General features: G+C 40.3%; 5 protein-coding genes and 1 long non-coding RNA gene across 8 annotated transcripts; 2 read left to right on the top strand and 4 right to left on the bottom strand.

Moving 5' to 3' along the window:
• Nucleotides 1-39,940: 39,940 nt before the first annotated feature.
• STK31 (serine/threonine kinase 31) lies at nucleotides 39,941-84,847 on the bottom strand. The gene is made up of 24 exons (XM_063303781.1): nucleotides 84,512-84,847; nucleotides 83,181-83,222; nucleotides 83,051-83,103; nucleotides 82,692-82,790; nucleotides 79,311-79,385; nucleotides 77,940-78,098; nucleotides 76,305-76,657; nucleotides 73,942-74,137; nucleotides 73,045-73,160; nucleotides 67,275-67,434; nucleotides 65,817-65,939; nucleotides 62,783-62,962; nucleotides 61,497-61,613; nucleotides 58,618-58,737; nucleotides 58,182-58,313; nucleotides 56,464-56,565; nucleotides 55,059-55,139; nucleotides 54,503-54,628; nucleotides 53,582-53,707; nucleotides 53,267-53,353; nucleotides 51,649-51,798; nucleotides 50,996-51,121; nucleotides 50,443-50,511; nucleotides 39,941-40,727 (listed from the first exon to the last, which is right to left on the bottom strand). Exons 2-24 carry the CDS (start codon nucleotides 83,209-83,211, stop codon nucleotides 40,464-40,466), a joined length of 3,045 nt encoding a protein of 1,014 aa, XP_063159851.1. The 5' UTR covers nucleotides 83,212-83,222; nucleotides 84,512-84,847; the 3' UTR covers nucleotides 39,941-40,463.
• Nucleotides 84,848-88,067: 3,220 nt separating this feature from the next.
• FAM221A (family with sequence similarity 221 member A) lies at nucleotides 88,068-101,681 on the bottom strand. Its single transcript, XM_063303776.1, has 7 exons — nucleotides 101,510-101,681; nucleotides 95,851-96,024; nucleotides 94,297-94,487; nucleotides 93,173-93,379; nucleotides 90,040-90,153; nucleotides 89,870-89,958; nucleotides 88,068-88,232 (listed from the first exon to the last, which is right to left on the bottom strand). The coding sequence occupies exons 1-7, from the start codon at nucleotides 101,572-101,574 to the stop codon at nucleotides 88,161-88,163; spliced, it is 912 nt and encodes a 303-aa protein (XP_063159846.1). The 5' UTR covers nucleotides 101,575-101,681; the 3' UTR covers nucleotides 88,068-88,160.
• A 4,934-nt stretch (nucleotides 101,682-106,615) lies between these two features.
• On the bottom strand, nucleotides 106,616-107,804 carry LOC134497830 (Fanconi anemia group F protein-like). Its single transcript, XM_063303774.1, has one exon. The coding sequence runs from the start codon at nucleotides 107,783-107,785 to the stop codon at nucleotides 106,730-106,732; it is 1,056 nt and encodes a 351-aa protein (XP_063159844.1). The 5' UTR covers nucleotides 107,786-107,804; the 3' UTR covers nucleotides 106,616-106,729.
• A 362-nt stretch (nucleotides 107,805-108,166) lies between these two features.
• CCDC126 (coiled-coil domain containing 126) lies at nucleotides 108,167-109,453 on the bottom strand. The gene is made up of 2 exons (XM_063303779.1): nucleotides 109,081-109,453; nucleotides 108,167-108,340 (listed from the first exon to the last, which is right to left on the bottom strand). The coding sequence occupies exons 1-2, from the start codon at nucleotides 109,316-109,318 to the stop codon at nucleotides 108,174-108,176; spliced, it is 405 nt and encodes a 134-aa protein (XP_063159849.1). The 5' UTR covers nucleotides 109,319-109,453; the 3' UTR covers nucleotides 108,167-108,173.
• Nucleotides 109,454-118,880: 9,427 nt separating this feature from the next.
• On the top strand, nucleotides 118,881-139,868 carry TRA2A (transformer 2 alpha homolog). 2 transcript variants are annotated; one of them, XM_063303777.1, is made up of 8 exons: nucleotides 118,881-119,063; nucleotides 126,653-126,786; nucleotides 127,640-127,808; nucleotides 128,551-128,739; nucleotides 133,673-133,788; nucleotides 135,480-135,590; nucleotides 138,793-138,860; nucleotides 139,043-139,868. In XM_063303777.1, the coding sequence occupies exons 1-8, from the start codon at nucleotides 119,028-119,030 to the stop codon at nucleotides 139,051-139,053; spliced, it is 834 nt and encodes a 277-aa protein (XP_063159847.1). In that variant the 5' UTR covers nucleotides 118,881-119,027; the 3' UTR covers nucleotides 139,054-139,868. The 2 variants fall into 2 exon arrangements, with proteins under 2 accessions (XP_063159847.1, XP_063159848.1); XM_063303778.1 differs by having other exon boundaries at nucleotides 118,883-119,063; nucleotides 127,640-127,799.
• LOC134497836 (uncharacterized) lies at nucleotides 119,070-126,333 on the top strand. 2 transcript variants are annotated; one of them, XR_010067958.1, is made up of 2 exons: nucleotides 119,070-119,232; nucleotides 126,074-126,333. It is a non-coding gene; the product is annotated as an uncharacterized LOC134497836 (long non-coding RNA). The 2 variants fall into 2 exon arrangements; XR_010067959.1 differs by lacking the exon at nucleotides 119,070-119,232 and adding an exon at nucleotides 119,239-119,766.
• Nucleotides 139,869-144,179: the final 4,311 nt, after the last annotated feature.

Genomic DNA, 144,179 nt, shown 5'->3' with positions numbered 1-144,179 from the left:
AGGAGATGATACGAATAGGGCTACCATATCAGGGATCTCAGGGTTATTTCTTGCTGCCATCTAGTAGACATCCAGATTTTTGCAGCCAAGGTATGGTAGGTCTGGGTAACAGGGATGGAAGAAAAGTACATACACAGGTAGCATGGATTTGTAGAGAAAGTGTTAGGAAAGTTAAAGAAGTCCTAGAATGGGTGAAGTATCAGATTAAGTGGAAGAGAGCAAATGTTCCTCTCTTCAAAATGAAGGGAAAAAAAGTATTCAAAGAACTAGTGACCAGTGAGTCAATATCTGGGAAGATTCCAGGGGTCATAAAATGACTGAAAATATAGCAGTGATGACCAGAAGTCAGCACAGATTTGTCAACGACAAGTCTTGCAAGGCTAATCTAATTTCATTTTTTGATCAAGTAACTACCTTAGTAGACTGTAAGAATACTTTGGAATAATTGCCTCTGACAAAGTACACCATGACATTCTGATCAACAAGGTAGTTAAGTGTGAACAGGATAGCATGCCCATCAATTGTTTCTCATCCAGCTGAAGTGAAGTATCCAGTGGCTACCACAGCATTTAATCCCTGGTCCAAATTTCTTCAAATTTTCATTAGTGGTTAGTTGATTTGTTGAAGAAATGGGTGAAATGCTTAGCAAAGCTGCAAATGGATGGGATTGTTAATCTCATAGGAGACAGAAATAAGATTCTAATATTTGATAAATTAAAGAAGTGGTATAGAAATAAGAGAATGAAATTTTAGCAAAGTTTTTCACTTAGAAAAAAGAAATCAGAAATCACATATCAGCTGGCATTGACTTGGTAATAAGTACATGTGAAAGGGATATTGAAATTGTATTTAATCACTGGCTGAATAAGGGCCTAAAGAGTGATATGCCTGTTAAAAAGACATAAGTAATTTTGGTTGTATGTTTCAAAATCATGGGAAGTAATTGTTCCATTATCCTTTGCATTGTTTAGTCAGCTTAGAAACTGTCCAGTTCTGGGTACCACACATTAAGATATTCAAAGAAACTAGAACGAATGCAAAGAAGGGTAACAAGGATGCTGAGGGACTGGAAATGAAGTGTTATGAGAAGAGACTGATGGAATGAAGCATGCTCAGTCTTGAGAGAAAATAACTGATATAGAATATGATGTATTTTTCAAGTACCTGAGGGGTATTACTCAGAAGGTCAAGATTTTTATATATATATATATATATATATATATATATATATATATATATATATATATATATATATATATATATATATAAAATCTGTCATCCTGTATCTTAAAATCAGTATTTGTACCCTGCCCTCTGCGATGAAGGATTATGACTCTTGACCTTCTGAGTGATACCCCTCAGGTACTTGAAAAATACATCATATTCTATATCAGTTATTTTCTGTCAAGACTGAGCATACATATACATACATATAGATAGATATAGGTACAGATACAGATACAGATACAGATACAGATACAGATACAGATACAGATACAGATACAGAGAGAATGTATGAATGTATGTATGTATGTATGTATAAATTCCCTTCCTATCCCTATGGGTGGTCTGTGTCTTCCTCAACCTTGGGTCCTCTACCAGATGCCTGGGAGTTTGAGAGTTCTGTGCAGTATCTTAGCTGTCTTAGCTGTTGCTAGCACTGCACGCATCTGGACAGACAGCTCTGATGTTGTTCCTGGGATCTGTTGGAGCCACTCTCCCAGCTTGGGGGTCACAGCCCCGAGTGCTCATACCACCACTGGGACCATTTTGGCCTTCACTTTCCACATCCTCTCTAGTTCTTCCTTAAGGCCCTGGTACTTCTCCAGCTTCTCATACTCCTTCTTTCTGATGTTGCTGTCACTTGGTATTGCTACATATTATCACCACCGCTGTCTTCTGGTCCTTGTCTATTACCACGATGTCCGGTTGATTGGCCAGTACCTGCCTGTCTGTCTGGATCTGGAAGTCCCACAGGATCTTAGCCCTGTCATTCTCCACGACCTTCTGTGGAATCTTCCATCAGGACTTGGGAGGGTCTAGCCCACACACTGTGCAGATGTTCCTGTACACAATACCAGCTACTTGGTTGTGCCATACAGTGTATGCTGTTCCTGCCTGCATCTTACACCCTGCCGCTATGTGTTGGACTGTCTCTGAGGCCTCTCTGCAGAGTCTGCATCTTGGGTCCTGTCTTTTGTGGTAGACCCCTGCTTCTATGGATCTGGTGCTTAGTGCCTGTTCTTGTGCTGCTATGATCAGTGCCTCAATGCTGTCTTTTAGTCCAGCCCTTTCTAGCCACTGGTAGGATTTCCCAATGTCAGCCACCTCAGCTATCTGTCAATGGTACATCCCATGAAGGGTCTTGTCTTGCCATGGTACTTCCTCTGCTTGATCTTCCTTCCATGTCTGCTGCTGCCTCAGGCATTCTCTCAACAGCTCATCTTTAGGGGCCATCTTACTGATGTACTCCTGGATGCTCTGGGTCTCATCCAGGACAGTGGCTTTGACACTCACCAGACCCTGCCCTTCCTCTTTCCACCTGGTATACAGTCTCTGGGTGTTGGACTTGGGGTGGAAGCCTCTGTACATTGTGAGGAGCTTCCAGGTCTTCACATCAGTAGCCTCCATGTCCTCCTTTGGCCAGGATATCTCACTATACTGGCAGGGTATCAGATGACTGGCAGGGCATACATGTTGATGGCATGGATCTTGTTCTTCCCATTGAGCTGGCTCTTTAGGACCTGTCTTATCCTTTGGTGGTACTTGGTTGTTGCTGTCTTCCTTGTCTCCTCATTGTGGTTCCCATGTGTCTGTGGGATACCAAGGTACTTGTAGCTGGTCTGTATGTCTGCTATGTGACCTGCTGGTAGTTCCACCCCATCAGTCTTAACCACCTTCCCTCTCTTTACTACCATCCAGCCACACTTCTCCAGTCCGAATGACATTCCAATGTCCTCACTGTAGATCCATGTCAAGTGGATCAGTGAGTTGATGTCTCGTTCACTCTTAGCATACAGCTTGATATCATCCATGTAGAGGAGGTGGCTGATGGTAGTTCCACTCTTGAACTTGTATCCATATCCAGTTCTTGTGATAATCTGGCTGAGGGGGTTCAAGCCCATGCAAAACAGCAGTGGGGACAGTGCATCACCTTGGTATATGCCACACTTGATGGTCACTTGTGCAAGCTGCCTTGAGTTGACTTCCAGTGTTGTCTTCCACAGTCCCATTGAGTTCTTGAGGAAGGTCCTGAGTGTCCTGTTGACTTTATATAGTGCCAGGCATTCACAGATCCATGTATGTGGCATTGAGTCATAGGCTTTCCTGTAGTCAATCCAGGCTGTGCTCAGATTGGTCTGTCTAGACCTTGAGTCTTGGGCAACTGCTCTATCCATGAGCAACTGGTGTTTGGAGCCCCTGGTGTTGTTCCCAATGCCATTCTGAGCTGTGCTCATGTACTGGTCCATATGGTCCTGCAGCTTGGTGGCTATGATGCCTGATAGGACTTTCCATGTTGTGGGGAGGTAGGTTATTGGCAGGTAGTTGGATGGTGTTGTTCCCTTGTTGGGGTCTTTCATGATTAGCACTGTCTGTCAGAACCAAGTGAAACTATTTCTGAGTCCGAGGAGGAATTGGAAATTTACCAGGCTGGAATCCAGCATGACTCAGCAGAGCGGGAAGAATCCATAACACTGACTGGGTGAGATCCAGAGGAGGACTTGAATACGCCAATCAGCGCGCGCCAGAGATGGGCTTAAAAGTGCGTGAAGGAGAAGGCAGCCTGATTGGCTGCAGGAGACTCCAAGCGCACCAAAGATTGGGATAAAAGGCAGCCGCGCAGAGAGCGAGCTGCCGGAGACAACCAAACCTCTAAGACTGCAGCTTCAGAAGAAGAGTCTTTACTGGTGTCAGAGTCAGTGTCTGTGTCTGAAGAGGAACCAGTGTTTGAGCTCCACTCTGAAGATGTATTGAATCCTGCATCTGCTGCCAGTGAGGAATCAATGTCAGCCATGCCCAGCAGCCTTTGCCTTGCTTCCAGCCGTGAAACTCTGTGATCTCCTCAGCAGCGTAGGCAAGCCTTGACGTTCCAGCGCCACCATTTGCCTTCAGTCCTACGTACCTGCACTTCACATGTTCCGTTGTGTTCAGGAATTTCACACCTATCGTGTTCAGGATCTGGTTGCCAGCTTAGTCTGGGGCTTCCAGCTGAGTCCAGCCGAGTTCCGAGTTCAAAGCCTTGCTCCCAGCCTTCAACCCAGAGAATCCTGCCTAGTCCAGGGCTTCCAGCCGAGTCCAGCCTAGTTCTGAGTTCCAAGCCTTGCTCCAAGTCTCCGGTCCAGAGAATCCAGTCTAGTCTGGAGATTCCAGCCAAGTCCAGCCTTGCTCCAGTTTCAAGCCTTGTCTTCAAGTCTTCAGTTCAGAGTACCCAGCCTAGTCTAGAACCCCCAGCTGAGTCCAACCTTGCTCTGAGTTTGAGTCCTGCTCCTAGTCTTTGGTTCATCCCTGTCTGTTGTTTGTAGTCCTCACATAAAGTAAAGTGTGAGAGGCCAGACATGGCATGCATGGCTAGTCACCGAGGAAAGGAGGACAACAGCGCCACTTTCTGGGACAGACGATTTGAACGCAGAGATTCAAATGCAAGTCTTCAAATGAAGAAAAATGGATTGGCAAGCAAGGACTGTGGTAAGACTGATGCAAGGCACAAAGCCTGCATGCAGGGAAAGGCCACTAGGCCTGCAATTTCAAAACAAAGCACCAGGCACTCCAAGCAGCCTCTGGAGCAGATTCACACTGAGCTGTGTGGGCCAATTCAGGGATCTGTTGGGGGTAACAGAAGGGAAGAAGTAGCAATGACAGTTACTTACCTACAAAAGAGATTACCAACAAAAGCAACAGATCAAACAGAGCCAAATAAAATTTCCTCCAACCAATAGCACTGCAGAAGGGGGAGGTGATGATGACTTGTTCAAAGTACCTTACCCAGTGTTTCCAAATGCAGCAAGCAGGCAAGCCCAGAGAGAGGACATTGAGATGGAGACTCCACCTGAGTGAGATGTTGAGGAACCAGGAGGAACAGAAGGGGCAGAGATGCAGTATCATCCAGACCTGAGTTCTGTTCCAGACCTGAGGCGCTAATTGCGACCCAACAAGGGAGTTCCAGCCAAGCGACTATCCTACCTCCCAGGAGCGGCATTGCCAAAAGAGCCTGCATCATGGAAGGAAGTGCAGCAGCTTCTGCCAGCTGAAGCAAGTAAGTGGAGGAAAGCAGCTCAAGGAGAGTTTGAGGCTCTGCAACACAACACTTGGACACTCACAAAGTTACCTGTTGGCAAAAAGGCAATTGGTTGCAAATGGGTCTTTAAGGCCAAACAGAATGAGAAGGGAGAATTCCAAAAGTACAAAGCTAGACTGGTAGCCAACGGCTATTCACAAAAGTATAAGGAAGATTACGACCAAACTTTTGCACCTGTTGTGACCCACACAACAATTCAACTTCTTTTAAGTCTAGCTGCAAGCAGAAACATGCAAGGGGAACATATAGACATTAAAACAGCATTCTTGCATGGGGAAACTCAGGAGGAGTTGTATATGCAACAACCTGAAGGATTCACTGATCCAAAGAAAAGGCATTTAGTGCGTAAGCTTCAGAAGGGGGCCTATGGGCTGAAACAAGCAGCAAGGGCCTGGTTTAGATGCTAATAAAGCAAGGTTTCACTCAGGGCAAAGCTGATCCCTGCCTTTACACATGGCACAAGAACGGCAGAGATGTGTTCATTTTGACATTCGTAGATGATTTTATTCTCTGTCATGAGGATCAAAGGGACATTAATGAAATTGTATCCAATTTGAACACAGAAGTAGAGGTGAAATGCCTTGGGAAGGCAAGCTACTACTTGGGGATACAAATTGACAGAGAAGAGGATGGAAGTTTTCTCCTTAGTCAGAGGCAAAGATTCTAGAGTTATTGAAGAGCCTGGGGCTGGAAGATGAAAAACCAATGCCAACTCCTATGGAAACAGACTTTCACAAAGTTGAAGATACTAGTGAACTGTTGCCTCAGAACAATGGCTACAGAGAGGCCATTGGGAAGCTGTTATATCTGTCAACCACAAGGCTGCAGTATTTCAACTGCAGTGGGGATCCTCTACAGAAAAACCAGCGCACCCACCCAGAGGGACTGGTTAGGCATTAAGCGGGTGGCAAGATACCTGAAGGGAACTGTAGACCTGAAGCTTAAGCTGCCAGAAACTGATTCTCCTGAACTAGTGGGGTATACCAATGCAGACTGGGCAGAAGATGCAACTGATCACACATCCACTATTGGGAATGTGGTTTTGTTTGGGGCAGGGGCTGTGAGCTGAGTTAGTCACAAGCAGACTATATTGGCATACTCAGCTACTGAAGCGGCCTATGTTTCAGGGCCGAGGCATGTGCAGAGGTACAATAGTTCAAGTATCTACAATGCCGAGACATGCACAGAAGTACAATGGCTCAAGTGTTCCCGCTCCAATAAGAATCTTTGAGGACAACCAAAGTTGTAGAAGACTCTATCAAAGAAGGTGGGAGGGCAGACCAAGCACATGGATGTTCATTACCACACGATTAGAGAGGCACAGGAGACAGGACTAATAAATTTGGAGTATTGTCCCTCAAAGAACATGATTGCTGACATCCTGACAAAGCCACTTGCAAAGGGTGTCTATCAAGGCCTACAAAGTGAGTTAAAGCTTGTGTAGGCATGATTCATGCAGGATTTGAGAAGGGGTGTTGGAAGTTTTGGCAAATCCAGCATGCCTCATTAACATGTAAATTAAGTTGCCCCACAATGCAACTCTGAAGAAGCTGTTTGTTGCCACTCCCACTTCCTCTTTTACTTTTTCCCCCTTCTCCACCCAGGGAGAGGCAGCATGGATGCTGCTCCCTTCATCAGGGCTATGTGCTTGGGCCTTGATGAGGGATTCTGCCCTTCTTTCACACACCTCTTGGCAGCTGTAGAGCTGAGAGTTTAGGCCAAAACTAAGTATTTAGAAAGGAAAGAAGAACAAAGGAACTTCATCTTTTCCACCAAGATGGATGTAACAGAAGCAACAAAGAATAAAGTCAGTAAGCTTCTTTTTACTTCTTAACCTAATATGTCGAAGCGTGTGATTCTTTATGCTTGGGAGGGCTGAGTGTGTAAGAGCCATAACCTGTGTTTCTCTGCCATAGTCATTGAAGCTATCTGAGATAATTTTCTTTTTCTGTGCCAGCTTCTAAGCTGTGTTATAAACTCTGCTCCATTTCATTGGTTCTAGCAGGCCGCTGAATTGGCTTCACTGGCAAATCCAGCATGCCTCATTACCATGTGCATTAGCATGTAAATTGAGTTTGTCCCATGATGCTTGCTAGAGAAAGCTGTTTGTTGCCCCTCCCACTTCTTCTCTCTCTCTTCCTCCTTCTTCCACCGAGGGAGAAGCAAGCATGCTGCTCTGCTCTCCGTTCATCAGGGCCATGTGCTTGGGCCTTGATGAAGGATTCTGCCCCTTTCTTCCATGCAGCTCTTAGAAGCTGTAAGGCTAAGGGTGAATTTAGAGACAAAAGAAGAACAAAGATTTCATCTTTTCCACCAAACATGGATGTAACTGAACTAAGAATAAAAGTCAGTAAGACTCCTTTTACTTTACTTTTAAACCTACTATGTCTAAGCATGTAATTCTTTTTGCTTGGGAGGGCTGAGGTGTAAGATCAATAACCTGTGTTTCTCTGACATGCTCATTTAAGCTGTTTAAGATAATATTCTTTTTCTGTGCACAGCTTCCTCTGCTGTGTTAAACTCTGCTCCATTATGTGGTCCTAGATGGCCACTAATTTGGCTTCACTGGCTGCAAGCTGCCATTCCAGAGGACAAATGGGGCAATTCCAAGTGTTCTCCTTTCCCAGAAAAACACTCCTGGGCTTCAGGAAAAGCTTGCCTGAGCCCCCCCAAAATGCCACATTGTCAGTTCTGCCCACTAAGCCCATGGGCACAGCTGTTCAGTCTGCCATGTCCCCACTAGAAGTCACTCTATGGTTACATTATAACTCTCTTCTTTCTATAATCTATCCTGTCTAATCATCAAAACCATAAATCATAAGTTCATTTTTTTCTGTGGTGTCTTTGGTGCTCCCTGAGCCTTGTTGTTTTCTTGCATACGCTTCACTGCCAGACTAGGCAACATCTTCAGTACAGACCAATTTTTTTCTGTTTTATGCAAAAAATCCATAAGGGATCTCCAGTCAGCAATAAATGTAGATAGTGTCCTTTCTCTGATCTTTGAAGTCAATTTAGCCATCTCAGCAAGTTCCATCATCCACAGGATGGCAGATTCTGATGGAATGATGGGGGAAAAGTCAATTATTTACTAACAGAAGGGGTGAGCTTCCCTTCCTGGCTCTGTTCAGAAGCTGGATAGCTTTAGTTTTCTCATTGGCCTAAATGGTCTCTTTCAACACTGCAAGTTATTCTATGATCCTATGAATGTAGTTAAGTCCCACTCTTTGAAATAAGGCTTTTCCCCAGCTAGATGTATAACAGCCTCCTCAGCCTGATTCCCTGTTAACAAGTAAGTCTCTGCTTGCTAGGAATGATGGGATTTGAAGTCCAACACATCTAAAGAGCACCATATTGGAGAAGGTGAATATATAGGATTGTATTTGAAGGCTCATAGTTTTTAGCTTCTGGGTTGAATTATAACTCAGTAGCACAAGACACTTCAGCAAAGGATCGTTACCTTGTCGTGGTGCTGGAGCTTGAGCAACTCAATGATGCCATGAGCTAAACCGTGAAGGTCATGACAGAGAGGTCAGACTAAATGCGATCCCTGGGGAAGGTAATGGCAACCCACCCCAGTATTCTTGCTGTGAAAACTAAATGGATCAGTACAACCAGAGATATGTCGGTATACCATCGGAAGATGAGACCCCCAGGTCGGAAGATGGTCAAAATGCTACTGGGGAGGAACAGAGGATGAGTTCAACTAGCCCCAGACGTGATGACGCAGCTAGCTCAAAGCCAAAAGGACGGCTAGCGGCCGACGGTGCTGGTGGTGAATGGTGAATCCGATGTTCTAAGGATCAACACACCATTGGAACCTGGAATGTAAGATCTATGAGCCAGGGCAAATTGGATGTGGTTATTGGTGAGATGTCAAGATTAAAGATAGACATTCTGGGCGTCAGTGAACTGAAATGGACTGGAATGGGCCACTTCACATCAGATGACCACCAGATCTACTACTGTGGACAAGAGGACCACAGAAGAAATGGAGTAGCCTTCATAATTAATAGTAAAGTGGCTAAAGCAGTGCTCGGATACAATCCAAAAAACGATAGAATGATCTCAATTCAAATTCAGGGCAAGCCATCTAACATCGCAGTGATCCAAATATATGCCCCAACCACAGATGCTGAGGAAGCTGAAGTAGAGCAGTTCTATGAGGATCTGCAGCACCTACTGGACAACACGCCTAAAAGAGATGTTATTTTCATCACGGGAGACTGCAATGCTAAGGTGGGCAGTCAAATGACACCTGGAATTACAGGTAAGCATGGCCTGGGTGAAAAAAACGAAGCAGGACATAGGCTGATAGAATTTTGCCAAAACAACTCAATGTGCATAACAAACACTCTCTTCCAGCAACCTAAGAGACAGCTTTATACATGGACTTCCCCAGATGGACAACACCGAAACCAGATTGACTATATCCTTTGCAGCCAAAGGTGGCAGACATCTATACAGTCGGTAAAAACAAGACCTGGAGCTGACTGTAGTTCCGATCATGAACTTCTTCTTGCACAATTTAGGATCAAACTAAAGAGATTAGGGAAGACCCACAGATCAGTTATATATGAGCTCACTAATATTCCTAAGGAATATGCAGTGGAGGTGAAGAATCGATTTAAGGGACTGGACTAAGTAGATAGGGTCCCGGAAGAACTCTGGACAGACGTTCGCAGGATTGTTCAAGAGGCGGCAACAAAATACATCCCAAAGAAAGAGAAAACCAAGAAGGCAAAATGGCTGTCTGCTGAGACACTAGAAGTAGCCCAAGAAAGAAGGAAAGCAAAAGGCAACAGTGATAGGGGGAGATATGCCCAATTAAATGCAAAATTCCAGAGGTTAGCCAGAAGAGATAAGGAATTATTTTTAAACAAGCAATGCATGGAAGTGGAAGAAGACAATAGAATAGGAAGGACAAGAGACCTCTTCCAGAAAATTAGAAACATTGGAGGTAAATTCCAGGCAAAAATGGGTATGATCAAAAACAAAGATGGCAAGGACCTAACAGAAGAAGAAGAGATCAAGAAAAGGTGGCAAGAATATACGGAAGACCTGTATAGGAAGGATAACAATATCGGGGATAGCTTTGACGGTGTGGTCAGTGAGCTAGAGCCAGACATCCTGAAGAGTGAGGTTGAATGGGCCTTGAGAAGCATTGCTAATAACAAGGCAGTAGGAGATGACGGCATCCCAGCTCAACTGTTCAAAATCTTGTAAGATGATGCTGTCAAGGTAATGCATGCTATATGCCAGCAAATTTGGAAAACACAAGAATGGCCATCAGATTGGAAAAAATCAACTTATATCCCCATACCAAAAAAGGGGAACACTAAAGAATGTTCAAACTATCAAACGGTGGCACTCATTTCACATGCCAGTAAGGTAATGCTCAAGATCCTGCAAGGTAGACTTCAGTAATTCATGGAGCAAGAATTGCCAGATGTACAAGCTGGGTTTAGAAAAGGCAGAGGAACTAGGGACCAAATTGCCAATATCCGATGGATAATGAAAAAAGCCAGGGAGTTTCAGAAAAACATCTATTTCTGTTTTATCGACTATTCTAAAGCCTTTGACTGTGTGGACCATAACAAATTGTGGCAAGTTCTTAGCGGTATGGGGATACCAAGTCATCTTGTCTGCCTCCTGAAGAATCTGTATAACGACCAAGTAGCAACAGTAAGAACAGACCACGGAACAACGGACTGGTTTAAGATTGGGAAAGAAGTACGGCAGGGCTGTATACTCTCACCCTACCTATTCAACTTGTACGCAGAACACATCATGCGATGTGCTGGGCTTGAAGAATACAAGGCTGGAGTTAAAATTGCTGGAAGAAACATTAACAATCTCAGAAATGCAGATGATACCACTTTGATGGCTGAAAGCGAAGAGGAACTGAGGAGCCTTATGATGAAGGTGAAAGAAGAAAGTGCAAAAGCTGGCTTGCAGCTAAACCTAAAAAAAACCAAGATTATGGCAACCAGCTTGATTGATAACTGGCAAATAGAGGGAGAAAATGTAGAAGCAGTGAAAGACTTCGTATTTCTAGGTGCGAAGATTACTGCAGATGCTGACTGCAGTCAGGAAATCAGAAGACGCTTAATCCTTGGGAGAAGAGCAATGACAAATCTCGATAAAATAGTTAAGAGCAGAGACATCACACTGACAACAAAGGTCCGCATAGTTAAAGCAATGGTGTTCCCCGTAGTAACATATGGCTGAGAGAGCTGGACCATAAGGAAGGAAGGCTGAGAGAAGGAAGATCGATGCTTTTGAACTGTGGTGTTGGAGGAAAATTCTGAGAGTGCCTTGGACTGCAAGAAGATCCAACCAGTCCATCCTCCAGGAAATAAAGCCAGACTGCTCACTTGAGGGAACGATATTAAAGGCAAAACTGAAATACTTTGGCCACATAATGAGAAGACAGGACACCCTGGAGAAGATGCTGATGCTAGGGAGAGTGGAAGGCAAAAGGAAGAGGGGCCGACCAAGGGCAAGGTGGATGGATGATATTCTAGAGGTGACGGACTCGTCCCTGGGGGAGCTGGGGGTGTTGACGACCGACAGGAAGCTCTGGCGTGGGCTGGTCCATGAAGTCACGAAGAGTCGGAAGCGACTAAACGAATAAACAACAACAAGCACAAGACAACATACCAGATTACAGTTGATGAGGTCAATTTACTTAGTTAAGCTATCACCAGTGAATTCCAAGATTCATCATTACATTTCATCTTTCTTACAACAAAAGCACAATTATTTGTATACTTCCCTGCTTTAAAAAAAGTGATTTCTTTTCCTTACTGGAACAGCCACAATTAATGTCATGAGCTAAATGGCTTGTCAGTCAAATTGATTGAATCAATTAATGCTATTTTTTTCCTCCAGAAATAAAGACAATTTTGACACAAAGATTTTTAATTGGAAGTGTTCATGGGCATTTGTGTGATTTGGAAGACGTAAAGAAAAGAAAGAATATCACTCTTACCCTAATTCACCTTTCCAAAAGGTAAGGTGGTGGTGGTGGTGGTGGTGATGATAATGATAATAAATGAACTATTATTAATTTTGGTCAGGATGCTATCCATTTCATTCCAGAGTTTTTTTTCAGAAACCTGCATATTGGAAAGAGGGACCCCTATAGGGATATGCAGATTAATGGGAACCCAGTCTATGTGTTTGCTTCATAGATTCAGCCTTATTCTATTTCATCAATTTTATCAAGAAATCACCTTTCTTAAAGTCTTCAAAAGCCATAGCTTTCTCTATGCATCTTCATGACTACTCCAATATATACTGTTTTTCTGTTCAGTTATTGCTAATACAGGCATTGTGCTTGTGCTTGTGCTTCTTGTGCTTGATATACAGTTTGTTTAAACATAGTTAGGCCCTAGCACTGATTTTAAAATGCAGCTTTCTCAAAGGGACCATAATTGGTTATGCTACTTCCCCAGATACAGGCTTTGCTGACTTTATTAACTCTGCAAAACGTTTCAATTCATTCTTGCTGTTTATGCTGTAGCAATGTCCACTTTGGCAAATTACAATGTTTAGTAATAAAATGTTTTATATCTATAAACATTTTATGAGCATTTCTGGAGTAGTGGTGAATTAGGTATTCCTATGGAACATATGCAAAAAGTTTTGGAAATTCTAGGTCTTAATCATATATCATAAAATGTTAGCTCTGTTGGGAATAGTCACTGAAGAGAACAAGAAAATAAAATTAAAAAACTAGTGATTTATATGCTGACAGCAGCAAGAATGGTATAACAAAAAATGGAAGCAGGGAATTTTATCCTAGGATGAGAGTTATAATAAACTTTGATATATAGCAATGGCAGAAAACATAACCCATTTGTCATACCTTTGAACATGAATATGGAAGGTTTTGGTACTTTTCTTCAGTCAAAAGAAAACTATGGCAAAAAACTGCTTGCTTACCATATGGAATACTCAGATATGGAAATATATGTGCTAAGTATAAAAACTTCTACAGTTGGTAGATAATAGTTTAGAATAAAAATATTTTAAGATCTTAAAGTTAATAAGAGAGCCAGGTTGGTGTAGTGATTAAGGCATCAGGCTAGAAATCAAGAGACTGTGAGTTCTAGTCCTACCTCAGGTACAAAGCCAGCTGGGTGACCTTGGGCCAATCACTTTCTCTCAGCCCTAGGAAGGAGGCAATGGCAAACCACTTCAGAAAAACCTTGCCAAGAACACTGCAGGGACTTGTCCAGTCGCCAGGAGTCAATGCTGACTTGAAGGCACAAAAAAAAAAGTTAATGAAGTCGGAATGTATGAGCACTTTTGTATGGTGTGAAACCTTGTTATTTTGTTTTTTAATAAATAAATAATTTAAAAGACACTACATCAAGTCAAACATATGCCTGAAAGATAGAATGAAGCAGAGAATGAAGCAGATAGTTTCTCAATAACTGGCCACTGTTCTGATGCTGGACATAACAAGAAAAAGTTGCATCACTCATCCATGTGTTCTTCTATTTCTCCTATATCATATGTACTTTTTAAAATAGTTCACTAGAATACATTTTAAACATTATTTTAACTTGTCAAACTTTTAACATGTTGCAGATTTTGTAATATTTCACACAACAGCACCCACAAGGTAAGCTATGGGGCAAATGAAGAAAGCAGAATTCTGCCAATGTAATCTAAGCATCACCCCTTTTGTACTTGCATTATGACATCACACACACCTGTGAAATGGGAGGGAAGCTTGCATCACAATGTTGCAACACGACTTTTGTTATTTTGACAAAAAAGGTGGATCCTGTGGACACCTCTAATCCACATAATACTAGCTCATCCAAATTAAGTGTTTTTGACTAATAGCAAAATCAGATTTTGCACGACACTGGCATTTGCTGCAGATGTGGTATATACCAAAGGATAAGAGATAGACAATATGAGTAGAAAGGTCTCACACCAATTAGCTCCCGGCGGGAATATCTGATGGTGGAGATATTCTGAATCAACTATCAGATGTAAGCACAAATAAGTTTTTGATATATTGTACAATTGTTGGAATGACAGAATAAAAAACATAACGCAGGCTTGTCACTCCCAAATGAAAAAATATCTGCATTGGCTACAATACACATTTCATAGAGTTTGCAAAAAGCTGATAAGTTGGAGGTAAAACATGATTCAAAATCCTTCTCATGTTATATGTTCATAGCAGTTTGGGAACAGCATAGCTAAATGCCAGCTGATTCCTTGCCATTGGAAAACCATGGTGATTTTGCCTTTAGGAGGCCTTGAATCTGACTATAGTTGAGCAAAGTGGTTTTGAAGGCTCCTTAGGCAACAAAAGTGTCATTTGTGAGAAATTTTTCCTGCTGGACCAACAAAAGGCAAGTGTGAGAAAGCTTCATAAACAGTCAACTTCACAGTCCAAGCAGCTGCTGGCATCCAGGCTTACCATGGAATCAGCCACTTTGACCCCATGAAAAATTTTATACACGTAAGATTGCAAGTGCTCACATTTACAGTCTGTCGTAATATCTTTTGTTGGCAGATGCTGGGAAAGCCTTTAGCCCAGGAGAGGTCAAAAAAGTCACACACCAAGCATTTCTATAAAAATAATTTATTTACAGAAAGCAAAAACAAAAGCAAAACATTTAAAGGACTTAGCTCCCTTTGGAGCAAGCCTTGCTCGGCTACATTGCCGGCAGAGAGAAAAAAGAAAGTAAGAACAAGTCCGGGCAGGTTTCCTCCCCCCAGGCAATTTGCATGAAGCACGTGAGAGGAGACAATTAAATGCAACCTTTCACCCAGCCAAAATGATTAGGTACAATAGCAGCTTAATTGTTAGTAGGAAAACCTCAACATCTTTGGAGTGCAAAAGACTGTTACAGAGCAATGGCAGGAAGATCCAGTCACTTACATTCAGAAAGGCTTGAAAAACTTTCCTACTTTCTAACACCACTTATTTTTTAACTTTCTCAGAGCGTGAAAATAACACTTCAGGCAATCTATGGCCTGCATTCAGGCCCACAGAGGTTTGGCACAGGGCCCCTTCATTTGCTGAAGAAAATTAAGAGCAAAGCAAGTTTCATCTACAAATTGCAGTGCAAGTGAAATCAATTGCACAGGCTAGTCTCAGGTGATCCACAAGGCAAAGAGGAAATCTCTGGAGAACACAGAAGTTGTGAAAAGAAATCTGCTGTAGCCTAGTATGCAACCTTCAAATGTAATCTGCTCTATTACTCCATATGCTTATTAATTTTAATGAATTTTTGAGGCCTGTCGTGAAATAATAGGTTCAATAGAGGCAAATATTTTGTTAAAAACTATATTTGCATACTTGGAAAAGAATTAACTTTTTCCTTTTCCACCTGTCTGTTTTTTAAAATTCTACTTTCTGCATACAACACGGGGCAAAATGTGGCCTCAACTCAAAATAGATTGTTTATCCTTCCCTAAACAGATGAATGAAACAGTTCCAAAAGGAACAAATTAAGGGATTTTTTTCAACTTCCTTTTATATTCATCTGTTTCCTCTATTACAGCGTAATTATTGCTAGTTGCAATTTAAAAATTGGTAATTTATATGATGGCCTTGTAATTGTTTTTCCATTTTTCATAGACTTCACCAATGTCTAAGTTAAAAGCCATGCTTTGCATGCAGAAATTCTCTAACATTCCAAATATGGCTTCTTTCTTAGAGGGTCATTCCCAACAATAGGCAATATGGAGCTGGGCTGACCAATGGCCTAATTCAGTTAATGCAGTTTTCTATGTATTTTAACCTAAGTGACTTATTTCTGGCACAACTAAACATCCTGAACCAGGATGTCCTCAGGGAGAGTAAAAAAAAAAAGTCAAGATGGTCGTTGCAACCACATGATCAAATACTGCTCCTTTTTTACATGCAAGGAACACAAGGGACTTCAGTCATGCAGTGAGAAACACCATCTTGACTTTTAGATCACCACCACCACCATCATCCGTGGATGCCCCTGTCTTGAACAAATCATTATATTTGTCTTAATGCAGGGGAAGTGGAAGTTAAAAGATAATGATGACTTGACCCCTTTTAACAGATCAATCAACATGTTTATTGCCTCCCTACTGAAGCCCAGATACAGATAAGGGATGGATAAATAGATGATGATGATGATGATGATGATGATGATGATGATGATGATGGACAGATAGATTCATATATATAAATACGTGAAGTTGAGGAGACTCAGATTCAAGTCCACACTAATCATGGAAGCTTGCTGAGCTGTACTGGACCAATCGCTACCCAGTGTACTTTACCGGGTTGTGATACTGGGGATAAAATTGGAGAATGCGCTACTCTATATGCAGCTCTGAGCTATTGGGGAAATGTAGGATGTAAATGTTATATCTAGAAATACATGTAAAGTTTGTTTGTTTTTAATCCATTCAATCATGTCCAATTCTTGGAGATTGCCTGGACAAGTCCCTGGAGTTTTCTTGGCAAGATTTTTTTCCAAAAGTGGTTTGCTATTGCCTTCTTCCTAGGGCTGAGAGGAAGTGTTTGGCCCAAGGTAGCTCTGTGCCTGAGGCAGGACTAGAACTCACAGTCTCCCAGTTTCTAGCCTGGTGCCTTCACCACTGCACCAAACTGGTTCTCACAGATAAAATATCTTTCCTTCCCCAAATGTGTTTTGCTTCAACTCCCACGTTGGCCAATTTTTGAAGTTAAAATCTAACAGGACAAGAGTGTAACAAATTTGGAAGCTAAAAACATCCATTAAATGTGTACATCTAAGAGCTCTGTAAGAAAACCAAAAAAATACACACTTTTAAAGAAGCTTCCTAATTCCACTCAAAGAAAATGGTCTCCTTTATTCTGAAAGAATTTGTAAGTCTTTTGTCTCTCTGTGTAGGGAGAAAAAAATAGCCTTCATTTGCATCTGCTCCAGATACAGTCTATCGGCCAAAGCTTTGCTGAGATTATTTCACATGCAATCACAAGCAGCACCTGGAGCTAGCAAGCAGCACGCAGTTAAGTTACTAGTTTCGGTAGCAATAAAACTGACATTTCCAATGTCAGCAACACCAGCACCTTTCTGCACAGATTAGCTCTGGAAACCTGATGTGGCTAAGGGCAATCAATGAGGTTGAATCAGACAGCAAGTTGCTGGCCTGCAGATATGAGTGTCAAGGCTGGCTGCTGTCACGTTTCACATCTAAGTATCTTCAGTGAAATAAGTAGTTGAATCAGTCTCCAAACAACAAACTGTATCAGGAAAGGTACTGAGCCCAAACCACAGAGATCCAAAAACTGTGGCACCAAGAAGGAAAAAAATTAATAAACTGCCCCAAATTGGGAAGTTGTATAAATTAGAGTCACAAAGTTTATAAGCTGCCACAGCCTTGAGCTTTTTCTGATCATAAATAATGCATATAATTGTGGAAATTAATTTCCCCTTTTTTCTGAAAGCAATACTAATACCAAATAACTGTTATGTACCAGAAAAATTGGTATACATTACATGAAAATGGATGCCCTCAGAGACCGGATAGCAGCTTCACTGTCAACTTAGTGAGTGGGAAAATAGTTTTCATTTGCCCTCAGAGCATCCCTAAATGCAGAGGCAGGATGTCACTGTTTATACTCCCCCCATTATTAAAGATTTATGTTAGCATTTATCCACAGTGCAAGTAGAACGCCCTGGAGAGAACAAGGTCATGCACACAAACCCAGTTCCCAACAACCACACATGCCCTGCTGTCTTAGAGAGCTTCACATATTATAAGTGTTGGCTCAATGAGATTTTGAAACTTCCCATGTGAATTAATCCTGCCTTATCTAAGTTCCTGATTACAAAAGTTTTGAAAACCCAACTAGACGTGCTCACAAAATTCTTTGAGCTCTTAAGAGAACCAAATTTTGCATCTGTTATTACTTGAACCACATCATTAACTCATTTTCCCAGAGACTTTGATTAACTTTATATATCCTGATGAGATGCCGACTGAGACTAAAAAAGATTCTGTATAGTTAAGTGATACAAGCTGTGTTTCACAGCATGCTAACCTAGTTGCCTGGGTTTATGAAACATACTGAAACTTTAACTAATTTCACATTTTAACCTAGTGCACTGGGTGAACCCAACTGCAGCCTAAGGTGTGAGCTGCTTCTACCTTCCTTCCAGTCTCGATACCTCAGAGAGGCCTTGATAATTTGAGATCACTGGTTAGTTAGTTAGTTAGTTAGTTAGTTAGTTAGTTATGGGTTTGTTACCTTTGCTTTGATTTATATACCACTATATTCTGTACAGACTCAAAATATTTACAATATTTTGTGGGAGCCAAGTGCAGCCATTTAGCAGCCTGTTAAACTTTTTTACATAAAACAAGGCCCTTTATATAAAACAAAGCCATATTCTGGATTAAAAAACCTACCTATAACTTCATATATACAGTTACAGTATAATAAATATGTTTTCTATTTCTTATATTCATGGGGAAAATGAAGGGTGAGAAAGCCCTAACTGATGATGAAGGAAATGAGTGTATCCAATCTGCTCAAGAGCACAACATAAAGGATTTTTTGGCCATGCTTTGCTTCTGGTAATTGGGAAGTTCTGCCACACTCAGGGAAGGCCAGCTCTATATTAGGATCATATCAACTGACCATTGCTTTTATTATTTTAGAGTTTGTATTTTCTAGTTTTCCTTTCTTAAAAAGCTGGCTTGGTTTATTTTCAGTTTCTCTACTCCTTTAGCCTGAAGTTGATTGAATGTCCTGCTTGGATACAGATTTGATCCCATCCACCTACATTATGGCATCTGTTCAAGCAAGAAACTTTTAATGGGGGATGAAGTGAAGCCTGCTATAAAGTCTACAGTTAACTACAGCTGACAATTTTTGGAGTTAAAGTCCCATCACATCTGGAAGTTATAAAGATGAGGCAGCTCCCAAGTCTATTTCAACATTTAAGTGGGAATGTGAGATTGTCTGTTATATCATCCCATCTGCCCAATTTACCACCATCTTAAAATGTTCTGCACTGTAGGAAAATGTCCTTGTAACCCTCCCAGAAGATTAGAAATCTCAGCTTGCAAAGTCCTACAATTTTTTCTATGAAAACTTATTTTTCTCTTCAGAAGATAGGATTGTTGCAGATGCAGGCATAAACACACAGATTCCTGAACACCTTGTGCTTTCAAATATGCTGCTACTGAAAATCTTGAAAAAATAAATAGTATTTTAAAATGTATTAACAGAACTAGGTGATAACTCATGCAGGGGACATTCAAAAATGTTCAGAGCCATAGTACCTGAACAATAGTATACATGACCCAAATTAGATTTTGCAACAAAGGGAGAACTACCAACTTTTTCTTCTGAGCAATAATCTTTCACAGTTGCAAGTGTGAAGGCAAAAGGGCATATCAATGTGGGCCTGCTGACAAAACTATTCCCTGGCACATTGTTACTGCTCCAAGGAACATACTCTTAATTTCTGGGAGAAGTCAAATGAGACACATTTCCAGTGTTTTATTTCAGTTAAATTGCAGGTGCACCATGAGGTCCTAAATAAAACTAGTTACACAGAACATGGCATTAACATCCAAATAATTTCAATCTGGATTCAGTCTGTTTCATTTGCTATTTCAGCAATGAGCATATAGATGCATAATAGCTGGCATTTCAGATGACTGAAGAGCATATAGTGTGGGTTGGATCCAGGCATAATCATAGTTAAGGTAGACCCATAGGTCTACTTTGGCAAAGTCTTGATCCAAACCTGTGGATTTTATATGAAAAGTGTAATTTTGTTATGCAGGAACATTAAAATAAACTACATAATAAAATTACAAATTGGATTAACAGAGCAAAGCAAGGCCAAAATAACCATTTTAAATTCAGAGGACTCTGTTCATATGGCATATTGAATGGGTTGCCATATGCCAACCTCTTTACAGCCATGATTCTAAAAGACTACAGAATCTGTGACAACCAACTATCACTCGTCTAGCTATATAGAAATTAATACAAGTTCAACAATTCTATCAGCAGTAGTAAAGCACTCACAACTTCGATCATTTTCCTTCCCAGGTGATCAGTGTTTGGCTCAAGGCTACACTTGGGGTAGCAGTGAAGGTACAGTCAAAAGGCTTTCAAATGGGAAAGGCTATTCAGTGAAAGCAAGTGCTGAATGATACATACTGGAGTCAACATCTGAACTTCACATATATAATTAATAGGGCCTGAATTGGCAGGGACCGACTAAAGGATCTGAGTATAATGGTACAGTAAATAACAATTCAATGAAAATCTAAGTCCACATGTGTCAGCTAGAAATCATTAGGAAAAAGTTTGAGAAAACAACTGCTAATAGAATAAATCTATGCTAGAAACATACTTGGAATACTGTGAAAAAGTTCCAGTTACTGTATCTCAAAATGTGTATTATATGAATGGAAAGGATGCAGAAAAGGGCAGCCAAAATAATTAGGGGGTTACAGTAATTCCATACAAGGAAAGATTATGACATTTTAGATTCTGTTTAGACTCAAAATGGGTAAGAAAAAATAAGACAGGAAAATAGAAAATCAATGTTTGGTAGAAAATGTGGATACATTTTCTTCCTAATTCCTGTTAAATTTAGGGTTATTCATAGGAGCTAAATACTGGAAGATTTGGGACCAATGTATAGTTTAACCAAAGAATTCATGCCATCAGATACGGTGATGTCCACCAATATAGATGGCAGCTTCAAAGCCATCTCACCCTTCCCATCTATTTTTCCACACCTCCCTCTGTCTGTTTGATGCTCAAGGTTCCCACATGAACTACAGCAGAGTTTAGACAGCTCGATAATGTTGGTAAGGTACTACCTAAATTCACTTCTCAAGTGTTAATTATGTGCATTGTGTTTTTCTACTTTCTACCCTCGTGATACATTCAGTATCAGTATGAACATTTTAATGCCTGTCTATAAGAAGGGAGTAGGATGTACATATGAGTCATAGCAACTCAGGATTTGGGTAAACAAATCCAGGAAAAAGAACAACAGGCTATAAGGGCTTGGATGGGGAGAAACCAGTTGTGACTCAACCCTAGCAAGATGGAGTGGTTGTGGGCCTTTGGCCTCCCAGGATCAGGAGAGTTGATATTTCTGACTTTGGATGGGATAACACTCCCCTGGACAGAATTGGTCCACAAATTGGAGGTCCTCCTAGATTTGTGGCTCCTGCTGAAAAAACAGGTGGCAGCTGTGGCCAGGACAGCTTTTGCATAAATTCATCTTGTGAGCCAATTACTCCCATTCCTGGACCGGGAGGCCTTGTTCATGGTCACTCATGCCTTAATCACTTCCTGATTGGATTACTGCAATGCACTCTACATGGGGTTACCCTTGAAGACCATCCAGAAACTGTAACTGGTCCAGAATGCAGCAATGCAGTTTGTCCAAGTTACACCACTGTGACTCCCAGTTGCTTTTCAGGTGCAATTCAATGCCACTTATCACCTTTAAAGCCCTATATGGCACAGGGCCAGGTTATTTGCAGGACTGCCTGTACCTGAGGATATTTGCCCATTCCACTAGGTCAGATAATATGGGCACACTCCAGGTCCTTCCCTTAAATGTTGTCATATGATGGGACTTTGGAGGTGCTTTTTCTCTGTAGTCACCTCAGCCCTTTGGAATAACCTCCCTCCTGCGATTTGATGGGCCCCTACCCTATTTAGCCTTCCAGAAGGCCATGAACACCTGGCTCTTCCCCCAAGCATTGGCTAGGATGGGGGTTCAGTCAGGAGGTTAATAGTGTGGTTGGTCTGGTGCCTGGTGGGAAGGGTGAGGGTGTTCATTCTTGTTCTGGTTTTATTCTTGTTTTTATTGGTTGTTATGAGCTGCCTAGGATCATTATGTGAGAAAGGCAGCCATATAAGTTATTTAAATACGCAATCAACACAATCAGCCATCTTGGATTCCTCTGTTATCCTGGAAACTTGTTAAATGAGCTTTGTATGGTTCCGGCTGATGCCAGTAATGTATGGTGAGGAATTTTGTCCATGTCTCTAATCCCTGATGATGGGAGAGAGATGTAGTGCACTACTGATGCAACACTGGATGAACTACAAGCTAAAAGCAGTACAACCTGAGAGAAAAATGAAGTCATACCCCCAGGCAAGGAAAAATAAATGGCACAGTTCCTCTTGGATTGTTAACATTATGAAGCCACACTTTCAGACATCTTCCTTGTAACCAGATATTCTAGCCTGATATTACCTGTTTCATTCTGGTATGTAGGAGTCACACAAAAATAAGGTAAGATGTAGTTTATTCTATAGCCATTTTCTTCTATTTCCTCTCCATACTCCTAGAGTTAATGTTCTTAGTTATACTAAGCAAACTTGCTAAAATGATCACACTGCAGTTGCCAGATTTACTCATACTTGTCCATGTGATCCATTCTTAAGAAATGTCCAATGGAGGAAATCTTTCAGAGCTTCAACTTTTCATTTTTACTTTCATCAATAACTAAATAAGCCCAAGGCACGCTCCTCAGAGTCCACTACCCCACCTACCCCTTCCCCAGCAGCTTATCCTCACTATCTGGCCTGTGAGAATTTGGATGATCACTACATGACAGCAAAGTGGTCATTCAGATTTTTGCAGCTGTAAATTAGAGAAAGTTCTGAAAAATGTTCTGCAATACAACATTAATTTAAGCAATAACTAGTTCTGACAATAATTTTTTACCCTTGAAAATGAAAAAGAATGCAGTTGTTGTTATTCAGAATGTACTAAGCAACAAAGGTTAAAAACAGTGACTCACAACAACAATGCCAGTAAGAGAGGATGCTGCACTATAACCTCCTAAAATATCAAGTAGGAATGACCTTTCTCATCACCTTGATACCACAAATACAGGAATCTGCTGTACATAATTCAATATAATTACAGGTAAATCAAAGATTTGAGAAATGCAATGGCTTTGGGATATAAGACTGATTTTAAAATCATATAAAGAATGTCCTTTTGAGTTGGATGGCATTTCTTGATAATAAAAGTTAGAAAATTTGGTACTGGTTGTTTCATTCAGTGAGCTGAAAATATAAGGAGAAAGAACTTGATATCCCTCTTGAGAGTGGCTGTTGAAAGTAGGAGTGCTTAGATAAGTTTGTCCTTATTTAATTACATCCCCCTTTTTAATATTGCTGATGTGGTATACAGATAATTAAAACAATTTTAAAGGCTTTCCAGCTAAGATATATCAGTTGCAATCACTCACTGGCTGCATATCTACTGAATTGATGTAATTCAATTTCGTGCTCAGAATACTACTGAACTAAATAGTCATATCTACATAAACAAAAATGGAAGAATGGTACATCCACAACCCATAACATCAAGTTCTGTTAAAAGGGAATTAATAGAAGTTAAATTCTTCATGAAGTGCCTAAGAACTAAAATACAAACTCACATCTCCTGCTCCCCCTCCACCTGGACAAGCTGGCTGTTTGAAGAAGTCAGAGTGTGATCCTGCAAGGCACTGCTTTTGAATGTGCATGCAGTGCCTGTTCCCTGTCAGTCATATTCCTAGCTTCCCTGGCTTCTCTGCTTGTTCAAGCAGGAAAAATATGAGCTTTGACTTAAACACCTTACTGTGGGCCAAAAATTAACAACTGATTATCATTATCCAAGCCAAACTGGCTAGATTACCTTGATTAGAAACCATCTATGTAATGCACAGAAACTACAATGAAGAACAAATGTTACCATAATTACCTAGGGTATAGCAACTTTGGCTTGACTTACATAAGTTTTAGGTACATATGACTTATACCTACCTTCTTACTGCATTTTAACTTTCTGTTAGCCAGCTGGAATTGTTTTGAGATGAGCATTTAATTTGACTAAATATGTGTTGCATCAAGATATACATTTATTGACTTGTAACAAGAGAACCTTATCCACAGAAATGATAATTGAGGCAATGTAAATAATAATAACTTGCTCCTTTCATCTCCATGATGTGATGTCTAACTGATGATGTCTGTTCAAGTCAGGAAGGCACCTAGTCTTACAGAGCACAGAAAGGTTTAACTGCCCTTCTGATTTCATAGGCAAAGGCATGCTCAGCCATAGCATGTCACCCCAGGAGTTCTAAAACATTCTGCATCCGGTTCCTAACAATACAAAATGGTCTAACTGAAGAAAAGCTGAAGAGTCTTGATCATAAACTCAACAACTAGAAGTCCTCATTCTACAGATCTCTGTTAGATTGCTTTCTATTTAAAAAAATATGCCAAGCTATTTATGTCCAGAGATTGTCCTATGATTCTCTTGGGCACTAGTCTTTTCTTGAGAAACTATGTTCTCCCTCAGCTACTGGGCTACTGGAGATTTTCTTGCATATCAAAAAAAAAAAAAAACCTTCTTAAAGACTATAATATGACTTGTGCTGCCAAAATGTACGTGACCCTGTAAATACTATTCTACAGACATTCAAGATGCTTTAGTCTTTTGTACAATTGCCCCTATACGGCAGAATCTCTTGAGCCTGGTAAAGTAATGAACTGATTTGTAAAATGAATTATTATTCAATGTATAATATGCATATCTGCAGATAAAGTTTACAGATAAAATTAATGAATTAATATATTCAAATGAATACTATTTCCAGCTCTATTTCTAACCCTTAGCATCTCAGAGTCTGACAATATCACATTTGAAATAGGAGAGGTTCCAGATTACTGAAGTTCCTTTATTTTGCCTAACATCAAGATTTAGCCAAGGAAAATCACTAAAGATTTATAGTCTTGATGAGTAGACCAAAAAAGATACTTATTAATAAAATACTTGTTTCAGCCACAAAGTATGATGAATTATACACAAAACTATCTACAAGGATTTTCACCACACAGTAATTGTCAAGCCACCATCAGAGAAGAAATACCATAATATGCTATCACTTCACAACAGCAAAACTAGCATATTGAACCAGGTGGGTACTTTAACCATTATTAAAACCACTCCATGCTTAATATGTCATGTAAACACAGTCATGTAGCAAGAAGCCATTACAAAAAGAGACATACAGAGAAGCAAGGTAACTGGGAAAGTGCAACGTTCAAGTTTTATCTAATGCCATGTTTCTTAAAGTGTGGTCTGAGGGGTCCATGAAATCAAAATTATTTGCCAGATATTGAAGATATTTGCACAATTTAAAACAATGTCTCTCTTCTCATTATTTTAATTTGTTAAAAAATAGGGTTTAATTTATGTTAATATCTATGGGTTTAATATTGTTATTTTTACATGAGTCAATAAATAAATATTATATGAAAGTGCCGATTTTAATTTTTAATATGGCAAATATTGATAAATATAACCCACACACAAAAGTTCTTTTGGGGTCCTCCATAATTTTTAAAAGTGGGAAGGGGTCTTGAGAGCAAAAAGTTTAAGAAACACTGGCCTAAGGAAAATGCAATGACTACACAAATGAGTTTGCAGACCCTTCAACAAGTGGTTTTAAATGCCAGTTTATAAGCATACTTTAGCTATTGCTTAGCTTCTATGTTAATTCCTGTATAAGCATTAAAAATATCTTGCTACTGTCATTTAACTTTTGTGCTGCAGAAGCTGCACTGCCTCCTGTTGTATTTCTGATTGCAATTCAAGATGCTGATTAACACATATGGGACCCCTAACCCAGATGGTTTCTATCTGCCCAATCCAAGTGAACAAAAATGCCTGCTGAAAATCCCCACTGTCCACAAGGCCCCACTGTCCAAAAACCTTCCCTGTGGTCTTCTTTCCTCTGGGACAGATTGCCTCCAGAAGCCAGGGAGACTCCCACTCTTAGTGCCTTCCACAATCTTTATTATTCACATTTCTATCACTGCCCATCTCCCCCTAAAAGGGGGACTCTTTTTATCTTATAAAAAGGTGGCTGTTTGAGAAGGCCTTTGGGAGCTGATTGGCGTGGTGTTACTGACACTAGATGTAGACATTGTAGGAGGAGAGACATGTTAGTCTATGGTGGCCAAAAATCAGGAGTCTGCTAGCACCTTTTCTAACACATTTTATTAAAAGGCATAAGTTACCATAAGTGGTCTGGTGAAGCAGCTGCAGCTCACAAAAGCTTGCTTGCTTGCTTGCTTATTTATTTATTTATTTTTCAAATTTCTATCACTGCCCATCTCCCCCACCACAGGGTGGTTTACAACCAAATTAACCATTTAAAACCATCGACACTTAATTTGCAAAACAGACAACTGACATAATAAAATAAATAAATATAAATAGATATAAAATCCAAGTGGCAAAAATGATATTCAGTAGGGAAGCCTCTACAGCACCAGCCACCCCCAGGAAGAGCTATTGCCCTTCCCATCCCAGGCGAGGCAGCAAAACCAGGTTTTCAGATCCTTTGGAAAGGCCGGGAGCGAAGGGGCCCGCCTCACCACCGGGGGCAGAATGTTCCAGAGGGCAGGTGCCACTGCAGAGAAGGCCCGCCTCCTGGACCCCGCCAAGTGAAATTCTAAATTCTAAACCAAGGAGCAAATGGTTAAAAACATGTGCTTTCCTGTGATCATAAACATCTAAACTTTAAAGGCATTGGGCTGGCCACAGGTACAGTGATTCTTATGTTAAGGAACATTTGAATGCTTGAGAAGAAATATTCATGCTGTGAATACTATAGCATAGGGCCTGGTTACCTGAGAGACCACCTGCCACCCATAACATCTGCCTGCCCAATTCAATCCTGCAGGGTTGGCTCACTCCAGGTTCCTTCGCTGAAACAATGTCATTTCTCAGGACCCTGGTAGTGTGCCTTCTCTGTAGCAGCGCCTGCCCTCTGGAACGAGGTAACCCCCAAGATCCAGATGGCCCCCACTCTGCTGTTGTTTAGAAGAGCCATGAAGACCTGGTTCTTCACCCAGGCCTTCAGGGAGAGAGAGTGACACTCCTCACTCTATCACACTTGCTAGTTTTAATTTTTATCTTTTATTGATTTTAATGTAATGACTTTATTTGATTGTTGTGAGCTGCCTAGTCATTGAGAGTCGGATGGCATACAAGTTTAATAAATTACTATTAAAATATTATTCTTTTTGTTCATAATATGGTTTAAAATTGTAATGGCTACTTTCTAATGGCTTCTCTGGTGAATCATCCTGGAATAGCCAGCATCCTTAATAAAGTTTTAGAAATAGAAAATAAAACACTTGTTTTCCTTATGGTTGAAGGTACTATTTTTCTAGTATAGTTACTCACTTGATTGTAAATAAACAAAAACATGTTTATATCAATTGTTATATAAATAACAAATATTTATAATTAATATATTTATAATAAAATGAATATAAATAATAAATATAAATATTATTTATTATATATAAAACATACACAGTCATAATTATATATTATATAATATATGTAATTTCTAAGGCACTTAAAAATTTAGGTTTTATTTTTCTTACCATGGTTAGTCCAACAGCACAGTTTAATCAAATGGACAGCTCCCACCTTGAATTCAACACCCATTAGAATTCACAGATACCTATGCTGAATAATTACAGCAATATTACATGTTACTAAGTACACATTGGAAGCTCTGGTGATGCAACAATGCTGTTTAATTGTTTTGGGGGGGTTTTGCCTTTTGTGATTAGACTGCTCCTACTGGTTATTAAAATGTCTGCCCATGCCTATATCTAATCCTCTGGAAAAATTCATCTTATATAATAGATTTACATTAGCATCAAGTTTTGAAGCTTAGAGAAATAGCCTAACTTCATAAATCTACCAGAGATTTCTATATGCAGCTCATAACATCCAAAGTTGACTTGGCTCCTAGACCAGACACACAAATATAGTTAGGAGCAAACAGAAATCATATAAAAATGACACTGCAGAAGGTGGTAATACTTATGACTCAGTCAATTTCTATACTATTATATATGATATGATATAATATAATTATGTATTTATATAGCCTATTTCTATGCTAAATTATTCCATTTACATCTTGTATTCATTTAATTTCTGGAATACCAATTTGCAGTTCACATAAGTCAGTATTTTTCAAACTTGGCAACGTTAAGATGTATGGACTTCAACTCCCAGAATTCCCCACCCAGTATGGGGAATTTGAAAAATGCTGACATAAGTGAAACAGAAACAAATCCAGCTTTAAGAGGAAAAAAATGCAGTTAAAAATGTAGTGCCCTCCTTCCAAAGCCATAATTCAAATTATGAAAATGTCAAGGCATAAAACTCAATAAAAGTTCCTCAGTAAAATATATTTAGTTACCTATTTAGCTCTGATCACTATATTTAAGGAAAGGATTTATTTATTTTAAAAAAGAGGAAAAATAGCTGAAACTGTCTTTTTGATAATCATGTCAATCCCTAATCATGAAATGTTTTTTAAATAATACGTGGGAAAGCTTTCTTAAATTACATTCCTAACAACATTCCTAAATTACATTCATTTTTGCTGCTATTCATAGCAATTAAGGGATAATGGTGAACACGGATAGCAGGATTTGGCTCAGATATTGATTCACAAAACAGCCTTATTTGAGTTAAGCTGCCTGTAGCAGGATGGACTGTACTAAAATTGTAAGCACCCTTTAAGTGCTTTCCTTCCCCTTTAAGCCTAACCCACCGGAGCGTAAGGAGGGCTGGGAGATGGTCTGGAACAGCTGGGGGTGGTAGTGTGGGTGTGTAGGAGAAGCAGAAGAAAGAGAAGGTGAGAGCAGAAGTCAAGGCTTGTAGCAAAGGTAGAGAAGGAGCAAGTGAGACTTAGTCCACTTAAAGGAGAACTGGGTTCTAAAGGTAGTAGTAGAATTGTTAGTAGTGTTAGTAATAGAAATAGTATAGTGATAGACATATAGGTTAGTTGGAAAGAATTGTGTTAGCTAGTCACCTTGGTAAGAAAAAAACACTTTTATGCTGTAACTAGTATACAGTATATATACTTTTATACTGTGACTAGTGGTTTTATAAGTAAAAGAACCCCGCAACATACAAGGGGTGAAAAAAGGGTCTTTGTGTGCAGTGTCTCATTGGGAACGTCTTGGTGAGTCTGAGTAAGCCAACCCTTGGGTATCAAGCAAACCTGTGACCCTGCTAAAGGGCACTTGCTCACAGCCTTGTTAAAGTGCTTCCCACTCATCCTTGAGGTCATAGAAAAACATGCTGGAACACTTGGAATTGCCTTCACTGCAAGTTCTTTTCTGCCTCAGTAGTAAGTGGCATTGTCCTTACAGATTTACTGCAGGAGAAGATACGGAAAACCACTGGTGCCTTTGTTTCTCTCCCACCAGAATTCACCAGCCAGTAGGAAAAACATCCACCCATCACTCTCCCTAGTGTGGGCTGGGGCTTTGGCTGGAGGCAAGAATGTAACGAGATGTGACAAATTTGGAGAAGAGCTCATCTGGTTTTCCACAGGTATCTGTAAAGGAAAAGTCTAGATGCTGCTTGCGACTATGTAATTGTGGCTGCCATCTTGATTTTTTTTTAACCTTCCCTGTGGACATGCCTGTTGGTTTTCCCATTTGTATGGAAGCCATGGACTGGGATAGAGTTTTCATTTTTTTCTGGCCATCATTTCCCATTTCTCAATTTCTCACCCAGTGCTGCTGTTTGCCTGCGGCAAGATGAGTCCTGGTGATGTAGAGATGTTCTATAGCATGCTGGTTGGGGAATTCTGGGACTTGAAGTCCACGCATCTTAAAGTTGCTAAGGTTGAGAAACACTGTTCTATAGGACACAATGGCAACAGGTAGCATGTATTTCCCAACCTCCAGCTGCTTTTGTTTGTATTTCTCCCAGGCTGAATGGTGAAGGATGTGGACTGGGAAGAGGGGAAATATACCTTTAAATAAACCCACATATAAAGATCACTTTGCAAAAAAAGTAATTGTAATACGAGATTCCAGGCAAAAATGGGTATGATCAAAAACAAAGATGGCAAGGACCTAACAGTAGAAGAAGAGATCAAGAAAAGGTGGCAAGAATATACGGAAGACCTGTATGGGAAGGATAACAATATCGGGGATAGCTTTGATGGTGTGGTCAGTGAGCTAGAGCCAGACATCCTGAAGAGTGAGGTTGAGTGGGCCTTAAGAAGCATTGCTAATAACAAGGCAGCAGGAGACAACGCTATCCCAGCTGAATTGTTCAAAATCTTGCAAGATGATGCTGTCAAGGTAATGCATGCTATATGCCAGCAAATTTGGAAAACACAAGAATGGCCATCAGATTGGAAAAAATCAACTTATATCTCCATACCAAAAAAGGGAAACACTAAAGAATGTTCAAACTATCGAACAGTGGCACTCATTTCACATGCCAGTAAGGTAATGCTCAAGATCCCGAAAGGTAGACTTCAGCATTCATGGAGCGAGAATTGCCAGATGTACAAGCTGGGTTTAGAAAAGGCAGAGGAACTAGGGACCAAATTGCCAATATCCGATGGATAATGGAAAAAGCCAGGGAGTTTCAGAAAGACATCTATTTCTGTTTTATTGACTATCTTAAAGCCTTTGACTGTGTGGACCATAACAAATTGTGGCAAGTTCTTAGCACTATAGGGATACCAAGTCATCTTGTCTGCCTCCTGAGGAATCTGTATAACGACCAAGTAGCAACAGTAAGAACAGACCACGGAACAACGGACTGGTTTAAGATTGGGAAAGGAGTACGGCAGGGCTGTATACTCTCACCCTACCTATTCAACTTGTACGCAGAACACATCATGCGATGTGCTGGGCTTGAGGAATACAAGGCTGGAGTTGAAATCGCTGGAAGAAACATTGACAGTCTCAGATATGCAGATGATACCACTTGGATGGCTGAAAGCGAAGAGGAACTGAGGAGCCTTATGATGAAGGTGAAAGAAGAAAGTGCAAAAGCTGGCCTGCAGCTAAACCTGAAAAAAACCAAGATTATGGCAACCAGCTTGATTGATAACTGGCAAATAGAGGGAGAAAACATAGAGGCAGTGAAAGACTTTGTATTCCTAGGTGCAAAGATTACTGCAGATGCTGACTGCAGTCAGGAAATCAGAAGATGTTTAATCCTTGGGAGAAGAGCCATGACAAATCTCGATAAAATAGTTAAGAGCAGAGACATCACACTGACAACAAAGGTCCGCGTAGTTAAAGCAATGGTGTTCCCCATAGTAACATATGGCTGCGAGAGCTGGACCATAAGGAAGGAAGGCTGAGAGAAGGAAGATAGATGCTTTTGAACTGTGGTGTTGGGGGAAAATTCTGAGTGCCTCGGACTGCAAGAAGATCAAACCAGTCCATACTCCAGGAAATAAAGCCAGACTGCTCACTTGAGGGAATGATATTCAAGGCAAAACTGAAATACTTTGGCCACATAATGAGAAGACAGGACACCCTGGAGAAGATGCTGATGCTAGGGAGAGTGGAAGGCAAAAGGAAGAGGGGCCGACCAAGGGCAAGATGGATAGATGATATTCTAGAGGTGACGGACTCGTCCCTGGGGGAGCTGGGGGTGTTGGTGACCAACAGGAAGCTCTGGCGTGGGCTGGTCCATGAAGTCACGAAGAGTCGGAAGCAACTGAACGAATAAACAACAACAACAAATACGAGATGGGGTAGAAATATGATAAATAAATAAACCTCAGTCTGAAATAGTGCATCTCCCTCATAACTGATCCCTTTTTCCCCTTGTATGTTCTTTTATTCCAGTTTAATTTATGAATGAAAGGAGTGGGGAGGCTTTCTTTGCTGGAGCCCAAACATTATCTTTCTTTGCTGCACAATCAGCAAGACAGCCCAGAAAGCCCATGAAAATGTCTTGAGAAGAAGGCTTCTCCTGCATAGAGATGATTTGCTCCATTTGATGTGGGGAGAGCAAAGCCTGGCCTTTTGCCCTTAGAGACACGGTGGCAGGGGGCCTGTGCACCTGTCTGGCCTGTTTGCTCAGTTGGGGAGGTCACAGGGCACAGAAGCAAACAAAGCTTTACATCCTTGGTATGTGCTGCAGTGTGGTTTGGCTGCCTCTGAGAGACCAGGCCCATTCTGATGATCTGCCCCAGATACTTTATGGATACCGTTGATTTCCTGTGGGCATGACAATTGACAGCCTGGTTTGCCACTGGCACGAGGCAGTGTCTTTGTCCCTTGACAAAATTGCTTCTGAATAATTTCTCTCTGTTGGCCAATCCCAGTTAGCTCCTTGATTTTTGGAGGACTTCCAGGAGATGAAGAGGCAGAAGCCATTCCTAGAGTGCAGGTGAAGAAATGACAGTGACCGATTATGCGTAAGTGCCCAAGTTTGGGCCTACTCCACGACGATAAGAGAATCAAAGCATTTTTATCTATTATTACATTGGTGGTTTCTCTTCCAGCAGCCCTTTACTGGATGGCTAATTCCCTTCTGAGTAAGAGTCACCTCTACTTACTACCTGGCTGCTGTGACCAGTTAGCACAACATTTTGCTGGCAAAGTTGCTTGCATTCACTTGAGTCTGGATTCTATTTGGGCAGGGTGTTGTGTGGTGACTTGCTGTGTTACCTGGGTCTCTTCTTGATCTGTAACCTCCAAGGCAGTGGATAGGGTGCTTTCTAGGAAGTCCTTGGCTACCTGCAGGCTGGATCCTTGCCCTTCCTTGCTCCTTTAGGCAGGTAGTTCCCTTGATCTGGGAGGTAGTGAATGATTCCTTGTGGGATGGGCCAATTCCAGCAGCCCTTCTCCTCTCTACATTCTGTCATCAAAAGGCCTTCCTTTGATCCTGTCTCCAACCTTCCCTTTTTGGCAAAGGTGGTTGAGACAATGGTTTGGGGTCAACTCCAGAGTGTCCTAGAGGAAGCAGATTATGTGGACCCTTACCAATCAGGTTTCAGGCCCAGGCATGGGATAGATACCCCCTTGGTCACTCTAATAGATGACTTTTGTCAAGACCTGGGTGTAGGGTTTGGGAATTGAGGCGCTATTCTGCACTGATTCTGTTCTTTCCTTAGCAGGTATTTCCAGCTGTGTTAATAGGTGAAGAGAGAATGGCACTGTGGATGTGCAAGGGTGGGTTCTTTCCCACTGTTATTTAATATCTATATGAAGGCACTGGGTGAGGTCATCAGGTGGGTTGGGGTTCAGTATCATCAGTATGCCTTACCTCATGACTCCCAGGCCACACTAGAGAATTCTGGTGGGAAATGGCGGACTGATCAGCTGTCCCTGCGGGGAGTTCCGTGGGGAGAGCTGGCATTGTGGCTTTGGCGGTGGGGGCAGGCTGGTTTGTCCTGTAGCCCAGAGAGTGTTTCCAGGCAAGGAAAATGCTGGAATCAACCCATTTGTCCTGCGGATGGTGAGTTGTAGCCAGGAGACTGTGGACAGTGTGAGCGATCAATCGGCAAGACTTCACTGAGAGGCTGGGATTTCATCTCTTCCATGCCACGCTTGCAGCCTTTTAAAGGGATAGTGAGTCCTGCCTTCTCATTTCTAAAACACCAAATTATTTCTAAGTTATGTACCCTAAGAGAAGCTTTCTACAGTAAGAAGTCGAATCTCTTGGTGCTTATCATTATTTCTGGAGTATATTTTAAATTTTTTACAGTTTTGGCTTCTTTTCCCATTTAAAGTGCAACAAAGATTGAAAATAAATAAATGCCTTCCTGTTACTATTCTTGCTAATGAATTTGAAGGAGGGATATTTTCCTACACGTTGGGATTGCTGTTTTGAATTTTAAGTTTTCTGTTCATTTCTTTTGGGACTTGTCTGCTAGTGTATTTTCTTTTGCTAATTTTAGACGGAAGTTTTTCTATTAACTTATTAACTCCTTTTTTCTTGTGAGTCAAGTCACTAGAGGGCGCCATAATCTACTGTTTGAATCTACTATTTGAAGCATAGAGGATCAGGATTTAAGAGAGGTTCAGGGTGCTGTCAAGCTATCCTGCAGAGTATTCGGGACATTGGAGAAGATATTGTTGCTAGACTGTGCCATCTGAATGAAAATATTATGATGGATGTTGTTGATTTTGGAAAAGATGAGGAATTTTCTGTTAGTGAGATTAAAGTAATGTTAGGGGAGGATTATAGTTTGGTGCTGAATGGGTTAAAGCAACTGTCTGAGTTTAAGCTTGTACACAGAGTTACTCTGTTGGGGCGATGTTATGACTATCTAAACCAGTATTTTGGGAAAGAAAATATGTTTTGTGGGAGTCCTTTCTTTGCTGAGAAGTCTGAGTTTTTGAAAGTGCCAGTGGGACTGTTCGATGTTTGTAAAAAAAAATGCCATATGTGTAATAAGGAGATATGTAAATGCTGTGGTATACTTTGAGGAGGGGTAAAAAAATTAAAAATGTGTAAATGGATGGATAATTAAGTTATTATTATTTCATTTTCTCAATGATTTGGACTAAGATTTACAGGATTTTGATTTAAAAAGTATCGATAAGATATAATATTTGGCTTTTAAACTTAATAGGTTTAAATCTGTTGTAGTATTATTAATTATAAAAATAGACAGCTTATATGTTTCTATAATTTGTTTTTTTATTATAATGAACAGAAATATATAGAATAGTGATAGGAAGTGATAGGAATAGCGATAGGAAGTAATTAAATGGGTGTTGCTTTAAGGGGGTGGGATGATTTAGAAATTTATATATACTTTTTACATAAGGGGAAAGAGCAATTGTATTAGTGATTTGTATGTGTTAATGAAAGGATTTATAGAAATAATGTGATTTTGGTTTGACAAAGAGTAAGGGTTTGATTATGGAAATTGTTGTATAGTCTTGCTGTTGAAGGTTGGAAGTCATCTTTCTATGTAATCTTAAAATTCTTTTTTTGTGTTTCATACCTTTTTTAGGTTTTTTTCCTTCTGTAGTTTTTTGTTTTTCTGTAGTTTTTTATCTTTGCTGTAAACTTAATAAAATTATATATATTTAAGAAAAATGACTCCCAGGCCACACAAGAGATGCTGTCAAACTCTTGGCCTGGTGCCTGGAGGCTATGATGGTCTGGATAGGACAGAACACTCTAGAATTGAACCCAAACAAGTTGTAGCTACAGTCTGTACATTGCAGTTCCTCCAAAGTCCCGGTAGTGAGTCTGGATGGGGTTACCTTATGCCTGAATGAGCAGGTGCGTGACTTGGTGATCCTCCTGGATTCATGGCTCCTACTGGAGCAGTGGAAGCTGTGGCCAGAGGGGTCCTTGCCCAGCTTCACCTGCTGCAGTTGTTGGAGACTTACCTGGGATGTCCAACATAAGGATACTGACCACACTTTTTAAAACATCTGTAGATAGTGCAAAAAACTTTAACAGCTTTTTGTTACAATAAACTTGTTTTTAGATAAGAAACATATTTAATTCTGCCTAAGACTCAAGACAGCAACTAACAAGAAGAAGAAGACTCAAGACCTCTGGTTTTGTAATACAACCTCCAATCTTCTGTTCTACATTTCTTGTATATTGTCCAGGTTTATTTATTTATAATTTATTTATTGTTGGCAGTATTTAAGGATAAGCCTAGCTTCTCTAATAGATTCAAAGCCAGAAGGGGTTGGAAGCAGCCAAAGCATCTGGACCAAACAAAACAAACGTAACAAATGCTTTAAAATTTATTGCTATTCAGTTGGTTTTGGTGAACCACATCATTAATAATTAACCGATGAAGAGTAATTGTCCCATTTTCTGCTCATGTTTTCCAAAGAAAGGTTTTTACCACTATCTTTATAGAAAACTAACTACAGAGAATCGATTTCCAGTGAGACATTTTAATTACTTACCCAATGACAAATGTATCTAAATGCCTTCAATGTTGAGGATTGCTGAGAACTCCTACTACACTTAGAACCAATGCTGACTGGGGAATTCTGGTAGTTGAAGTCCACACATCTTAAAGTTGCCAAGGTTAAGAAACAATGCCATAGAGTAACTTTCCAATTGGGCCCATAATGGTAGCCAGTTTGGTGTAGTGGTTCAGGTGCTGGGCTAGAAACCACGAATCTGTGAGTTCTAGTCCCGCCTTAGGCATGAAAGCCGGCTGGGTGACCTTGGGCCACTCACTCACTCTCAGCCCAACTCACCTCACAGGGTTGTTGTGGGGAAAATAGGAGGAAGGAATATTGGATATGTTCCCCGTCTTGAGTTGTTTAAAAAAATAATAAAGGCGGGATAGAAAATAAATATTCAGTATCATCTTTTCAATACATTACAGAAGTTTAACAAATATGCCCAGTGATTTAATTTAAATTCAAAGCCTCTTTTTTCCATCTGGAAATTGGCATTGACCATTTCACAGAATTTTAATTATTTGCTTGTCAATGTGCTGAAAATATCTAAGTAAAATTGGCATAGCTATAGTTCCCAATGTATACATCAGTCCTGAGGCCATACTCATTAATCTGTACTATACAATCCGAAATATTCAAATCTACCAAAGTATCAAAATAATAATGGGAATCATCATCATCATGGGTATAATAAGAGTCTGAACAAAAAAAAAACCAAAACCCAGTTTTTTACATATTTCTAAACATAACCTTATTACCAATTGGTAAAATCCTAGATTTGTTTCTATTTACTACACATCCAGAATACGTATGTACTGCTGTATTGTCTCTGCAAACCTGGGTAGAGATTTTTGATAAACATTAGAAAGACGCAAAATATTATCTTCCCATAACAACTCATGTTCAATGCTGCCACCTGAATGTCCTGAAATATCACCAGATTATCATATTAAACATGGCAAAGGTCCCAACATCAAAGCAAGCACTAAGAAAGGTTTGAGACATCCTTGACAAGTACCACACTGCATCTTAATTACAAGTAAAATAATGCCACTGGTTATTATCTGAGCAGAGGGATTGGAATAATAAATTTTATGCAATAAATAGTTCGATGAAAATACATTTTTCCCTATCACAAATATATTCCAAAAATTTAATTTGCAGCGTATGATTTCTGTACTCCTGATGCGCTGTCTATAGATAGAAATAAGTTATTCACAGACTTGGAAGAAACTTTTATGCTGAAAAATCATTGGGTGTTCCAGTGCTAATCAGTACTCAGTACTTCTTTCTCAAAGTTTTGCAGTGACGAAAATCAGATTTTTTTTCTGTATCTGCAACAAATATTTAATTATTCAGTTTTGCCATATTATTGTTTAGTGACTGTATGCTTATTTCACTGCTTCAGAGACTGCCCAGCTTTTCTTACCACTGAGATCTTTTTTAAGGATTGTCATTGTCTCTGAAGAGCTAACAAGGACAGGGGAAACCTCCTGCCTTTCCACAAAATGGATTGGTACCACATTGACAGAAGCAGGAAGATTCAGTTTCATGTTTACAATGCAAGAATACATGCCATCCTATACAGGTTCTTTATTATACCTAAGAGGCCCAATATTTGACTAGCCAGTTTATCTGACATCCAATTCATCCTGAGATTTAATTGTAATCTGCAAACTCTAATGTTATTAACCACTCTGTATTAGTCCATAGAAAAAACTTTTACAAGTGTCTTGCAATTTGCTTTTGCGTAACTTGTCTTATTCTCTCAGTCTGACTGTAGAGCAGATTATGTTGGAAAAAAAATGGAATAACCAAGATGCCTTTCCCATAGATATATGAGAGTTTATGGGATATCATGACTAAAAAATACCATTTATACTCAGTTCTTTAAAAAGAATTAAGAATTCAGCAAAAATTAAATGACAGGTACAATTCTACAGCCTCCAAGTGAACAAAAGAATTACCTATTATATACTTAGAAACAGCTTCTCACTTTCCACAAAATAAATTGTATTGTAAATTCTTTAAATAGCAATAACCAGTTAACTCAAAACAGCATCAAAAGCAGCATTTCACCATCTGCTCTTAAATTTGCCAATTCAGCTATGCTACTTAAAAGTCAAGACCACCATCTGGTGGCCAGGTGTAGCCTGACAGATACTGCAAAGGATCCACCTTTTATAAATTGATACCTATACAGGTAGACCTCGACTTACTGTAGCCTTAAAAACTCAGGCACCCCGAGTGGCATGGAGCTGAAGACCTATTCCCTGAATTTGGGAGAGAACAATTTTACCTTTGCAAAGATGGCTTTTTGCCTACCTGGAAATATGAATCACAAAGTAATTCAGGTAAAACAAAAGCGCTTATTAAGGGAGATCAATTCTTTTTATAGGGTTCAGAAACAAATGATACATTCATTTGGTATATGTGATACATCAGAAACCAAGTAATCAAACAATAAAAGACATTGATTACATGTGACAATTAAACAATAGAAAACATTGATTCTAGGTTACATTCCACAAATGGCAAATTTATGGATTATATCACTCCCTTTAAAACTTGCAAGTGTATTCTAGGACTTTCACAATGCACTCTCTATTGTTTAGCTGCTGAAGAGGCAAGTTCTCACATACCAGAAGAAATAGGCCCAGAAGAAAAACAAGCTGTCCAAAAGTTATTAAAGAGGACTTTGGCCACCCTGCACTTGCTAGCCCTGTGGGCCTTGCCGCCCTATGATCTCTGGTTCTGCCACTACTGCCGGCCTTGCCACACCCAGCTGACCTTCGCCATTTTCTTCCTGCTGCTGGTGACAAGGCGCGCCTGGCCTTGCCCTTCATGAAGCAGCTGCTGGCCATGCCCGCCCCTTCTCCAAATTACGTGTGGCCTTGTCTAAATTGCGTGCAGCCTTCTCACAAGGTTTTGGAAGGCAGGCACACAAAAGAAAAGCCCAGCTGCACTGGCGTGAAAGGACGATCCAGCTGGGTCTTTTTTTTTTGCCCTGGCACAGCTAGGGCCTTCTTTCACGTGCCTGCCTTGAAAAAGGCAGGTTCACAAAACAAGGCCCCAGCGTGAAGGACAGACCAGGCTAGAACGGGTCCTTTGCAAGGCAGTGCACGTGAAAGAAGGCCCTAGCTGCACCTAGCCTCACGTGGTCAGCAGCTGCCTCACAAAGGGCTAGGCTGGGCATGTCTCCTCAGCCAGGGCCGCAACTAGGGTCTGTGTCACCCTGGCAAACATGGATTCCGCGCTCATTTTGGCACCCCCCCCAGCACGGCACCCAGGGCACATGCCCTGCTTGCCCCCCCCCCACCGTTGCGGCCCTGTCCTCAGCAGTGGGAGCAAGAAGACACTGAAGGTCAGTCAAGACTGACTGGGACTGAGGAGGCTGTGGCTTCCTGGGGGAGCTGCGGCTTTGCACCATGCTGCTGGGCCAGGCTGGGGTTGGGCTTCACGCTGCACTATGGCTCAGGGGCTTCTTGCAGCCCCAGAGCTGCAGTGTGCCAAAAACCCCAAGCTGCAGAGTATTCTTCCCCCAACCTTCCTGAGCTCACACTGCACTGCAGAACCCTCATCCCCCAACTCATGTGCAACCTCCCAGGCCTCCCCCACTCCACCCCCCATGGCACCCCCATGCTCCTTACCTGGGACTCCCACCTCTTCCCACTTAACCACCCACATCTCTTGGGGTTACAATGGCAACTGGGACTGCCCAGGATTGCCATCACTAAGTGATGCAGTCATGTGCCATCATGCTTTATGACCGCATCACTTAGTGACAGAAATTCCGGATCCAATTGTGGTTCTAAGTCAAGGACCTGTATAAATTTATGCTGAACTTCTCTCACCTAAGTTCTTTTAATTTATAAAACATAATTTATCCAAATACCACAACATATTTGCTTCAAAACTTTATTCACGTAAGTTTAATACTGTCGCTCCAAAAACAGACAAGTTATGTTACATGCAACTGTAAGGAATCAAATAGAATTACAAGTAATTCAGCAACATTTATGTCATAGTTTGAGCAACAAAACAATTTCAGATATCAAATTATGGGAATTCTGGTCTTCCAGTGTTAAAGAACATAATTTGGGAATTCTTTAAGGCAACATGGGATGCTTTAGTTGGGTATTCTGTGGTTCTGGAAGACAAGTGCAAAGAATACTTGACAGCAGATAAAGTAAATTTTAACATTCTCAAAACTGAAGCTACAACTCAGGTCAAGCACCGATATCCCTAGATATGTATCACCCTTGTTTAAAAATAAGATATGGAATGGCAAAGCAGAAAACGTATGTATATAACCTTTTAAGACACTGAACCTTCCTTCTGCTGTTTTTAATATCACAAGGCTGAAAAGGCTATCTTGGGATGTCCAGGTTATGCTGATCTTATTTAATGTGAATTTGCTTTCTGATCACATTCATAACCATCTGAATCTCTGTTTGATGAAGGTTCTCTCTTGTTGTCCTGACTTTCATCAGACACAACGTCATCTTCTGTTCTCTTTTCTCCATGGTCATATCCAGTGAGCTCACTTTCTACTGGAACTGAAATCATGTCAGGTGACAAGAAGCAGTCAGCATTCAACACCTGCTCTGAAGTCATTTGATTATTACAGCAAATGAGTTGAGACAGCAGAGATTTAACTTTATCGTCCTTGAAAAGGAAAGAAAAAGGTCAACATGAAACATCAATCTATCATGATGCCATCATTCAAATGAATAAATAGGAATATTTGGTTTCCAGAAAGGGTAAACAGCATCTCATTATGTGTCTTGAAATAGAAACCATATACTGGGTGGTCTACTGCAGGGGAAGGGCAAAATTTGCAAGATGGCAGCCATGGCAACATGTTCACACAAACCTTTGATCGGCGTTCCGAGTCGTCATGCTGGCCACATGACCCGGAAGTGTCCCTAGGGACAACGCCGGCTCTAAGGCTTTGAAACGGAGATGAGCACCGCCCCCTAGAGTCGGACACGACTGGACTTTACGTCAAGGGAAACCTTTACCTTTACCTACCATCTTGCAAATTTTGAACCCCTCCTGCAGACTCCCCTACTGTATATGCTGCTTTTAGGAAAACAAAGGCTCTTCACCCAGCCCTTCGGGGAGGGAGAGAGAGGGAGAGTCCTCGGCTCACCTGGTCTGTTGTGCTTGCCATCTTTTGTCTTTCTTTTATGTTTTATTGATTTTATTGTAATTTCTTTGATTGATTGTTGTCAGCCACCCAGAGTCATTGAGAATCAGGTGGCATACAAGTTTAGTAAGTTATTGTTGTTTTAAACTGCAAATTCAGTAAAAAAAGGTACCCTAAAGTAGAAACTCAGAACAATGAAAAAAGAACAGCACTAATACAGAGACATTGTTGCATGCATACCAAGCAGCTAGAAGCGTTGTATCAAGAGAGGGTAAACCTCAACTTGGTTGGGTATCCTATGCAGTGACACTACTGAAAAAGCTCCACTCTTCGTCTTTGCCTCCCACATTGCAAATACCCATAAGCAAAGCTTCAACTGCTGAAGTGAGCAAACAGGAACCCAAGAAATCAATCTATAAGGTTTTCAGATTTTAAGCAACTTCCTGGAGAGTAAGAAAGAACTTTCCATGGAGTAAAGGGGGAAAGTTTGCTCTCGTTTCCATTACTGGAAAGCTTAGCACACAAGGCAGAACACCAAGCCCTCCTTTTTCTTACCCAAACTCTCTGCCAGGGAAAAACATGATAGTTTCTCACAAGTTGGGTATGTGCAGTGTGTGGGAACTCACATATGGGAAACCCTGTAGAGTTCCCATAAGAAGCTCCCAAGGAGCTCCCCTTGAACTATTATCAATATACTTGTTAACATGTCAGTTTTTAAACCTTTCTTTCGGTAGAAAAGCAGCAGCTTTCTAATTATGGTTAAAGTATCTTGTAAACAACTGAACCAAGAGTCAAATACACATACCCCGCTTTAAGAAAGCTGATTACTACAAACTCCCAACTAAAAATTAACATGATCAGTAAAATCCTCTGGTGGGAGTAAAATGTGCATTAAAAAAAACCTTTTGCCAGAAGAAATGCAAAAGAAGCTGTTTGGGCTGTAAAAAAAAAAATCTAAATCCCATATTAAAGTAATACTTACTCAAAAGAAAAATAAATAAATACATACATCTGTTTATCAGGCACAGGTTACAAAAAAACCTGCTAGTCCGAATAACTGGGACTAATATTATTGGGACAATAATTGGGACTAATATTTACAAAACTGAAAAAACTAAAACAGATTAAAATAAGCCTGTTATGAATTAACAGCTAGAAGCAAAAGTGAAATGCAATTGGGGAAAATACTTTATTCTTATTGAAAGCACTGGTCCACCTAATTTAAAATCCTCTTTTGGCGTCACAGAGGTACCAAGCACTGAATTTGAGAACACTGGACCCCACTGGTATGCCCTGTGCTAGTGTCATGCGCTGCCTACCTCTGAATAACGTTCAGACACTGGTTTGCAAAGCAGGCTCTGGTTTATTTCAGGGTAGGTACAACGTTGGTAGAAAAAAGCTGAGAGTGACAGGAGCGCGCCGGTGCGGGGTTTAAATACCCCGCGCCGGTCAGCGCCCCCTCGCTCTCGGTCACGTCACCCCCCTTTGTCCCATGCGTTGCCCTGCCATTGGTTGAGGGTTTCCAGGATCGCCCATCCTCAGGTTTTCATTCTTCTGCTGATTGCTTTCAGCTGGGCGATCCCCGTTGTATTGCCGCTGATGGCTTAGGTGGCTCCGTGATCCGTTTAGCTATTGTTTGTTAGCCGTTAGTCGTTGTGGGTTGATGGCTACTTAACTTGTACCCCTTCACCTATTTCCTTGTCATTGTCATGAGTGCCATTGCGCTGATGACTTTAGCTCAACGGCACTCATGACATACTGCCCCCTTTCCGAATAGTGTTCTCCCCCGGGTTTCTGGGTTTTCCCCATGGAGCTGTCAAAATGCCACATTTTTTTTTTTTTTTTTTTTTCAAAGTTCCCGCCGGAGTAGTTGTCGCCCCTCCCTTTGCTCCTCCCTCTACCACGTGCCTTCCCAGGGTGTGTCCATGGTGCGCATGCTCGGGTTCTGACCTGGCGTGCGCATGCTCCAGCCACACCCTGTTTGTTTGGCTCAGTTCGGCGAGGCGAGAGGCGTGGCTGGTCGGGTGCTTCTCAGCTCCAGGTAGGGCCCTTCTTTTCTTATTTAGAGTGCGTCGCCTTTGTTGTGTCTCTTGGGCGTTGCCCCCAGGTTGCCCTGTTGACTTGCTTGCCACTCCCCCGCGGCCGGGGGGCGGGGGGAGGGTGCTGGCGATCGTTTGTCACCACCCCGTGGGCCCGGGGCGGGGGGAGTGAGTCCCGGGGGGGGGAAGGTCCACCCAAGTCGCGGGCTTGGGGGGGGCCCTTTCCCTTGGGGCACGGGAGGCGGGGGGAGGCCTGCGGGGGGGGGTTTGGTTTTGCTGACCTTGGTTGCGGTTTGTCGGGGTATGCCCGGTGAAATGCTCTGGTCAGGTCAGGCGCGTTAACGTTGTGCGCCGCCACCCATTCCGGGTGGGGGAAGTGTTTCCACCTGACCAGATAGTGTAGGGTTCCTCGTTGCTTGCGGGAGTCGAGGATGTCCCTTATCTCGAAGTGGTGTTGCCCGTCGATCATGAGCGGTGCGGGCTGTGGCGTGCTTGGGTGCCATCGGGAGGTGGTTGCCGGTTTTAGGAGGCTGGTGTGGAACACCGGGTGGAGCCTCCGGAGGTTGTGTGGCAGGTCCAGGCGTATTGCTACCGGGTTCACTATTTGCGTGACTCGGAACGGCCCGATGTACTTAGGCCCCAGTTTTTTCGAGGGTTGGGTTGACTTTAGGAACTTGGTGGAGAGATAGGCCATATCCCCCGCCTGGAACGTCGGTTGTAGGCGCCGGTGCTTGTCGGCCTGCTCTTTGTAAGCAGCCTGTGCCTCCTTTAGCGCCACCGTGATTACTGGCCATGCTTCCGCGATCTTCCGTCCCCAGTCGCTGGCGTCCACCTGGGGTTCCGGGGGTTGAGGTAGCTCCGGGATGGGGACGAAGTCGCGCCCCGAGACTACTTCGAACGGGGTTTTCCCCGTGCTCGTGTGGACGGCGTTATTGTATGCGACTTCGGCGAACGGGAGCAGGTCAGCCCAGTCGTCTTGGTGGTAGTTCGTATATGATCGTATAAATTGCTCTAAGGTGGCATTAAGAACCTCAGTGGCTCCGTCCGTCTGCGGATGCCAAGCCGTAGATAGGGCCTGTTGGGTCCCCGTCAGCTTCAGGAAGGCCCGCCAGAATTTGGAGGTGAACTGTGTGCCCCTGTCGGTCACCACACGTGCGGGACATCCGTGTAGCCTGTACACGTGGATGAGGAAGAGTTTGGCTAGTTGTTGTGAGGATGGGACCGACGTGCAGGGGATGAAGTGGGCCTGCTTTGAGAAGTAGTCCTTCACCACCCAAATGGCCGTTTTCTTCTGGCTGGGTGGGAGGTCCACTATAAAATCCATAGAGATTTCCTCCCATGGGCGGGAGGGTTCTGCCACCCGTTGCAGTAGCCCCGCGGGTTTGCCTGGTGCCCGTTTGGCCCTAGCGCACGTTGGGCAGGACGCCACGTAGGTTTTTACGTCTCGCCTGAGCGCGGGCCACCAGAATTGGCGCCGTGTTAGGTGTAGGGTCTTGAGGAACCCAAAGTGTCCCGCTTGCTTGGCGTCGTGTGACCTATGCAAGATCGCCTGGCGTTGCGAGTCCGGGACGTAGATTCTGCCTTCCCCCCATGCCAGGTCTTGCGCCATCGTTACCTTGTCGGGGTTTGCCAGGAACCAGGGGTCGGTTTTGAGGGCGGCGGCGAGGTCCTTGCGCATTCCCCCTGGTAGTTGCGGTTGGCTTCTTTCCGTCGCCGGTTGTCCCGCCGTCGGCTGCGCCGTAGCGTCGAGCTGCCTCCGTGCGCCGCTTCGGGTGGTCACGGCCATCCCCAGTTGCGAGGCGGATAGGACCGTCCCAATGGTGTCTGGGGCGGGCTCTTCGTCTTGGGGCAGCCGGGAGAGGGCGTCGGCCAGGAAGTTCTTCTTGCCCGGCATGAACTTCAGTTGGAAATCAAAGCGGCTGAAGAATTGGGCCCATCGGACCTGTTTTGGGCTAAGGCGTCTAGGCGTTCGTAGGGCCTCGAGGTTCCGGTGGTCCGTCCAGACCTCGAATGGTTGGGTGGCTCCCTCGAGTAGGTGTCGCCATGTCTCTAGTGCCGATTTCACCGCGAAGGCTTCTTTCTCCCAGACGTGCCATCGCCTCTCTGTCTCGGAGAACTTCCTTGACAGGTAGGCGCATGGTTTCAGGAGCCCCGTGGAGTCTTTTTGTAGCAGGATGGCTCCCAGGGAGAAGTCTGAGGCGTCGGCTTGGACCACGAACGGCCGTTCTGGGTCCGGGTGCGCGAGGATTGGCTCCGTCGTGAACAGCGCTTTCAGCTTGTCGAATGCGGTCTGGCACGCGGGAGTCCAATTCAGCACTGTGCCTGGGTTCTTGGCGCGTCGGGTGTCCCCCACCCCTTTGGTTTTGAGGAGGTCCGTTAAGGGGAGGGCTATCTCAGCGAACCCCCGGGCGAATGACCTGTAGAAATTCGCGAATCCCAGGAAGCTCTGTAGTTGCCGTCTGTTGCAGGGCCGCTCCCAGTTTAGCACCGCTTCGACTTTTGCGGGGTCCATTTCGATGCCGTCCCCGGAGATTCGATACCCCAAATAGTCTAGGCGCTCTTTGTGAAACTCGCACTTTGTAGGCTTTGCATAGAGCTGCGCCCTTCTGAGCTTGTCGAGGACTTGCCTGACTAAGGTTACGTGTTCCTCGTGCGTTTTTGTGTAAATGAGGACGTCGTCGATGTAGACCAGGACCCCTTTAAACAGATGTTCATGCAGTACCTCATTGATGAGCTGCATGAACACCCCAGGGGCCCCCGCGAGTCCGAAGGGCAGTACCTTGTACTGGAAGGCGCCTAGGGGGCAGTTAAACGCCGTCTTCCATTCGTCCCCCTCCCTGATTCGGATGCGATAGTACGCCTCGCGAAGGTCCAATTTGGAAAAGACTTTGCCCGTGGACAGGTGGGCGAGCATGTCCTTCACCAGGGGTAAGGGGTATTTGTTGGACAGGGAAGCCGCGTTTAGGCCCCGGTAGTCGGTGCAGAGCCGTAGGGTCCCGTCTTTCTTCTCCCGGAATAAGACGGGGGCTCCGACCGGTGAGCATGCTGGCTCTATGAATCCCCTGTCTAGGTTTTTATCGATGAACTCCCGGAGGGTTGCCATCTCCTTCGGGGTCATCGAATAGATCTTTGGTCTAGGTAAGGGGACGTCGGGCAGTAGGTCGATCCGGCAATCCGTCTTGCGGTGGGGGGGTAGTTGGTCGGCTTCTGCCTCTCCGAAGACCTCGGAGAAGTCGGCGTATTGTTCTGGTAGGTCTGCTGTGGTAGCGGCATTGTCTTGTGTGGTCGCCTCCGCTCGTCCTACCGTGGGGTTGCTTTTGCCAGCTGGTACTGGTGCTCGATACTCGCCGTCGCCGAATGTGAAGGTGCGGGTCGCCCAGTTGATCCGCGGGTTGTTTTTCGCGAGCCATGGCATCCCCAGGACTGCAATGGGCCGTCCGATGGGCGTGACTACGAACGATGTGCGCTCGGTGTGAGTGCCCATTTGCAGGGTGACCGGCTCGGTTTGTAGCGTGGCTGGTTTCCCTCCCGCTGTAGAGCCGTCCAGCTGGTGGAATGCCAGCGGCGTGGGGAGGGGGAAGCAGCGGAGGTCGAGTTTGGCGACTAGGTCGGGGTGGATGAGGTTTTTTGAGCACCCCGAGTCCACTAGTGCCGCGGCCGTGGTGGCTCCGTTGCCGGCAGAGAGTTGAATTGCTGCCAATATTACGGAGCTTTTGTCGTTTCGTTGAGGTGGTCCGCGTTGCTGTCCCACCGCCTGCCTCGCCACGCGTCTCAGAGCAAGCGGGGAGCATTTCCCGCCGGCTGGTCGGGGTCGGTATTGTCCTCTTCCCCCCAGTAAGCGTCCCAGCCCTCTTCCGGTGTCGCTGTGGCCACGGTCATTCGGCGGTGAGGGGGCGGCCCCGGGTTGGGTGGTTTGGGGCTAATTTTCGGGGCGGGCTTGGGCGCGCTGGTCGGCGGTCGGTTGGCGAAGCAATCCGCCGTCTTGTGCCCTAATTTGCCACACCTCCCGCAGGGCTCCCGGTTGAACTTCTTTTTTGGGTATATGGGGCCGGCCATCCCCCCGTGTGGTGCGGGTACCTTTTTCCCGACATAGTTTGTGTCTTCCGTGGTTGTCATCAGGAAGGTGCGGTGCGCGTGTTCGGCTTTCCCCGCGAGGTGGATCCACCCGTGTAACGTTTCTGGGTCGTCGCGGTAGAGGGCCCATTGGAGAACGTCGCGGTTGAGCCCCCTTTTGAAGATTTCCAGCAGGGTGGTCTCAGACCAGTCGCAGACCTTTCCCGCGAGGGCTTTGAACTCCAGGGCGTAGTCAGGGACCGTGCGTGTGCCCTGTTTAAGTCTCTGGAGTGCGCTTTTCGCCCGTACTTTAGCTAGGGGGTCTTCGAAGTAGTTTTTCATCTCTTTGATGAAAGCAGGGAAGGTGGCGAGGGCGGGGGAGCTGGACTCGTACAGTTGGACGTACCAGTCCGCCGCCCTGTCTTGGAGTTTGATCGCCACGGCGGCGATCTTGTCGGCCTCGGAGTCATAGGAGTGTCCGTGCCTCCCCATGAACTCCCTAGCGTTGGTCACGAAAAACGAGAGTTTTGAGGGGGTCCCATCGAAGAAGATGGGGAAGTCCTTTGGGGCCCGGGCGTTTTGTGCGGCCCCGCCTCTCGCTTCCCGGGGTGTGGTGTCGGCCGCCTGTGCCGTCTGCTGGCTCTCTGCTGGCCCGTGTGGGTTCGGTGCTTCGCTCGGGGTGTGGGCTTGTGCGGGGACGTCGTTGGGTGGCGCGGGGGGCATGAGCGCCTGGAGCATGGTCCGGAGTTCCGTCAGCTGAGCCCGCATGGCCGCGAGTTCAGCTCGTGCCTCCTCGTCCACAGCCCGCGCCGCCGCTGGGGCCGGTTCCGTTGGCGCGTCCTCGGGGGTGGGTTGCCGGTGGGGTTCATCGTCCCTCCGCCGCGGGTCCGCTTCCTCCTCCGTCTGATGGGTGTCTCCGTCGTCCTCCTCCGTGTCGAGCACCGTGGGGCTGTCGCTCCGCGCCCGTTGCTGGGGTGCGATGTGGGGCGCGGGGTCCTCCGCTGGTTTCGGAAGTCGTGCTGCTCCCTCCCGCGGTCGGGTTGCCTCCGTCGCCATCTCCCCTTGGGGTTGGAGCTGAGGCTCGGGTCGGGTGGGGTGGGCGTCCATGGCTCCGGGAGTCCGCGGTGCCTCTGGCCTCGGTCGGTCCTCCTCTGTCTCTTGCCGCGCGGCTCGCCCTCCTTGCCCGCGTCGTTCCGGCCTCATCTTGCTGGTCTTCTCGCCGTCTACTCCTCCCGCGGCTCGTTGTCGTCCGGTGGGGCTCGGCGAGGCTGAGTTTATGACTCTCAGCTTTATGTCATGCGCTGCCTACCTCTGAATAACGTTCAGACACTGGTTTGCAAAGCAGGCTCTGGTTTATTTCAGGGTAGGTACAACGTTGGTAGAAAAAAGCTGAGAGTGACAGGAGCGCGCCGGTGCGGGGTTTAAATACCCCGCGCCGGTCAGCGCCCCCTCGCTCTCGGTCACGTCACCCCCCTTTGTCCCATGCGTTGCCCTGCCATTGGTTGAGGGTTTCCAGGATCGCCCATCCTCAGGTTTTCATTCTTCTGCTGATTGCTTTCAGCTGGGCGATCCCCGTTGTATTGCCGCTGATGGCTTAGGTGGCTCCGTGATCCGTTTAGCTATTGTTTGTTAGCCGTTAGTCGTTGTGGGTTGATGGCTACTTAACTTGTACCCCTTCACCTATTTCCTTGTCATTGTCATGAGTGCCATTGCGCTGATGACTTTAGCTCAACGGCACTCATGACAGCTAGCAAGTCATGGTCCTTTTGGGAAGACAACCTGTGTTCATGATGCTGTGAGCTCCTTATCAGGCAGACTGCAGACATTCGCTCATCTCAGGCACGGAAACTTATGTCTGCAGGAGGGATGCTTATATTATCTGGATCACATGCAAAATCAGATTTCCTCACCCAGCTAGATAGAGAATTGGAGTTTCTTTTGAAACAAGAAGTTGCTAGGCACAGGTGGGAAACAGTGGAGTTTAACACCTGCCCACAGACTCAGGAAAAAGAGAAATCCAGGTGAAGTGGAAGCAGGGGAATTGCTTTTAAGGTCTTTTTATTTCTCCAGAAAGAGGGTAACGTTTAGGCAGGGTTATGCACATAGACCTTTGAATTATTTTCATGTGTGTATCTGCTACTTAAATCTTTTGCTTCCTGTGTTCATATATTTCTATAAATCAGGGAATAGTATATAATTCCAACAGTTGTCAGATATTTGGATTATACTCCTGAGTCTATCATTATACAGTAGACTTAAAGTAAGCATTTTCCTTGATAAGCTGGAATTCTGTAAGATCTGGAGTCAAATAGTAAAACAAACTATTTCTAGCAAGGTGGTAACATTTCTATCTTATGATCGGACTGGAACATTATGTCTTATTTTATGTTTTCAATTTGTTTTTTAACCAAGCTACCAGTTGTTGCTTCTCCATGAATTGGGTAGCTCTAAAAGTTATATTTCTTCTTAGCATTGAGTATTTATATTTTGATATTTAAATAAGGCTTTTACATTTGATTTTTTTTATTTCTTATATTTTAATAAATTTGATTTTGTTTATCTCTTGTAAAATTGGTCTACCCAGATTTATACTGATCTCCAAAGGAGAGGCATACTAAGTCTGATACTACATTTACAGTCCCCATGAGTATTGAGTTTATCTAATCCCTTTTAAGGCAGAATAAACCACAGTTCTGTGACACTGGATCACCCAAGATCTTGTGATATTAAACAAAGAAGAAAAACCATTCACTTTCCCAATAACATGCATAATTTTGAATATTTCTGTTATGCCCCCCGTTTGCTTGGCAACATTGTAACCTTCTCCCATTGCGTTGCTCCAGTCTCCTATTCATTTTGGCTGCACTTCATTTTTCCAGAGCCAGAGCTTGCAACTGACATCCTCAAATTAGTTAGCAGTACTTGAGCAATATGTAACCCTCTGTCCTTAACACCGATCTTTCCATTTTCCTGGAGATCAGCAACAGAAAAGTTTTAAAGGTTTTGTATAAATAGTTGTTATACTTCCCTTTATGTCACCTGTACTGCTTAAATGTCTACATTGTTATTATTTAACATTCATTAACAAAACAGCAAATTCTGCATTAAACCTGAGATATTTCGGGTAGGAAAAACTTGCCATATTAAGGCCATCCAGTAGAGGAGTTCCATCTCTGTTTGTTTTCAATTCTTCCTTTCCAATAAAGAGCTGCAATTTTAAAAGACGACAAAATTACTCCCAAAGATCAATAACCCCCCAAATTTTTTCTCCCCACACCTGCACTCCCTCAGCACTGAATTTCCTGCCTACTCTCCACCTCCTCGGCTGCTTTGTCTGGTTCTATCCACTTTCTGCTTCTTCTTTTCATCTCCTAGCTGTTCCACCTCCTGTGCTAGACTTCTCAGGCATGGGCCAATTCCATTTAGAGCCCAAAATGAACATTCCTAGCACAACCTGGTAAGATGACCAGTGTGACAAAAAAGCACAGTAAATGCAGCCCTATTTAGTAATTATGGAAACTGTAATGCTTTAACATTCAGGTATTTATTCTATTATACTGACTGCCATTTTTTTTTATGGTTTCCCTAAGGGGCACCTTATAAACCCTTTAGGAAAACACAAAAGCTATCAGAACAGGAGCCAGATGCTTCATATTGCGACACAGCATACCTGTGACCAAAGGCTTACATACCCAGTAAAGCAGGCAACCAAAAGCATACAAATCTGAAGCTGGAGAAGGCGGCTGACCCTCTTTTAGTTCAGGAGAAGTTAAGCTCAAGCCATTCAAAGTCATAGAATTTGACAAAGCACGCTGACTCTAGAAGTAAAACATTCCAGAGCTTAGTACTCCTCATCCCCCCTCATCATACTGAGGTCCTGATGTGTGTGTGGGGGGGGGGGCGGGGGCACAGTTCTGTTGTTATTAATTGGCATAGGCAAAAACCTCCCACCCCACTAGCAGTCTCCCCGATGCAAATAGCAAGTCAGGGGGAGTCCAGGATGGACTGGAATTGCAGCTGGGTGTGATGGTGGTAGGAAAGAGCTAAATCCTTCCTAGGTCCACATAAGGGGCCCATCTTGTTTGAGTCTCCCTTGCTGACTATTTCTGAAAGAAAAATAATGCCCTCAAGGAGAAACTGCACAATTAAAAGGCAGCATACAGCCCGAGCTTCCCATGCCGGAAGATCTGCACATCTGGCAGTCAGTTACCATGTTTATATGCCACCTTATCTCTCAACCTCAAATCTCTTGGATTTTTCATAGCCTCAAAAAGTGGAAGTCTTCATGTTATTAATCTACACTGTGCAAGTCCTGATTATTTATAATGAAAATGTTATTCTTTACCTCAGATTTGGTGAAATCAAAATCTCCAACAATCCCCTGTTCTCTGTTCATTGCAAATACGTTGTTTTTATGCAGCGATCCATGAATTATATCAGCTCTGTGTAGTGCACACAGACCATGTGCTACTCCTTTCATTACTTTTAATGTTTCCTAGTTTAAAAAAGGTCCTATGAGATCTGGCCCAAAATATTCCCAGAAGCATTTCAAAAATGCTCATTACACATCCAATGAAAAAGCAAGAGACAAAACCACTTTCAAAACTCCTGTCAAACTAGATTTATAGTTTCCCATGTAGGATTAACTTTCAATAAATTAATCAATCCAGACTGCAGGGGTGGAAAACATTTTGTCCGCAGTGGTTTTAGAAGCAATGACTAAATTCCAAATGTTTGAACTATGCTGGAGGCCACACAGCAGAAGCCTTCTGTTCATTCCTCCATCATTCTTTTGGGGAAGGATATCACCCACCCTGCTAATAGTCAGACAAGGCATAAAGTGGGAGTTCTAAGTGTAACATTTCTGACAGCTTCCTATTCTCCAGAAAGCAGCAGTAGAAGAGTATGGGGCAGATTGCAGGAGAGTGGGCTAACTAGGATCAGCTTAACTAGGATCAGTTTTAAGAATATAAACATATGGGATCTGTAATATGAGACTATGGGATCAATATTGCCTCTGCCCCACCCCCCATTAACTAACATGTTCTACATTTCAAAAAATTACACTCATCCTGCTCAGCTACCAAGGTCAGAAGAGAAGTGGTTCCAACCTCTTCCTTTTTCTTGGCTAGAATGCTTCTGTAGCCCTAAGACATCCTACAGGCACAGAACATCTTTAGAGGAAAAACAGGTGGCGGGGGGGGCTGATGTGGGCTGACATTTACTCCTTGATGACCAATCATCTAAGTCTGAAGGGGGAAAAACACTGTTTGGGATAAGCATTGGGCTCGGGATAAAGAGCAAGCCAGCCAGCAAGTTCAGTGAAGCCAGTCACAGAGAATAAAAGCACTTTATAAAGAACACTGAAGAGAAAACGAAGTGGGACACTGAACACACCCAGAACACTCACACTCAAAGACCGATACATTCAATACACTCAAAGACCAAGAGAAAGAATAGCGAAAACTCTCTGAACATTCCGTAAGTGACCAAAAGCAGTCAGTCAATCTACAGGGGCATCTGAGATACTTGTTTTTTTAAATTACCAATGTGCCCATTAACCCAGAGAGGTTGAAGAAGTTTTGCATTAAATTGGATGGATGGATGGATGGATGGAAGAATACAAGCCAAAAAATACAGACCAGGTGTCTATGGAAAATCCATAAAAATTAGTTGCTTCTTTCTGAAGCTTTCCAACTGTGAATACCCCATTTTAATGCCAACCATGAGCTGCTTTCAGTTACATAGTTATGGAAGGCATAGATAATATGGCCTATAAAAAAATATATTCACTAATTAGAACAGCATTTCCCAAATCTCATGACCTCCAGATGTGTTAAGATTGCAATTCCCAGAATTCCCCAGCTAGCAGACCTAACAAAACTGGGGAGTGCCAGGATGAAAGGCTGGCTCAGAAATTCAGCAAGGCTGCTTCTTTCCACACCAGCTATCACATTACTTACTTCTGGGGTTAAAGGTGTAATCATCTGCAACATGCCCAGGCTTGCTCCAGCATAGTACGGAATCATTAGATATGCCACAGGATCAGACTTAACAAATAAAATAGAAAAACAAAAGTATTATGTGCAGGAACAGAAAGCATCAAATATCATGATACTGAAACACTGCCCTAACTGTATTTTTATATCATGTGTATAAATTTTAAAAAGAGTCTTATCTTATGCAGGAAAGGCCTTTCTATTAAAACTGTGAATGAGATCTTTGAACATTTTATACACAAACTACAAAGAAAGAACACACTTGAATTCACAACTTGCCTTGCCTAAAAACAGGAACATTAGTCGCATTAAACAAGATTCCTCCCTTAATCCTCTCCAAGCTTTGTGATACTTCGCTGCTCTTTCTACTACTTCGGTTTCAGTATTCATATCCACAGTATATCCCTGACAAAGTAAATTCAATGAGTAAAAAAAGCTGTACCTTGAAATACTTGTTAAACTATTTCCCAGAATATGAAAAATAAAAAAAGAGCGACTTTTGCCGAATAACCTGTTTCGATTTTCTGAATTGTTCTGGGATACAATACAATTTAATGGAATCTAAGTGTCTGTGAATAATAAAGAATATAGCCCGCACTTTCCAAATGGCAATAATTGTATTCTAATAATACTGCGTTTCTCACTTTCAGAACAATGACAATCCCAAGGAAAGATACGACTAGGAAAGGAGTTATATTTGGCCAGAAATGTAGCCTGTAATCTAAACAAACACATGCGCAATTTATCCAAGGACACAGATCATCTTCCCCATCCTAAACAGCTTTTCATCAAGATTGGGATATGTGTCACCCCTCAGATGTTCCCGAATTCCAGTCAGCTCAATAGGCAGGAAAGGTGACTGATGATTCCAGCAACAGCTAGAACTAGGAATAAGTCCCCACCCCTATTTTAAGCTCCCATAATCATTAGCTTTTTTTTAATGGTGTGGGTGTCAGAAATCCCAACCAGCATGTTCCCTGAAAAGTGGATTTAGATGGCCGATTTCTCCAAATTCAAAGGTCAGAACTAGAGCAATACAGTTTATCTACCAAGGAAAATGAACTTGAACTATAAATGTATTTTCCAGCTCCAAAACACACACAGCCATTTTAACATTTCTTAAGCCTACTTAAAGGCTTCTCTTTTAGTAACAGTGGTTTTGAAAAAACCAACAACAAGCAAACCAATCAGAAAGCATACCTTCAGGAGAACCTTCTGTCCCTGCACTCTGGAGCAAATCACAGGATGTTTTGTGCTTAGTTCCTTCATTGGCTCAGCATCTAAAAGATCACGTTCTAAACTGACAGTCAGAAGACCTCCCGAGTTCTGGAGAATACATGTATTACATCAGCTTATTCTCAGCTTTGGATCACAGATCTGTATATAATATGATGTGTGTGCACCCCACCTCTAGTGATAAAATCCTTTAAGTGTTACACTATTTACTCAGAAGGCTTAGCATAACAGGCTGACTATAACACAATGGGCCACATTTAGTGTTGAAAAGATTCCTGCCTCTGATCAATTTCTGGAACACACAGCACCACAGAATTTCTTGTAGAAAGTGAAGCCAGCTCTGTTCCTCTTTGTTTTCCTGTTCTTCAGACTGCTTTCTTGCTATCCTGTCTTTTGATCAACATTTCTGCCCATTGCTTTTGTTTCTTGGCTTGCTAAAACACATACAGAACTGCCAAGTGACCTTCTCAGAGATCTATCAGCCAATCTTAACTTGTTAAAGAAACAACACAAACCTTACCATATATTTCAAAATTCCTGCTTCGGGATGGAGGAGCGGCAGCTCAGGGAACCATTTTTGAACTAGATGATTAAGCTTTTCCTAAATTAGAGAAAAGGTCCGCAGTAACAATCGCAGCATGAAAACAATACCCAGCAGTATGTTGGAAACAACATGTATTGATGTTTATTCTGTAGAATCACAATGGTGAATCTGCAATCAGCAGGTGGATATTCATGGACAATTAGCCTCCCCTTATCCTCCTCCTTCAATGCACAGCATTTAGCTATTTAGTGTCAGCGGCTACTCTTTTGTCCCAAAGGAAGGGCATCATCATAGCTTCATTTGTGTCTTCATTCTTCTGATAGAGCAGCATCTCTAGTTGTTCATAGCTATTCGAACTGGGCGTGTGATGAGAATTCAAAGCATGGGTGATTGCACAATCAACCATCCTTGTCTGAAATCTTAAGATCAGAATCAAAGTAGAAACCCCCTTTTACTTGTGTTTATAACCTGACAGGAAACCGCTAGCTGCTTCTTGAGGGTGAATGACAGATGCATTTTCCCTACACCAAATCTAGCGACGAACTCTGATTTCCAAGAAAAGGGGGAAAAAATCCCTGGATCTGAGGTAGTACCCACCACAAACTCCACTTCATGCCCCAAATAAGACAGTTGTTGAGAGAGAAAAGGGCATGAGCACCGATCTTCAGCCAACCTCTCTAAAATGCATCTATATTCCATCTACTGCCATTTTAGACTTTTGAAATAGGACACTGAACACCCCCAAACATTCTTGGGGTAAGCCAGAGAGCAATTCTCTAATCTGCCTTCTGGAACAGCTTCCATCCCAAGATTCGGATAGTCCTGACCTAGCCTCCTGGAAGGACTTGAAGACTTGACTTTTCTCTCAGGCACTGGGGCCAGGATGTTAGCTGAGCCCAGTATATTTGTTTTATGATGCATTCTAGCCGAACTTTGCTTGGAGCCTTGGTTGCATTGTATTGTGTTGGTTTTGTTCTATTTTCTTTTACATTTTCTGTATTCTTAGCTGCCCAGAGTTGCTAGGATGAGATGGGCAGCCTCATCAATTCTTTATGTAAATAAATGATTCAAATAAGTCAATCTCTGGCCCTAAAAATATTGACTGAGATTTTTTGATATTGATTCGATTTTTCTTTACTGCAAATGTATTTAGGAGAAAGAATAACCAAAAATACATTTTATTTCAGCTTTATCCATATCCATTTATAAATATGAAAAATATGTATAACTTTGCTCCACAGAGATAGCCACACTTTTGCTTGAGATGGAGACCCTCAGACTTCTGTCTTAATTCCATAGGCATTAGATCATATATTACATAGTGAACATCTGGACCAGAAAATGAGTTGTTTCAAAGGTGTTAATGTAACTGAATACTTACATATTCTTCTTGTTCCTTGTATATCTCCTGAAATATGTTATCTCGTAGAGCAGTGATTTCTTCTTTTATTTTTGCAATTTCAGATTCACTGTAATCATCAGACTGATAGCAGAAATTTAAAAATTACTACTTCAAAAGATTAAAGTATTATTTGCACCAGGTAATATACCTGTTATAAATTGAGTATACTACTTATTTTCTTTCTCTTCACCTCACCATCCTCTCTTCTTGAATCTGAAATTGTGTTATTTTCTAGTCACTGTATCAAATGTGCCTTCTCCTTTTTTGCCTGACCAAGTTAATGCCAAATTCTTTCAGGTTTTCAAGTCATCAAATTAAAAGGAAGGGGGCAGTAAGAGGCACACTCACCGCAATGAAGCTTCTCATGGGACAGAGGGTGCAAAAAGGGCTGGAAGAAATCCAGTCTCCTCGATCTAAGAAGTTGGTTATCCCAGATTTAAGGCACTACAAAGGGTTAATTGTATTTTGAGGGTTCTTCTATTGTTCCCCTATCAAAAAAGTGCTTGCCCCCAACAATTTACAATTTGCATCAGTTCAAAACAAACACAATCCAGAAGCAAAAGAAGGCCATTTAAACCCCATAAAATTAGGAGAAGATAAAAATGACTGACAAAAAGCTTCAGATGCTTATGCTTCTGCAACTGAGATGAGGCCTTTTTTTGTTGTTTTAAGTGAGCTCTTTGGAAGACAGAACATTGTAAACCATGGATAATTCTAATCTTGTAGCTTCCAAATCTACTAATTCCATTTACTCTGCTAAATTTACAATCTGGCACTCTCAGTTTGTTGCAACCTAGCTTTTATAACTGCCAGCATCAGCCAACGTGGCTGTAGGTGATGGCAACTGTAGTTAAACACATTTATTCATGCAAAATACTTTTACGGAGTCTTTCCAGCCACAAAGGCAGTGAACAGAAATAAGGATCTGAAAGCCAAAAGACTGGGAATGCCTACATTAATGGTATCAGACAGATTAATAGAGAATAAAGCTATCCCAATTTTTCAGGCATTAATGGGGGAAAAACCTATTGTAGTTTTTGTTACTGTCAGGTGCCGCTGATTGATTTCCCAGATGTATCTCCTTGGCTATTATAAGAAAAAGGACGCTGAATGAAACAGGCCTTTGGATTAACTCTACAGGGTGGTACCTCACTCTAACTAAATTCCTCCCTGGTACTTATACAGCTCTGAGCACTTATTTCTTATGCAGCATCTCCCTTCATGTTTCTTAACGCCTGTGTGCTCCTCGCAACCCTTTCATCCCAATTCTACAGCAGCCGTACAATCAACATTTTATAGCTTTCCAATCTCATACTGTTTAATGTATCCATTCTGGGGTTATGATAACCTGCTGCCAGACAAATGGAGTATCTGTTGTTTTTAACTGTATTATCAATAATATGTGTAGAAATTGTGTACTTTCTCAAATTGCAATAATCAGGAGCGGGAAGCATTAGCAATGTGAAATACTATCTGCAAATTAAATTGTCCAGAAATCTGCCATTTTTGTTTCTTTCCATTTTGTTTTAATATAAATCCCTTTAGGCTTTCATTTGGATTTATGTGAATAAATCATGTCCATGACAATGATATTTCTCCAGGGCTAGAAACAACATGTTCTATGTCATCATCCACCAATTCTTATGGAAAATAGGAAATAATAATAATCTTAAAACATCAACATAAGATTGCCATACTTCTTCCAAGTTGTTTTTTTCTACCAATTTCCACCTCAGCTCAGCCTTTATGCGTTTCATTCTCTTCTTAATAAGTAACAAATCATCAATATTAGGAGTCATATCCAGCCACTCCACAATCTGGTTTTTGAACTGAAAAAAAAAAGCACTATTAATGAGAAGCAGATTTACACAGACTGCAAAATGGAGAAAGCTCTTGCATTTTTGAGAGAAATATTACTTATACACAATTCGCATCACAAAGCGTTAACATTTTCAGACCACATTTTGAACCAGAACACAAAGGCTAGTTGTATTGTTCTATTTCCACGACCAATTAGATGTAATTTTTTTCCTCCTGAAGTTACTCAAAAAGATGAATAAATATCTTTTAAAACATTGTCAGTGACTTTCTACATTCTGAGCACATGACAAAGAAGCAGCTAGACAAACTGACCTCACAACTTTCAAGATACTTTTGATAGACAGTATTTAAGAGATCTTCTTCTTGGTGGATCTTCCGCATAACCACAGCATGCACATTTAAGATGATTTCTTTGTCTCTTTCATCTAGCTCCTGAAAAGAATTGTAGAGTAGCACTAAGTACCTATAATTGCAAAGTTGCAAAGTGTTTGTTGATTTCAACACTTAAAAATACGAAGGGCATTCTAAATGGCAAAATAGATGATGGGTTATCAATTTTTGTTTGATAAAGTAGAAAGTACACTGTTCATAAAGAGAACAGTCATAAATCTAAATAACTAAAAAACTTCCAATTTAGAGTAATACAGCAGAAACATCATCTTCTACACAATTTACACCTGCACTTCTTGATCAAGCAAACAGTCATTAATGAAAGAAGTCTACTTGCAGACTTCCTTAGCTGGATTACAAATCCTTGCTTCTGAGAACCAACAGCTGAGTCAGCTACTTCTGCTGAACAGGAAGACTATGGAAACTGCATCCAAGGAGAAATATCTCACCTATCTCAGATTATAAGGCTGAGTGTGGCAAGATAAGCTCAAGGAATGAATGCCAAGCATTCACATCTTTGCAATGGAATCAGAGCAAAAGGGGAATGGGACCTTGTTCCTTCTTCCGCCTCAAAAGCTGTTGTGCAACTGTTTGAAGAGTGGGATGGCTGAGGATTAAAAGCCCCAAAACTTTAAAATATAATCAACCTCAATTCTACCTTAGCCTAATTTGATCTTGGATTGTTGAAGAGAAAGAGCAAGATTCAGCCCAATTTCAAATCTTACCAAAGTTTATTTGAAACAGTGCAGATAGACCTCACTTAACAACCCTAATTGGGACTAGAATTTCCATTGCGAAACAAAGCAGTCATTAGGCGAAACGTCACGTGACCATGCTGCTTAATGATCGCAGTTCCGGTTGTTAGGCCTCATGCTTCTCCTGGCCTGCTGCACTTGCCTCCACTTCAACCCCCCCCCATCTATCTCCCCCCGCATCCCTGTCCTTTTGTCTGCCCTACACTCACGCGGCCTTCCCGAGGCCAGTAGCTGCCTTGCAAGGGGTCAGGCCGGGCACGCTTCGTCAGCAACATGAAGAAGGTCTTCTTCAAAGGTCAGCTGGGAGTGGGGGGCGGCAGGGGCAGTGGAGTGCAGGGCAGCCAAAAGAGCAGGGATGAAGGGGAGATGGGTGGGTGGGTGGAGTTGAAGCGCATGCTGCGGTCATAAATGTAGGTGGGCTGCCAAGTGCCCAAATTCTGATGACATGACTGCAGGACCGCTGCAACAGCTGTAACTTCAAGGACTGGTCATAAATATCATTCGTTCAGCACCGTCGTAACTTCAAACGGTCACTGAACGAATGATCATTAAGCGAGGACTACCTGTATGCTATGCTCTTTTTCTACTGCAATGGTTAGCTTAATGGCTTTACTATTTTATTACAAATACAGTAAAATATTCTTGCTATTGAATTAATACTGTGTTTTAATGTTTAGTAGATGCTGTCTTAGAAGGCAAGCTGCTCCAAGAGATGAACTACACGTATTTTAAATAAAATAAATATAGAGAACTGAATGTGAGCAATCCTTGGCCCCTTTCCCCAAGTCTGAAGAAAAAAGGGGAAGCAAATTGGAATCTTTTTCAAGAAACCAACAGGAACTTACTTTACATTAAATGGCCTGGATTTCAACCAAGTTCCTGAATCCACATAAATGTGATGACAGTGCATTCAAAATTCTCTCATGTATGTCCCAAAAATCTTATTGCAGTAAAAAATGCTATCAGTGTTCAGCACATTTGCAGAGATCTGGATCTGAAGAGGAAAAGTGCTTTGGAATGTAACACTTGTTGGCATCTTCTTCAATCCAATGCATTTTTTCTGAGATTGCGCTGCAGCTGTCAAGGGGAGCCATGTGAGCCCAAGAAAAGATGCAGCTTCTTTAAAGAGTTGCCAGCAACTGCTACTTACGCTTCAAAACTGAATCACTGCATAACCTGTATGATGTTTCATGATAGATAAATATTCAGTCCAAAATTGGGAAGCAGGAAATGATGTGGCAGACGTACTGTCTGGAAACAGCTATTGTAATGGGCTGTGAGAATAACCTTGGGAGTCAGGAGGAGGAGACACAGCCTAGACAGCTGTCAGGCAAGAGATATCTCAGTCCACAGAAGGCAGGGGGGTGGAGAAAGCGTCTCAGAAGGGACCCTCGCTAGTTCTCTGGAAAGGAAAGGCAAGGAAGGGGAGAAGGGCTTTCAGACTTGCAAGGTTCTGTTATGTAACCTTACAATAAAGGTAGTGTTAATTCTCAGGGTTTTAGTTTCTTGTCTGGATGACCGTGAAAGGATGACAGCTATAAATCAGATCTCTTTTTAAAAACCTGGGCAAAAGAGGAATTTTTTAAAAAAAATCTGACTCAACTATTTTGGTCAAGTTCACAATCAAAAAATGGAATCCAGAATGGAAGACAAGTCCCTAATCTGCCTGGTTCTCTCCATTCCCTGTTTGAGAACTAAATGGATATCAATCTTTATGTTCTTTCAGCTGAGATTCTACCTTACACAGACCAGGGATCAGAGGTCTTAGGAGATAGTTGTGAGCTCTGCCACTGCTCGAGCTTTAATCAGCCTGCAGGCCACCAACTGTCACCTTCCATTCTTCAGACCTCTGACTAGTTTCCTCACAGTAAAATATGATATGGAGAAAACTTTGATAGTGATAGTAAATCTTGAACACTGCTCATGTGTATACTTCATGGTGAGTTTCAGGCAAGATATGTCCTATCCAAAAAACATGAAACCTTTTAACATGAAATAATAAGAGTATTCTTATCTGAAAAGAAAAATACAGAAAAATTAGCTTACTGTTAGAAACATGTCCAATTCTTGTGAAATATCCAACTCGACATTCTTAAGAATTTCATCCAAATTGCCAGCTATATCTTCTGATTTCAATAATATAACCGATGACATGTCAAAAAACTTGATGGAAAAGAAGACACAAACAAAAGGTGGTTATCTATACCAGTATTATCAACTCTGCAAAGTAGTTCCAGAAAGATTACTCAAAAAGTTAGTAGTGAATGGGAAAACTGAAGATGTTAGACTCGGCTCCATTCTGCCTTGAGCAATCTCTACCTTTTTGTGCAAGTAAGCAAAAGAAGAAACAGCCAAGTCCTCCAAAGATTACTAGAACACTGGCTTGCACTTAAAGCCATCACAGTCCAATACAGCCTGTCAACACTCAAGTTGAGGAAGTTCTACTTGATTAATCCACCTCTCTCCATAACCTTAAGTTCTAATTTGCTTTTTACAACCAAGAAAAAGGTCCTATCAACACCAGATCCCATGGACCAGAGAAACTTCCGGCAGTGCTATGCTAAAGCTGCAGCACGCTTATTCACTCCTAATGACAAGAGGGGAACAATATTCTGGTTGCTTTGTTGACTGGTACTTTTAAGAATAAGCTATAGCTCAAATGGCAGGAGACTCAATAAAACACGATCTGCCTCTGAGAACTGGATCTTGCTTTCCCCATTGGTGTGTTTGGGTATGCAGTAAGTCTGCATCATGTTTCCAAGCCAATGGAACAGGAGCTGAAACACCTCAAGAGACCAAACCCCATCAAACACTGTTCATTTATTCCATCAAGGATCAGTGTGGTTCCATTTCATACTGTTAATCAGAGCTGAACATTACTCCCCATCAAGTCATGAATGCAGCCCAGCTGTCATTTTAAATTAAGACATGATACTAATTTTTTCCTAAGGACCACTATGGGAAAATTCTCATTTTCGTCCAACAATTCTCAGTTCAAATATTAATGGTTATTTCATAGGATGAAGGGTTCCATTTTGGATCTTCCAATGTAATTTTGTTTTTGCAAAAGCAACCATCATCTCGTTTGGATTCAGCTATAGTATAGCAAAAAATAAAATAAAAAAAAACTGGGTGTTTTTCTTCATTCTATTGCCTTTAGTGAGATTCCTATCTCCCCAAGTTGCTATTAGCTGCAGTGGAGAAAAGCTGCAAACTTATCTGATCCAAAAAATCTAGAAAAAATTAGACCAGAGTTTCAGTATAACTGTAGCTTAGCCCCAAATCATAGTATGAATACAAAGATTTTTTTATACTTAATATGAAATTTTTACCTGAATTATCTTGCTGAAACTTATTACAAGGTTTTGCAAGGAAGCGTCTGTAGCAATCCTAACCCGACGGAATTCCTCCAACCGAGCTTTCTTCCACTCAAAGAACTTCTCGAACACTTCTTCTGAACTCTCTGCTTCATCAACCTGACCACATACAACCTCCAACGATCCTTCCAACTTCTGAATATCAAAATAGGTAACAAAGAAAATAATGTACAAGCAATGAAGGAACACAAAACAATCACATATTATAAAAGAAAACAAGGTGTCCTGGCTTTATGATGATTCCTCTAATAACCATCCGGAGCAAAACCTGAAGCAGCAACCTTTGGCAATATTTGGCTTGGGGGCTGGATATTTCTCATTCCTGACCTATACATCAGGAGGAAGAGGAGGAATTAATGTTATGCAGCTTCAGGAGGATTCCAAATATGCATAAAAGGCATTTCTCTAGTTGAAACAGCCCGTCTAGTTGCCTCTTGCTTGTAGATGGGAAATGCAAAAAGACTGCAGGTCCTGAGGCTGATTTCATGTTTTAAAAATTGCCAGTTCTACCCCTGTAGCACAACATACACCAGACTGTCATGGATCTGAATGACTGCTGTACAATATTTGAAATAATGGGAAGCAGAAGCAGATGTGAGGATTGTCTGCAGGAAGGATGCAGCAGTAGGAAGAGAAACTACAGCAAGACTGTCTCTGAACTGGATAAAAAGGAACATGCAGCCAAGAAAGTGGAACTGTCTTCCCAGCCGATTTGATGCTGCAGGGTTGGCGTACTCCGGGTTCCTTTGATTAAACAATGTCATCTCTCAGGGCCCCGGAAGTGTGCCTTCTCCATAGCACCACTGCCCTCTGGAACAAGGTTCCCCCCATGATCCAGATGGCCCCCACTCTGCTGTTGTTTGGAAGTGTGTGAAGACCTGGTTCTTCACTTAGGCCTTTGGCGAGGAAGAGAGACCCCTTGCTTCATTGTGCTTGCCTTCTTTTATCTTTATTTTTTTTGTTTTATTGATTTTATTGTAATTTCTTTGATTGTTGTGAGCTGCCCAGACCCATTGAGAGTCAGGTGGCATACATTTATTATTATTAACTAGATGTAGCACTATTTGACTTCTTAGCACTAATAAAAGAACATTCTATAATATAAAGGAAAAGTGGTGAGTTGAGAAGAAGCTACCAGAAATCCTCCTTATTAAATAGAGGACCCACAAGAGAATTCCACAACAAATAAAACAAGATTAGAGCAATTTATTATTTTTAAATATCTCCATTATAGGCCCATGACTATTAAGGGTCATTAAAAAGAATGATTTTCAACATCAGCATTCCTTGAAGACTTTTAACATTTTTCCTCCAAAGTGAATCTTTGCCAATCATTAAACATCAAACAGAAACAAATCTATGTGAGATCTGTAAATGTTATTCCTTCTGAATGTAGAAGTCCTGCAAAAATAATTTCATTTTTGCTTATTTGTGTTCCACAGATCCCAAAAAATCATTGGCAGTGCATACATTAAAACAGCTGTTGCATGCTGGAACTGTACTTTTATTATAGATTGACACATTTATTTCTCACATTTACTTCTCACGGGAGTTTGGAAAGCTGGCTCTATTGGACTGCGGTAGAAGTTAGCCATTCCAGGAGGCAGTATAGCATAATCTTATTCCCCTCTCTCAATTCCTGAGAAAATGTTCAACCTTTTAAACATTAATGTTACTGCATTTTTTATTTTACAGCAGAAAAGCAATAAAAGGCATACACTGTTGTTTAAAAATATTTAAAGCAAGCAAGTCAAACTTTCTGAAGCACTGGCAGAGGGACAAGAAAAATAACTAAATATGAAATTATTCTATATACATCTTTTGCATGGCCATTCCAAGAATGAAAACAGAGACAACTGTCATTTTGAATGGTGACTGCAAGCATTAAATACTTGAAAGGTCTTAATATGTTATTGGAGACCTATTTCAAAAGTTAACAGCAAATAGCAATTTGATTCTGCTGAAAATGTAGGGTTTACATCTAAATCTCAGAGTTCAAACTGCCAATAATATGGGACTTTTCTTTGTAATTTTATTTTTTTATGGAACATTACAAAGGCCTGTAAATACCTAGTAAAAAAGGCTTGGCAGTATGCCTACAGCTTTGCTGTGGCACATGGGAAAATGCTTGAAGATTGCCATCTTGTGGAGACGAGTTAATATAACATTTGCAGCACTGAATTTGAGACAAAACACTTTAGAAAGCCCTAAAGATGTTGAGGAGTTCAAATGGTCACGAAACATTTTTACAGGTTACAATTTGTGGAATAAAATAGAAAGAAGGATACTGAGGTGGATTGGTCATATTGAGAAAATGAGCAAAACTCAAAATGCAGAAGAAATATATAAAAGAAAAGCAAATTGATGAGGAAGAAAAGACTGCAAAATTATGATTGGTTGGAGCTGAATGAGATCCTCAAAAAGAAAGAGGTGAGAAGTTTAAAGAACAAAAGGCCGTGTATGAAGCAGTGTATCGACACAACGGAAACATGCGTCTAACAGATTTACTTAGATTTCCTTTTTTCTTAGCCTTAATTTCCTTTGCCTACTACTACTTATTTGTTTTCTGCACTTTGCATTACATGGCATATCCCAAAGGGGAACAGCATGATTGCTATGTACATGCATATGCCCATTCTGTATGGGGGAACAGGACCTACCCTATTTCATGTCGCTTCCCAAATATTAAGAGTAACGTGACCTGCACAGATTGCTCAGACTGTTTAAAACTGTCTTAGGACACACTGGAAATTCTGTCAATATTCTAGATTAGAAACAATAGCCTCAGGAGCCTCTAGAGACCCCTCAGAAGTTAATCTCAACATTAATGCCTGCAAAAGGAGGAAATGTCAGAATGATCCCATGACTGGCATGACATCTCAGGTTACTGTTTATGCTACCACTTGTAATACAAAACTGTAATCTGATCTGGAGAGAGTCTTATAAGCATAAAACAATGCACGGCTCCACATGCCACTCTGGACCCAACCTTCAAAGTGTCTAAGCGCTTGGAAAGCGGCAGATCATCCACCTCCACAATGAATTCTTCCACAGCTACATACAGCTTATGCTGCAATTCATTCCTCTGGAGAATCAAACTTTGTACTTCATCCTGTGCCGAAGAGAACACAACATTGAGAAGGTCTTCTTCAGTAGAAATATAGGACCACCTATAGGACCACCTATTACTGGGGCAGTAATAACCTCTCAAAAATGAACTTAAGCCACAAAAAGGAGCAACAACCCTCTACGGTGCATCCTGACCTGCCTTCCTGTTTTGTACAACTGAATACACTGCTGACATTGATCCAAGATATCAGTTTGCAGATACTGCTGCAGTTACAAATGTTGTATCACGTACATGCTTACAATACAAGCCGGTACAGATCAGAATGCAGATGTCAGCAACATCAGCCAAACGCTTAAAGTGTTTCCACTTGGACAAGTGACTAATGAAAGCAAGGTCATCCCCTTGGGAATTCTCAACACTTTACTATAGTTCACAGCAGCTCTCAAGGAGTATGTCCTTTTTCTTCATCCACTGACATATAACAAACAGTGGAGAAAACAGACATACGAATTTGTTTACATATCTATTTTATTTATTTTAAAGTACATTATTTTATCTTTTTGAAAAAAATCTGTATTTGTACTAATTAAAAATTATATCAAATATTGCACATTCAGTTACTGGGCTCTTCCCAAGCTACTTTACAGGATCTTCTGAGACCAACATCCTCTGTTTCTACATGAATCTGCACAGCTTTTCAATCCCGATGCCGAGCTCCAGGGACAGAAAGAGGGGAATGCCCACTCTCACACATTCACTGCAAGGAAGATGAGTTTACTCTCTCGTGCAAACAGTTTATTAACAATTTATGAATAAAATAATCTAAGTAACGAAAATGCAATAAGCATAACAACAATCACATAAAATGAATAAGTAAGATCAATAACACAAATAATAAAAAAGGATGCCTTGAATTTAAACTCAGATCCTAGTAACTGCATCCAGGAAGATTATTCTAGTGGGTAGGGCCAGTGACAGGAGATTTTTCATTTGAGTAGCAACCTGTGCAATTCTGTACAGATTCTCTCTCACATACAGAGACACACAGGGTCATTGTAGTCCAACAGCTCTCTTTCTCAAGTTGTAACGTACACAAGAGACACCACTCAACGATCCCTTTGCTGGTCAGGAGAGGGAAGGGAAAAGCTGCAAGAATTCCTCAGTGATGACCTGCAAGTATCATTCTCCTCTTCACAAAATCTCTGGCCCGTGTTACAGATCCAACATGGTTACATCATGGATTAGCAAAATACAGTAACATTTTAAGTTAAAACCTTGGGAATCTTTTTGTTAACAAGTTAAACAGCTACATCAACAAAATGTAAAGGATTATCAGAGCTTATGACAAGCCATAAAATGGTATGACCTGTCACCTACCACATGTTTGCAAAGGCGTATTTCCTGTTGGGAGACATTATAATCCGCCCAAACCTTTTCCAGCTTTTCCAAGGACAGAGGGGCCACGAGGCTCCCTTCGGTAACCACATTTACAGCTTTTGAAAGGTCTTCTCCAAAACGAGCATCTGTATGATCTTGCCTGGATGAAAGATATTTAAAAAAGAACATTTATAACACTATATAATTAACTGTAGGCCCATTGCTATAGATCTCTGAAACATACAGCTATTTTTACCCAATAAAAATATGCCCCTTCATATGCCAAACTATAATTGATTCTATCTGGAATAAAAGAATAGACAAGAGGAACAACAGACTAAAACCTAGCGTGGAGGAATACTATCATCAGACACATAACCAAACAGTATGTTTAGGTAACTGTACTCTTTAAAAGCTTCAGCAAAGGATCGTTACCTTGTCGTGGTGCTGGAGCTTGAGCACCTCAATGATGCCATGAGCTAAACCGTGAAGGGCCACCCAAGACGGGAAGGTCATGACAGAGAGGTCAGACTAAATGCGATCCCTGGGGAAGGTAATGGCAACCCACCTCAGTATTCTTGCCATGAAAACTAAATGGATCAGTACAACCAGAGATATGTCGGTATACCATCGGAAGATGAGACCCCCAGGTCGGAAGATGGTCAAAATGCTACTGGGGAGGAACAGAGGATGAGCTCAACTAGCCCCAGACGTGATGACGCAGCTAGCTCAAAGCCGAAAGGACGGCTAGTGGCCGACGGTGCTGGTGGTGAACGGCGAATCCGATGTTCTAAGGATCAACACACCATCGGAACCTGGAATGTAAGATCTATGAGCCAGGGCAAATTGGATGTGGTTATTGGTGAGATGTCAAGATTAAAGATAGACATTCTGGGCGTCAGTGAACTGAAATGGACTGGAATGGGCCACTTCACATCAAATGACCACCAGATCTACTACTGCGGACAAGAGGACCACAGAAGAAATGGAGTAGCCTTCATAATTAATACTAAAGTGGCTAAAGCAGTGCTTGGATACAACCCAAAAAACGACAGAATGATCTCAATTCGAATTCAGGGCAAGCCATCTAACATCACAGTGATCCAAATATACGCCCCAACCACAAATGCTGAAGAAGCTGAAGTAGAGCAGTTCTATGAGGATCTGCAGCACCTACTGGACAACACGCCTAAAAGAGATGTTATTTTCATCACAGGAGACTGGAATGCTAAGGTGGGCAGTCAAATGACACCTCGAATTACAGGTAAGTATGGCCTAGGAGAACAAAATGAAGCAGGACACAGGCTGATAGAATTTTGCCAAGACAACTCACTCTGCATAACAAACACTCTCTTCCAACAACCTAAGAGACGGCTTTATACATGGACTTCACCAGATGGACAACACCGAAATCAGATTGATTACATCCTTTGCAGCCAAAGGTGGCGGACATCTGTACAGTCGGTAAAAACAAGGCCTGGAGCTGACTGTAGTTCAGATCACGAACTTCTTCTTGCACAATTTAGGATCAGACTAAAGAGATTAGGGAAGACCCACAGATCAGCTAGATATGAGCTCACTAATATTCCTAAGGAATATGCAGTGGAGGTGAAGAATAGATTTAAGGGACTGGACTTAGTAGATAGGGTCCCGGAAGAACTCTGGACAGAAGTTGGCAGCATTGTTCAGGAGGCGGCAATAAAACACATCCCAAAGAAAGAGAAAACCAAGAAGGCAAAATGGCTGTCTGCTGAGACACTAGAAGTAGCCCAAGAAAGAAGGAAAGCAAAAGGCAACAGTGATAGGGGGAGATATGCCCAATTAAATGCAAAATTCCAGAGGTTAGCCAGAAGAGATAAGGAATTATTTTTAAACAAGCAATGCGCAGAAGTGGAAGAAGACAATAGAATAGGAAGGACAAGAGACCTCTTCCAGAAAATTAGAAACATTGGAGGTAAATTCCAGGCAAAAATGGGTATGATCAAAAACAAAGATGGCAAGGACCTAACAGAAGAAGAAGAGATCAAGAAAAGGTGGCAAGAATATACAGAAGACCTGTATAGAAAGGATAACAATATCGGGGATAGCTTTGACGGTGTGGTCAGTGAGCTAGAGCCAGACATCCTGAAGAGTGAGGTTGAGTGGGCCTTAAGAAGCATTGCTAATAACAAGGCAACAGGAGACGACGGCATCCCAGCTGAACTGTTCAAAATCTTGCAAGATGATGCTGTCAAGGTAATGCATGCTATATGCCAGCAAATTTGGAAAACACAAGAATGGCCATCAGACTGGAAAAAATCAACTTACATCCCCATACCAAAAAAGGGAAACACTAAAGACTGTTCAAACTATCGAACAGTGGCACTCATTTCACATGCCAGTAAGGTAATGCTCAAGATCCTGCAAGGTAGACTTCAGCAGTTCATGGAGCGAGAATTGCCAGATGTACAAGCTGGGTTTAGATTAGGCAGAGGAACTAGAGACCAAATTGCCAATATCCGCTGGATAATGGAAAAAGCCAGGGAGTTTCAGAAAAACATCTATTTCTGTTTTATTGACTATTCTAAAGCCTTTGACTGTGTGGACCATAACAAATTGTGGCAAGTTCTTAGTGGTATGGGGATACCAAGTCATCTTGTATGCCTCCTGAAGAATCTGTATAACGACCAAGTAGCAACAGTAAGAACAGACCACGGAACAACGGACTGGTTTAAGATTGGGAAAGGAGTACGGCAGGGCTGTATACTCTCACCCTACCTATTCAACTTGTATGCAGAACACATCATGCGACAAGCTGGGCTTGAGGAATCCAAGGCTGGAGTTAAAATCTCTGGAAGAAACATTAACAATCTCAGATATGCAGATGATACCACTTTGATGGCTGAAAGTGAAGAGGAACTGAGGAGCCTTATGATGAAGGTGAAAGAAGAAAGTGCAAAAGCTGGCTTGCAGCTAAACCTCAAAAAAACCAAGATTATGGCAACCAGCTTGATTGATAACTGGCAAATAGAGGGAGAAAATGTAGAAGCAGTGAAAGACTTTGTATTCCTAGGTGCAAAGATTACTGCAGATGCTGACTGCAGTCAGGAAATCAGAAGACGCTTAATCCTTGGAAGAAGAGCAATGACAAATCTCGATAAAATAGTTAAGAGCAGAGACATCACACTGACAACAAAGGCCCGCATAGTTAAAGCAATGGTGTTCCCTGTAGTAACATATGGCTGCGAGAGCTGGACCATAAGGAAGGCTGAGCGAAGGAAGATCGATGCTTTTGAACTGTGGTGTTGGAGGAAAATTCTGAGAGTGCCCTGGACTGCAAGAAGATCCAACCAGTCCATCCTCCAGGAAATAAAGCCAGACTGCTCACTTGAGGGAATGATATTAAAGGCAAAACTGAAATACTTTGGCCACATAATGAGAAGACAGGACACCCTGGAGAAGATGCTGATGCTAGGGAGAGTGGAAGGCAAAAGGAAGAGGGGCCGACCAAGGGCAAGATGGATGGATGATATTCTAGAGGTGACGGACTCGTCCCTGGGGGAGCTGGGGGTGTTGACGACCGACAGGAAGCTCTGGCGTGGGCTGGTCCATGAAGTCACGAAGAGTCGGAAGCGACTAAACGAATAAACAACAAACTCTTTAAAAGATGAATCGGTGGCATCCATTAAGTCAGGAAAACAGAAAGTGCAGTCCCAGGCTACCTGCAGGCCCTGAAGCCCTCTTGCTCCCTTCCATTCTCCAGCCTTCTCTCCCCCCTGCACCTTTCCACCACGTTGCCTGCTGCCACGTTCCCGTTTCTCCCCTTCTATCGCTTTCCCTTTCTCCAACTGCCCGCCCTACCAACTGCTTCCTCAACCACTGCCAAGTTGCTGCACTCTTATACGCTTCTTACGCCTTCCTGTGTCTCCCTCCACGCTTGGTTCTTCTACCCCAAGCCCTGCCTTTTTGTCCCTCTCTCTAGCTCCCTTTCCAACCTGTTCCACCCCCTCTGCCTCCTTACAAACCTGCCCTCTTTCTTCTCAATTTCTCTGTTTTTTCACTGTGCCAAACACCCAGGGGAGTTGGGGGGGCAAAGAAGTCAAGATGGCAGCCACAACCCTACAATTGAAGCCCTGCCCTTTTTACATTTGTTGCAACTAACAGACATTGTATTATAATCAAAAACACTGGCCTAAATAATCTGTACAGTTATATGGTTGTTTTGTGTTGGAGAAACCCTAGTATTTGCCATTTTGTGAAAAACCCTGTTTTTCCACAGAGACCAGAAAAGCATCTTTTATTGGAAATATACATCCAGAACACTTTAAACAACTTCCAGTTCAGAGAATTTATCTTCAAAAAGCAAGATGTCATGTTCCAGAGTTCTTTGAAACAATCTGTTCTTCAATTGTTTTAAAACAATTTAAAACTGAGCAACGCGGTGGCGAACCCCGGCACAGAAGGCGGACCCTGTGCAACGCGGGGGCAAGCCCCAGCGAATTCTGGGGTGGAAGATCGGCCCCAGCAGCGCAGCGGACTTCGGCTCAGCCAGTGGTAGAGTGGGCCCTGGTGGCACGGCAAGTGACAGAGCAGTGGACTGGTCTTGGTGAGGGGATCCTGCGCGGCCAGGCGAGCCCCATGGCGGCAGTTCAGCTAGGCATGGTAGAGAACGGTGGTGGCGCACTGGGCCTTGGAGGGATGGGCCTACCTTGTGGCAGTAAGAGCAGCGAAACGTATTTCTCTGCTTACTGCATCTGCAGAATGCCGCCCGGCAGCCCTGTTTAGGATCACCCAATCCCTGTTGGGGAAAGGGGGTCTAGAAAATCAGCTACAGGGCCATGCTGAGGAGTTTTCGGGGCATCTGCAGGATAAAATCGCTCGGATTTGCTCTAAGTTGGACTCCAAGCATGAGACATGGCCTGGGGAGATGCCTGGGGAACATACTTACCCAGTTATCTGGGAACAGTTTGATCCTGTTGGACCTGAGGAAGTGGATAGGATCCTCCGGATTGTAAATGCCACCACCTGTCAATTAGATCCATGTCCCTCCTGGCTGGTGAAGGCAGCTCAGGAGGTGACATGTGGTTGGGTCCAGTCAATGGTAAATACATCTTTGTGGGAGTGGGTGTTTCCAGCGGCCTTGACTGGGTGCCAGTCTGCTTCCGGGTACAATTCAAGGTCTTGGTTATCACCTTTAAAGCCCTACATGGCATGGATCCAGGCTATCTGGGACCGTCTCATCCCTGTTACATCAACCCATCCCACCCGGTCACGCAGAGAGGGCATGCTACAGACCCTGTTCATAAAGGAATTCTATCTTGCGGGGTCTCAGAAGTGGGCCTTCTCTGCAGCAGCTCCCGCCCTTTGGAACATCCTTCCCCCGAAGTGAGGTTAGCCTCATCTCTCCTGGACTTCTGAAAAAAATTGAAGACCTGATTTTGCCACCATGCTTGGAATGGGGAGAGGAATAGCCATTCTTGGGGCTGACTGGTTCCCTAGTCCTGCCCGGGACCGGCCTTACTGGCATATGGGCTGAATTAGATCTGCCATTACTTGGATTTCACTATATTTTATATATTTATTGATTATTGATATTATTTATGATTTCTATTGAATTTTAAATTGTTTTTACTGTGAACCACCCAGGGTCCCTCCTTGTGGGGGAGATGGGCGGTGATAAAAATATAATAGATAGAATTGCTAAATTTTGCACATTCGTTACTTTAGTAAACCTTAGATCAACTGAAAATCATCCTTTACAGAATATAGTCTGGAAACATGCATAATATACCTCGCTTCTTTCAGTTTTTCAAAGCTGGCAGCCAAATTTCTCACTGTAGTTCCTAAGTATGTATGCAGAACATTTTCCATATAACCAAGAGTTTCCTTGCAAGCTTTCTTCTCTTTCTGCATTGGATAGCAATGAAAGCATTAGCCCACTAATATTAGTTCTTTCAGGCCAGCAATCTTCCACTGAAGAGCTGCCCAGGACTAAGTGGATCTTTCATACAGGCACACAGATTTTTGCTTCAGGCAGTTCAAACACACGAAGGAAAACAGTGTTGGCGTAAACGTTCTAACTGGAAATGGCAGAGATGAGGACCCAATATAACTAGATCAGGGGTGAGCAGCTTTTTAGCAGCCAGGGGCCACACTTAATATTACTGGGGAAGGCAAAAGGAGTGGAGCCATGTTACACATCTGGGCAAGGCCAGCATTTTCCCAACATAGAAGATGAGTTTCAGTTTCAGTTTCAAAGACCATGACAGGCCTGTTTTACAGCTTATGCATTCATGGGTTTCTGCCTCAAATGGTGAACAACGATGCCTCCCATTTTTGGCAATTATAACCAGAAAGGCTCTATTACTACAAAGGGTTGTAGTCTCCAACTGCCCGTCCCTGATCTAAAGGGCACCAGGTTAAGGAATGCTACTCTAAATAATTCCTCAAATTAGCTGGACCTCTGTTGTCTCAGGCACCTTCCTTTATCACCCATTAGATCTGGTCAGGCCCACAGAATCTACTGAAAGCAGTTAAACACAACAACATAGAAAGAACATCTAGATCATCAAGTATGTACCTTCCTTTTCCAGTAAGGGGGAAGGGAGAGTCTTCTCTATACCATTCCATTATTGTAAGACTGACAATTACATAACTCTGGGATGTAGCAACATTCTATTCATCCTACCTCCAGATCACAAGTCAGTTTCTGTACTTTTGATTCCAGTTCTTCACAATGAAGGGAAAGAATTCGGTTTTCTTCTTGGAAAGTCTTTTTTTCCTCTTTTAGTTTCTCATTCTCCTCAATCAATTTCTGATCCTGTTTGATTTTTTCCAGGCTAATGTTTGACACTCTTCTAAAATCAAAAGTGACCATTTTGTCTCTATTGGAACACATAGGCAAGATTCATCGAAGGAATTTTAGAAGTGTGTTTTAAAAAATTCTCATCCAAGATCTCTCAAGTATGTCTTTACTAGCTGGTAATTGATTGATCACTGATTTAACAAACCTGGGCAGAACAAAAGCTCCTCATTTGGCTCTGCCTTCTAAGGAAATAAGGATAAATCCTCGAGTTATGACTATTTGTTTGGCAACCAAATAGTTCGAAGTTACAACAGCACTGAACAAAGGGACTTACGACTTGTCCTCAAAGTTCTGGATGTTGCAGCACCCTGGTAGCCACATGAACAAAATTTGAGTGCTTAGCAACCAGCTAGCACTCACAACCAGTTGCAGCATCCTGCAGTCACATAATTGCCATTTGCGACTTTCCCTGCCAACTTCCCACAAGCAAAGTCAATGGGGAAGCCAGCAGGGAAGGTCACAAGTCGCTCAGGTAAGTTTCCACCTCACTTTCTTCACTCGCACGCACCACACCCTCCTTCCTCCCTTAGCTCGCACACACCCCGCGCCCTTTTTCCCCAGCCTACCTGCACTCACGTGCACCCCACGCCATCTTTCTCTGTCCTCCCTGTGCTCACACACAAACATGCATCCCGTACTCTCTTTCCTTGGCCTCCCTGCACTTGTACACATGCACACACACCAGGCCCTCCTTCTCTGGCCTCCCTGCGTTCGCATGCACACACTCCATGCCCTCTTATCCCAGCCTCCCTGTGGTCACACACACCCTGCACACAGTTTCCCCACCCTTCTTGAGCTCACATTGCAAAGCAGCAGCACCCTCTCCCAATTCATGCACAGCTTTCATTGGGCCTCCCAGGGCCTCCCCCATCCCCCTGTGGCACTCCCACACTCGTTACCCGGGACTCTGTCTACTTCCCAGCTTCTCACTTAACGACCCACAAGTCTGGGGTTACGACAACAACCAGGACTGCCTGGATTGCTGTCGCTAAGCAATGCAGTCACATGATGTCACTCTTTACTACTGCATCGCTTAGCAATGGCAATTCCAGTCCCAACTGCAGTCATAACTCAAGGACTACCTGTACGTACACAAGAGATGGAGCTTGTGTTACAGCAGTGCAATGCTGCAGACAGCTCTTTGACTATGTATTTATAGTGACTGTGTAGCACAAACACTAAGGAATCAAATATGAACTTGCAATTCTAAAATAATACAGCTATTTGGGCTGGACAGCACTTTGGAGCTAGCAGGAGAATGAATATAGCATCTGCAACATTTTAAAGTAGTCACGTTTTTTCCATGCTGAGCTATTATGTGGTTTGTGTTACAACATATGAGCCCAACCATGGTGCTTTGTAAAGGTTTAAACTTCACTTACTGTGTGACTTTCTCATTGTTTTGTACACTTGGCAACTGCATTTCAGGTCTAGTGCTGTCAAAATGAAAAATGGGATCTCTAAATAGATTAACTAGAGTTTTCAAGCACATGTCTCAAATGGGCAAATTTTAAGTAGTAAAAACTGTCACTGGTACCTCTACTGCCACCTGTGGTCAAAGAATGTATTTCTGAGCACAATCCCGAGGTTTCCTATGGTGCAAGGGGCACCAACCTCAGCCAACTAAGGTCAGAGAGGTTGTAGATGCAAGGTAATTTCAGATTACCAGCTTCATTTAACCTATATCAGAAGGTGGAACCTGCACTTAAAACAGCCCATGGGAGCATTAACCTTTTGAGAACACAGTCACATTTCATTTAGCATTGCGTCTGAGTCTCATTTCCCTCGAAAGAGAAATCTACACTATTTGAAGCAGGGCTGGGCCACATGTGGCCTTTCAGCATTTTGCTGGAGAGTATGCCCCAAAAAGTAGGAGGGACCAAGACAGAAGTCAACCTTTAATGAAACAAGGATCAAACTTAAAGTTCAGCTAAATTACCCAAATGTGTGTTAATAGAGTTAAATGTGTGAGAAGTAATGATAAATTTTCCCTTCGAGCAAGTTAAAAATTAAAACTGGGTAGCATCTTTTCAGAGGATGCTGTGTATTATATCCATGGGTCTCAGTGGCCATAGATAGTCCAGGGGCCTAGGCTGCACACCTTTGCTCAAAGGAATCATTACGTACACTTGCCTTTCACTGTTCTCAAACCTCATCGCAGAAAACCCTTTCCCACAGTAACTTACTTGATCAACGAAACATCATTTGTAGAGTTACTCTCATTTCTCCCATCCAGAAATACATCAGCAAAATTTCCTATTATTCTCTTGCTTGCTAAAGAGCTCCCTTTCATTGCCCATGCTTGAACGGAAGTTTTTGCATTCCTAGACTGGTACAAAAAGGAATCCACTTTGGTCTCACAAAATTTGTTTTTTACAGAAGATTTGCAAAGTTCAACAAAGCCTTTCTTAGCCATTTCTTCCCCAACATCCAGGAGGCCACATTTAGCCTGGGCAGCAATGGTGCCATCCTGATACATGGCTTGATGTTTGATCTTCATCTCTTTTTCAAATATCAAACTCTTCAGAAACTTCCTCCCCTACAAAATCAAATTTGTAAGGCATTACAGAAGAAGTTGAAATACAGGACTTACAATTAAAGAATCTCACAGCTGATCAAGTGCTCTGCTGTAATATATACTCTATAGATATTTACAACTGTGGCACAGGCAATTTTTTTAACTAACAAAAAAAACACTCTGAGCTTTCTGAATAATCCCTCCAGCCCGATGCAGAGAAGTTCTACAAATATATACTGTAGATTATGCCTAGTAATATCTCAGAAGCTGAAAGATTTCTAAAGCCAGAAGCTTGGCTTCATTATCCTGCACAACTTTTGCCAATTGGCTCCTAGCAAAAGCTACACTATTTATGTCAAAAACAAATTAATCGAACAGACAAGTTGCTTCCAGCATTTAGATCACTTTGATACCTATCATTCAGAGCCACACTAAATCTGATTTAGCAATATGTGCATTTAAACAAAGACTAGATCTCAAGTATTTCCACTACATTCTCTGCAAAGTATTCTTGACTTGTCATTATATATGAACCAGAAATTGGGTGCCTTTAGCTGGCTGGTTAATCTAAATGTTCACAATACTTCCTTACCTGTTCATCCTTGATACCTTAATCGTGCTTGGAAGTTCTTCTATAGGTAAGCATGATATATAAAAGTGAAGTAACCATGACTTCTGATTAAGACTAACGAACATTCAAAACCATAACTGTTTGTTACTGATTGCTCCTTCTTCCTGTTCCTTTATCCCTTTCATCTGGGCATTTATTCTCAGTTTCTTAAAATGTGAAGACGAATGATATCTTTGAGGATGCTGACTGTTGCTTTGCAGTCAGGGACAATGCTCCATTTATGATGTCCTGGCTAGCAATTCAGAAACTATCTAGAAGCTAAATCCACCAGTGTGCAACCCTTGCAGGAATAAGAAGGACTCAGTCTGGTTTTCAGCATTCTGCCTTTGCATAAATAAAATTAAATGGGAGAGGTTTTGGGGGGAAAATAAAAGCTGAATTCCCTCTCAGCATGGAGTCAATCAGATGCTTCAAGAGGCATGGTTGTGCCATACTAAAACTAGGGGTTTTCCACAATCAGTAAAAGAGTGATAAAGAAGAGTAAGTAGCCCACTACGCATCCTTAAAGTAGCAGGAATGCTATCAGGTGGAAGAACTAATACTGTTATTTTTCTTTGCAATGTTATCTATAAGCATTTTTCTATAACCCTTGCCACAGCTACCAACCATGGAAATTGCATATGACATTTACATGCACAAACACATACAGGCACATGAAAACATCTGGCTTACCTGGTCAAATTGATTTAAATCTTGAATAGCTGAAATCTGTAGTCCCCACAATTTATACTTTTTGGCCACACCAGGGAACTGCAAGTTTGCCGGGATCTCAACTATTTCTGATCTACTGAGGGTCTCATAGTTCCCATAGTCAATGTATAATACTTGACACTGTAACAGCAAAAGATCAAAGATAGAAACAAACTGCCTTTTCAAGTTGTAGGGTAGGGAACCCTATTCTTTCCAGTTGACACTCCACCCTATTCCCTCCTCTCTGGGCTTCTTATAACCATTTTCCACAGACTGGGATTCTCCAAGAGCTCAAAGGAATGCCTTAATAAAGCTGTTTACACCATGTCACTGGAGTGCTTCTACCACCTGTTTTATCTGAGGATTATCCTTATTCCTGCTCCTTGGGTTCAGGCAAAATAGGAAAGCCTTCTTCCTTCCTTATTTTCCTGAATCGGGATATTATGTAAAATTCAGGAAGATTAGCACTGTAAAGAACATGGTGCACGGGGAATCAGTTTTTAATGAGCAAGCAATCTGTATAAAGAAATGTTACTTTAATTTAGAATAAAGTAGACATTCACGCAAAGGAGCTAATGGGAAAAAAATCTAATTACGGAGTATGCTTTTACCGATAAAAACAACCAATAGAACAAAATGTGCAAGGACAACACAAAATATAATCTAAGTAATCACAGCCTGTTCTCTAGGGACACTTCTGCAAAGCCTCTCTCTTACTGGAAGTTAATGGCTGAGCCTCTCCCTCAATCAGAGCTGTCCCTGTTTGAACACTATTTGAACTCTGACCACTAACCACAATTGCCTTTCATTTGAAAACCTCCCACCCCTACTCCTTGCTCTGGAGAAGGAAATAAAGCTCTCAGTAACTGTCCCTCACTATAGCACTTAAGACTTTACAAGACCACAGTATAATCTTGCACACTACCCAGTAAATAGTAAAGCCCACGGAGTTTGGTGGGACTTACTTGCAGGTACCCACATGTAACAAAATAGGAAGAAAAAGTTGGTCCAAGCTTAGCAGTACCAAAACAGTAACTCTGCTTAGACCTAGACATTAAAATCAGAAGTCAATAGTTCTCTCCATTTACACACTTAAGTGGTGAGACAAGTAGTTTGCATTCCCCATATTTAAATCCAACTTACCCGTTTTTAAAATGCAGCACCAGAAAAAGGCAAAAGAAATTTGAACCCGTTAGTGTGAATAGGATTATCAACTAGGATACATAAGTTTGTATGTATACATAACTCACTGCATCTTACAAAACTTCGTTTTTCTTGTTAACCCATTTTTATTTCCCAAAGTATTAAAGACAGTCATGCTGAGCAGCCATTCAATCAAAAGATGATCCTTGCCTTTTCATCATTGATAACCTCAAGTACTTTACATCTGTACCAGCATTTATCTTCAGAAAAGCATCCTCCATATATCTGGGTATTAAAACAAATTCAGGTCAATTTGTAATTTTCCATGTATTTTTTAAAAATCCTAACTCTCCATTATGAATCATTTTGCCCAGAATATTGCAATTCAGTGAATTATACAATACTGTAAAAAGTGCAGTCAACCTATTTTTTCTATTTTTATAACTACTGATAGAGATTTTCTCAAAGTACCCTTTCATTTCAAAAGGGTTTATTTGTGTAGCACTATGAAACAGAAGAAATTCCTGTTCTTAGGGAAACAGTTTAGGCACGTTGCTCACAAAGCATACATGCAGAAAGTATAGAAATTCAAGATACCATTCCAATAAAGCAAAGATAAATGTTGAAACCACACAACAGAAATCAAGATTACCAGCAATTTACCAAAGATATATCCAACAGTTTTACAGATGGCCACCACTTTTCCATACTTAATACCTTATTCTGATATTCTCATAAGTAGTTTGATAGGCACTCAGGGGCTCTGGATTTATGATTCTTGACCCAAACGCCATCCCAGTACCACTTGACGAAACACTCATAAAGGTTAGACTAGAAATCACCAATTTGTTTTTTTTTTTTCTTTTAAGTATATATACCCCAAGAGAGGCTTTCTACAGCAAGGAGAAGCTGGTTCTCTTGGCGCTTAATGTTATTTTTGGGATTACTTTTTAAAGTTTTTTTTAAGCTTTGGATTTCTTTTCCTTCCAAAGGAAATTCAACGATTGAGTAAACAATTGTCTTCCTATTATTATTTTTGTATTGAATTTGAAGATGTTAGTATTTGCCTACCCATTGAATCGGCTGATTTGAACCTTCAGTTTTCTGTCTTCACTTTCCCTTAAGAGCAGTCTGCTAATCACTTTTACTTTTTGTAAACAACTTTCAAACTGTCTCCTATCTTCGACTTTCGCTGATTAAGTTCCTAGGGGGCACCATAATCTACTGCGTGAGACATGGAGGATTTCAAACAGATCCTTTCTGACCTTCACCAGGACTTCAAACAGATATTTTCTGACTTTTATCAAACCTTTATGCAAGATATCCAGGACATTGTGGAAAATATGAGAACTAAAATGTGCCATCAGGTTGGGGATGGGGTGGATGAAACTGAGGAATCTAAGTGCAACAGAAAGGTTTCTTTTTAAGACTGAGATTGGGATTTTTGTCAAGATGCTGGACGAAGATTGGATAATGGAGTTGGAGAAATCTAGGGGAGAGGGTGATCTGCAAGCTATAAGTAGGGTAGATCTCCTTGTGGAATACCATGAAAAGAACGTGGAATTTTGGGAGGGGGGCAGCTGGGCTGTTTGATTTTCTTAAGAAGAAAGCTCTGTGCATATCTTGGGAATATGTAACTGCTCTGGTTTATTTTGAAGAGGAATAAAAGTTGAAGAATGTTTATTTGATTTGCTTTAAGGATTTGACTGATGTTATTTGTCTTTAAAGATTTGGATTTACTGATTTGAATTGGCTTTGTTTTTTGAGTTTATTAATATTATGGGTTTATTAAGATTAGGATTATTAAAATTGTCATACCATTAAGTATAATAGCTGACAACTTATGTGCCTTTTAATTTGATTTTTATTATAGTAGACAGAAATGTATAGAATAGTAGTAGGAAGGGAATAATTAAATAAGTTTTATCTTTTGGAGGGGAGAAAGATGTTTAGGACGTTTATATGAATTTTTTTCCCTTCATTTTAATATAAGGGGGAGGAGCAACTGTACTTGGTGATTTATATTACGTGTTAAATGGGAATTATTTATAGAAATAATGTGGTGTTTTGGATTAATATAGAGTAAGAGATTGATTATGGAAATTTTGTATATCCTTGCTGTTAAAAGTTGAAAGCCACATCTTTTTGTAAATTTAAAAAAAAAATTCTTCTCGTGTTTCTGCACTTTTTTAGATTTCTTTTTGTAGTTTTTTGTTTTTATTGTAGTTATTGTAGTTCTCTGAAACTTAATAAAATTTACTATAAAGAAAAATAAAAGTTATACTAGAAGTTTTATTGGTCAATGACTGAAATAAAGTTTGTCTGTCTGTCTGACTAACTGAATTTCCAGAAAGAAACAAGATAAATCTGGGATGAGAAAAAAACAATAATTTTCAAATACTAGGGGAAGAAATAGAAGTTACAGGTAATAATCTTTACTCCTTTTGGAACAAATAAAAAATAAGCTTTTCCCTTTCATACAAAGAATACTGTGTGGAGACTTTTATGTATTGTATGACAATTCACAGCAACAGGAAATGGTAATTGTTGTATACAGGCCAACATCCAGGACCCCTTCCCTGCATGCTTAACCACAAAACAGTTAAGAGCAAACACACTACTGTGAGCAGCCAAAGAGATGTTGCTTCCACACCATCCACCTATCTATGGTTTCATAATAGTTAAGCAAATTGCCCAAATTCAAGATGCTATTAAACTAAGCCACCAATCCTTATTACAGGTAGTCCTTGCTTAGCAACCACAATTGGGACTAGCAACTTGGTCGCTAAGCACCAAGGTCACTAAGCAGAAAATCATGTGACTGCAATAGGCTTGTGACCTTACTTCCTCTTCCATTGTTAGGTGAAGCACCGTAGTTGCTAAGCAAAAAAATCATGTGTCTACGACATACGATTTTACTTCTGCCTTCTCTTTTAACTCTGCTTGTCACAAGCTGGTTGTGAAGCACACAAACAGCAATCACATGATAACCATCATAAATGCGAAGACTGATCGCAAAGTTGTTTTTTTTAGCACAGTCGTAACTTCGAATGGTCGCTGCATGAGGCAGATGGTAAGCAAGGAGTAGCTGTAGACACTGTTGTAATACTTCTACGACAACTAGAAGTAAAGTGCATCCTTCTTTTTGATAGCCACACATCCATAGTTTGTCAACTGTTTGGAAGATGCTTCTCTCATCCACTAGCAGGAGGAATGAGTGAAGCTTGCCAATCACTAACATGGCATATTCAGCAATTAACTATTTTATAGTTAAATGAAAAAAGCACCTGAATACAGGATTTTAAAACAATTAAAGGACCAGATTTGCATATTGTATTACACCATGATTTGTAGAACAAGGCACAAGTAATGGGAGTCACACAATGGGCTGAGCCATAAGAAAAAATATTTTATCATTTAGCATGAAGTACAAACCTAGCCAATATTTACAAGCACTGAGAGGTGCAAGACAAGAATATATTATTGCATTCCATCTCTTCAAAAGCTCATGCAATTTACTTCAAATGAGCTTCCTAGGAGTGTATGTTAAAATATGTTTACGTAAGCAAAGAAACTATGTCTATAACCTACCTTGCTAAAATCAGGATTGCCAAAAACTGGGGTGGCTTGAGGACAGATCTCAGCCAGAGCACAGCTAGTCTTCAAGATTTCATTATGTCTATTAATGTTCTAAACAACACACATTAAAATCCAAATCAATATTCACATTCAAGATTTTTTTACCACATAATCAATACTAAAGCGATTCAAACCTAAAATATGCTACGTGTGGAGTTTTATGAAGCATTCTTAAGAAAGCCTGATTTTATCAAATTTAAGCATGAAGGATTTCTAGTTTAGATAATATAATAACTCCCTGGGGCATGAATTATCTTAACCTCACTTTAATCAACTGAGCTGTTCATTATACCTCACAACTCTGACCTTACCTGTGCCCAAAAGGTTACAGCATCTTCTATGTGACAGCCAATTGCACTTTCGACTGTGGGAGAAAAAAAAAAGGTCAAATAATAATTTTAGTGTTAAAAAAATAAAACTGTACCCTTTTAATATGTGTACCTTTATTATTATATGCTGAATCCTCTTCCATGTTGACAAAACCTAAAATATGAAAGCAATCTATGATCAGAATAGCAGCCTACTATTTATTTTTATTAAGCAGTTTAATCACCATCACACATACCTTTTCTGTGGAAGAAAGGAAAAAAAACCATAGGAAACCAGGGATCGTCTGCCTGCCACTTTCTTAGAACAAAAACAGTGCTGGTGGAGACTATTTCCCCCTTCTCAAAACTTGGAGATTAGGCTCACATATCATACTAAGACACAAAGAGGTTGGTTTAAATTGAGACTTAGTCTGATGTATGAACCCAGCTACAAACCCCTACATTTGGAGTTCACAAATAATGGCTTAAGGATTTGTGCAATGGCATACTCAGCCTATTTTGTCTTATTCAAAAAGTCCTGGATAAATAATTAATAGCTTAACGTGATGCATTTTAAGCCACTGTTGGAACAACTAGCAGTAATACAGAAAGCATTTCTCTCATGGCCAGATAGAAGCAAAATACAGTTATCACTTTTTTTTTAAGTTCTGGCATAGCGTTGTCTTACTAAAAGCTTGTTTTTCTAATTAGAGCACCACTGTTTATGTCAGCAGATGTCCTTGCCTTTTATTTGCCACTCTTGACCAGCCATTCCCAACACGGTTCCCTCAGATGCACTTAGAATCTAATTCTAAAGTCCACACATCCTAATGTTGCCAAGTTTGAAAAAACACTGGTCTAAATTGAAAGGCCATGAAGTTTTTCATCTTTCCATGCGGGGAAGGTGCTTCGCTTTCCTAATCATTCTTATTTCTGTTTCCAGGTCTACTATATTCACTCTGAGGTGCAACAACTAGTAGTTTTGAACACTATTACTACAAATGCAGCCACACCTTAGATTTTACACAAGAGCACAATAACCTCCTCAGAGTTGTTTTCAATCTTTTTCCTAATCAGCCCTAATACTGAGGGAAGTTATGACATGCTTATTCATGGTTAACACAATCGTAATTCCATTAACCTGACACTCTGGTCCAAATGACCTCCAGGGCTACAAATTAATCACACAACACACTAAATTAAAATATAGTCAGCTATTTGATGATTTAATGACTGTGTTCCTGCAATAAATTTAATCTGAATACTGAATAAACGGTTGGCTTTACAATTGGAACAACCCAGCCTGTTTGCTTAGTTATGGCTCAGTATATTGCCAGCTTGGAAAGCAGTACTATTAAATTACTGAGATGGCATCCTTGACCTATTCCACATGGCTGTGCTGCAGATATCCCACGGCATGTGCTTCCTAGCATTATTTTTGTGGAATCTGGATAACACACGTACCCACAGTTGCTTGAACCAAGTTAACCCAACTGGCTGCTTTGCAGAAGACACTAAACTACAAACTCTTAGGCCGGCTGAGGCCGCGGACTTACTAGTCAACTGACCACGCTTTCATTTAATGCGTTGTGTAATCTAGCCACAGATAAAAGTGAAATACTATTTATTAACGGAGTCCACTTTCCAGCAAGACGAAGCGCAACAGACAGCCGGCCTCTCCGCTTTCCTTTTCTTGCAACGCGTCGACTCAGAAAAGGCCCTTAAGCTCCCAGCTTTTTAAAATCATATTCCGCCACTTAGCGAGTCAGTGGGAATTGCTCCTTGGAGGTTTTTTCCTCCTCGCGCGCGCGCGCTCTCTCAATCTCTGCCTCGGAATCCCAGCCAACCTTGTTTCGATGACGGGCCAATTAGAATCTTGAGGAGACAACAGGAAGGCGACCGACCGTGCCCTACAATGGGAGAGCGAGGCACGCGCACCACGCAACCAAGTTGCGCCCTTGACTTGCCACGTGAGACCCCCAACCTAAGCCTGCGCGGGAGATTAAACGACCGCAGAGGTTTCCTTTTGGGCGCGCTACCGCACCTCCTGGATTTCTTGATATTTTCAAGCTGAGACGCATTTACGCAGTTAAGCCTGCTGTATTCAAGAGTACCTGCGCACAAAGTGACCACTGCTAAGACTATAAGCGTATTGCAAGCGAGGGTTGCAGGGCGTGGCAATTGGAATTTAATACAGTCCTAACAAAATACGCAAAGGCTCAGCTTGGAAGACTACAAGTCTTGCACATTTAAGAGGCGAGCACGGTTGGACCCAACCTGATTTAAGACGCGAGCGGATGTGAAGAGTTGCACGTACAAAGTTAGCATGGTTATATTCGTTCTAAAGAGTCGAATCCTATGTAGGATGAAACGGGCTGAAACCCCTTAAGGCAATGGATATTTTTATTATTATGAAAGTCTTTATCACCACCTTCAAAATAATCCCAAGAGCTTGTTTTGCTTTTGTGGCAAGATGGCGGGTAGAACTGCCCAAAGTCACTGAGAGTTGGGCAGCATATAAATATTATTATTATTATTATTATTATTATTACTATTATTATTATATTGCACCAGCATACAAAGAGGGAACTGCAAAGCTAAAAAGCAGGATACACAAACAGGATTAGAAAGCCTACATCAGCAATAAGGGCCTATCTGCACATCCTACTTGCCCCACTAACCATTTCTCCAGAATAGGCACCCATCCCCAGCCAACTGTGAAGGCAAATCTGCCCCTTGGCTTGCTCTGTCGAAACTAGTGTTTTCCCACATCTGCCAGCAGAAGTTGCCCTGAGCAGTCTGTGCCCTTCATTTCTTTGTGGACAAAGGCCTCCACCCCAACTGGCTACTGTGTGCTATGATGGGCAGGCTCCCTCCCCTCTGGTCACTACACTGTGTGTTTCATCCTGGGTAGCTGAATTGCCTGGCCCCCTTTAGACAGAATCTTCCCAGGTAAAACTGGCTCTTTTTCCCATACTCATAAAAGTGTTGTGCACAATTTGCCAGTGATTGTTGGAAAGGTAGGTCCTTTTTTCCTTTCTAAACGAGTCACATAAATGCAATCCAGAGATCCCTTCTCATTTTGGTTGCAGGCTACTTTTTAATCGGCAGCCAGACATTTCAAAGCTAGCCTGCAAGCTTTCAGGACCATCATGCCTACAGTCACCATAATTCACAATGCAGCCCTGGTGCCACCAAAACAAAACTAGTTGGAAATAGTTGAAACTGCCAGGTATTTCACTTGAATGAAGAAAGGGGAAGGAAGACATTTAATAGAACAAACCATGTAAAATATAGAAGGACTTATCCAGTAGAAGTTTGTTTAGCCTCTTTATTTTAGCCTCAGTGGAACCATCGTAATTCAGCTGGGGATTTTAAGATTTCTGGACACAGGAGTATTAAGATTCCCCCATACTGTTCAGACATTCCACCAGTGAATTGGGGAAGCTGGGCAGTGAAACTGACAAAGAGTTTGCCAGTTTCCTCTTGTAGCTCAAGTGACAGCAAGAATGGGGTAGGTGGTTTTCCGCACAAGTAGACCACTAAAATGCTCATTACAAGCAACCAGTTCCTGCCTTGAGCTACACTACATGACTTCTAAGGTCCTTCCAACACTATGATTCTATAACTGCTGGCTTTTATTTGCTTATGGAAATGGAAACCACATCTCAAAAGACTCACCCACAAGAATGAAAGCAACTAGTGTTTGCTTTCCTGGTATGGGTAGATGGGGTAAAGCAGCAGAAGAATCTACTGATCACGGGCTGTGGTAACTGTTATCTGACTAGTGTAATTGCCAAAACCTGAAATCTAGACAGTGACCTTTTAGGCAGCTTCATTTCCAGCTAGCATCAGTATGGCCGACAAGAAGCCTAAATCTGCTGTGCAGAATTGCCCTAAGAAGGAACTCTACAATGAGTGTAAAGATACCATTTTTGTACATTAACCAAATAAATTAAAAGGGAAGACAAGCAGTTTATATAATCTTGTGAAGCCAGGCTTAGTTATACCAAAAAAAAAAAACCCTGACGCTTCTATTGTATGTTTGTTAAGTTCAGATAGACTTCCAACCCAACTGTGTACACTATCGCTGGGAAATTTCATTGAAACAGTTCACCTGTTTTCCTCAAACACTGGATTTTAAAGGGGCAAAGGATAGAGCCATTTACACATACTAATGCCATCTGTTCTCCATTCACAGCATACAGTGTCAATTTCTGCTCTTTGAATAAATATGGGGTAGTCTAAAAAGGCTTATTAGTGAAATATGCATTACTGATCCCCTTACATTTTCTTCTCTCTCCCCCCATTTCAAAAATATTATTAAGAGCAAGAAGAGAAATGGGATATATTTTGAAGAGGTCTCATCTAGAAATAGAATCCTCATTAACAAATGCTAAGAAATGCTCTGACTTTTAAGATGCGTAGTCCATAATAAAAATGAAGTACTGTTATTACAGATTAAGGCCCATTTTTGGCTATTATCTATGAGGCTGGTATAAGGAGGGATACGCTATTAAAAAAAAAACACAAGACATTAGATATATGTGGTACAATCCAAAGCATACACACTAATCTGTCAACCACATTTTTGCTGCATTACTTTTAGGTAAATCAGTTCAACTGTAATGAGTAGTTATTTTATTATTATCAACATTTTGAAATTTTGAAATAAAGAAAACAAAACCACTCTTTTCATAAAATGTAAATAGATGATAAAACTCTTCCGAAGAGGTATTTCTCAATGATGTCAGTGTAGTCTTCTGGCATGAAACCTAAACATTTTCCACTGCTGATTTTCAAGTATGCAAAATTAGATGGATAGCATTATTTTTCTTCATATTATTTTAGCTGTGTTAAATATAACAAAATGGACATGGAAAAATAAACATACTGTAGTTACTGGATATATAGAGCAGTGGGTTTGAACCTTGGCAACTTTAAGATGTATGGACTTCAACTCCCAGAATTCTCTGGCCAGCAAGGCTGGCTGGGGAATTCTGGGAGTTGAAGCCCACACATCTTAAAGTTGCCAAGGTTCAGACATAATATACACAAAGATAGAGAAATATAGGGATATGCTGATAAATGACAATAAAATACATATTTTGTATTATTGGTGATCTTGAGTCTTTGTTGTTATAGAACCTTTTCCTTTTGGTTCTCTTGCCTTCTCTTGTTTCAACTGTAATGAAAAAAATCCATTTAAAATCACATGAAACATATGCTCTGCTTGTTTTCTGCAAACTACAGCTCATCTAGTTCCATTAGAGCTAGTTTTACTTATCCTACAGCATCAGAAATTTCCTTTGCTGGATACTAGGTTGTATCTCAATTGACACAAACCCACAAATTGAAATGTATGGCTAAGTTGGTATCTAAGGTGGAGGTAGGGAAGACACATGAATTAGTTGCTATGACTGACTGTCACAGCTAGCATAGAACTTAAACCTGGTTGTAGCAATGTTTAGACAATGTTTAGTCAATAATGTAAATATTCTTTGTGCCATCACATTACTGGATGAACAGGAAGACGTGCTGCCTCTAAAACCTTTATTGCTTTGGGATCTGCACGTTCTCCATTACTAAATCCATGGTGGAACCATTTTAAGCAGCTGAAAAGTTTAACCAGTCTTTAATTAATTAAGCAATAGGTCAAAATCTGAGTAGCTGGGCAGTTATGAAAGCCAAAATATATATTTCCAAAATTCTATTCCATCTTGTTTCTACAAAATGGAATTATTTAAAAAAACACAATGGTAATTATGACCTTCCTACAATCTGTCCTATTGTCATTTTTCTATTACTTTTCATTATAACATAATTATTGTTGTGTAATGCTTTGGATTTAATTAAGAAGTGCTTTGGAATGCATGGAAGTATGAATCAGTAATCAGCGATTCAACAAAGCAGCGTAGTCTGTTTCCGGGATTGTGTGGCTGCAGTAAAAGTCCCTGCAACAGCCACACAATCCTGAAACGGATGTGGCTGCTTTAATGAGTCATAAGCAGATACTATGGGTAGTCCTCGATTTACGACCACAGTTGAGACCAGAATTTCCATCATAAGTTGTTGCGGTCATAAGCCGAGTCACCACCTGACCAGACCCGATTTTATGACCATTTTTACAGCGGTTGTTAAGTAAATCTCCATGGTTGTTAAGCGAATCAAGCTTCCCCAGTGGGTGCTTTTTGCTAGAAAATGGCAAAAAACACCACAAAACACAATCATGTGACCGCAGGACACTGCAACCAGTCATAAATGCAAGCCGGTTGCCAAGCGCCTGAAATGCAATCATGTGACTGCAGGGGGGTGGTGCAATGTTTTGCGATGCTCGGAAATGCTTTACAGGCTGTCATAACTTCGGACCATTGTTAAATGAGCAGTTGTAAGTTGAAGACTACCTGTATATTGCATTGCATTCCAGAGCACCTCTTCAAAACTGAATGAGAAGCACTATACAGCTTCATTACTTAAATTGTACTTTTTTGAATTTCTTTATAATAAATAGGAAGAAATAGAAGATGGACAGATTCAATTTCAGATACGATAAATTATAACTGTAGCAATAGAAATAGGTGGAAAACAAAGTTACTGGTCTTCAATATAAATTGCACAAACAGTCTTTTTTGCTTTTAAATTTCATGATAGTCCTGATATTTTCTTCTAAGTATATTTGATTTTCAGATATCACTACAATTCCCCAACATATTTTTTTTAAAATTATCAACACATTAATATGTGTCATAAGTGCCATTCAACAAATTATTTTTAATTGGAAATAAATGCCTTTGTTTTAAATAATGTATGCTATGGGCTTACCCGTGACTGATACTGTCTTTCAAAGTAAGCCATGTCATCTTCTTCAGGTCTCCTTAAACTGGAAGCCTGCATTGCTGTACTTGTACCTCCTTAAAAGCAACATTATTAGATTGTAAAATACACTTAAAATCTATTCAATCAGATAATATACGAACGTTTAAAATCATTACCATCTGTTAACTGGGTGCGTGCCTGCATGGAACTGGAAGGACCTTGGAATGCTTTTAAAAATGGATGATCCATATTGGTCACAGGAGCTTCTAAGAATTGAGTGGAAGGTGCTCCTTAAAATTAAACAAGCATTAACAAATTAAAATTAAAGTACTACAACCAATAAATAAAATCTAATTTAAAATATTTGTTCAATGAGACTATCAAAGATATAGAACAGCATTTCTATTAGATGATGGTATACTAGAAGTTGAACAAATGAATAAATTGATAGCGTGGATAAAAAATCAATCAATTTTTTTATTTGGATAGACCAGGAAATAAAACAAGAGAGTCACAATTAATTAGGATAAAAAAGAGAAACACATAAAATTCTAAAATATCTAAGAAACATTAGAGAAGGACTACAGCGTACTGTACAAACTACAGAACAGTATTTAGCTGTGGCCAGTGAAATGGAATCAGATTGATCTGATAGTAACAACGTAAGATAGAACCAGTCAGAACAACCAGGATGTTTAGTGAAGAATGGAGATGATAATTCCTGGCGAGCACCTGTGTAGAGGGAACAATACAAAATAACATGTTCCATTGTTTAGATTATTCCTCTACCACATAAACAGTCTCTGTTCAAAAGGGATATTTTGGTATCTCCCTTCAGTAACAGCTGTGGGGGGGGCATTAAATCTAGCCAAGGATAAAGCCCTTCTAAATTTAGGAATCGTTAAGCAGCTAAGGTATCTGGCTGGTTGGAGAAAATATGAAGAATTACTCAAAAAGATGTTTCTAGGTAGGATTGATAAATCTGATTGCAGCTCTAAATTGATGGCCCGTTGCCTGAGCTCAGCCAGTGTACGTTCACAGCCCATTAGGGTGATAGCTGCCCATGTAAAGCCATAAGATTTCAATTTAGCATGTATTGCCTGGCACCAGGAAGACTGAAAGCTATCAGTCATATTTAAAGGGGTCAAGCCGACTGAAAAAAAAAGAGCTTAAGCCAATAGGAGAAGATGTAATGTGGATAGAATAGTGTAATCAAGGTCAGAGTGAACATTCCCAACATTGGTTAACTATCAGCAAGAAATGCTTGAAAACAGCCACTGTTAGTAAGGTAAATAATCATAGCAAACTGTTTATATGCTGCAGTTCACTTCCTTTTGTTTGTCCCCGTCCCAAACATCAGTATAAACCTCCAGTTTAAGATAATACTCTATATATCGGATGAAGTGGATTCCAATCCGCAGAACTTTTTAACAAACTAGAATATTTATAACATTTATATATAATACGATGTAATACATTTCTTAATCTTCAAGGTACCACAAGACTCCATTTTTGTTGCAAAATGAACTCTGCTACTCATTTGGAAATAACTATGAAATAGATCTGAAGACCAATTATTAAGCTGTGATTAAATTTTTAAAAAATCATAAAAATATTAGCAGAAGCAACAGTTAAAAATGTACCGTAAGGTAGCTTTCTTACATCTGTGTAAAACAGATGAAATATGAGAAGGATAACGTTTTTTTCTGTGTCAGGAGTTATCTGAAATGTGCTGATAAGTTACAGATAAAGTAAAAGCACAGTTTAGTGAACCATTCAGGTGGAAGGAGAGTCCCACCAAATCTAAAGATAGAAAAAGAGGGAAAAATATAACTGGGTGCGGTGGGGAGAGAGACAGGATAGCTCCCTGCTATACACTGGAGAATGAACAAAGAGGTTATTCAGGTGATGCACGCAAAGTTGGGTGAGAATAGAAGCCAGGATGGTGAAACAGAATTGCCACCACAGCTGCTGATTTCCCAGGCTGGCATATCCCACCAGCATGCTTGATCTTTCGTCCCTCCCCTAAACTGCTGCCCCAACACAGCATATTCCACCAGCCTGCTGACCCACTTGATATTCCCAGCATCATTCTTCTTGCCCTCCCCTCCCCTCCCCTCCCCCAGAACTCAAAATGAAGTTTCATCCCACAAGGAAGTGCTGGTCAGAGCAGAGCCAGGGTAGGGAAAAGGAATACCTATTGTCACTTATTTTCTACCATGAGTCTCCTCTACCCTCACCTAGATATTTGAACTGACTTCAAAAATGGCCTTGTCCATCATTTTGAAGTGCTGCATCCGAAGTCCATTAAATCGTGGTTTTATTACTATTTCATAACTCAAAATAGCTTACTTGAAAATATATTTAATTGTATTTAATTTAAAAAATAGACAATAAACATATTATAACACCATCAGGACAATTTAGGACAGCAATTTTAAAATGTAATCCTGAAAGCTTCTTCCACTTCATACTTTTGTAAAATTTGTATTAGTTTTAGGAGCTTAAAAAAATGAAAAAGAAGATACGACTGTTCTTCACAGGAATAGCATAGAACAGCACAGAGGTATTCCAGTAAAGGCCTGTTTGTGATGGTAAATGCCACTCCTTAATAGACAGAAGATAAGCAAAACAGCCTAATCAAAGATCACATTCCATAGTGACAGACCGTTTCCATTAAACACAGGCTGTAAAGGGTTTGGAAGCCAAGGTTCAAATTAGGCCCAGACAAGCATTAAGAGCCAGAACGGTGGTACAGAATGAGAGTTCATACAGTTATAGAGCTGAAGGAGGCAGCAATCTAGATCAAGCCCCTGCTGGATGCAGAATTATAACTACTTCAATTCATCAGGAAGAATTTTGCACCTACTAGAATTCCAGGTGATCTTCAAGGTAACTCTGCATGAAATCAAAATAAGTATGGCAATACCCATTTATTAAAAACAAAAAAAAAAGTCCAAGCATATTTGTACTAACACTATAAGCCTTGATGGGCTTACAGTTCAAATACAGGGTACTAAACTAGATTCCATAATCAGACATCATTATGTAGAACATGGCACTTATTTTGTAGACATGTAATTAAGCTACCACAATGGTGTTACTAAACCTGTATTTGCTTTTTTAAGTCATGATGTTTGTTTATTTGTTGGATGACCCCCCCAGCCCAGTTTCCTCCAGGAGTTCAAGGCAAAATATATAGCACTCCCAGTGCTTGTCTTCACCAAAACTCCACAGGGTAAGTTGGCTGAGAGGTACAAAAGCAATCAGGTACAAACTCAAAAAACAAATATTTCATTTCATCCTTACCTATTCCACTATCATCAAGTCTCATGTAGCCTTCTGCTAGGGAACTAAAACCTGTTAGTCCCCCCATTGCAGCATAAGGGACATCTTGCCCGACTGGCTTTCCTTGGGCTAAACGTTCTTCTTTGGTTTCCACTATTGTTTCATGAGAATATGCTGGCTGGCCACATCCACAAGTAAAGCAACTGTGAAACCCTGCACACTTGGAACCTAATGCAAAACATATTTTGAAAAAGTCAGAATTACACGTTTGACGAGTTTCACTCAATGTCACTTTTGCTTGCCGTAGCCTTGGTGATACAAACAATGGCTACAGCTGAAACCTTTGAATATGCTCATATACATTATTTAAATAAGACAGACATGAGGAAAAAATGTAAGAACTACAAGCTAATAATCATTTCTATTTCTGGGATCAAAAACATTGCTCACTATTCTTCGTTTAAGATAATAATTTGCAGATGGGTACTAATTCTACAAGGAGTTGTCTGAAAGTAGAAACAGTCTTATTGTGTATGCTTGAAAAAGATCACATTCAGTCTCCCCTATTTGGAAGCAGCACAAATTTGAATATTGCATATCATTATGCAAATTAACCAGATTTAGAGTATTTAATTTGTTTAGTATATTTGTATGCCACTGCAATCAAAATTTACTCTCAGCAGCTCATATAAAAATACAAAACAAACCTATATAACAATTAAAAATACAATATCATCACAAAAACAGAGAGAATAAAAGATGGTGACAACTCAAATCAGGGAGAGGCTCTCCAGAAAGCTTGTGGAAAACCAACAAAGAGGAACCAGCCAGATTTCCACAGGGAGATTATTCCAAAATATTGGTGTTGCAACAGAAAAGCAGCATCTCCTTGTCTCAGCCCCTGAACTCCCAAAAGTGTGGGATTTGCAGCAGTTTCTCCCTACTAGATCTAATCAGGGAGGCCAAAATTGGCTAGAGAAATATGCCGAGTTACACTCCTAATTGCAGAATCTGAAATGTTTCAGTCATTCCCAAAGCAATAGTTATGTATTGTTCTTATACTGAGATAGTATTTAAAGAAATCTGTGAATGGGATAGTAGTTACCCTTAAATATGAGTTACGTATTTAACCAAAGTCCACTTACACATGTTGCATAAAAACCCAGTTGCTGGACTATGCTGATCTGCAAAGTGCTTACATCTACAGCGGATGGGCTGGGTACCATTAAGAGGAACAAAATTGTAAGATTTGCATGGGCATCGGCTCACTCTACAAGGTACAGAAATGGGACGTTCTTTTGGAATCACTTCAAAGTCTGTTTTGTGTTGTTTATATCTAGGAAAAGTAAATAAAAAATACAGACAAAACTGTTTAGTTACTACTCACTTACTAGAATATTTAATAATCCTTTTATTATTCAAAGACATTCAATTATTTTAGAAATGGGGCAAGGCCAATACACCTTGGCAGAGTCTGCTAGTCAATCAGTACTTCAAAATCTCAACTCTTATCCTGGATTTGGAGAAAATATGCATCAATCTTTTAACTGATCCCTAGGATTGCTCAGTCTTCTACATATGTTGAGGCAGAGAGTTGCCAGAAAAATTGAGGCCTCCAAAGTATGTACTTCTGAATGAATTCTTCCTAGCAGAATTATTTGTAATGGACTTTTTCCAGGATGGAACCTTAATCCAAATAAGAAAGTCATAGTTTCTCAGTTCTACAACATTACATTCCTTTTATTAGTAATTAACATAGTAAAAACAAAAACCAAAGTCATGAGTTTTGCTATGTTGAAAAAGTCAAAAGTGAATGTGGAGAATGAACAAATCTGCACATTTCCAGGACAGGCGGCTTCCTTTCTAACTTCACAAAAGGAAAATGAGCCGTCAAAAAATTGTCTTTTCTTGGCTTATATTTGTGAATCCAACCAATGACAGAGGAACACGTGTGCAATTCTGTGTGCAAAGGAGTTGTTACTGAGAGTCTGAATAGCACAAACAGCAGAGTTGGGAGTACAGTTACCACGCCATTACCACTTGGAGAAAGATAAGGGAAAGCATTGTTTGTTTCTTTAATTTTTATCCCACCTTTATTATTTTTATAAATAACTCAAGGCGGTGAACATACCTAATACTCCCTCCTCCTCCATAATCATTCTTTTCTACTTCTTGCACAGGAGAATGAAGACCATACTGGAAATAAAGAACAAGGGTAGGTAGCCAGTTTGGTCTAGTGATTAAGATGCTGGGCTAGAAACCAGGAGGCTGTGAGTTCTAGTCCCATCTGAGGCATGAAAGCTGGCTGGGTGACCTTGGGCCAGTCACTCTCTCTCAGCCCAACTCACCTCACAGGGTTGTTGTTGTGAGGAAAATAGGAGGAGGAAGAAGTACTTAGGTATGTTCCCCACCTTGAGTTATTTATAAAAATAATAAAGGTGGGTTATAAAAAAATAAAATTATACATACATACATACGCCTCCATTACTCCATTTTCAGGAAATCCAAAGCCATTCTTATGTTTTAAAGATAAAAATTATTTGGGGGAGAATTAGTCTTCCTTCTGAGCAAATACCGTACTATGGATACATAGCATATATATTATTAAGAAACAAGTTCTCTAGTCAAGATTTTTTTTAAACCTAAGATAAACTCAAGTTTACTGCATCATCCATTGGTACAGATATAGAATGCCTCACCTGTGAGAACAAAAACAGAGTGTTTCTGGACCCACGAGTTTACAGTCCATGCCAGTTGGTGATCTCCAGCTCACATACAATCTATTCTGCAACCGAATTGGTAACACTTGTTTCTTGTATTGTTCATATTCTTCAGGAGTAAACAGTTTCCCACCATCATCTTCTCCTACAATTCTGCAAAAGTGTTGATTTCTGTAATACTTTCCATTACATGTTTAATCAAAATTGAAACCAACAACCTTTTAATAATATATACATAGAAAACGGTAAATTGTCATGTCATGAGAGAAAGGAGAGAGAATCTTGGAACCAAAACGTGAATATGTGGGAATTCTGATTCTGAAAAGAAGTAGGTTGTGATGGAGTTTTTAAAGGTTAATAAAAGAACTCCAACCAGCTAACAACAATCTTGCAAAGTAGAAGCGTGAATCAAAAAAAGAACTTGCGCATTAAGCTTAATTACGTTCAGGAAATAAATTCGGTCTTCACACAGTAGTTAGATGAGGAAAAATAGATCTGGATACAGGTAGATTCATAGTAGAAAATACTTAATCATCACTGGTTCTTTGTAGACACTTTCTATGGAAATAGAAAGTCTGCGTGCAAGCGAGATGAAAATAGGACGAGAGCTGCATTCTGCAGCACCTCCTGCTTGCAGGTCTGCCAGAAGGGTAATGGATATTGTTAATCCCCAAGCCCGAGGAGGAGGAAGTGGAAATCAGGTGACCCATGGGACATCCCACAAGCACAATAGAGATGCGTTTACTAGAGAGACCCCCTTATGCTTTTGAGACAATGCTGAGTTGACCCCTGATAATTCCAACAGGTTGAACATCTAAAGACTACTATCATCCTAAATATAATTGGCTGTGATTGCATAATATACTTGGTTAACTTATCAGTGGTGTTCTCAAGCCAATTTTCAAGGTTTCAATAATAATCATAAAATGACAAGGATGGGTTTACAGTATGAGCTTAGGTTTGTAGCTACTTTGTGACTCACGGATTGTTCATGGAGAAATTTCCAAACTAGGTATTGTACAGGATTATCTGTGTTCAAGAATTTTTCTGTCTACTCTTCCTTCTGCAAGGAGGAAATGTTTAAATCCCTATATACTCCATCCTTCATCCAAGGGGCACACAGATTAACATATTATTTTCTTTTTTTAATAGTAATTTTATTAAAGATTATAACTACAATAGTAAAAATACAAACTAAAAAAAATAAGAATAAAAAGAAAGAGTAGAAGCTGCAGAACAGAAAGAAAAAAGGAAAACATAGAAATAGAAAAGAAAAAATAAGAATATAATACAGAAAAAGAAAAGAAATATATAAAGAAGTGACTTCCTACCTTCATCACAAGTATAAACAATTTATACTTCTCTTAAAATACAACAAATAATCTCTTCTTCCCATATCCCATCTCTTATCTATAACCACATCCATAAAGCATTGTCATTTCAGACCTGATGTCAGCAAAAGTCCATTAAGGGTTACCAGAGATAACAACATATCTATTTTAACCTTGATCAAATAAACCAACTTTATATTCCTTCCTTTCACTTCTACCAATCGTAATCTTTAGTCTCTTCAAATAATGTCATTGAACTTGATTTCTTTTCATTTTTTCTTTGTCCCTTCTCACAAAATTCTTCAAAACTTTTGACAAGTCTCTTTTGTAAATCCAATATAGGAAAATTATCCAGGTCACTCTCTTGGTTTGTTGTTTGTATACCCCTTTTAATTAAGACATCAGCCAGGTTTTTTTTACATATATGTCCAGTGTAACATCTTTTTCCATGTCATTCTTCTAGAAATCCACTTTCCACTCAGTCTTGATTTTGTCAGGTAAAACCTGCTCCTCTTTCATAATTAGACATAGTCTATCTATAAACACTTTTAAAACTAACTTCTGGGTCCAATGTTCAAAAATATCTTTCAATTTGTCCAATGTTAAAATATTTTGTTTCATTCCGTAATTGTAAATCAAGTTTAAGTGTTCTTCACCTTTAATTTTAATCTTTAGTTCCCTCTAGTTTCCAATTTTTAAAATCTTGTCTTATTATGTTTTGAAACAAAAGCATTTTCCAACAGAAAGGATTCTTTAATTAATTCCAAAATCTTATTTCAAATTTATCTGGACCCTTAGTCCATTTGTAAGTTTCTAAAATCAAAGTTTTAATCACCTTTTTGCTGTTTATTCCAAAAAATTTTTTTTTAATTCTTAAACTTGTAGTTAAAACTTCTTTTAAGCATTGAAGAAAAGTCACCCAGTGCTGTAAAACTTGTTGATCCAAAGGTTCCTAATAGCTGAAAAGCAATCAACAAGCAATTTCTGAAAGTTATTAGAAAGGAAGCATGCGAGCCTAGTATCCTTTCAAAGGCACTGACCATGGTTTGAACAAGATGGCTATTCCCTTGTCTCTCAGAGCTTTAAACCAGCTGGAGACCACTATCTCCTCGCGAGGAGCAGCTGTCAGGAGCACTTGTGGACAATCTCAAGTCTTCTCCTTGTCTATAGGAATTACTGAAGAGCTGGTCTACTCGCCAGCTATTCATTCCTCCACAGTCATAGGCTCCAGTTTCTGCGGAGCCGTCTTCAGTCCACCATTTCTTCCCCAGAAGTCCAGCATCGTATTTTCTCACTTCCTACCCATACAATAAAAGCTAAGAAATAGAAGCTACTAAAATAGCTGTCTGGGTAGAAGGGAAGAAAATGATATGCAACAACAGTGCGTGATCTTGGACAAGGGATAAGCTATAAAGCATGGCTGTGTTCACATAAAATGCTAACTCATAGTTTATGGAATTAATCCACCTGGCACACAATACACTGAATCATAAATTAACCACATTGGCTGGATTCTCATAACACACTGTGCCACAAGTTATCCAACTACATTTGAGCTTGACATGTTCTGCAAACTCAGACAAGAAATCTAGAGCAGTAGCATTGGAATAGTGCAATCATTCAGCTTGAGTTGCCCTCCAGATAAAATTCAATGGCAATGTATATAATTGCAAAATGGGAAAAAGGCAAATCAATAAAATTCTGTTAGACAAAAATAAAAGCAGCAGTATCCACATAATTTATAAATACTTTAAAATATCTACAAAATAAGCACAGGGACCTGTTAACACCAACCAACCTTTCTCATTCCGTATTCCCAGTATTAATACAGATATTGGTTGCTTTAAAATACAGCTCCCGTGGCTTTAGCGTGAAGTGGGTATCCAGTCAATGAATGAAAGCACAGACTAAGAAGGAATCAGAGGGCAAAGCTCTAAGTGCATAATGTACAGCACAACACACTTTGAATTCTCCTCCAGATGTTCATGCACAATGTGAGAAGAGCTCCAGCATGGACCAAAACTTTAGGAATATTGTACATGCGCCTCTCTCTGATGTTCCTCAGCATTTTCAACAAATTTATAAATACAATTGCTGCTGGGCAATATGTACAGTTTTGGACAATAATGCAGAACAAACTGCAGATTAGCTATCTGAAATGTTTTCCTTGTCAAAATGAAACCACCCTTTTAGAGGCTATGTAAAAATGTCCACAGTTAACTTTCTTTTTAATCACCAGTGGTTAAGTTACCAAACCTGCTCTCCAGACAAGTCATTCTTAGCACAGAACAAAGGCAGTGGCAGCTCAGGCAGGGCAATCACAAAGCACTCTTGGGAGCGGAGCAGCAGAGATGGGCAACCTGCTGCCCTGAGGTTTTCAATGACCTTCTCTCTCAGATCATTTAAAAGTTCAAATTTGCATGCAGAAATCCAGTCGTTTTCACATCAGGATGAGACCCCAAATATGTGGTAAATTATTAATCCAGAATCAGACTGTACTCTGCAAACAGCAAACGTGCAGGGTTGTCCCAGCTAAATAAGGAGCAGCCATTTTGATTGGGATACCAACCTCCTTATCAGAGTGTTCTTGGATAGGTGGTGTTTGTTAACGGCAATGAGTGGCGTGTAATGGCCAAAAGACATTATGCGTATATGCGTATGTAGCAGCCAGAGGCAACTTACCAAACTGCTTTGAGTAGCATCCAGGAAATGGCGAAGGGCAGGCCCTACTGCACGACAAACAGATCAACACTGGACAACAATAACCCTCAGTTGGATACCAATTGACCCCCAGTGCCCAAAGCCACACTGGACAGATGATCTAACTCAATTCAAAGGGGTTAACTAGAAACAACTTGCAGCGTGTTAAAGCATTTGGAAAGCAGTTGAAGAGGCCTTCGTCCTGCAGTAGATGGATCTGGGCTGATCGTGCTGAGTAGCCAAATTGGGATCAGCACCACCTTGCCCCTTTTCTGCCCCCAATTCACCCTCACTCTTGCCCACCTTAAGGGCTGAGAGGGAGAGTTTATGGGGGCTGCTCTAGGCTGCTGACTCACCTCCTAAGACTAGAAGAGTTAACCTTTTCTACTCAATTCAGACTAAGCAGCCTGACTCAGGGCAGGTAACAGTTCTTTGGGGCCTGATTGGCAGGGCCACAACTGGTGGGGGAAGGCTGGGGGGCGCCAAAATGAGCACTGGGGGAGCCCCAAAATGGGTGTGGAATCCATGTTTGCCCCGGGTGACACAGACCCTAGTTGCAGCCCTGCTGATTGGAGCAGGAAATGGGCCTTGGAAGTCACCCAATTAAGCACATCCTGTAAATATGGTCTCATAGTATGCTAGGCTTAGATGTGCTCAGCTAGTTTCTGGCTCCAATTAAGCACATCCTGTAAATATGGCCTCATAGTATGCTAGGCTTAGATGTGCTCAGCTAGTTTCTGGCTCCAGTGTGTTGAGCGAACCCAACTCATAACAGCTTGTTTATAATACATTGTGTTACAGGCCCAAATGAGTAGATTCAGTAACCTACAGTTTGGTGTAGCTGTTAAGGCACCAGACTAGAAACCCGGAGACTAAGTTCTAGTCCCTCCTTAAGCACAAAGCCAGTTAGGTGACCTTGGGCCAGTCACTCTCTCTCAGCCCTAGAAAGCAGGCAATGGCAAAAATGCCAAGAAAACTGCAGAGACTTGTCTAGGCAGTCTCTGAGAATCAGACACGATTGAATGGATTAAAAAGAAGAAGTGTGTTCTGTGAACACAGCCAAAATGCTGAAGCCAAAAGGCCAGAGGGAGTGGAAATTCTCTATTGGAAAGCAGGGCTTCCTCTGAATCTTGGCTGCTAAAGAACAGCATCTTTTCCAAGCAGTGAAGAAATGCTTTCTACATATACTCAGGGGACCCATTTTATTTCTTTATATTCCCCAAGAATTGTGGTTTTCTACCGGTAACTCCTGATGAGCTGCCCCATGGTTTGCTGAATCAATTAGGTTGGCTGGAACCGCACAAACTAGTCAACCCCAGTTTAACCAATCCGTAAGATTTGTTGCTGGTTCAGTAGGAGACCAAAGTAAGCCACAGAGTTATAGCCAGGCTACCAGATCTGGCCTGCAGAAATCCGGGCGAGCACCAGAATGCAGCGCGCGTCTCCAAACGCATTCCAAACAAACACGGGTCTTTGAGACACGCGTCTATCATCAAAAAGCTGCGAGGACTGGAGAAGCCTCCACCGTCCAGGGCGCCCGAGCGAGTGGCGGTTTTCCCAGCCCCTCTTCGGTGGATGAGAAGCGGCAACCCGGTTGGCCTCCTTACCTTTTATATTCCAAATAGTCGTCTATGGCGGCGGCGGCCCCGGGCTGAAATGTTAGCCGCTCCATGATTTTGGGGACATCCTACGGGCTCTCCCCGCCTACTGGGCAGCGGAGATGCCGTTTCGCACACCCCGCGAAGCCTTTCCGGACGAACGCGACGCACGCGGCGGAGAGCGGAGAGTTCGTCTCGCGGGAGAGGGAGGCGACTCCCCCCGTCAGGAGGAGCGGCTGGGCCGCGGCGTCGCCCGGGAGGACTCCGCCGTTGCTTGGAGGCGTCGGTTCCAGGGCTCTCCCGAGCTGCTGCCTTGGTTTTCGATAGGTTTCATTGAAACTGCCGCTCTTCCATTAATGCGTGACACTTTCATTACAGTTTCAATCATTTTGCGGTATGGGCATCTAGGAAAGAAATACGTGAAGATAAGCCTCCCTCCGCCCTGAAATAGGCTGAGTTTGCACAGTCCCGAGAGCCACAAACTTCACAGTGCTGTGAGAATTCAGCCAGGGTAGTTAGTGCTTCAGTGCATCATACGAACTCAACCCCGGATGGTTGATTCATTTATTATATGAACTGCCTTTATATTATATAAACTGAGAGCCAGTTTGGTGCAGTGGTTAAGGCAGTATTTCTCAAACTTGGCAGCTTAAAGATGTGTGGACTTCAACTCCCAGAATTCCCCAGTCAGCATGCTGGGTCCAGAGTACAACCATAAAAACTAGGTAGTGCCATCCAAAGAAAGTTCAGAGAGAATCAAAAGACCAAAACTTCTCACAAGAGGCCTATCACCCATTCTAACCCAGGGCCTGAGGACAGAGGCAGATTTTAAGGGCTTGTTTGGAGAGGGCCAGGAGCAAGGTTTCTCAACCAGGTTTCCGTGGAACCCTAGGGTTCTGTGAGAGGTCACTGGGGTTCCCTGGGAGATCACAATTTATTTTAAAAATTATTTCAAATTCTGGCAACTTCACATTAAAGAGGTAAGTTTCATTCTCTATTTTTAATTTAAGAACACATGAAACAAATAGTAATTTTTTAACTTCTGGCCTATATTTGAGCCTGTAGGTGCAGGGGTTCCCCAAGGCCTGAAAAATATGTCAGGGGTTCCTCCAGGGTCAAAAGGTTGAGAAAGGCTGGCCAGGACTGTATGAATCCTGAGAGGAATGATGTTCCAAAGGGCAGGTGCCATGACAGAGAAGGCCTTTAATCAATGGGACCCAGAGCATACCAACTGTATTGTGTGGTTTAAAGGAGTAAACCTATGTGAAGTTAATGATGTCATTGGAAGACAGTCTCATTGCTGATGGAAAATTAGCAGCAGGTCCAATTCAAACTCTCACAGGGGCTTCAGCTCTTTGAAAAAAAACTAGCCCAAGGTAGTGCCCTGCTCCAGCCTGATTTTTGGATCCCAATGATTTAGCAGCATTCCCAGTCTCATAATCAGGTAGGTGCTTGCAGTTGTTGTTTCTTCATATATTTGATCTGGCTGCTCAGGAAATAAGGAGACAATGTATTGAGTATTGATATGGAATAATTATCTACATTGGCCTCTCAATACTTGTGCAAATATTCTGAATAATTATCATTTTTTGAAGAAATTCTCTGCGTTTTCTGATAAAGTTGCACCTATCCAGTATCATCCAGCTGCTAATACCATCTACAATTAAAGCTGTTCCATTCAATGGACATTTCCAGAGGGACAAAGTTCCCAATGCATTAAACTGTATTAAGGAGCTATTGTCTTTTAACAATTTTTTTTCTGATTGTAAAAGAACATACAGGAACAATACAAATGGTACATTACTGTTCAAATAGGTATTAAGCAATGCACTCTTTCAGACAATAATAAGGCCATGTATGCTTCAAAAGTAACTTGGAAGAAGCACCTTGGAATTCACAAAAGCCTGAACAGAGAACCTCTGCCGTTCATTAAAGCAACCACATCTTTATTCAGGTTTCCACAAGCCTAACAAAAATGGTAAGTCAATATAAAGTAGCCACATTGTCAATGTGACTTTCAAAGCATCCACATTTTTTTTCAGGCTCACATGGAAACCTGTAAAAAGATGTGGCTGCTATGAAGAATACAGGTAGTTCTTGCTTAATGACCATTTGTTCAGTGACCGTTTGAAGTCACAACATTGCTGAACAAATGGTAGTTACAGCTAGTTCTTGAAGTTATGGCCATTGCAGCGCCCCCGCATTCACATGATCAAAATTCGGGTGCTTGGTAGTCTACCCTCATTTACAACTGCAGGGTGAGCTTCAACTCCTCCATCCGCCTATCTCCCCCCATCTCTGCCCTCTTGGCCACCCTGCACTCTGCCTACTTCTGCCACCGCAACTGACCTTCACCATTGTCTTCCTCCCACTGCTGACAAGGCACACCCAGCCAAGGCAGCTGCTTGGCCCCTGCGAGGCTTCGGGAAGGCCTTGCATAGCCTCACAAAGGGCCAGCAGCTGCCCCAGCTGGATGTGCCTCATCATCAGCAGGAGGAATATAGTGGAGGGCAGCAGGGGTAGGTGGTGGTGGTGGTGGAGTGCAGGGAAACCAAAAGGGCAGAGATGGGGGGTGGAATAGGCAGGTGGGGGGAGTTGAAGCAAAGGCAAGTGCAGCAGGGGAGGAGAAGCATGAGATCCTGGTCTAACAACTGCAACTGGGACTATAGGAACTGCCATCACTAAGAGGTGCGGTCACATGCTGTTTTGCCTAATGACCACTTCTCTTAGCAATGGAAATTCTAGTCCTAATTAGGGTCATTAAGCAAGGACTAGCTTGCAACAGAGAAGTGCTGTGTTACCTTGCATGAGTTCAGAAGGATCTCTTTCAAATCATTTTTGAACCATACACAACCATAATAAATAGAATTTTAAATCTACTCATGTATATTCCACTGAATTCAGCAAGGTTTATTCCTCAATAAATGCACAGATTTGTAGTGAGGTACACTTAAAACTAAGTAGGCAAAGGATCATTCTACTGTTGTGTTTTTGTGCCTTTGAGTCAGTGTTGACTCCTGGCAACGCCTGGACTAGTCCCTGCAGTCTTCTTGGCAAGATTTCAGAATGGTTTGCCATTGCCTGCTTCCTAGGGCTGAGAGAGAATGATTGGCCCAAGGTCAACCAACTGGCTTTGTGCCTCAGGAGAGACTAGAACTCACGGTATCCGGGTTTCTAGCTTGATGCCTTAACCACTACACCAAACTGGCTCTCATGCAATAAATAGTTTGATGGAAATACATTTTTCCCTATCACAAATATATTCCAAAAATTTAATTTGCAGCATATGATTTCTGTACTCCTAATGCACTGTCTATAGATAGAAATAAGTTACTGTATTCACAGACTTGGAAGAAACTTGTATGCTGAAAAAGAATTGGGTGCTCCAGCACTAATCAGTATTCAGTACTTCTTTCCCAAAGAAGTTTTGCTTTGACAAGGAAAATAACAAGACAGATTTTTTTCAGTATCTGCAGCAAATATTTAATCATTAATTCAGTTTTGCCATATTATTGTTCAGTGACTGTATGCTTATTTCACTGCTTCAGAGACTGCCCAGCTTTTCTTACCACTGAGGTCTTTTTTAAGGATTGTCATTGTCTCTGAAGAGCTAACAAGGACAAGGGAAACCTCCTGCCTTTCCACAAAATGAAACCCAAGTGGATTGGTACCACATTGACAGAAGCAGGAAGATTCAGTTTCATGTTTACAATGCAAGAATACATGCCATCCGATACAGGTTCTTTATCATACCTAAGAGGCCCAATATTTGACTAGCTATTACAGTATGCCATAGTTCATCTGACATCCAATTCATCCTATGAGATTTAATTGTAATCTGCAAACTGTTATTAACCACTCTGTATTAGTCCATAGCAAAAACTTTTACAAGTGTCTTGCAATTTGCTTTTGCGAAACCTGTCTAACTTTCTCACTCTGATCATAGAGCACATTATTTTGGGGAAAAAATGGAATAAACAAAATGCCTTTCCCAGAGATGAGATTTTATGGGATATTTTATTTACCAGATAAATACTGAAGTTGCACTAGTTAAAATAACTGGACATAAGTTACTTTACAGGATTATAATTTTAAAAAAACTAATTAAAACCTTTGAAAAAGCAAGTGAAAAGATCAGCTAGGGACTCATAGCATGGACTTTATTTACCTACCTACCTACCTTTCCAGATACTACAGTCATCTGAAGTGAAACTCATTTGGGACTGTATATCTAGAACCACAAATCTTGTTTTTTTTCCTAAATATTTTTTTTTAAACCACACAGTATATTTTAAGCAAAAATAGTAGAAGAAGCCTTTTAGAAATCATTCCATATAGGTGCAAAACCCAAACTGGCACTTCAGTTTATTATTTATGATGCAGAATGTACACTGTAATATAGTGCACATTTACCACACCTCTGCTGTAAGGCTAACATGGATATAAGGCAATACTAACCTCTGTTCCCCTTTACTTTCAAGTTCATTTGAAAAGAACCTGGTTATAAAACCATAGCCATTACTGCTTCACAAGAACTATACGTGTAACAGACTGCACCCTTTTAGCACAGATTTTCAGTACACATCAAAATGCCCTGCTTCCCATCATCAAAGTTCAACCCCTTCCCCTTGTTTTGTTTCAGGAATAACTTAGGAGACAGTATAACCCATGTATTATAGGCTGTAAAATATATTAAATAGGAAAGCAATGAATAAAAAGCTAATACTGCTCAATATCCAATTAGCGCGACTCTATCACTTAGGTTGTATCTTCAGTTACTAAACAGATGTATTAAATGTTTCTGTACAGCTATATACATTACAATTTATTTTTTACTCAACTAACTGCTCTAGTTCTGTAGCAAGGTTGCACTTTGGTACACTGCTACCTTAGGTTTTCACAAATGTAACTATTTTTAAAACATTATTTCTCAAGCTACTTCACAGTGCAAATAAAAGACACTCTTTGGACCACCATTTTAGGATGGAACAAATCTCAACTGGAACAAAAATCAGCCAGCTAATTTTAAAATATTTAATCTATATATACTTAACAGTGCTCACTTTAAAGGCATTCTGTCTTCGCTATGAATGAGTAAACCAGGTAAGATCAAGCTAGTTTCCCCAAGTTTACATTTATTTAGATATTAAATCTATTTTTTTCATAACTATCATAGAATTTTACACTTGATTTGTATAATACCTACGCTTTCTCATTCAACATTTTTAGTTACTGAGAGTTAAGCTTTACAGAAGATAATAAAAGAAATCCCCCAGGTTTCCTTTCAAAAGCAGGAATCTCCATATCCAGCAAAAGGTCAGTCCAAATGCTCAGACCTCGGACTTCAAAGTCCCCATCCTGGGCCTTCAGCTGTCTTAGCTGAGTCTGGACTGTGCTGCCCAGAGGTTCTGGCTCCTGGCAAAGGCAACGGATGCGGTCCTGCATCTCCTGCCAAGGTACTTCATCTTTTCTTAGACTGCTGGTTTGCCATTCCCCATGCAGAGGGTCATAACTGAGACAGCTTCCCCAGGCTGAAAGGAAACTCAAATAAGCAGCAAGTAATTCAGGGTAATGGGCACAAAGTGAAGCCAAACACCGGGGAGACAGAAAGCGGCAGAAGGACGATAGACGAGCTGGGTCTCCAAGGAGCAACCAAGGGAGAAGCAACACCCTGGCCTCCGTTTCCCAACCAGGCTCCACCAGTGCTGCAGCCACTGCTCTGTAGAGCACAGGACCACAGGGCAAACCGTCCAACAAGGCTGAGGCGGTTTGGCCTTGGTCCCCGTCACCTCCTCCATCACCTTGTAGCTGTGAAAGCAGCAGCTGAGCCTGGACTCTCACTGGCAAGCCTTCCCATTGCTCAACACCAGCTATTCCTTCTACAGGAGGTTCCAAGTGACCAAGGAGAAGCTGGGAGGCAGCTCTACGTCTTGCCAGTAGACTAATGAAGGGCTCCTCCCCACCAGTTGCCGGTATCAAGAAGCTGCAGAAAAGTCTGTGGCGGGTGGTAGAGGGCAAAGCCCGATTCTCCAGCAGTGCCAACCCCAGCAGCTCTGGGCAGCGCTTCAACTGACTTAACCTGACCAGACCTCTTTTTTTCAGCTGTCGCTTCAAAGCTTCCCAGAGGCTTGGCTGAGCCCGAAGATGGCTGTGGAGTCGCCAAAAGAAGCGGCCCCAATTTAGAGCTCGCGTTAGAGTTGTGGGATCCCAATTTTGTACCAGTCGTGAGCGGGAGGCTGCCAAAAGGCTAGGCAACTGCTCAGTTTGCAAGAGCAGCATCTCCATGAGACAAAGAGCAAAATTCCTTGTTACTATCAAATGGCAACCTCTGAAGAAAATGTTTTATTTTTGCTAAGAGGTCACTCTCTAGAAATATCGTTCTTGCTCTGAGAAAGGTCTCGGTTTCATACCAAAAAATTTCTGCTGGTTGACTTGTTGCTGTCCGTATGATTTGCAATTCATTTCATTGATTTCTTTGTTTCTCTTTTTCTTCCTATTGTGTTAGTCCTCTTTTTCCTTTGTTTTTGAAGGGGCTTTCTGGGTAGTGTGATCTTTGATTGTAAAATATAGAGATGCAGACTGCCTTTAGCCAACTGTTTGCTTCTCTCCTGAAAAAGAATTAGTTCTAAAGCAGCTCCAGCTGCACAAAGTGATTTTGACTATTATCTTAGTATTATCTACAAGCATTTACTCGTTTGCTTGTAGTTGATGGCATCAAGTTCCCATTTGTAGTATTTGTTGTTGAACCATTTACAACCATGTAATCAACCTTGTTTTCCAGTTTGACCAAGCGTTGCAAGATGTCATCTAGAAGAACTGCAATTGTTCTTTTCAGATCAGCTAGAGAAAAGAAATAGATTTAAAAAGTGACACTGCTCAGACAAAATTTCATGTGACAAAACAGTTTTTTCACTGTTTTCCTGAGTATTAGTTTTTTCTATATCTATTTAATATAGTGTAAAAAAATCCAGAATACACAAACTTTTTTAATACACTGTTTAAGTTCTATTTCAGTTTTAACTTTTTGATTGTTTGCTTTTTGTAAACAGGCTAAATAAACACTACACTCCTTAGAGCTCAACATTCTGTACCTTCATTTGTAACAAATTAAGAACACTAAATAAACCCTAAAAATTTAAGAGTTGTCTAAATAAACAATTTACTTACTTATATACTTCTATAAACACTCCAGTTATACATAATATACTAAAAGCCATTCTATATATGTAAACAGTGAAAAAAATGCATATATTTCTATGTCCGCCCAATCCTCCATCGTTTCAAAATTTCTGGAAATTTTACATTTCTGTTATTTAGACAAGGAACTTATTATTCAAAGCAAATGTTTTTAGACATACCATATCCAATGCCAGTATATCAGCTCTGTACTATTAAGAGCAGTCTAATATTTTTTTAGAAATTAAAACTATTATATACTCAACTTCAGTAGAACACAGAAAATATAGCAAACTAGTTCTATTTTATAAACTCCTTATGCTAATTTTACAATAATATTGCTTTATATATTTTGTAAAACTAAACTGAGGATGACTTTACAGAAATAGTTTTTTTAGGCTTACCATATCCTGCCATTGCAACTCCATTATCACCATTTATTACATTCTTGTTTTCTTCTGCCAGGGCTCTAACATATCTTTTACTTAAGTCAAGTATTTGTTCACGCAATTCAGCACTGCTCTGTTGCCTTGGATGCTGAAAGGTGTAGCGCAGTAACATTATGCCCCAGATAAAACCAAAAACTAGCAACAATAAACTCAATTTCTGGGACACATTTTTTCTAGAAAATGCAAAAAACATTTCTGAGCAGGCTAAATATGTCAGCAGAAGGTAGAAGGTCTGAAGTCACAGTATCTTCATGGTAAGCTGTTTTGCAAAACATCTTCACAGCATGTTTATTCTTTCTGGGAGACCATTTTGTCTAATTTTTCCATCTGTTTCCTGAAAATTTTTATCAAAAACGTGTCAAAATTGTTTATTTTTTATAAACTACAGTATTGATTTATAATGGGTTACATAATTTAGAGCTTTATTACAGAAACTCTCTAAAATGAATGCTGAGGATACATGCAACTTAAGAACAAGTATCTGGTGACTTTCCAAATTATAATTGTATAGGTCAGCAATACAAGCATGTAGTAGAAATCCATGGTACAAATTGCCACTCAGCTATGAACTAGTTGGTGCCTTCATGTAAGGATTAATCTCTCTACTTCAGCTTTACATCTGTCCTATGAAAAAAATGCCACATAACCATTTTTATAACAATCTTTTAAGGTAATTAAATACTAACCATATCAGAAAAACCATCAGCAATTAAGGTAGAAAACCAGGACATTTCATCAGCCCTGCAGATAAACAGTTATCCTTTTTCTTTCTCTCTCTAAACCATACCCAGCTGATAATTAGTTAAGTTACAGTATGAAACCTTAAGAAATTATGTCTAAACTTATTTAGTAACCCTTTTTCATTCTCTGTCATGTCTTTTAAATTGAAAGCTTGCTGTCAAGGACTGCTTTTCCACTGTCTGAGCAGAAGGATAAAAATGCTATACAGGTAGTCCTTGCTTAACAACCATTCATTCAGCAACCATTCAAAGTTACAATGGTGCTGAACAAATGGTAGTTACAACCAGTTTTCAAAGGTATGGCTGTTGCAGTGCCCCTGCAGTCTGGGCGCTTGGCAATCCGCCTGCATTCACGACCACAACATGCACTTCAACTCCCCCCACCCACCTATCTCCTCCCCATTTCTGCCCTTTTGGCCACTCTGCACTTCATCACTGCCACCTATCCTGGCCATCCCCAGCTGACGTTTGCCATCTCCTTCCACTGCCCACGAGGCATGCCCAGCCAAGGCACCTGCTGGCCCTTTGCAAGGCTTGCAAAGGGCCAGCAACTGCCTCAGCCAGGCACGCCTCGTCAGCAGTGGAAGAAGATGGCAAACGTCAGCTGGAGGCAGTGGGGGGGGCAGGGCAGCCAAAAGGGTACAGATGGGTGGAGATAGGTGGATGGGGTGAATTGAAGCGGAGGTGAGCACAGCAGGGCAGGAGCAGCACGAGATCCTCGCCTAATAACAGCGCAGTCCTCACCTAATGACTGCAACTGGGACTACCAGAACTGCTGTTGCTAAGCAGTGCAGTCACATGATGTTCCGCCTAACAACCACTTCGCTTAGCAACAGAAATTCCCATCTCAGGGTCGTTAAGTGAGGATTACCTGTAATGAGAAACCTGTGTTTCCCAAGGGCTTTGCATTTCAGACCCCAAACCCTGGGGGAACTTGGTTAACAATGAGAAGAAACAGAAGTTGAAGTCTAGCTATATCCAGACTCTAGAGCAGCCTTTCTCAACCTTTTGTCCCTGGAGGAACCCTTGAAATATTTTTCAGGCCTTGGGGAACCCCTGCACATTCAGGCTCAAATATAGGCCAGAAGTTAGAAAATTATTATATTTGTTTCATGCGCAGGCCTGTATATATTCATTAACAGTGTTCTTAAACTAAAAATAAAGAATGAAACTTACCTCTTTAATGTGAAGTTGCCCGAATTTGAAATATTTTTTTAAATAGATCATGATCTCCCAGGGAACTCTTAGTGACCTCTCACGGAACCCTAGGATTCCACAGAACCCTGGCTGAGAAACCCTGATCTAGAGAATAAACCCCATTAGAGAAAACCAGAACTTCTGAATGAACATATCTAGGAAGTACAGCCAACCAATGTTTTATCTGACAGTTTTCCACTACAGATTAATCTATTAATTTGAATAAGTCTCACATATTGTCAACAATATGAAAGCTAATTCAGGTTATTACTCTTACAAATGTAGGCATGAAAAGAAACTTTAAAAGGCACATTGACACTTCAAACATGGATCCTATGATCCCCTAGTACAGTGTTTCTCAACCTTGGCAAATTTAAACTATGTGGACTTCAACTCCCAGAATTCCCTAGCCAGCATGAAGTCCACATGTCTTAAAGTCACCAAGGTTGAAAAACAATGCTCTAGTATGACCAGAAAAAAAAAGCAATTTGAAAACAATATTAGAGATGCCAAAACTTCAAAAATCATGTGTTCTAAACTGATCAAACTCCACTTTACAACTACTTATAAGGAGCAATTCTTTCATAATTATTCTGTGCTTTCTTCAGTAACATACAAGCAAGAAGAAACAATGAAGACTGTACATAAAGTCCAAAATTACACAAAGCTCTTCAGTGGGCAATCTTTGACTCTTAAACGTCCTTTATGAATGTCTCTCAAAAAACCCTATACATTTATTAGCTTTATAATAGCATTTATATATTATCAAGTTACTTATTACTGACCTAATGATATTTGTATGTTATGTTCAAATTAAACAGAAAAGACTTTTGTAACGGGTATAATTGCATCAACAGAAAGATACCATTTTCCTATTTATCTTTCTGTTGATGCAATTATACCCGTTACAAAGGTCTTTTCTGTTTAATTTGAACATAACATACAAATATCATTAGGTCAGATAAGAAATTATTTTATGAATTAAGCCCCATTAAATTGAAAGATTTAAAGATTTGCCACCAGGTTAGCATGCATCTAAATTCACAAGTCCCATTGATATAATAGAAATCACAAAGTTAACTTCTGCCCATAAAATCATTTATTTCCAATCAAGTTAAATTCAAGTACTTATACAACAGAATGTTTTTTTTTTAAATATTACCATATAAGATTAAATCTAGCAGGAGGAAGGGGTCTTTCAAAAGAAGAAAACTGTTCACAACCTATATTTATTTCAAATTCTGCAATATAAATAAGCTGGGGAGAAGCTTGACCGAAGGCACAAGAGGTTATATGGAGCAAAGAACTAAAAGATTAAGGTAATACTTTATTTCAGGAAAGCTTCTATGGAGAAGGCAAATCTTATGAGGCACAGCTAGAACATGTAAAATCGCTATGAAAATCGCCTTAGAAAAAAAAGACTATGGTTGTGTGTGTTCACACAACATGCTTATCACTGCTGAACCGTGATCTACTTAACCCCATTTTATGGATTGCATGTTGAACCATAAATTAGCCACACGAGCTGGCTTCGCGCAACAAGCTAGGTTAGAACGCGGCTTGCTCGTTTCTGTGTCAGTACGTCGTGAGAACATACCTCGGTACACGCCCCGAATCGTGCCTTAGAAACAGATATTTTTCACCAAGCGACTCTCACAAATCCATTCGCTGCCTACCACGCTTCTCTTTCTCCATGGGTTTTACGACGAAGGTAAAGCTGGTTGTGGGCAATCCCCAAAGGACAAACCTTGTCCGCCCTTCCGGCACTCGATCTCTTTCTCCCCTTCCTCCAGATCGTGTTCTCTAAACCCAAAGTGTGAGCCTCCAAGTTACCACCGAACCTCGCACGTCCTACCCGCGGTGCACACGCAGAACAAGCGTCCCCTCACCCCAACCTAGTTCCGCTCATTTCAGGCAGCCCCGCCCGACTGCGCAGCGCCTAGAGGGAAAACAGAGCCATTGAATCGCATCCAGGCCGCACTTCCGGCTGTCGGTGGAAAGAGGGTAAAATTACTATGCGGGGTGGAGCAAATGAAGGCAACGCAAGCCACACCTTCAAAATGTTCGTTTATGCTTTCGCTCTGCTCCTAATTTTAAAAGCACGTTTTTAATTATGATTATTTCTTGTAGTACACTTACTGAATTTAGACTGAATTTTAACTTAGTTTCTATTTTTTGTTGAAATTTTAGCAACCTGCTGTTTCCACTTTCTTTTCAGCGTTTTTTATACCATATGTTATGAACTTAAAAAACAACACTTCAAAGGTGGAACAAGTTATCTAGAAAGGTTAACTGCCCTTAAGCATTCAAGTGAAGACTATACAGCCACGTGTCCGGGATGCTTTAATTCGGATTCCTGTATGCAGGGGGGAGTTGGACTTGATACCATAAATGACCTCTTCCCCTTCCATGATTCTGTGGTGTCCCTATAAAATGGGTGTGGTGTGATTGAATGCACAGTTCGTTAGGTTTGTATCTCACCTCACAGTTCTTGTTCACATGAGACACTGAACCACAAACTAATCACCCACTTTTAGTCCACCATGTTGTGCAAACCCAGTTTGTGTGTGATTAGTTTATGGTTCTGTGAGCTATGCAAACTCAGAGAATTGGATTGCATAGACTGGTTAACTGGCCCAAAGGGAACTTAATTGATTTAACCCCAAAATTGGTCTTGGACCATAAATAAATAAATAACATTAATAAAATATTTGGTCCTGGAGTTCCCTGGAGCATCAATATTAGCAATGAGGGTACTCACTTCTGAGATACGTTTTAATCTTTTAACTAATACATCTTTTTCCAGCATTCCTAGAAGTTATGAGGGGAGTATGAGGAATCCCAACTAAGATCAGGGCTAAGAGCAGCAAGCCAATTCAGTCTTACTTAATCTGCTACATGCTCCAAGCTACCCTTCTTGGCCCGGTTTATACACCACAGTGTTCTGGCTGCATAATCTTGGTAATGAGGTATCTGGAGTTCCCAGCAGCTATACAATATACCAGCGCTCACACTTGTAGTTCACCAGTATCTGAAGAACCACTGATTCCTCTCCCTTGTTCATACATGTAATATGTACTCAAAACAACCCAACTCCTTCAGACAAAACCTAACCAATCTTACTTTTGAAAGGAATTTACATTATATTATTTAAAATACAAACTATTTGTTACCTTTCTTCTGGGCCAAGAAATATTTGCAGGCATTTTTAAAAAATAATACTATATGATGGATTATACAATGGTTGGACTTGGTTATGCTGTTATCTTTTTAATCTGTTGTTCTGTTTTTAAGTACTGGATATTTGTTGGGCTTTGTTCTCCTTTGCTTTTATGCTTCTATCCAATTGTAAACTGTCCAGAGTCACTTTGTGATTGGGTGACCATATGAATCAAATAAAAATAAATAAATATTGTACTTACCCAGCAAATTGTGATTTATTTAATTAAACCTATTTATGAAAACCCTGATTTAGGATGTGTAAATGTTGTGTAAACATAATAATTGATTTCGGTTCTTTACAATATCTCTGTCTGCAAAGCTCCCTTGTAGATCTATTAGCAGTCTTGTCTTCTCTTGTTATGGAAATTAATTACATAGCAACACCAATTAAAAGACATCTAACTTACTATTGATGCTATTCATTGCCTTCCAAATCTGTTCTCAGTTGATGAGTTCATCTGTTCATTGTTCCTTAGTACAACTACTTTGTTAACCCTTAAGTCCACTAAGAATTCATATGAACTAAAACGCATCTTAGCCCCGTATTTCAACATTATAAAACAATTAAAGAGGCTTGTATGGCATGGCTATTTCAGAAGCTATTGCTAGCTGTCTCTGCATGAATGTGCCAACAACAGGTTTAGCAATTCAGAAATAAGTGCTCCATATGCATCCCCAGATATTATGAAGGACTTGTTTCAAAAGTTTTGCATAGCCACAATTCTGCCGCAGCACTGTCACAGGCCTCATGTGATTGACACTTGAACTACATCTTAGCCTTGTTAGCTGTGCCTCTTACAGAACTCAAAAGAAAATTGTGATCAATATGCAGTACTCAACCATAGGAAATAGGAACTAAAATCTCTGCAGGGTCCATGAGACCTTTCTCTTCTCCAGCAATTGCACTATACTTACGGCTTGTGTAAGAGATCTTGTTATAAGTACATGTGATAAAGCACACATCCTTTTAAATACGTTCTGTAACTTGCAGCTTCTACAGCAAACTATGATGATACAAAAATGACCTGTGGTGCAATGGTATCATGCAAATGCTGCTCATATGTACTTGTGCCCTAACCTTAGATGCCAGCCATATAAGTCATGGGCATTTGCATTACAATTTAATCACTTGTCCTGTTTCATCCCCCCCACCCCCAGATGCCCATGTCTGTCACATGGTGTGTGACATTTGCTCATATTTAAATGGGTTTTGTATTACATTTGTTAATATTTTGGAGCGGAAAACAGAGTAAAAGCATTCAAATTCAGTCAAGTCAGGATCTTGCATGAGCATTGAGCACAATCTGAATAGATGACAGAAATTCCAATGCTGTCTGGGATTATTTCATCTTGTAAATTCTGAAAAAGTAGATAGGAGTTTTGGAAGTATGAACTGTTGAGGTTTTCCTACTAACGATTAAGACTGCTATTGTACCTCATCATTTTGGCCGGGTGAAGAGGTTGTATTTGATTGTCTCCTTTCACGTGCTTGATGCAAATCGCCTGGGGGGAGGAACCTGCCCCGACTTGTTTCTTACTTCCTCTTTTTCTCTCTGCTGATATGTAGCAAGCCAGGAGAGCTAAGTCCTTTAAATATGTATTGTTTTTTGTAAATAAATTATTTTTATAGATATGCCTGGTGTGTGTCTTTTCTGATCTCTCCTGGGCTAAAGGCTTTCCCAGCATTCTGCCAACATGAACCTGGCTTATGTGGTCTGGACCATTGGCCCAAATGGCTCCTTTGAGAAGCCAATAGGTATGTGACTGGCTGGACCAGGAAGACTGGGAGAGAGGATGATCCATGCTGCCTTGAAAGAGATGTGGAGCACCCACTCTTGGAGGCCATCCTTAGATCCAGTTGGGTTGCATAACTACTGCTGAGTCTCCAACCTTCCCTTTGTGGGGGAAGTAGAACAGATAGAAATTATTTTATGCTTCCTTAGGTACAGGTTGGGGACAAGATGAAGGCAACAACATTGGTTGGGGTTATCTCGAACCATGGTTACTGTAGCTGCAACAGGAGAAAGGCCCAAAAACTTCAGTGGAAAAAAGAATACCGGCACAGCTAAGTCAGAAGTTCCAAAGTGGTCTTATTCAAGAAGAGAAAGGGAGAGAGATTTGTGGTTCCTTTAAGAATACTGACTGTTATTAAATCCTAATTTTGTGTGGACTGATCCCTCATCATCACATTTTAAGTACATACAGTTGTAGGGGATGGAGGAAAAAAAATGTGGTGAGGATTGACTGAGTGGATAGGAGACATAAAAATGAAAAATCAGGGAGTGATTGTAAAACAGTGGCATATGGCCTTATCAGGTCTATTTACAAAATAACAAAGTATTTTATAATCCACCAAAGACCATAGTAAAGGTAAAGGTTTCCCTTGACGTAAAGTCCAGTCGAGTCCGACTCTAGGGGGCGGTGCTCATCTCCGTTTCTAAGCCTTGGAGCCGGCGTTGTCATAGACACTTCCGGGTCATGTGGCCAGCATGACGACTCGGAACGCCGTTACCTTCCCGCCGAAGCGGTACCTATTGATCTACTCACATTTGCATGTTTTCGAACTGCTAGGTGGGCAGGAGCTGGGATTAACAACGGGAGCTCACCCCGCTGCGCGGTTTCGAACCGCCGACCTTCCGATCAACAGCTCAGCGGTTTAACCCGCAGCGCCACCGCGTCCCTATAACCAAAGACCATAAATGTCCTTATTTAAGGAGCTTTATCCTCTAAAGAGGTTTACTGTATGTTGGATTTATAGCTTGGAAGAAAAGGATATGTGAGGGTAAATATAATATTGGAAATGATCAAATGGAAAACAATTATACTATTTTATATGGAATATTTTGTGTTGAATGATTAATAAATAATCATATGCTAAGAAGTCTTGATCCAAATTAAAACCATGAGAAATAATGCTGAACCCCTTGATGAATTAGTTCTGTTCTCTAGTGTGAGCAATACTTGATGGGTTAGCAAAGCCCAGCTATTCAATTCTCAGAGTAATTGAGATGCACAAGCTTTGGCCTGTGACATAAAATAAGATTACAGTATGATGAAAGTGCCAAGTAGCAACAGTAAGAACAGACCATGGAACAACAGACTGGTTTAAGATTGGGAAAGGAGTACGGCAGGGCTGTATACTCTTACCCTACCTATTCAACTTGTACACAGAACACATCATGCAACATGCTGGGCTTGAGGAATCCAAGGCTGGAGTTAAAATCGCTGGAAGAAACATTAACAATCTCAGAAACGCAGATGATACCACCTTGATGGCTGAAAGCGAAGAGGAACTGAGGAGCCTTATGATGAAGGTGAAAGAAGAAAGTGCAAAAGCTGGCCTGCAGCTAAACCTCAGAAAAACTAAGATTATGGCAACCAGCTTGATTGATAACTGGCAAATAGAGGGAGAAAATGTAGAAGCAGTGAAAGACTTCGTATTTCTAGGTGCAAAGATTACTGCAGATGCTGACTGCAGTCAGGAAATCAGAAGACGCTTAATCCTTGGGAGAAGAGCAATGACAAACCTCGATAAAATAGTTAAGAGCAGAGAAATCACACTGACAACAAAGGCCCGCATAGTTAAAGCAATGGTATTCCCAGTAGTAACATATGGCTGCGAGAACTGGACCATAAGGAAGGCTGAGAGAAGGAAGATCGATGCTTTTGAACTGTGGTGTTGGAAGAAAAATCAGAGTGCCTTGGACTGCAAGAAGATCAAACCAGTCCATCCTCCAGGAAATAAAGCCAGACTGCTCACTTGAGGGAATATTAAAGGCAAAACTGAAATACTTTGGCCACATAATGAGAAGACAGGACACCCTGGAGAAGATGCTGATGCTAGGGAGAGTGGAGGGCAAAAGGAAGAGGGGCCGACCAAGGGCAAGGTGGATGGATGACATTCTAGAGGTGATGGATTCGTCCCTGAGGGAGCTGGGGGTGTTGACGACCGACAGGAAGCTCTGGCGTGGGCTGGTCCATGAAGTCACGAAGAGTCGGAAGCGACGGAACGAATAAACAACAACGATGAAAATGAAAAGATTGCACTCACTAAGCCATAATATGGCTTGTTCGGTTTTACTTACAGGAATATATGAAGCAAGACATCGTTTGCAAGCTATAGTTCATGATATGAAAATCCAGTTCTGGTTTATTCAGAAAACCATGATTAAGCCGACTACACACGCGGAATAGTTGGAAAGACAGCTGCAGGCAATTTTGAATGCAATAGTATACAAACCTACGTTAGAATAAACCCGACCGAATACAGAAATTATTTCTAATTATGCCTACACAGAACCGTGTACAACAGACTGAAGTTACATATACCGACATCTCAACGCATATTTCAGGTAGAAGTCCAGAAAAGCAAGACCACAAAACAAAAACGAATTATTATGCAACTGCAATCCCGTTATGCATTCCCGGAAAAAAGTCCAATAGGCGCGAAGCCAAGGACTAGACCCAGCGAACCGCGCCTGCGTCACTCGCCCTGCCTGCTCTGTTGTTCCTTGTGGCGTCAACGCCCACATTGTGGCATAACTGGGCGTGTCACCGAGGGGTTCCGCCCCCTCCCTCAGTGTCGGGCGCAGACCTCAGTGATTGAGGCGCCATTTTGCGTTGCCGCCGCCACAGAAGAGAAGTTAGGTAATTGGAGGCAGTGGCAGGAGAAAGTCGGGTCTCGGCGCTCCTCCCTTGGATTCCCGCTTGTTTGGCCACCTGCCGCCTTAGACACGCGCCAGCATGAGCGACGTGGAGGAGAATAACTTCGAGGGGCGGGTGAGTAGTGAGCGGTTCTGTCCGGGCCGAGGTGTCGGAGGCCTGGCCTGGCCCTGAGGGCAAGAAGTGGGCGAAGAGGAAAAACGAGCCTCCAAGTCGGGCGCTGAGCGGGGCGGAGTCATCCCGAGAGACTTCGTTGTTCCTTGCCAAAATGGTTCCTTCATCTGAGGTGGGGCTACGCTGCATCCCGCCCGCAGGGACCGCGCTCTCGTTGGCTGTTTCGACTTGGCCCTGCTTTCCTCCTTCCGGACCAGGATCCTCGGACTTACAAACCGTGATCCCGACTCCTCTTTTAGCGCTTTCCTTCACCCCTTTATTGGGTTTGGATTTTCCCGTACGCCCCCTCGCTTTTTTAACCGTTTGCCAGTTCCTAATTTTTTTCCATTTTGAGGTTCTTTCATTCCCGATTGCTTTAAGCCCTCTTTTTCACTTTAATAAGTAACATCTCTCCCCTCCGCCCCCCAAATTCAAATAGAAAGTATGTTGGGTTGGTGGGAAGGGACCCTACACAGACAGGGAAATCGGGTGGGCCGGCGATAAAGCCCTCTTGACCTGGGAGAGAGTTGAGGCCCGTTTCTAATAATAATATGACGGAAGTGGCGTCAGGGTTTTTTCAGGTAAAAATTCCATTAAGCTTCCAGCATGGTGTATTAGTTTTACACCGGAAGACAGCGTCAACTTTTTGTTACGATAAGGTATTAAGGTATGGTAATAGCAGATATTCTCTGCATTATTGTAGGTAGTAATGATGAAAAGAGGTAATTACAGGCTACTTGCCACTGTTTCAATTCTATTTTTGCAGAATCTTAAATAACTTCTCTGGTCATTGTTGAAAAGTATGTTTAAATTTTCTATAGAGAGTATAGCAGCGTATTTTTAAATATTATGTCTGGGAAGAGTGTTACAGTTTTTTTAGGTTTAGCTTTACTATCTGTGTGTGTGTGTGTGTGTTCTATTTTTATTACAGTATGAAAAAACTTGAGTTAATTTCATCCCCCTCATACCATATAAACTTGGGAAAAAATCGTTTTTAACAGTGACATATTTTGTAATTATTTTTCTCAAAAGTACTAATAGAAGTGTGTGGTTACAGTGTAAATCTTATCCTTGGATAGAACATCTTATTTCAGCCTTTACAGTTAATGTTCAGTTGCACCTAGTAATGATGTTTCATAAAGCTTATTATTCCCACTCATATTTTAAATCTTGAAAAACAACAAAGCCAAATGTAGAGCTGTGAAGATAAGAACTTTCAATATATTGAGAATATTGTTTGATTTTCTATGTAAAAGTTCAAGAACACCTATCTCAGTATTGAAGCAGTATCTGGAAGTTGTGAGGAAGTGAAAGAAATGAAACAGTCTGAAACTAGGCAAGATAGAAGTGTTTGTTATAGGCTGTGTGAAGAAATAAATTGCCCAGTATCACTAGATTAAGAATCTGGGTGCAATCGAATCCTGCTTTGTTTCTTTATAAGTAGTTCCTTATGTTATTGAAGTAGGGTGCTTTTTGTTTGCTTTTTGCTGAGGTACACTTCTCTTAGTTAGTTCTTGGCCTAGTTCAGGGTGCATATACTTGCTTTTAAAGTCCAGTGGCCTAGGAACATTATAAAGACTGTATCTTCATGATATCTATGTTTATAAGATTCAAGACTAGCAACATAGTGGCTTGGACCACAGCTTTCACTATAGTTATCCCGGGACTCAGAAATGACCTGAGTGAGATTAGAAAATAGTGTGTATTTAGTGCGGTCATGTGATGCATGGTGGGTGGGTTGAAGGTCCTTTTTAATATGAACTCTTTTTGAGCTCAGTCTTAAATGCAATATGGGGAAATAGGGAAATAGCTTAGTATTAATAGAATATCCAAGTAAACTGTTCAGTTCTGTTGGTGGAAACTAACGTACAGCAGGGGCACAATGAATAGAATCTGTTTATATAGAGACAAGTGGGAGAGATAACAAAGGGTCTGTTTAGATTTTTAAAAATTTACTGAGAGATTTCAGTATATTAGTATTGCACTAGTTCGCTGTTCTCAGAGTAGTAGATACTGAAAACCAGCTTCTCTATCAGAAGTAGATACAGCATGTTTGAGACCACCTAGCCTGAGTTGCATAAATTGTACTTTTTAAGTTTCAATGCTTCTGGGATTCAGGTTCTGTACTGTTAATTGCTAATGAGATAAAACATTTTTTGGCTTTCAGAACAGAAAGTTAAATAGCTTGCAAATTCTGCATTCTGTAATGATTACCTATTCAAAATCACTATCAGAGTCACACAAGGGTCTTATGGATATCTGATTTAATAATGAATAGTATGCAGGATCACAAGCAAAGCTCAGAATAGTAAAAGCGCAGGATGTCTCCCGATAAAACCCCAAACGGCTTCCAGTCCCTCCCCCCAAAGTCAGTACAATTCCACGCCCTGCAGGTGCCCCTAACGGTTCCTGCGGGTCTGCGGGAAATGTCCTTGACAAGGCAGGTTAACCCAAACATGCATTCTTCACTTCTCACATCGCAGTCTGGTGCAAGGAACAGGAGCAGCCCCCTCCCGTACAGCGACTTGTGTCAGCACCATGGCATGGGAACCCGTTACGACGTTTTCCAGGAACATTGGAACAGGGACTATGACACATTCCCTCCCTACATTAGCTATGTAAATATTTTATAACCACTGCTATTTTCCTAGAAGAAAAGGAAGCTGCAGAAGACCAGCTGATCTGGGTTGCCTGAAGTTCATCTAGCAGTTTGGCTTTTGAGTATTTTTGATAAAAGTCATCAGCCTTCCCCCTAGGTTTAGACCAGAGGAAGGAACCTCATAAAGCTGAGTGATCCACACCTATTTCTTAAACTTCAAGAATCTGGAGAAATTTTGAGTCTCTCATTGCACTTTCAGAAGATAACATAGTCCCTATGATAAATGCAGCAACATAAATTTTGTAGTCTCTCTATAGAAGTCGTCTTACTTGATAATGTAAATATATTAATGAATGTTCTTAAATATTTGTGATTTTCATATACATCATTTCAGTTTTTTCTATTGAGGTGCAAAAAGTACAGCCTTGGAACTGCATGGGGTCTATCAATATCCCTTTTTGTGAATTAAGAATCCCCAAGAATAGGCTGGTAGAAATGGCCCTTTTTAAGCTTTGAGGGGTTAAAAAGCAAATTGATTGCCTTAAGCTTTGCAAAGGCTTAACACATTTTCACTTCTTAAACTGACTCTTCTGAGAAAATGGGTTATATCCCATCTACTTTTTGCTGCGCAAGTTGTCTGTGGCCCCCAAGAAGTACTCCTGGTGTTCTTCCTCAGGCAGATAAAACAATAGTTTGGCAAGAATTTCAAGGACTGAATATTCAAATGTATTTTACTTTACATATCATATATAGATATTTCCATTAAATCTTGGCAACTTTTGAAACATTTGGGAAAAAGAAGGTTAAAATAAATTGCTGTGTAAAGGTTGAAAAACTGCAGATATTTAGATGTTCAATATTTGGTTTAAAAGCAAGGACTATTTATAAAATAGGGGCTGCCTTAACCAATGTCAAGATCAAAAGCATGTTAACATTATTAGATGTTAATATGCTTTTGATCTTGATGTTGGTTAATCTCAAAAAGTTTACAAGGATGGGGGCTACTGGGAGATTCCAAGGCTGTATAGATCTGGAAATTGAAGAAAAAAGAAAAGAAAGAGGTAATAGAAAATCATGTATTGTTGCCTCTTTCTCCACCTTGGATACCTTCATAAGATCATCAGGAATCAAGCTTAACTGAAAGGAGACTTTATCCTGGTTTGAATGTTTGATTTTACCTATGTTGTGTTGCAGCATTCAGCAGTGCTACCCAGCTTATGAATTTCATTTGAGTTCTTCTGAAAATACTCAGTTGCCAAAAAGAGACCCTATTTTGAAATCACATATTTGGAGCTAAGTTGGCAGGATCTGTTTTCATGGGAAGGGTTTCCTTAACTATTACTTCACATATCCAAGGCTCATTATGAACATTGAAGAAACACTATGGAACAAAGTTAAATTAAGAGAAGTATTTTTAAACCTACATCATGTAGATTTAAATCTACATCATGTATGTTTGATATAAATGCTTATTGTTTTAATACAACTTTGGAAAACACAGATGATTAAGCTGTATTGCCTTGATGCTATTTCCGCTTAAATCTTTTTAAAGTTGTGTTCTAACCCATGCATTCAGAAATAGTTGGTTTTAATGCAGGGATGTTTGTTTAAAGTGACATGGTTACTGGATCTTTCACATATTTTCTAAAATTAAAATATACATGTGCATCAACTTTATTGGTCACATCTCTGTTCACATTTGTAGAACAGGAGAGAATATAGGAAATAACCCTGAAAAAGAGTCATATGTGTATCAGTGATAATTCATTTATTTCAAACTCACATGCTATGAGTATTATGTCTAAGATCAGACCATTCTGAATGCAAAAGAATAGTACCACTTTTTAAAACTATTATGGCTATTATATTTATAGGCTTGACACTCACTTTGGTTTGCTGAATTTGAAATTTATTAAAATAAGCAATAAAGCATATTTTTGTTAAATACAGGCAATCTTATCTGCAGCCAGAAAAGATTTCAGGATCTGATAAATCATTATTCTTTTTCATTAATCGTTACTGAGCATACTGTACTATTCTTATTGGAGATCATGGAGTTTTAATTTGGCTATTTCTGTAACACACAGTTGTCAGAATTTTACCTGTTCTATTCAACCTCTTAACAGTGGTTGAATGTTCATGAATTAATCAACAAATACCATGGCTCATGTAGAATGGCTTATTGTGTAGACATTAGAAGCTATTATAAAAACTTTTTCTGGGAGCTTCAGGAGACAAAATGGCATTTGGAAAGGGATTAAAAATGTGATATTAATTGAATCTTGTTTTCTGCTTCATGTACAACATACTCATGATGATTAGAGAACAAATATTCCTTAACACATTTTTATTATGCCTTTTAGATTTAGTGGCACTTTCTTTCAGAGTGATATAAGATTGCAACTACTGTACAGAAATATCCATGTTTCGGTTTTCTGTAAGCAAAATAACAAATATACCCAATATGTAAAATCTGCATTTGACTTCTCTGTGGTATCTAATCTAAATATATAGAATAGCAGACAAATAAAATATACTGTTGGATTGAGACAGTCCCAATATTAAACTCTATATACATTTTAGAAATCTGAACATTTGAATGTTCTAAGCATAGACTAGAATCACAATACTGTGTATTACTTGATTTACTTTTCTATTCAAGTACTCTTCACTGTCAATAAGAAATTTAAAAATTAGTACAAAAAGATTTAAAAAATTAATATTAAAATTAACATTAGTTAATTTAAGGCCTGGTAGTAAAATGCTGCATTATGGCTCCATCAATGTTACTAAACTGCAGTCTGTAAAACAGTCATGCAAGACTGTAAATAATCTCTGTGAATAAAATCCAGTTGAATGGATAAAGAAAAACATTCTGTTTTTCAGGCAGTTCACTATTTAGAAATAACTGTAGAAATATTTCTTAAAACTATTTGACATGTCAGACTGTAAATTTAAATTGTTAGTCATTACATGAGGTGATTTCATCTCTTACACAGACATTTTATAGAATTGTCATGAGTTGTTAAATTAGCATGACACTCCACAGTATATTTCATTCCTGTTGTATGTAGTTGTAGAGACCTTCTAGTTGGTCCAACTAGAAGGTCTCTACAACTGCATACAACAGGAAGCTCTTTGTCAAAAAAAATGGTAGTTCCTTTCAGTAGGCTGTCTAGCATTACCTTTGGTCTTGTGCATTTTCCAATGTTATCATATTTCTTCCTACCATTCTTCCCCCATTACATGTCTTTACTTTTCAGAAGTAGTTCTGGATTACATGATACTTAACTCAATTGTGGGAAAGTACTGTAGAAAAATACTTGGATTTTATAAAAGCCACCAAGCATTTGCAGTTCCTTGCCTAAAGCAGTGCAAATATTGTTTGAGATTTTTGCAACTTTACTCAGTATTTCAAAAGTGATGGGGAAAAGATCTGAAATTAGATAATAAAATGAACATTTTTAATTCCCAAGTGAAAATCAGGTTTATTGAGGTCAGCTTTTGAGTTAAATAAAATTGAGAGTAATTCCTGATTGGTTCCTTAGTTTGAAAGAACAAATAATCACCTTATTTAGATACTCTAATGCACATAATAAGCTTGCTCTTCTTTCTATATTGCCTTGCCTGGTATATTTCTTCTGATGTACAAAGTAGACATCCTAGTCAGGTAGTTAACCTATTTAGCAGCACTATTAAACCATATTTAACTTTTATTATTGAACAAATAGTTTAACTTTGTTTCTACTTTATAAATATTTTGGAACTTTTGAATCAAATAATCACACTTAGTGATAGATATGAATCATGGTATTTATAAATCAGAGATAGCATCTGTGGCCAGGATCCAAAAACTCAAATCAAATTTGCATTTTCAGTACAGATTTGGGACTTGAACAACCATCACTTATGCTACTACTTATATATTTTGAAACTGAGTTGTAATAAGACATGAAATCCTGCTGTTTAAAAAAGCAGGAGTCAAGACACTTTATTGTTTGTACTTCTTGGATATGCCATTATAGCTCTTTGAATCTTTGCCTATAAGTCTACTTAATTTTTTAAACCTCAGGCAAATGTAATACTTAAGTGTGTGTGTGTGTGTGTGTGTGATATTACAGAATTGAAAAGTTACTGAAGTTAGGGAGCAGAATAGGTATAGAATATTTGGGAAATGCTGCAAGGGAATCAGTGGACTCATTACTAGAGCCTATATGATTATATCAGTTAAAATAATTTTTAATTGTTTTTATAAACTAGTTATTTGCATTTTACCTGCTGGCTATTCCATTTTAGTAGATAAAATTCTGAAACTCCAGCAGGGTTTTATAATCCCCACATGCTTAAATATACTAAATGTTCTTTTTCCATTAAGGTTAATGTTCGTGAAGAAATGGAAGAGTTTTTTCCAAGAATGTGGAAGATAAATCAAGATAAAAGAAGGCTAATGAAAAGTGTTAAAGATCAGAAAATTAAAATTGAATGGGGGAAAAAATTGAACAGAAGATTGGTCAGATAGAAGCACTTGAATATTTTTAAGGCTATAATGAATTGTTTGAATTGGGGAAGAATACACGAAGTATGAAAAATGAAAAACTCAATGAAGAATGAAGAAAAGTAGAAAGCAAGAGTGAAGTAGAATTAAAAGAATCTGGAAGAATGAATGGGTCCTAGGTTAAGTAAATGTATGGTTTATGTTCCAGTGTCTGTATGATCAAGTTGTAGATGAATTTGCATGATTACTTAGTTAATAGACATAGTCATATGGTTCAAGTAGGGAATTATTTGAGGAAATCACACAATGTTAACAGTGGGTTAAAGAGAATCTTGTCCTGGAGGGTATTGCCTAACCATTTATTTTTCAGGCACAATCAATAAAATATAGTTACTTTTAACATAAGAAGGTAGGCATTTGTGCAACCAATACCATTTGTAATACTGCTTCTTTTGTTAGGAGTCACGCTCCCAGTCAAAATCTCCAGCTGGGAGTCCTGCTCGTGTAAAATCTGAGAGCAGGTCAGGATCTCGTAGCCCATCAAGAGCTTCTAAGCATTCTGAATCACATTCTCGATCAAGATCAAAATCCAGGTATGTGTATGTTATCTATTAAAAACTTGAATGTGTTAAACTTTACTTGTATACTTCTTGGATGGACCTTTCAGTGGAAAATTTTGACATTATAGAAATAAGATTTTTAATTGTCAAGGCTTGAAAAATGTTGTCCAGAAACTTCATAGGTAGTCATATAGCGATAAAGGCAAAAACAAAAAGATTGGAGAACATTATGACATTGTCGAAGCCCATCTGAACAGTTGTACTATGCATATTACCAAGTTATCATGGTAATGTGCTTTAATAATATGCAAGCATACACATGCAAATGTAGAAATACAGGTAAGCCCTAATTTAAGTTCATTTGATACTTGTAGTTATGAAAAATATGAAAATGGTCCTATAAGAAAATGAAAAAGTTTATTGAAAAAGTTCAAAGGTTCCCATGACAAATTGTGTCCCAAATAAAAATTATGAATTTCCTCTCATTTTACACCTTCTAGAATGGGGTGGCAGTGATCGTGCAGCTTAGGGAGTCTTTCTGCAGTTTACTGCCCCAGTTTAGAATTTTAAGACCTGTAGTAATATTTCATTTCCTTGCCTTTTTAAAAAAAATAAATCTGCTTTAGGGAAGGTGAGGGTTCAAATTTCTTCGGGGTGATTTCCTCCATATGAAACTCCAGCATGTCACTCAAGATGCAGATCTTATCCTGAAAAAGGTTGCCTATAAGTTTTGAAAAATGATAGACTTCATGTCCTAAAGTTTGACCAGTTAATATATAAATGCCTTTCTTTTCAGTTGTTTTAAACTGTCAATAGCTTTTAATATTAATTTTGATGGTAGTTTGATTGCAGTTCTTATATGGAACTATATTTTTACCATTTAAAGGTCTAGATCCAGAAGACATTCTCACAGGCGATACACTCGCTCTAGATCCCATTCTCACAGGCGGCGATCACGAAGTAGATCATATACCCCAGAATATCGGCGTCGAAGGAGCCGCAGCCACTCTCCAATGTCTAACCGAAGAAGGCACACTGGCAGCAGAGTATGTAGTGTAAGCTTGTAGGAAAATTATGATTTTTTTTCCCATTTAAGTTGGTTGGCTATAACAGAGTTTCTACAGTCAAGAGAAAAGGACAAGCCTTGACATTTTTACTTTCTAGGCCTGGTGGCATTCATCCTAGCAACTACTGAGAAGTTGCCCAAGAAGTAAATGTGTGTTTTGCTACCTAAACTTATTCCTTTGCAGTAGGGTGTGGGAAATGGAGGTAAAGAAGTGGTAGCTTGGTGGAAGGAACCAAATTAAGGAACCAAAGCAGATTACTTCTGAAGTGTCTGCTGGGAAATTTATACCTAATAATATTCAACAATTTCTTAACAGTTGCACTAATATTTCCTTAGAGAGTTGGATTGGCCATGGAAGATAAAAGTTTAAAGCCTTTCCTTTCGAGGAGATATTTAGACAGCATAATTTAAATTACAGTGTATCTTGTATCAATGTATCTTGAAATCAGAACTCTGTGATGAGGTGAGGCAGTTCGATATAGGTCACTCCACAGTAGATTCCTTTCCTTGTGCCTCTAATCATTTTAATGAAACAGTCATCTTGAAGAAATTTGATACAATGATGGATTAAACAAAGCATACTGCTATTCACTTTATATGCTGCTCAAAATACGCAGCTTCATGAAATATTTTGCTGTCTCTGTTCCTGGGTAAGAGTGTAGCTATTAATGAAGTAACTGCTTTAACTGCCAATACTAAGATACTTAATAGTTTAATTTGGTATATTTTAGGCTAATCCAGATCCTAATACATGCCTTGGAGTGTTTGGCCTCAGTTTATATACTACTGAGAGGGATCTTCGTGAAGTCTTTTCCCGTTATGGACCATTGAGTGGAGTAAATGTGGTGTATGATCAACGGACTGGGCGATCAAGAGGATTTGCTTTTGTTTACTTTGAAAGAATAGATGATTCCAAAGAGGTAAAACTCTTTTTTTTCTGAATATATTAGATTTTTTTTGCAAAGGTGCTGGTTAACACTGAAACTACTTGATAAATGTTTAACATTTGTAATCATATATATAATTTTACATAACTCTGTATTGAATAAAATAAATGGCTTCTTTTGATTATAGTTTAGCTTACATAGGATTCTAAATATATGGTTAATATTGATTACTGTCTATTGAAAACACAACCTCATGTATCAGGTTTCATTGTTTCATCCAATTAAAGCTAATAACTATTCTGAAGAGCAAAGGATACATCCTGGATGTGGGTCAGTACTCTCCATATGCTTTTTAGATGGTGGGATGTGGGCAACTATGTTTGTTTGCCAGGTAGTCTCTAGTTTAGAGATACTTCCTTGCATAATCATAGCTTGAGCATGATTGGGGTAAAACTGGACTTTAGTTTTTTTTGCTTCTGACATGCTGCCCAAAATAGGCCAATATTGACCAGTGGTGGTTGTTAGCAAGGAATGTTCCATGTAGCACAGGAACAACTAAGGCTGGTAACTTTGTTTGTATCTTCTCTATTGTAAAAGTGTCATTTGAAAGTCTTGAATAATCAGAACCATGATGTGCAGCACAGATCAATATCTCTGGGTCTGTCACAGTGACAACCATGGCATGTGAAAGAATGGTAAATTAAGAGCACGAATTAAATTAAAGAAATAGATTGTAAGTCTGAAATCAAGAGAAAGTGGAAGGATGTGATAGATCTGAATGAAGGTCTGATTTTGTGAGTGGAATTGATGAATATATGCAGGGAAGTAAAGATGTAGGCTTAATTATGAGTGAAAGGGCTAATATGTATGTTGGAAAGTATGAATAGGTGTTATTGTAGGTATGTATTAAAGTAGGAATCCATAGGTTAGTGCTAATGGAAGAACTAGATATGAGTAGTGGGGAAAATTGTGTAATACTTTCAGTGGAGTCCTTGGTGCTCTCTTGAGTTTGGTTGTTTGCTTGTTCCAAAATTGTTCCAAACAGTTCCAAAACTGGCAGGGTAAGCTATAGTATATAAACAGGGAGCAAACCCGCACTCACTCGCATTGATGTTACCTGGTTGGGTAATAAAACACCTGCAAGTAAACAGTCAAGCACCAAGAACTCCGTAGTTCAGCCCTGAGCGATATATATTCTCTTCTGTTGGAATACCTTCAATGAATGTGATCATGAAGAAGAACATTATTCTGCTAGATGGCATGAGTGGATGACTGAGAATGAGACAAAAAAGTACAGAAAAAGTGATTTACAGAGCACAAAAGAATGAGAGTTATGACTGCTGAATATCTGCTTAGAAGAAATGTTTGTTTTGAATAAATGATTTAAGTCATGTGAGCCTGTGGCAAAATAATAAATGTATATCTAAAAGCATGATTATTGATTGTTCATAATGAAAGGTTACAAGGGCAATGGGAAGTACTGAATGTGGGACAGATAATATCAGAACCAAATCTACACTTTGCACAAAACCATTATTATGGCTGGTATAGTTTTACAGGTAGTTCTTGATTAACAACCACAATTGGAACTGGAATCTTGGTTGTTGAGCAAATTGGTCGTTAAGCGAGATGCCTACATGACTACTTTGCTCAACAACCTCAATCCCAGCACTTCTGGTTGCAGTTGTTAAGCGATCTCCAGGGTCATTAAGCAGATGGAGCAAAAGAGCTGCCTGCTGAAGATTTCAGCTCCCCTCCGTGCACAGAGGGGAAATCCTTGGTGTGGCTATAGGAACTAAGCAGAAATCTTCAGGATTTGAGCTTCGTTCCTGCGACTCCATGAAAGGTTTCCTCTCCCCTCTGTGCACCGAGAGGAAATCCTTAGTGGGGCTGCAGGAATGAAGCAAAATTCTTCAGGATTTGAGCTTTGTTCCTGCAGCCCACATTTCCCCTTCCCTCTGTTCCCTCTGCTTGCAACCTTTCCTGCTGCAGAGAAGATTGCAAATGACGATCACATGATCCTGGGGTGCTTGGCAACCGGCTGTAAATGCAGTCCAGTTGCTGAGTACCCAAAATGTGGTCACATGATTACAGAAAGGGATGGTGCGATATTTCACAATGGCCAGAAGTGTTTTATGGGCTGCAAAGCACCCTTTCCAAGGCTGTTGTAATTTTGAAAGGTCTTTAAGCAAGGACCACCTGTATCTTAGTGCAATGGTAAATCCTACCATTTGTTACTTGTAAGTGTGCATAATTTAGTATGTGTGAACTTGGCCTGTATGTCATATTTTTTAAAAAATGAAATAGCTAATACAGTGTGTTAATTCAGTGTATAAATCTGTGGGTCAGCAACTTCATTTTAAATCAAATATATAATTGTTAATCCAGTTAGGTAGCAGCACCCAGCTAACCTTTTTTGATCTCAAAAGGCTAAGCAGGTTGGGCCTGGTTAATATTTGCATGGGGAATTACCAGAAAACCCAGAGCTATAGGATGGATGGGGAAACTTAAAAAAGAAACAAATAACAACAAACTTTTTCTTAGATTGTTGTGAAGAATCTACATAGATATCTTAATGAAGGTACCAGGAGCTGAGCTCAACTAGACGAAGACTTTTATGTTTCTTACTGCTAAGATCTTTGGGAAGATTAGGAAGAAATTGTGTGAATATATGGTCTTTGCCCTCTTGCCCATAAAATTCTCTCTAAATATAGTTAAAATCTACAGAAGAACTATAGTTAAAATTTAATTTAATGCCAATTGGGTATCTTTTGAAACTGTTTGAAAAAGGAGGTGTATGGTAAACGTCTGAATTGATAAGACATTATTTGTTCTAGGTGAAATTATAAAACATTCAGTTACTGAGTCATTCATTTGAGATTATTCCTGAGACCTTAATATTCTGCTTAATCTTTCCCTTTGTATTATAGAGTATATATTAAATCCTTAGAAGTAAGAATTATGTCACTATCAAATCCAAGTTTCAGGTTGTTTTTATGTTGTTTGCTATTTTGCAAAGTCAGATTTCAGATATCACTATAAATAAATCTAGATAGTGGACAGTCTATGGTACGCTATTTTCAAGATTCTGATTCTTGTAATATGTGTGTTTTTTAAAATATTCTTTTTACTCTAATTATATTCAATATTTCCATGAAAGGTGAAAGATTTATATGATCTGAAGAGAAACCAGAGTATACTCAACTTTGGATGAAAAAGCCAAATAATTTTATGTTTGTAATATTGATACCCTAAATTGTAATTAACATTAATAGATTTTTTTTTCCTCTTTTCTATTCTTAGTATTCTAAGCTATCTAAGTAATAGAATATTAATAACTTTAAACATACTATACAAACATCAATGTATTGAAATAACACAATGTACTAAGATTTATAACAAATTAAAAAGGAAAAAAATAATTCTTTAAAATAAAAAGAATCACTAGGTGGCGATATAGCCTACAATTAAAGTAATTTTAAAGTACATTAAAAAGGGTTATATTGAATGTTCAGCTTTCCTGTCATTTGTTTCAAGCTATAAATAATGCAGAATTAGCTTTTTCTGCATACCAATTTAATCCCTAAATTCTCTATTTCCCCCTTAAAAATATACTTTGAATTAAATAATACTCCATTAAAACAGATTTGAGTTGAATGCATAATTGTTATCAATGCGCAACAGGGCAATTCTGTCTTATTCTGCCATTTCTGAGTAAACATTCTGAGTGCTCTATTATAGAAGCAGTGATTCTCTATGGAATAGCATTACCTATTTTTCTAATATTTGATAGCAACCAGGCATTTTCCTCGTTAATGGAAGTTAACAATTTTTAAATATTTTAATGTAGACATGTTATTGTTTTTTAGGCCAAATCATTAGTTTGCATGATTAAGAATATTTTGAAAGTGACTTGATACAAAGTATATTGTATCAATACAATACAAAGTGACTTGATTAAGAATATTTTAATTTAGTAACTTGATACAAAGCAATAGTAACAGCAAGTTTCAACATCCATGATTCTGTAAGAGATGGAGCCTGATGTAAATCAGTGTCATGACGTATTAATTGAGCATGTTTTTAAAAATGTATTTTATTGTTAAAATAATAAAACAAAGGAAAAAACAGTTTACGTTAAATAGTGACAATAGACGTAGAATAAAGCAAAAGAAGCAATATGGGAAAACTTTCTAGGGACACATTCTCACCTTCCATTACAATTGTCTAAATTTGCCTTAGTATGTAATGTGCAGTATACATGGGAGCCAGTTTTGCTTAAATTTGGTTAGACTTCTATTAAGTATATCTAGTGTCAATTTTGCCATTGCTGCATTTAGTACTCTCCATTTTTAGCCTCCCAATATGATACTGTAGGCAGTTTTGTAGGTTTATGTTTTTGTATATGTTTATGTATTGTATTTTTTGTTTATTTTATGTGTGGATTTTTAATAAAGTTTATATAGATTTAAAAAAATAACAGGGATCTGTTCTAGAAGAGCTGAGTATAATTGAAACTTCAATTATACTCAGTTCTTCTAGAATAGGTTCCTGTAAATGAAATGGAAGTAGACAGGGAAATCATGAAATGGTAGCTGACTCTGCAAGAAACCACATTGCTGCATGCCCCTGATCATCCCTTCCTCTTGTGGCTTTGATTGAAGTTAATCATAGAAGAATTTGCTTTACTTTAGAGAAAATAGCTGCCTATTTCTCTCTCCTTTTTGCCTTGCTTAGAAACAAAATGTCAGGGATGGATTAGCAGCTCCCTGTGTTAGCTTAAAAAGTATTAATGTTTAAGTGACCTTAGTGGCCAGGAAATTGAACTTGTATTAATTTTTCCTTTAGGGGAAAAACAGCCTGCTTTAATTAGTAGCAGATTAGTAACTACAGGCATGCTAATTTTGTGTATTGAGAATAAACATTAGTTTCTCATTATAAGAGAGACTTTTTACCTTCCTTGTAGGCAATGGAACATGCAAATGGAATGGAGCTGGATGGTAGAAGAATCCGGGTGGATTACTCTATCACAAAGAGAGCACACACGCCCACCCCTGGCATCTATATGGGCAGGCCAACTCAGTAAGATTTTTATTTTTATTTCAAGATTATCTTAGCCCTATTATTACGAGAAATCCATTTGCCATGGGATTTTAAGTGAAGCGCTCAGTTCCTTTAAACATGTTCTAGTCTAATGGTTACTTTATTTCAGGATATTCTTTCTACAAATATATTCATTGGCTGGTATTTTAAGTGTGACCTTGGAGCCCAATGAATAGGAATAAACAGACACACACAGGTTTACTTTATTCCAAGCTCGGAACAACCTACTTCATTAGAATGTTCCATCAGAATGTTTCAAAAGAATTATGTTCCAATGCAACATAACTCCAAATAGTTCCAGTATTCTACTATAGGGAACCAGTGGAACTCAAAATAAGCCCATTGTTCCTTTTTATGTTTTGGTCCTAGGGCTCTAGAAGTAGGTGTAATTGTAGTCTATGCTGAGTACTTCCTGAAGAATAAATAAATGCTTTTAAAATTACCATAACAATCAATGGAAGCAACAGTTCTGTACAGTTTTGCAGCCTTCCTTTACAAATAGCCTCAGAACCTAATCCAGTTAAGCTTTTATTTAGGACAGGCCATGAACAATGTAACAGCAAAAATATAGTTCCCTAACAATTAACTTGAGCTTTTTTAATGCCCATGTACAATGCACATGTAATTTGCCTGCCAAATTTAACAAAGTACAGGTAGTCCTCGCTTAACAACTATTCATGTAGTGATGGTTCAGACTTACGATGATGCTGGAAAAAACAACTTACAACCGGTCCTCACACTTAGGACTGTTCCAGCGTCCTGCGGTCACGTGATTGCACGTGATCACGTGATTTTCGATGTTCCTGGCCAGCTACTGGCAAGCAAAATCAATGGGGAACCATGTGGCTCACTTAACAACCATGTGGCTTACTTAATGACCATCGTGATTTGCTTAATGACCACAAAATAGGGCGTAAAATTGGGTTGGATTCGCTTAATGACCACTTCGCTTAGCAACTGAAAATCCTGTCACAATTGTCCTTAAGCAAAGACTACCAGTACCATAATTTTGGTATATAACATCTTCAAGTTTAACAGTAAAGTGCACAGTTTTGTATTTGCCAACCTGCCAGAAAAACACTCTCCTCCCTTCACGACATCTAACCAAGGGCCACAGAGATAGTACAGTAGACTCTCAGTTAACTGGCACCCATGGGGATTGGTAGATGCCAGAAAAATGTAGTTTCTGGTTGCTTGAGTGTTACTATTAAACCCTAATACCCACTAGATGGCAGCAGAGAGATACAGATTTTTTTTGCCCATTGCTTGAGAGTGCCTCCCCCCACCCCCCAAGCTGCTTGAAAGTGCCGGTTCGATTTTTCTGCTGGTTGCTTGAGTTCTGGTTAACAGAGTCTGCTGTACATGTGCCTGCTGTAGTGCAAGCGTAAGAACTGATGCTGTTTTGAAGCCAAAGGGTAGTCACACCAAATATTGATTTGATTTAGATTTTTCTTCTATTCGCTCACTTTGCATTTTGTAAATTGATAAACATGAACAATTACAGTATATATTTTTGAAAGCATTCTTTCTTTACAGCATTTTTTCACATCTGCCTAAAACTTTTGCACAATACTGTATGTAATATAGAATGTGTGTTGTCTTGATCCTTGAGACAAAATCTTAAATGTATAGCTTTCTGCATAACTTGTCTGGTCTCTTTCTTATAAAAGCAGTGGAGGTGGAGGTGGAGGTGGAGGAACTGGCCGTCGCCGTGATTCCTATTATGACAGGGGATATGACAGAGGATATGACAGATATGAAGAATATGATTATCGTTACAGGTACGTATTCAGATTAGATGTGGAAGTTGGGGAGAACTTTAACACAGGCAATAAATTCTGATACAGTGGTGCTTAAAAGTTTGTGAACTATTTTGAATGTTCAATATTTCTGCATAAACATGAACTAAGACATGATCTGTTCTCCACACAAGTTGTAAAGAGAACCCAATTAGATAAAGAGAACCCAATTGAATAAATGAGTCAAAAATATACTTGCTCATTTATTTATTGAGAAGAATGATTCTAAGCTACATATTTGTGTGTGGCAAAAGTATGTGAACCTTTGCTTTCAGTAACTGGTGTGCTTCCCTTGGGCGGCAGTCACTGCAATTAAACGTTTCCGATAACTCTTGATCGCTCCTGCATGTAGCCTTGGAGGAATTTGAGCCCATTCCTCCTCAAAGAACAGCTTCAACTCAGGGATGTTGGTGAGCTTTCTGGCATGAACTGCCCGCTTCCACAACGTTTCTATAGGATTACGGTCAGGACTTTTAACTTGGGCATTCCAAAACATTTTCTTCTGCTTTAACCATTCTTTAGTCATGTGACTTGTGCGTTTGGGGTCAGTGTCTTGCTTCATGACCCACTTTCTCTTGCGCTTCAGTTTATGGACAGATACCCTGACATTTTCCTGTAGAATTTGCTGGTACAATTCAGAATTCATAGTTCCATCAACGATGGCAAGCCGTTCTGGTCCAGAGGCAGCAAAGCAGGCCCAAACCATGATACTGCCACCACCACATTTCACAGATGGGAGAAGGTTCTTATGCTGGAATGCAGTGTTTGCCTTCAACAAACATAATGCTTTTCATTCAAGCCAAAAAGTTCTATTTTGGTCTCATGCATCCACAGAACATTCTTCCAACAGCCTTTGGGCTTATCCTCGTGGTCTTTTGCAAACTACAGATGGGCAGCAATGCTCTTTTTGGAGAGTAGTGGCTTTCTCCTTGCAGTTCTGCCATGCCCACTCTTGTTGTTCAATGTTCTCCCAATGGTGGTCTCATGAACACTGACATTTGCCAATGCAAGAGAGGCCTTTAGTTCCTTAGACATTGCCTTGGGCTTCTTTGAGACCTCCCGGAGTATTACACACCTTGCTCTTGGTATGATCTTGGTTTGTTGACCACTCCTGAGAGGGTAACAGTGCTGCTAAATAGCCTCCGTTCGTACACGATCTGCCTGACGGTGGACTGGTGGAGTCCCGACTCTTTGGGAATAGTAAGCTTTTCCAGCCTGGTGAGCATCAACAACTCTTTTTTGGTGGTCCTTAGAAATCTCCTTTGTTTGAGTTATGATACACTTCCACATACCTGTGTTGTGAAGATCAGACTCTGATAGTGAATTCCCAAAATTCTGTTCTTTAAATAAGGCAGGACCTCCCACACTCACGTCTGATTCTCATCCCATTGATTGAAACACCTGACTCCAATTTCCCCTTCAAATGAACTGATAATCCTAGAGGTTCACATACTTTTGCCACACACAAATATGTAATTTTGGATCATTTTCCTCAATAAATAAATGAATAAGTGTAATGTTTTTGACTCATTTGTTTTATTGGCTTTATCTGGCTTTAGGACTTGTGTAGAGAACAGATCACGTTTTAGATCATCTTTATGCAGAAATATTGAAAATTCAAAAGGGTTCACAAACTTTTAAGCACACCTGTATTTTATAGGCTTAACATGTTTGTCTTCAATGGTGTCTTCACATAACTACTTAAGTTTTGCTTGTTTGATTTATTTAGGGCATTTATAGCAGGGATAGGCAATCCATGAGCCACATGTGCCCCCCAGCCTCTCATTGTGGACATCAGACCACTCTGAAAGTCAACTACTAAGTTTGGGAGACAAATGCTCAATTGTCAGAACTGCAGAGTTAGTGAGGAATAGAAGTATATGGCCTGCTTAAGCAAAATCCTACTGTAAATTTCCCTCAAAATGTGTGGAAAATGCGCCAAAAATGCTCAGACCTACCATTATCAGGACATTACCAGAAGGTCTTTTGCAGCATCTGGAAAACTAAGTTACTGCTCATTTATAACCTGGTTTTCCATTTGTATTATATTTGAAGCCGATAGTAACAAAACAATGTTTTCACCATTTTAGTTGGCTGCTTTTAGTATGGTATATTGAGAATTTTTAAAATACTCAGTATACCACAATAAAAGTCAAATAAAATAGCTAGGTGAAAAAAACAGGCATAAAAATGAATATTGTGCTGAATATGTTATGAGGAGGGTGAAGTCAAAGCAGAATGAACAAAATTTTGTAATTTGGGTTGGCGGAAAGAGGAGGTCACCTTACTTTGTATCCAACAGGAAAACCTATTTTCCTTTATTATCATTTTTAAAATCCAAACTGGTAATGGCATGTATGTTTTCTTTTCCACTCTCTATTCTTTGTTAATAATAATCAGCCAGTCAAGCATAGGCAAATCATTATTTTCTAACAAAAACTAAGAGGGAAGTCTTCTATCATTGCATGTACATGTTGTTGTCGTTTTAAGGAAAAAAATAGATTCATCAGACACTATCAGAGTAAGGTGACCGTGTTTATTTCAGATGAAAGAGGCAAAAGAAGCAGGGTTTTTTTTTTCCACACAGTTTAAAAATTTCTGTGAGCACCATACTCCTGATTCTGCCTGACATTTAAAAAAAAAAAAATCCAGGATCATAGGAGTGGATTATTGAATTACAATTCAGTGTAAAGGCTTAATTGGAGCCCCACAAAAATAGTTAATACTAGTTTATTGTAATATTCTTCCATCAGTATAATTGTATCACTTTAAGATCAGATGAAAGGTACACAGTATGAGAAATAAGCAATAATGAAATAGGAATGGAAGAAAATTGGTTTGGGAGGAAAATGTCCTAGAGAGTGCTTGGATGGCAAATAGACCAATTTGGAACTTAACTTTTGCACAAAAAGATGTTGCCATGATAACCTACACCTTGGGATGTTATTTAAAAATAGAATATTCATTTGTGCTAAGCAGATGATACGTGTAGAGTGTGGTTACACAAACTAATGCTGTATGTATGTACACAATACAACTCTTTTCTTCCACATTGTAAGCCCTACAAACAATTTATCAATGAGTATCTTCAGTCCTCATTAATGTTTATATCTGTGAACTGTTAAATTGTATGATCTTGGTAATCAGCCACTGTCAACAGAAATATTTTGCATTTTCTTCAAAGGAGGCGGTCACCTTCACCATACTATAGCCGTTACAGATCAAGATCAAGATCCCGTTCCTACAGTCCAAGTAAGCATAACTATATTTAATTGTACACAGTAAATATGCATAGTTTGGGTATATTGAGAGATTTTAAAAGTAACATAGGGAATGCCAGTGCAATGTACTATGCTGGAAGGAGGAAGAACTAAACATAGAAGTTGATGTGGAAGTATGAATTTATAGTTACAGTCTTCTTTTTTATTTTTCAGGGCGTTATTGAAGAAGAGAAGCCAGTTACAGAGCAAATACCATTTTTAAATAGCAAGTTCCAATCCTAGCTTTTCCTGTAGGTCCCCTACAGTCATCCTATACCCAATTAAAATACCACTGGTTCATTTAGATGTATTTTCTTTTGAAATACCCATTTCCATCTCTTCTTAATGTAATATTTCAGGTGTAATTGTTGTAGTTTTATGTACTTAAATATCTTTAAGCAAAAATTAATGGGAATCCCAGAGTGGTAAAACATTTTGTAATTCATGCTTTTGTTTGTTTTTTAAACAAGTGAATTTTTGTTGAACCTCATGGGGAATGGAGAAGTTGTATGTGTTAATGCTTGCATGTTGTATTTTCAGTAGAAAGCTACTATTTTAATAACCTCTCATCTTTCTGGATTCAAAAAAAAGTGTCCTGTTTGTTCAGTTATAGCACAATTTGGTATGTAATCTTAAACCAGAATTTTCCTGTATCTTAAGTTTAATAATTAAAACAATATTGGATTGGAAGGACTATCCCTTGGAGGAAAAAAAAAAACTTGCACCCTGCACACTCTGTTTAGTGGTGCTTGATAAAATAATCTCAGTGCTGATCAGAGTAAATTAAAATTTAATTTAAATACCAAGCTGACCTGCAAAGAATTCCTCCCACTTTTACTACCCCCATAATCAGGGCAAGCCTAACTGACTAGATAAAAGAAATATTTGATCTGTCCACACAAATCTATACGATACAGAAATTAAGATGAAGCAGGTTCTATTTAGTAGTATGATCTGAAATTCTTATTACTTCTCAAAATAAATTTAAATTGTACAAATACAGCTGTTCAGTATTTAATATGTATCATTCGTTAGAGTTCTTGGATTTGGAGCCGGGAATGGGTAAAGTAATGCAAAGTAACAACACGACAAGGAATTGGACATGCTGATATGCTGAAGACAGACTGCTTCTGTCTATCATTTAACTCTACGTTCCAAGGAAAGATCACTTGAATACACTCTGAACTGAAAAACAGTACGAAAATTGAGATCTTAAAATTCAGCATGTTAAAGTGGATTTAAGAATATGATTCCTATCACTTTCTGTATTGTTAAAGGGAGGATTTTACATGCAAAGATGCTAAGTAGGAAAATAAGAAAGCAAGGAAGTATGGCTCCTCTAACTGGAAGAAAATCTGTACATCTTGATTACAGTTACACACCATTTAAAAGAGACAAAAAAGCTAAGAAGGAAACAGACCAAAACACATCCTTTTCAGCAGTCAACACCCACATAAGCAGGGATTAGCACCAGAAAAACAATCAAGCAGAAAACAATACCCTAATCAAGGAACTCCCAAGGAGAAAACCACACCCCCACCAACACGGGCAGGACAAGCAACTGTATATAAACGGAGCAAACCCCACACCAGCACTGATGGTGTTACCTAGTCAGGTAATGAAACGTCTGCAAGCAAACAACCAAGCTCAGAGAGCACCAGGGACTCCACAGAATTCAATAGTTTTGACTGACTGCAGTGTAAGAGTTAATTCCAAAACAACCCATATTAAAGGAATGGAAAGCAAAAATGTCCAGAAATTGTATCTGCTAGAAATATACATAGGAACAAAGGGTGCCATTTACCTTTCTTTCACAAACATATGTAGATCAGAAGCTTAATTTAAATACCAATACATGTTTTACCAGTATAACTCATAGAAATAGCATTCTAGGAGTTATACTGGTAAAACATGTATTGGTATTTAAATACCAATACATGTAAAAATATCACAATTGTAGCAGCAGGCATGCCACAAGATTTCTGCTTTAAAATTTTTGTATTTTATTTGCTGAGAAGAAATATTCCATTTTATTTGCAATTAAGTACTTGCTTTACTGTTCTGTTCTAAATTAGGTAGCTCTTTGCTGCTGTCACTGCTACCTGCAATTTATTCCATGTTAATCCTTTTACTTATCCTTAGCATTTAAACCAGTCTGTGTGGATATCAAAACATTTAGCAAAGTGAAATGGGGGTTGTGACAAGAACCTTAAAGCACTTGCAATATATGTAAACTGTTGTATCGTCTATCTCATCTGAAATTTACAGAAGTGATCAAGAATCTTTTGCCTTTAAGGTGGTTGAAAATTCTAAGAGAAGTTGTATTCAGTCCTGCAACAGACTAAACCATAAAATTAAAAATGCTCTAAGCTACACTTCTGCCAAAATATATTGGGGGTGGATATATCATCTATCTTGAAGTATTACCCAAATGCTGCTATTCTGTATCATTTGAAAGAATTGTTGAATTGCAAGCTTCATATAATTACATTATAGCTTCTCTTGAAAGGTTGCACTGTTTTGTATTTTTGCACTGCAGGTATGATATCCTTTCAAATTTGAAAGGATATCCTTTGAAATATTTCAAATGAAAAAAACGGAATTACACATGTATAGATGAATTGAAATTCATGGCAAGTACATATTTAACAAAGAACACCTCATGGATTTGTTTGCATAAAATTCCACATATTTCATAATTCAGTCTGATTAAATGCACAGGTTGCTGAGGCCATGTTAGCTTAAATTCTTAAAATAAGAGTTACTGAAAGATAAATCTGCATAACAAGGATGGAAGCACTAAATGCAGATGGTCATTTTACGATGGATGGTACACTATGTGCAGAAGCACATCCCGATAGTTATTTCTCTCAACACATTTATTCCTTGCAATACATGCACCATGCACTGCCTTACTACTACCTGCATACTGTAATTTCTCCATTTTCTTCAGTATTTACTTGCTGTAGTTTTTCGCAATTTTTACTAACTGGCAAACATTCCAGTTTTATTTAGGTTTGTTTGTTTATCAAATTTGTCACTGCCCATCTCCCACCAGAGGGACTCTGGGCGGTTTACAACAAAATAAACAAACATACAATATAATTACAACATATAAATACAATATATAAACAAAAAAATAAAAATGAAATCCAGATGGAAAATGATCTAATTCAGTCCTTGTGTGCAATGAGCAGCTTAATGCACTAGCCATCCCCAAGTGCGACTATTCCCCGCCCCAGACCAGGTGGCAGAGCCAGGTCTTCAAATTCCTCCAGAAGGCCAGGAGCGAAGGGACCAACCTCACCTCTGGGGGTAGGATGTTCCAGAGGGCGGGAGCTACTGCAGAGAAGGCCTGCCTCCTGGACCCCGCCAGATGGAATTTGCTTACCGACATAACCTGGTAACCTGGCCCCATGCCACATAGGACTTTATTTATGTTTATAATATTTGTAACCAGTCTTGTTCTGAAAATTCTGCATGTACTATTTGGGTCTGGGTAACAAACGGCTGTTAGCTAGGATCTAAATGCAGTAAACATGGAGTTTTTTGTCATAAATGACTACCTTGGTATTTTTTCCAGCATTCCCTCACTTTCATTACACTTTCAATTTTACTCATTCTGCTGGTGACCCTTTTCACCTTTATTTACATCGAAATCTCAGCATTTTCTCTGCCTCTTTTTCTCTCAACCCACAATATACCTTTTTCTTAACTGCATTTTTTGCAGCAGTCATTCTCTTATATACATTTTTCCTCACCCACAGCAGCTGCTCACTTCATTCTACCAACCACCATATTTCTCATACAATTTCTCATACAATGACCTAGCCCTCTAGAGAAGGCTCTAATGCTGGGAAAGATGGAAGAACAGGGACAGATCGTCACAGAGAAAATCTATGTGGTCACTAAGAGTCAACAACAGCACATAATCTACCAACTTTTCATTCTGGTGAATGATTTATATTCCAATACTTTTTATACAGAACTTACACTTTCTCTACAGGTAGTAATACTTTTAGTTTTTTCCTTGTTCTTCCAAGACCATTCTTGACACTACCAGAGTATGGTCTAACCCACATTCAGTCCTCTCATCAACATTGCATTTTTCATTCTTACCCAATTTTCATTATTTCACTGCTTAGTAGCACTGCAGAAACAATACCTGTTGCAAATAATTGAAAAGGTATTCTTGGCTGCCTAGCCAATGTGCTCAGTGAAACAGTTTTTCCTGTATCTAAATATTGCTGCAGATTCCCTTAAGCGTGAAAGATTCAGATACTAGTCCAAGGTAGTAAACCAGTTGAGAATTCTGTAGAATGGAAATGTAAAGTTGTACATTATTTACCTTAGAATTACCAGGTTATAGCTTTATTCACTGACTTGTTAACATTTCTGTTTCTAAAATATACTCTTGTGTGTAAAATTTATTGTGAGATAAATATTTGCTGCTGTTAGTGTTAGCCTCGACTTTCAGCTTATTTTATCCAGCTTTTTAATATGAGATGTTTATTTCAACAGTGATCTATGGAAAGGAAATGTCATGAGTAAGGATGGCGAGCAGGGGGCTCCCACCCAGACTGTCAAGCGCATGCGTAGCACTGAGGAACTGTTCAGCCATTCAAAGAGACACAGATCGGGACCGCCTTAACCTTTGGGGTTTATATGGCGGGGTTTTCCCACGCTTCCTCAGTTTGTTAGGATTCTTGTTAAGTACTACTTATAAATATTAGAGACCAAGTCATTGTCTCAGTGTATTTCCTGGTAATCAGGACAGGAAATACTGCAAGCAGGCAGTCCTTAAAACTGCTGTACATTTTCTGTTGGAAGCTGGCCTCTTCAGACTTGAAATGTTAGCACATCTAAATAAAATATACGCTTTCATTTTGGACAGAATGAATGTCATTCTACTGTTGCCACTAACCAAATTAGAGAGAAATTACAGGTACAGTCAGAGATTGTGGGGAAGCTGGGCAAGGAATGGAAGAGAGCGCAAACAAAATATCAAGGGATAGCAGGCAAATCAGATGACAGGTGATCTCATAAATGGCAACTTTGCACAGGCAGAAAGACATCTAGGAAGCAGCTTTTCAAATCATTCAAGCACATCTCTTTAATTCACTACAAATACGACTGGGAAATTCCTCTTACAGTTTCCAAGATTCTGTATTTCAGACTAGCATTAAAGATACTTTACTGAAATACGTGTAGGTTTTGTTTCTTTGATCTTGCCTAGCTGTGTAGGGCTTTAGAAGTAACCATGGCTGGTGCAAAAGCAGCAGTTTAATAGTATATACTGCTGACTTACATC

Source organism: Candoia aspera, chromosome 4, assembly GCF_035149785.1.
Source record: "Candoia aspera isolate rCanAsp1 chromosome 4, rCanAsp1.hap2, whole genome shotgun sequence".
Lineage (NCBI taxonomy): Eukaryota > Metazoa > Chordata > Lepidosauria > Squamata > Boidae > Candoia > Candoia aspera.
The sequence above is the reverse complement of the archived record's forward strand: the minus strand, read 5'-3'. Positions and strand labels throughout refer to the sequence as shown.

Coding starts and splice junctions, on each gene's coding strand:
- STK31 (XM_063303781.1), bottom strand. CDS start 83,211: ATGGAAGAGGATTCAGCATATAATAATAAAG. Junction 56,566..58,181: donor AAAAAAACAACTTGGAAGAA/GTATGGCAATCT, acceptor TTCTGCTATCAG/TCTGATGATTACAGTGAATC. Junction 40,728..50,442: donor TACTGGATGGCCTTAATATG/GCAAGTTTTTCC, acceptor TTCCTTTTCAAG/GACGATAAAGTTAAATCTCT.
- FAM221A (XM_063303776.1), bottom strand. CDS start 101,574: ATGGAGCGGCTAACATTTCAGCCCGGGGCCGCCGCCGCCATAGACGAC. Junction 90,154..93,172: donor ACTTGATGATAGTGGAATAG/GTAAGGATGAAA, acceptor TTTAATTTTAAG/GAGCACCTTCCACTCAATTC. Junction 89,959..90,039: donor ACGCACCCAGTTAACAGATG/GTAATGATTTTA, acceptor GTTGCTTTTAAG/GAGGTACAAGTACAGCAATG.
- LOC134497830 (XM_063303774.1), bottom strand. CDS start 107,785: ATGGAGATGCTGCTCTTGCAAACTGAGCAGTTGCCTAGCCTTTTGGCA.
- CCDC126 (XM_063303779.1), bottom strand. CDS start 109,318: ATGTTTTTTGCATTTTCTAGAAAAAATGTGTCCCAGAAATTGAGTTTA. Junction 108,341..109,080: donor AGTTGCAATGGCAGGATATG/GTAAGCCTAAAA, acceptor TCTTTTCTCTAG/CTGATCTGAAAAGAACAATT.
- TRA2A (XM_063303777.1), top strand. CDS start 119,028: ATGAGCGACGTGGAGGAGAATAACTTCGAGGGGCGG. Junction 133,789..135,479: donor TATATGGGCAGGCCAACTCA/GTAAGATTTTTA, acceptor TTCTTATAAAAG/CAGTGGAGGTGGAGGTGGAG. Junction 135,591..138,792: donor GAATATGATTATCGTTACAG/GTACGTATTCAG, acceptor TTTTCTTCAAAG/GAGGCGGTCACCTTCACCAT.